The 141,673-nt window shown below is 48.9% G+C and overlaps 7 protein-coding genes across 9 annotated transcripts; 3 read left to right on the forward strand and 4 right to left on the reverse strand.

Annotated features, from left to right (window-relative positions):
• Positions 1 to 15,563: 15,563 nt before the first annotated feature.
• On the reverse strand, positions 15,564 to 27,943 carry LOC144130417 (solute carrier organic anion transporter family member 4A1-like). Its single transcript, XM_077664341.1, has 9 exons — positions 27,870 to 27,943; positions 26,800 to 26,921; positions 25,112 to 25,441; positions 24,261 to 24,350; positions 20,787 to 20,988; positions 18,577 to 18,733; positions 17,757 to 18,018; positions 17,196 to 17,398; positions 15,564 to 15,793 (listed from the first exon to the last, which is right to left on the reverse strand). Exons 1-9 carry the CDS (start codon positions 27,932 to 27,934, stop codon positions 15,587 to 15,589), a joined length of 1,638 nt encoding a protein of 545 aa, XP_077520467.1. The 5' UTR covers positions 27,935 to 27,943; the 3' UTR covers positions 15,564 to 15,586.
• Positions 27,944 to 28,129: 186 nt separating this feature from the next.
• LOC144129882 (solute carrier organic anion transporter family member 4A1-like) lies at positions 28,130 to 30,307 on the reverse strand. Its single transcript, XM_077663942.1, has 3 exons — positions 30,002 to 30,307; positions 29,003 to 29,272; positions 28,130 to 28,294 (listed from the first exon to the last, which is right to left on the reverse strand). Exons 1-3 carry the CDS (start codon positions 30,305 to 30,307, stop codon positions 28,130 to 28,132), a joined length of 741 nt encoding a protein of 246 aa, XP_077520068.1.
• A 3,696-nt stretch (positions 30,308 to 34,003) lies between these two features.
• LOC144130418 (uncharacterized) lies at positions 34,004 to 37,352 on the reverse strand. Its single transcript, XM_077664342.1, has 2 exons — positions 36,117 to 37,352; positions 34,004 to 35,013 (listed from the first exon to the last, which is right to left on the reverse strand). Exons 1-2 carry the CDS (start codon positions 37,298 to 37,300, stop codon positions 34,065 to 34,067), a joined length of 2,133 nt encoding a protein of 710 aa, XP_077520468.1. The 5' UTR covers positions 37,301 to 37,352; the 3' UTR covers positions 34,004 to 34,064.
• An 8,462-nt stretch (positions 37,353 to 45,814) lies between these two features.
• On the forward strand, positions 45,815 to 54,461 carry LOC144129883 (neprilysin-1-like). Its single transcript, XM_077663943.1, has 2 exons — positions 45,815 to 46,062; positions 52,287 to 54,461. Exons 1-2 carry the CDS (start codon positions 45,826 to 45,828, stop codon positions 54,459 to 54,461), a joined length of 2,412 nt encoding a protein of 803 aa, XP_077520069.1. The 5' UTR covers positions 45,815 to 45,825.
• A 19,724-nt stretch (positions 54,462 to 74,185) lies between these two features.
• On the forward strand, positions 74,186 to 79,801 carry LOC144129884 (solute carrier organic anion transporter family member 4A1-like). Its single transcript, XM_077663944.1, has 6 exons — positions 74,186 to 74,491; positions 75,098 to 75,394; positions 76,814 to 76,916; positions 77,141 to 77,240; positions 78,191 to 78,312; positions 79,449 to 79,801. The coding sequence occupies exons 1-6, from the start codon at positions 74,186 to 74,188 to the stop codon at positions 79,799 to 79,801; spliced, it is 1,281 nt and encodes a 426-aa protein (XP_077520070.1).
• A 3,195-nt stretch (positions 79,802 to 82,996) lies between these two features.
• On the forward strand, positions 82,997 to 91,351 carry LOC144130420 (solute carrier organic anion transporter family member 4A1-like). The gene is made up of 5 exons (XM_077664343.1): positions 82,997 to 83,080; positions 87,904 to 88,105; positions 89,742 to 89,898; positions 90,436 to 90,700; positions 91,039 to 91,351. Exons 1-5 carry the CDS (start codon positions 83,041 to 83,043, stop codon positions 91,305 to 91,307), a joined length of 933 nt encoding a protein of 310 aa, XP_077520469.1. The 5' UTR covers positions 82,997 to 83,040; the 3' UTR covers positions 91,308 to 91,351.
• A 10,655-nt stretch (positions 91,352 to 102,006) lies between these two features.
• Positions 102,007 to 120,504, reverse strand: cib (thymosin beta cib). 3 transcript variants are annotated; one of them, XM_077661998.1, is made up of 6 exons: positions 120,347 to 120,504; positions 115,976 to 116,020; positions 113,807 to 113,904; positions 112,563 to 112,676; positions 110,360 to 110,473; positions 102,007 to 102,519 (listed from the first exon to the last, which is right to left on the reverse strand). In XM_077661998.1, the coding sequence occupies exons 2-6, from the start codon at positions 115,990 to 115,992 to the stop codon at positions 102,494 to 102,496; spliced, it is 369 nt and encodes a 122-aa protein (XP_077518124.1). In that variant the 5' UTR covers positions 115,993 to 116,020; positions 120,347 to 120,504; the 3' UTR covers positions 102,007 to 102,493. The 3 variants fall into 3 exon arrangements, with proteins under 3 accessions (XP_077518124.1, XP_077518125.1, XP_077518126.1); XM_077661999.1 differs by having other exon boundaries at positions 115,976 to 119,385; positions 119,477 to 120,492; XM_077662000.1 differs by lacking the exons at positions 115,976 to 116,020; positions 120,347 to 120,504 and adding an exon at positions 111,228 to 111,342.
• Between the last annotated feature and the right edge of the window lie 21,169 nt (positions 120,505 to 141,673).

Below are 141,673 nucleotides of genomic sequence, written 5' to 3' on the forward strand. Positions count from 1 at the left end.
ATTCAGAACGGCTCGTTACTTCTCGCCAGCCCTGACGAAGACTTCCAACGGCGGCTCCGGACGCTAAGGAAGCACATAAAGAGCCGCCACTTGCGGGACCACTTGCGTACCACTTACGAAGAGTTTGGCAGGCTAAACATGTCCCGGCTTGAGGAAATCATCGAAGACTTGGACAGCGCTGAAATATTCGTGGACTTCTGCTCGAACGTAACCAGAACTCGTGACGGCACACCTGAATAGTTCGTAGAAAACGACACGACATCGTTTTCCCGCTTGGCTCCATCCGTGCCCGTCGCAAGGTGGAACACCATGCTGAGGCGCTACTTCAATATCTCGGTCTCTGACCTGCACGGCGTGGCCGTCCGAAACGTCGACTACTTCAGAGCCGTGTTCAAAGCTCACGAGCAGAAGGGTGAAGGTGCCATGAACGACGTCGTAGAAACGCTGTGCGTCCAGAACCTTGTGCAATACACGAGTTACGAGATTATTGCCAGCTTCCACGAGAGCAGCGCTATTCAATCGCTGCGGGAGGACTGCTTCCTTTCAACTGTGGCGTTTTTCCGCTACGACGTGAATCATTTTCTTCTCAAGACAAGAAGCAACGCCTTAAGCGGCGTTATTCAGCTTGCCGAACGTGTGCGTGAAGCGTTTTTTGTCTTTATTGGTGACAGCGACAACCGATCGCACACACTAATACACAATTACGCCCAGTCGCACGGTGGTAATGTCTCCAATTTCCGCAACGTATTTACCGTGCTGAAGAATTCCGCACCCACGGCTTATCACTTCGCGCAGGGTGGCTATCCAGTGGTGACCAGTGACCCTCTACACAACTGGATACTCTTCTATGAGTCTTACCTCCGGCTGTCGCGCGCAGTAGCCCTCTCACCTTTGACCCAATACAGAGAACGGGACTTCGCAAAGTTCAAAGGCTTCTCTGTCATGGCTGAGCATCTGGACTTTCCATACTACACCCTGGATGCGCATCGTGGCGTAGTGCTTGGAGGCTTGGGCTCGCGGATCGCAGCCACGGTCTTCTACGACTACGTCGAAAGTCAGCGCGACGCCAGCGAGATCTATCAGCGCAACCAGGACTGTCTGACGGGGAGCTCCGGAGACGAGCAAGATCTTGACCTCCAAGGCGCTGTTGCTTCAGTCCCCGTGGTGTTGTCTGCGTTCAAGCAATCGCTGGAGGCGACAGGTGACCACCTGGCCGGAGACCTGCCGCCCTTTCCCGCGACCAACATTCTTTTTCTGTTCGGTTGCTACCTACTCTGCGGAGAGCGCAATGGCGAGAGGATGTGCAATGTCCCATTGATGCATAGCCCGGACTTCTCCCGCGTGTACGGCTGTGCGGAGAGTTCCTTCATGAACCCTAGAAACAAGTGCACTTTAGTGCTTTAGAATGATTTGCACTGGTGTGGTTTTCGGTTACATTAGTCATTCTACGAGAAATTTGCGTGTGTTTAAACTTGGGGATGGACATGTACGAGGAATTCCGTGCGACAGGCTTGATATGGAGGCGTGTCTGCTCACCCAACTTAAAAAAGTTAAGTCTGTGTGCCACTTTTTCAACACTGCGATTTTGTGCGTACGTATATACATAATTTGTATCTGTATAGCCTTTGTATTATTCTGTCTCTGCTTTTTACGAACCCTTTTTTTATCAGAGACAGATGTGGGGTGCACTACGCCACGATGAGCGTCCGGGCCCAGGTAGACGCTCGGCGCATCGGCCTTAAAAGGCTAGATAATAATAATAATAATAATAATAATAATAATAATAATAATAATAATAATAATAATAATAATAATAATAATAATAATAATAATAATTGTCGTGCGCGACTGGCTTGGACACATCCGGAGCCTCAAGTAATCACGTACGGAACGCCGCCTGTATGTGGACAAGAGTGCGTACGCTGTGATCCATTTCCTTTTGACTCCACATGGAACTAACGAGTCAAGCGGACGGCGACGTGCGCAGACGACCCAGCTTGGCCGGGCCCTATTGTTCGCAGCCCGCTCCGAGAAGCAGCAACGAAGGCGCGTCGCCTTTCATCCCTACCGCGGCGACGCTGCCCAAGGCCATTACCCGGGCGGTGGTCGTTCAGTGTGTGGCTAGGAGGCAATTTTGAAGACGCGTTCCTCATGTTCACTGTGAGCGCTTATCAGCTCCATATGACTGCCAGGCACTTCCTGTGCACGTGAGGCATCAGGAAGAATTGGGGAGCGGTGGCGCTTAAGTGGCACGGCTTTCGACAATCTGTGCGGCCCTCGCATGCTCTTTAAGCGAGTAATCATGCCGCCCCGCGGGGGAGGATGGAGTGATCCGAGAGGGGAATTGTTAGTATTCGTGACAATGACCTGTCCCCTCTCCCCAATCTTTGATTGGGCGTGTTTTACGCTCCTCTGTCTCTTTTTCAATGTGTTTTCCTCTCCCATGTGTTTTATTGGATGTGTTTTCCTTTCCCCGGTCCTTGATTGGATGCGTGCTTGTGTTTTGACCTAATTGGTTGGTGTCCCCACTGAGGGCGGGGACTTAGGGATTAAAAGAAGCCGTTTTGGCGGGACCGGGGGTTGATTTCGTCTGGTCACTCTGCGGATCAATCACTATGTACATAGTTGTTCTCCTTGTTGTACCTTCCGTTCTGTCTTAACTATTTTATGTGTGATTAAACAGTTTACTTCTTGAAGTTCCACGAGTAATGTGACTGAGCAAGTTTAGAACCTCAAGACGTCGGCATCCAACAACTTCTACCTTTCCCCTTCGGGCTGACATCAAGGAAGAGAAAGGGGTAAAAGGAACTCAACTGGCGCAGTCGACAGGATGCGACGTCTTCCTACTCGAGGCAACTGAAGGAGGGCGGAAGTACAAGGCGGCGGACGAGCTATAGCGTGGCACGTCCAGAGGAGAAGATTTCAAGAGTGACAGCTGGTCAACGCCGACGTGACGCTGAAGGTCCAAGTCAGCGGGCAGCTGAAGGAACCAGGTGACCAGAGTCAAGGAGGGCGCTGTTGATCAGGAGGAGCCGACGACGACGCGGATCAAGGAGACGAGTTCCAACCGGGACCGTGCGGCGCAGCGACCAACTTCCGGGCCAGTCTTCCATGCTGGGGCACCGGCAGCCTCGTAAAGCGGAGCTTCGGTAGCCGGGCGAGTACCTTTCTGTTTCTGTCGGGCTTGTGCTTATGCCAAAGCCTTGGGTTTTGAGAAGTGACAGTGTTAAACAGAAAGAGATGGAGAACGGGGCAGGAAACGGAGAGTTGGCAGCCGCGGGTCAGGCAAATGAGGGTCCGACGTACCCTCTGACAGTTAGCGCGCCGGTGCAACAAATGACCGAGTTGCAAGTGCAATTACGAATTGCTGAACTAGCGGTGGAAAAGGAGCGGTTGGCTTTGGAAAATACAAGGCTGAATCTTAAGCAGAGCGGAACAGCGGGTGGGCTCGGTGAGAGCGCGGGAGCGAGCGGAAGAATGGACGAGGACAGAAGGTTGAAATTTGATAACCTTATGAAAGGCGTCCTCACGCCGATGCCGCTTCAAGAAGCCCTGGTACCAGGGTGGTTCGAGGACGTAGAGGCCACGTTGGGGTCATACGAAGCTCCAACCCAGTGGTGGGCTGGACTAGTTTTGCCACACCTAAGCGAGAGGGCACGCATGCTACTCACGCGGTTGTCCGCAGAGGAAAGGAGCGAGTACGCACTCCTGAAAGCTAAAGTGTTAGACGGCTTGAGGCTCACTGCCGCCGAATACAAGCGTCTTTACTCATCCGCGAACAAAAACCCAAATGAGACGTGGGAGCAGTTTGCGGTACGCCTGCAGAACTACCTGGAATACTATTTAAACAGCTGTCAGGTAACTTCGTTAGAGGAGTTCAAACTGCTAGCCGTCGCGGACCGACTAAAGGAAGCCCTCAGTGCAGAGGCGAGAGCGCACGTTGCTCTAAATGATAAGCCAGGGTTCCTAAAACCTAGTGAGATTGTCACGCTGGCAGAAAACCACGACGAAAGCCGAAGAGATAAGGTCGGGAAAGCAGCGAGCGCGGCGGTGGCGACGAACGAGGCAGTCTAGGTAACACAGCGCGACGGAACCCAGTCCCGACCAAACAACACGCGGCCCCGGGGACGTGGACAGTGTTTCCATTGCCACGGGCATGGGCACATCGCAAGATTTTGCCCGAAAAGACAAACCGCGGAAAAGCCAGACATGGGGGGCGGACGCGCAGACCAGAAATCAGTAATCGCCCGAATATCGGTCCCCTTGCATGACAGGGAGACAGTGCACGGCTCAGTGGAAAGGCAGCCCGCGGAGGAGAAGGTCAACGCCGGAGAGGTGACATTGTTGAGTAGCGGGAACGCTATAAGTGCGCGCATTGACTCAGGGGCCGACATCACGGTCATCCGCAGGTCGCTCGTGCCGCGATATGAATGCGCGGGGGCAACAATAAAACTCACCGGGGCTTTCGGAAAGCAGGTTGTCGCGGAGCTGGCGTACGTTCCCCTAGTAACAACTCAGGGAGCACCGCGAGTATCATTTGACCCGTCGGAGCGGGGCATACTGTGTGCAGTCACAGACGAGCTTATAACTGGGATAAGCGCGTTAATCACTCCCGAAGACTATGAGCAGCTTCTGAGCGATCGTGTCCATGCGCAAGAACAGGGAGAAGCCGAGGGTTCTGACGAAGAAATCGAAGAGAGGGAGAAGCGGGTTGACGAGGTTCTAGCGGGCGCGGTAGCAGCAGATTGCAGCGAAGGGGAAACCGCGGTGGCACTGATCGAGGAGAATGGCCAGGTTTTCAGCAGTAGGCCCGGCAAATGCACGCTAGGAGCGCACAAAATTGTGCTAAAGGAGGGTGCTCAGCCACGGGCTGGCCATGCGTACAAGGTCCCGATGGCGTATCGGAAGGAAGTGGAGAGGCAAGTAGATGAGCTCCTGGAGTGGGGACTAATATATCCCGTTGAGAGTCCTCATGCTTACCCAGTGGTTTGCGTCGCTAAAAAAGATGGGGGGCTGCGCCTGTGCTGCGATTATCGGAAGTTGAATGCGATAACCGAGCAGGACGCCTTTCCGATGAGCCTACCGTCCGAGCTGCTGTTCCGAGTAGCGAAGGCCAACTTCATCAGCCTAACAGACATGCTGAGAGGCTATTGGCAAATATCCCTTGACGAGCAGGCACAGGCCCTCACGGCATTCGTCACTCCGGTGGGGCAGTACGCATGGAGGGTCATGCCCTTCGGCCTTCGAAATGCGAGTTCGACATTTCAGAGGGTCATAAACCAGGTACTAGCACCGCACCGCGAGTACGCATGCGCCTACATAGATGACCTCGCGATTTATTCAGACACCTGGGAGGAGCATTTGAGGCACGTTCGGGCGGTGCTCGCTTCGATCGCAGCCGCCGGGTTCACCGTGAACGCAGGCAAATGTCATTTCGCGAGACGAGAAGTCGAATTTTTGGGCCATGTGGTTGGGTCGGGGAAGCACAGCGCTAATCCAGGAAAGGTCAAGGCAATAGACGAGATGCCGAGGCCCCAAACAAAGAAGGAGCTCAGAAGCTTTCTGGGCTTAGCTAACTATTACCGACAATATGTCCCCGACTATTCTCGCGTCGTGCTCCCACTGACGAGCTTAACTAACAGGCGGACACCGCAGCGGCTCCCATGGGATGACGAGGCGCAGAAAGCTTTTGATGAGGTGAAAGCTTGCTTGAAGAGCGCATCCTCACTTCATGCGCCTGACCCAAGTAAGGAGTTCGTGCTCGCAACCGATGCTTCGGACTACGCGGTGGGTGCCTGCCTTGCCCAGTGCGATGACGAGGGCCGCGAGCAGCCTATCGCTTTTCTGAGCAAAAAGCTAAGCCCGGCTCAGACCCGCTGGGCGACTATCGAGAAGGAGGCTTATGCCATCATTTGGGCATTAGGGCGACTTGAAGTCTGGTTGTGTGGCGCACAAATTAGGGTCATAACGGACCATAACCCGCTCAAATATTTGACTCTGAGTAGTCCGCACAGCGCCAAGCTGACACGCTGGGCACTCGCTCTGCAGAGATTCGATATCCGGGTCGAGCACAAAAAGGGGGAGCAAAACGCTAATGCCGATGCAATGTCGCGACTCGTAGCTGCCAACTAGAGGCGTGGGGGTATCCGGGGCCTGGAGGTATGTCATGTATGGAGGTGTACCCTGAGGCTTTGGCAACGCATATGGTTCGGCAGCGGCAGATGGTGCTTCTTCGGCTCCGGGCCCGCGGCACGTTGGTCTGTTTCGGTTTTCTGTGTGTGCTTCATTCCAAGATGTTATGCAGCACACTTGGTGGGGAGGTGTCGTGCGCGGCTGGCTTGGACACATCCGGAGCCTCAAGTAATCACGTACGGAACGCCGCCTGTATGTGGACAAGAGTGCGTACGCTGTGATCCATTTCCTTTTGACTCCACATGGAACTAACGAGTCAAGCGGACGGCGACGGAGGGGAGTTCGGGGTGCGCAGACGACCCAGCTTGGCCGGGCCCTATTGTTCGCAGCCCGCTCCGAGAAGCAGCAACGAAGGCGCGTCGCCTTTCATCCCTACCGCGGCGACGCTGCCCAAGGCCATTACCCGGGCGGCGGTCGTTCAGTGTGTGGCTAGGAGGCAATTTTGAATACGCGTTCCTCATGTTCACTGTGAGCGCTTATCAGCTCCATATGACTGCCAGGCACTTCCTGTGCACGTGAGGCATCAGGAAGAATTGGGGAGCGGTGGCGCTTAAGTGGCACGGCTTTCGACAATCTGTGCGGCCCTCGCATGCTCTTTAAGCGAGTAATCATGCCGCCCCGCGGGGGAGGATGGAGTGATCCGAGAGGGGAATTGTTAGTATTCGTGACAATGACCTGTCCCCTCTCCCCAATCTTTGATTGGGCGTGTTTTACGCTCCTCTGTCTCTTTTTCAATGTGTTTTCCTCTCCCATGTGTTTTATTGGATGTGTTTTCCTTTCCCCGGTCCTTGATTGGATGCGTGCTTGTGTTTTGACCTAATTGGTTGGTGTCCCCACTGAGGGCGGGGACTTAGGGATTAAAAGAAGACGTTTTGGCGGGACCGGGGGTTGATTTCGTCTGGTCACTCTGCGGATCAATCACTATGTACATAGTTGTTCTCCTTGTTGTACCTTCCGTTCTGTCTTAACTATTTTATGTGTGATTAAACAGTTTACTTCTTGAAGTTCCACGAGTAATGTGACTGAGCAAGTTTAGAACCTCAAGACGTCGGCATCCAACAACTTCTACCTTTCCCCTTCGGGCTGACATCAAGGAAGAGAAAGGGGTAAAAGGAACTCAACTATAATAATAATAATAAAATTGGTTTTGGGGGAAAGGAAATGACGCAGTATCTGTCTCAGATATCGTTGGACCCGCCGCGGTGGCTGAGTGGTTACGGCGATCGGCTATAGGCTAGATCCGGCAATGGCATTTTTTCTTCCGCGTGGGATTCCGCGCCCTCATGCATGCTCGCTGCATAGACTCCGTTTAGAGGTCGCTTTCAAGCGCAAGTACTTACATTGAATTGGACTATCATGACACTCCAGACGGCTCAATGTGTGGCATAACTAAGACTGTGGAGCACGTACTAGTGGTGCGCCCAGTATATGTGCGCGGAAGGCTAACGTTGGCCGCCTCCTTGAAGCGTTTCGACAGCAGGCCACTCTCGGAGGACTTACTGTTGGGTGTTCGGCCACAGAGTGGGAAAGCTTTGCAGGCGATGTGGGCGTTTTCACGCTTTTTGAGAGACACCTGCCTCGACTCGCGATTGCGATTCCAACGAATTTCCCTGCGTATACTTTCATTTCTCTTCTCATCACATCGTCACCCATCAGGGACCTATTTCTTTTCCTCTTCCCCTTCCTCAGTGCTGAGTAGCAGGCCAGATATTCATCCTTCCGACAGACCCTTCTGCATTTCTAATCAATAAACTCATCTATCTTATCCACCTGTATTTCTGCACAGGCGGCCGAGTATAGCAGTCAGTGACATTTTGGTGTTATCGCTGAATTGGGTTGTGTCGTTTCGCAGTCAGCACTAAAGGCACTGGGATCCTTTTGCTGCCTTTGTCTCAACTTCATGGCTTCGTGGCTTGGCACTATATGCGCGGGGTAAAATTTCCTTATGCTGCCACGAAATAGTTTGTACGCCCGCCGTCATAAGTTCATGAAACGTGATATCAGACAGGGAATTCAATATTTTTGCACTTCAGAGCACCCTGCCTGATATTTAATAGTGCACTGTGTGGCTGCCATGGTGCAAATCAAGGTGCATATATATATATATATATATATATATATATATATATATATATATATATATATATATATATATATATATATATATATATATATATATATTTCAACCTGCATTGCCAGAAGGCGCTAAAATTTAAATTTTTTTGCACTCCATGAGACCAGCACTCGGAAGTTAATTGTCGCACATTATAATGGACACTTAGACACAATCCTACACCATGAAGCCAAAGTGTAGCCCAAGCAGGCATGAAAACATGGCTGGTAACACTGTTCGATTGCTCCGTCTTAGAGTACGTATTGATCGAGACGTACGGCCTTTGCAATGCGCTACCTCTGGTTGGGGCGTTAGACTTCGCCATTTTCTATAGTTAGCATGACTTGCCGACAGCCATCAATGGGTGGCGCTGAGATAACGAGTGCTTGCTCGATTAATGGGCCCCCCCCCGCTTCATACAACCAACGTCTAAAATAAGGCGTGACGATCCGTGAGGCGTTTGTACTGAACATATATGGCTACACAGGGTACGTCGATTTTATTTTTGTGCAGATTTAAATACACACTGCGTTTTTATGGAGGCAAGACGCTAAGGCGCCAGTGTGCTGTGCGATGTCAGTGCACGTTAAAGATCCCCAGGTGTTCGAAATTATTCCGGAGCTCCCCACTGCGCCACCTCTTTCTTCCTTTCTTCTTTCACTCCCTCTTTTATCTCTTCCCTTACGGCTGGGTTCAGGTGTCCGCCGATATATGAGGCAGATACTGCGCCATTTCTTTTCCCCCCAAACCAATTATGATTATAAAATACAGGCTCAACAGCTCCACATGTGGCATTTAACATTACACTATCTGCAACAGCCATTACGGTGGCTCAGTGGTTGTGGCGTTCGCCTGCTGACCCGAAAGACCCAGGTTCGGTCCCGGCCGCAGCGATCAAATTTCGATGGAGGCGAAATTCTGGAGTCCCGTGTACTGTGCGATGTCAGTGCACGTTAAAGAAACCCAGGTGGTCGAAATTTCTGGAGACCTTCACTACGGCGTCCCTCATAGCCTGAGTCGCTTTGGGACGTTAAACCCCCATGAACCAAACCAAACTATCTGCAACAGACACCACAGAAATCTTAAGTGTTGTTGTGGAATAGCTGAATTGGGAAATTAGTACCGCGCGGGAGTGTAAGAGTTGAGAGAAACTCGTTTCATAAGTGTGCGCCGGCTGTCATCTGTTATACGCAACATTGGTCTGTGGAATCTTTGCATTTAGCAGTGATTTCTACAGAGCTAATCTGGTCGTGTATCGTTATAGCCTGCAGGCCAAGGATACCCGCTACTTTTGACTGCAACTTAAAGGAATACGCCCTAGCGTATTCACTGCTCAGAGACGAGTAGTGTATAAGCAAGGGAGGAACATGTCGGAGCATGCAGGGGTTTTTAAAACTTGCCCTAAGGATATTTTGAAAACAAAACATTTCTGGTGGTTTAGCATAGTTAACCACGAAATATTGTGCGAAAGCAGGTTTTTGCGGGCGGACACCAAGGCCACGTACCTGAAAGCACGATTGAAAACGAATTTCTTTTCCATTCTTCACTTGCGCACAGATGGATGTTTATAAAGGCGACAACACGCAGTGCACAGCGCGAGAGTGTGTTGCAGTTTAACATAACATAGTTTATTGCAAACTATGAAGTACTGTGCTCTTGTGCAGTGGCTGGAAGCGATATGGGGATACGTGTAGAAGGTAGTGAGCGTAGACCCTGACCACGAGAGTGAAATAACTAAAAGAATAAGAACGGGGTGGGGCAGGAACTCTCAGATCATCAATGGCAGTTTACCAGTATCCCTCAAGAGAAAAGTATATAAAGACTGTATCTTACCGGTACTCACCTGTGGAGCAGGAATGTGGTGGCTATTGGAAAAGATTCAACTTAGATCGAAGACAACGCAACGAGCTATTAAAAGGGAAATTATCGATGTGACGCTAAGAGACAGGAAGAGAGCAGAGTGGGCGAGGGAACAAACGCGGATTATCGGCATCCTATTTGAAATGAAGAAGAACAAATGGGCTTGGGCGAGGAATGTGATGTGAAGGCGACATAAGCGATGGTCGTTAAATATAGCGGACTGGATTCCAAGAGATGGCAGGCGTAGCAGGGGTAAGCAGAAAGTTAAGTGGCTGGATGAGATTAACAAGTTTGCGGGGATAGGGTCCCCGCAGCTGACACAGTACAGGTTGCACAGGTGCGATAAGGGTGAGGCGTTTGCCGTGCAATGGGCGTAGTCGTGCTGATAACGGTGTTGATGGTGATTAAGGAACTAAATTTTCTGCTAGCACATGCGTTCCTTTTTGCCGAGAGCGATTAGCGCAGTTCAGAATAGCAGTATTACTATATTCTCTTACATATCGCTTTTATTTTTCGTTTCATGATTTTATATGTCTTTGATCGTTAACAAAACCTTTTCTGCCTCCAGGGGCACCCTAGGAATTTTCTTTAATGCCTTTATTCGATCGCCTCGCAAGATTTCACCAGCCCTGCGCTCTTCTCACGTTCCAGGGAGACACAAGAAGAAGAAGGAATTTCAAGAGGCTCGTGGAATGCAGAGCATTGGCGAGAAACAGAGGAAGAAGAGCGTGACGTTCGTGAAGCCTCGCGAGCTCACCAGAGCGTACATTATTCGATCTCGATAGCGCCAAATAGCCATCTGCGACTTGCCAAGCATACCAGAGACTTATTGACGGCATGCCCGGACACCGCAAGAAGAAGGGCAGTTCCCACCACTCCCGTTCTAGCCACTCGGTGACGACGCTCCCAGAACAGTCAGCACAGCCGGAAGGCCAGGAAAGCGAGGCGACAAGCTCGCGGCGGAAGAAGCATTCGAAGAGAAAGCCGTCAAACGCGACGCGAACGGAAGACGGCGCAGAACTGACGACCACAATTAAGACAGTGGACGGCCCAGAGCCACCTACGGCTCCTTTGCAGGAGGTAACCAATGCACCAGTTCACGAGAGTCGTCAGGCGCCGCCACCCACCCTGCTTGAAGCTGTTGCCAAGTTCAAGGCCCTGAAGGACAAGCAGAAAGAATCAGAGCAGCCATCGCTATCTAAGCCAAGCAGCAAGAGCAGCCAAGAACCATCACCATCGTTGACCAGCTTGCCGTCAACGGCAACGGGCCCTGCACGTTTGGACGCTGGATTAGTAAGAGATGCACGGCGCCCTATCCCGGAGCCTGAACACGATGCCCTGGTGCCGCCCCCAACCAATTTCCTCCAACCAGAGGCGGGCATTGGAGCTGGACCGGCTGTTGTGTGCTTTGCCGGCACCATCATCCTAGCGTTTGTGGCCCTCCTGATCTTCAAGCAGACTCTCCAGCCCGGCAACGAGGAGCGCCGCTCCGTCTTCTGCTGCGCCAACGATATGCAGGCACTCGCGGGCTACGTCAACGCCAGCATCGACCCCTGCGACAGCTTCTTCGAATACGTCTGCTCCACGCTTGTCGCTGAGCGCAACGTGAGAAGCAGGTCGACTGTCTCCTACTCTTCCGCTCTGCCGACGCGACTCAATCCGAGCTTCGAGCTCGATGTCCTGATGTCGGTCAACGGCACCAGGAGCGAGGTGAGCACGTTCCTGAGGTCGCTGTTTGATTCCTGCCTGAATGCGGACACGAACGAGAGCAACATTCTCGACGAGCTCGGAAGCCTGCTTGTCAACATAGCGGGAGATCACCTGCGGGACTCAAGCCCTGCAGGTGCGTTCGCATACCTGCTTCTCACAAACATCAAGTACGGCATACCATCAATTATCTTGGCCGCTTTGAAAGGAATTGATGCGATTTTGTTGGCACATAACCAGCGCGAAGGCTGTCGAGTTGCCGATAGAAGATTCCAGATGTGCCTAAACTTCTCCACAACGAAGCTCTACGGCATTTTAAAGAGACAGACAACGTTGCATGACGTCATTGCATACGCTGCCTCCGTAGAGACCTCAAAGCAGGAAGACGCTGTTCTAAAAATTTACGAGCGGGGAGATGCCACCGAGGTCTTGAGGCGGTGGCACGCGACGGCTGCACTGAAAGCAATTTCTATCGGCCTTGATAACATCGCTCTTCTTTATGTGAGCGATGAACACCACATCGAGGCCCTGGTGACATCCCTAGACGACAGAAAACGAAAGGACGCGGCGGCCATATATCTTTTCGCTTCCAGCGCCTGCAACGCACTGGTGGACCTCGAGTGGACACCAACGCCTCCCTCGCAGAGCAGGACGGCATTCTGCTTGCACCAGATCGACCTGATGCCAAACGTGCGGAATGCAATGTACACCGTGGAATTCGTCACGCCAGAAAGAAGCCTCCAGGTCACCCGCGTTGTAAATTTTGTCATCGAAGCACTAAAGATGGACAGCTTGTCAAGCGCTATTTTCAGCCCCGGAGACAGCTCGCTTTTGAACACATTGTTCACTAGCCTGACTCTTATTGTGCCGCAACCACTGAGCCTATCAAGCATCCAGGACAACCACTTCACGCAGACATTCCTGGAGAAACTGCTGCAAGGACACTCTTCGGAGCACGAGACGCGCTTAGCGCTGGCACGGCACCGTCTGCCCTTCGAAAGCCCTCACGTTTCAGGACGAATATATGACTACATTAAGCTGCAGAGGGGAGACAGGATCCTCGTCTCGCCAGCTCTATATTCCCTCATACGGATCGACCCTATGCACTCTGACGTATTCAATACACCGGTCATCGCTGTAGCTTTGGCGCAGTCAATCTGGCGCTTTATTCTAACGAAAACTTTGTTATGGTCTAGTGCTGCACGAGACCACATTACCGAGCTGGTGGACTGCTTCCGGAAGCATTACTTTACGGCGGGGAAAAATCTTCAAAGTGTCGATGACCAAGTCAACACAGTGGCAGCCTCACTGGCTGTTTCTTCTGTCCTCTCTAGGCTTACAGAGCCCGACTGGTACAAAGTGGAAAGGGCCTGGCGCCACTGGAGCCTCTCCCACAGCCGGTTCTTCTACATGCGCGAAACCTTCTACCGCTGTCCGACGTCCTTGAGTGCCGCCAGCAAAGAAAACGTGGACGTCCCCCTGATGTACGTCGAGGCTTTCTCCAGGGCGTTTCAGTGCCAGCCCACTGATCGAATGGCCAAGGAGCGAGCGTGCGCGTTTCCTAAAGAATGACGTCAGCGCCGTGAATTCGATGCCTCACTCTTTTTCAGCTTTTGGTGACGATCGACTGCGAACTGAATGTGGATGATCATTTGGACTTGGCTGCCGCCTTAACTGCAAGTTGATTTGTTTAAATATTGCAAATATTTCCGAGGCGTTCTGTCCGCTTTACCTGGCTGATACTGATTCGGAAACGATCAGGAACTGTTTGAATGCGATGAAAAATATCGATAATTTATTTTTTTTAATTTCTAGCAAAAATAACACCACTTAAAATAACAGGCAGCACAGGAATCAGTCCCGTATGTTTTGCCAGCAAAACAGTCATGAATTCAGTTGACTCCAATATGACTGAGTTATGCCTACGTGAAGCTCGAATTTCGCAGTGTTACTCAGATAGCGTATAATACACAGATTAAACAGTTACTTCCTGCTGTACTACCGTACGCATTCAAGTCGATCGTGCGAAGTACATGCGTATCTTGGGGAGCGCTGATCAGGACGTATTGACTTTCTCGTGATTTAACGAAGGGCGACGTAGTGGAGAGCCTCTACTTGAGGGCGATGAGGCAAACTAAGACCTGATACAAAACATTCAACGACTGTGCACCGAATATGTGTACACCGATATAATTCTCAACTTTCACGCATGGTGTAGCCGTCACGCGGCCGCCTTCGGTACCACCCGAGATGATACCGGCGATCGGCGTCTGGCATAGTCCGGCGTCTCTTGCTGAGCTCGTCGGGTGCATAGCGTATATATTCCCTTTTAGGCTGCGTTTTGCCCACAATCACGACCACATGATATAATATCCATTTTCTCGTGTGAAGTGCACAACTATGAAACATAACATAAAAGCAATCGAATTTTCTGTCTACCACGGCTCCTCTTTAAAGCCGGAGCTGCTTGGCTTGTCAAGCAATCGGTGCTGAAAAATATTAACGCGACAGCGTTAATGCTCCCCTTCCTGCAAAAAATGCTGCGTCGACATAATCGGCGTTGTGAAGGAAAAAGCAGGTGGCGCCCCTACGATCCAGGTCGTGTGACCTTGTGACGTCAGCACAACCTGTCAAATGGGTTTTGGCAGGCGGCAGTTAAATTAGACTGGTCTCGAGAGGTTTCCCGGGGAGAGCAACCTGGGTCTCACGAGCCCCACAAGTAGCGGAAGGAATTTCATTTTTGTTTCATACCACGTAGAAGTCATGTGGGGCTTTGGGGACCTCTGCTGCTGGCCAACATTAAAAGAAATTTGCGGGGCTGAAATGCGCACCTCAGATCGTTGTTATGGCTTGTATTCTTGTTGCTGCCAGACTGCGATTCTTTGTTTTGCTCTAGGCAGCCAGATGAGACAGCCTATGTGCATGGCGTGGAAGACGGGGCCACTGGGTGCGAACTCGCGTATACTGCGCGTGTAAATGCACCTGCGACATCTTAACGCTCGAGTCCGCGAGTACCAGTGAATCGATGAGAGTTCGAGCTTAGTGCGAACTCACTTCACTAGCAGCCGTGAAAAAGCCGATGGGTCTCTGAAGCCTCGACCTCTGTCCCTTGACCTTTGGAATGAAATTTTACATACGGTGTGCCTAGGGAAGGTCACGTGGTACGAAAACTTGTAACAAATTGTCTTGGAGGACAATATAAGGCAATGTCTATTGGCAAGAGTCAAGCGAAAAAATCAAGGAAGAAATGGGCTTGGCCAGGGCATCTAATGTGAAGGCAAGATAACCGCTGGTCCTTCGGGTAACGGAGCGGATTCCGAGAGAAGAGAAGCGTACCAGGGGGCGGCAGAAAGTTAGGTGGGCGGATGAAGTTAAGGAGTGTGCGGGCATAGGGTGGGCGCAGCTGGCAAGGAACAGGGTTAATTGGAGAGACGTGGGAGAGGTCTTCGCCCTGCAGTGGGCGTAGTCAGGCTGATGATGACTACAAACTTGGCAGACAACTATCGCGTTGTCACAACACAAGCAGATACATGGCAAGCGTGAGGAACTATTTGGGGGTGAAAAAAAATACTGCCGTTTGTTCATGTGGTCCGACCTTTTAATCTACATTCCGTAACAAGAGAAACTGCGGTCGACTATATTCTTATTACGCATTCTGTGAAAAATTTCAGCATAGTCTTTTTTTCACCTTTATTCTTTTGTTTTCAACCCATCTCAGTCTCTGCGGGATCTGTCCTTGCTGACGTCCTCTCTGGCGTCGTCCTTTCCCCTGTTGAAGCTGTTGTCCACGCTGGCAGAGCTGCGCGAAATCTGTTGCGGCTGCTCCTGTTCGGGCTGCTGCGGCTGCTTGTCAGCGCCTCCGCCGTCGCCGGGCGCCGCCGCATCAGGCGTCCCTTCGGCACCGGGTGACGGCGAGGAGCTCTGCTCGAACCAATAAGGGCGTTTCTGTTAGTCAAGTCCAACAAATAGCAGAAAACGTCACGCGTCTCGAGGAAGGATCTGCGGATGTATCGGTCGTCATGGTGCAATCGTACATAATGCAAGAGTTGAGTTCTTAAACAACTTATTATCAAACAAAAAATGCGCCTGTCGTTTTATGTCGTTTGTTCTCCACGGAACTCGCTCCACAGTGACAGCAATCGAAGCCAATACACAGCCTCATATCAAGCAAGTATCCTGTATACAACGTGTCACGCGGTTGCGATGGTTTTTGACACTGAATATCTTTAATGCTGACACGATGCTGTAGAATGGTAATCTGCTGGAAAATGTATCAAACATGTGTTATATTTTACGTCGGAGGAGACAAGCCTAAAAGATCTTCATGCACCCTATGCTTACAAATAGAGCAGACCATTGTGCTGCTATCACTAATATCCTGGTAATACCGTAACGCATTTGGAAGCTGCGGCTGGCGTCAGCTTATCGGGGGGCGAGTTCTAGAAGCAGTTCTCAAGATAGAAGTGTTAACGATAGACCGGCGCCTCTGCTGTTATCTTTGATTATCGGAACATATAAGCTCATGGAAGGCAGCGAGCTATCGAATACTTCTCGCGCTGTAACAGCACTGCCCATGCGGACTCATTTAAAGTGTGCAAATACTTCACAGAGCCGATCCGAACAGGCTCCATAAGGCACACGCAAAACCGCACACTATCTGTGCGCGCCTCACGCAAGTTTTCCTCATCTGCAATGTTTTCATATTTTTTCAACCATAAACTGTAACCTGCCAAAACCCGTTATTTTTCTACCGTTCTATTGCAGAGAGTGCGTGACGTCACTATGCAGTCACTTTTGACGTTACAATGTTTAGACCACTCAGTGTGTTGCGCTGTCATGGCGCATTGCGGCGGCGTCATGCGTGGCGTTACTGCATACGAACAGTGTGACTGGCTGCTGCGACGTCATTCGTCACGTCATTGCATGGACCAGTTAGTGTGACGCGGAGCAGTACATCACACTGAATGTCAGCGCATGGTGATAATCAGTGAGGCGCGGAGTCACGCTGCCGACGACAACGACCACGTGGAATCCGGAAACACGCCTTTAACGGCTGTCGCTGCAAAACCGAGGCAAGCTGACGGGAACTCTCGCTTTCACAGTGGTTCTCGATTTTTCTTGAGACGTGATGCCACGCGTCTCTTGGTCGGGCTGCCATTTTGAAGAAGGGTTGAAATGCGGGCCAGTTGGTACATTGTAACTTGAAAAATAAAACAGTCACAAAAAACAAGGGACAAGAAAAGGAGTGTTCACGCCACAACTGCGCTAGTGTCACTCTAGTGAGACAGCCTAAGTCACAGCCGGAAGAGAAGCGGGGACATGCCTGGGTCCTGCTGCTGAGCGAGGCGCAGAAGAAGAACAGTATGGAGGCCGACTTGACGCTGATCATGACGCGGAAGAGGTTCATGCCCATGGCCGAGTTCTCGTAGACGGCGCATGCGCCCGAGCCGCCGCTGCACGTGCCCTGCCACAGGATGCAGCTGCGGTCGATCAAGTGGCCGAACAGGATCGGGCCAGGGATGGTGCCTGGTGGGGAAAGCCAAGGACACATCAGCATTCCTCAAAGGTTCTCCGGGGAGACCACTCTGCAGTGTACTGCATAAAACGACTGTGCCTGACTCGACCACAATGACCGAGAGCACGCTTACCGAAGATTGATTACTGGCAGTGAACTTCATATTAGTATATAGCACAAGCGAGCCTTTGTTCTGAAATTCTAGTGGTGACGTTTGAGACTAAAAACGCGCTCAGGTAACCACAACGCCTGAAGTTTGAGCGCGGACAAGTCAGTTTGTTCAGCCATGCATTAACCTCTGTGCCTCTGAGCAGCAATGCAACAGCTCTCACAGCCCACTCGGTGCCATATGTCAGGCGCTCATCATACCCAGCAATCTGATGGCCACGTAGTTGACGCCGATGCCGGTGGACTTGATGTCCTCGTCGATGGACCTCAGCAGCGCCGTGAGCGCGGGCACTATGAGCAGGAAGGTGAAGAAGAGGGCGATGAAGATGGCCCCCGCGTAGACTAAGACGAGGGAGCAGTCGGAGACGCACGGGTCCCGCTTGGCCATGTAAGGGAACAGGGTGTCGTTCTCGAGCTGCTTGTGCAGCGTGGGCCCGTTGACGCACGTGCACTGCGTGTAGAGCTGAGCGCAGACAACGCACGCTGCAGGAAAGCCGCTGTAGGTTTAGCGGGGAACTGCACGTCGCAGACCTAAAGCCACGTTCGAAGAAAGCATCCACGAATGATTTCACGCTCGTTTAGAGAAACAACGGGAAACTAAGAGCAAATATACAAGAAACTCCTCATCGTGAGTGGCAACCCATTGCTTTCACAGTGAAGAACGACAGTGCTATCCTGTAATGAAGAATGTTGCGGGACACCACTTGGAACTGGCCAGCCAGCTAGTAAGATGGGCCTGAGTCTGCTCTCACTTCCAGAAACTGGCCTCATGTTATGTACAGATTGAGATTTTAGTTACGCAACTGAAATGAAAGCACCTTTGGTAGCAATCGATAACTATGTCTATGCCTGGCAGTGGTGGAAGGATGGGTTGGGCGAAGACCAGATACATATATGCTCGTCCGGGCGACTCGTACAGCACAAGTTTCAGGAGCCGTGAACTGAGGGAGGGCCCACCCGCTGTTACAGCAAAGCTCACCCCTTCAATCAGTAAACGATTTGTTTACTCGAATCGACTCACCTTGGTCTTGTCGAATCGCTTCTCGTCCGCACAGCCTGCGATGCAAGGCGAGTAGTAGGTGAAGTTGTCGCTTCCGCAGACTGGGTCGTACATGACGCTGGTGCAGTTGCAGTGTGCATTGCAGCCACTCTCCAGATCGGCAAAGGTGAGTCTATGGCTGCACGAGCCGCGCCATAGGGGTCAGTTCTCGCACTCCGATGGCGCGGAAAAGGTACGTGTGCGCGTGGTGAGTGACTCCCCTCGTTAAGTGCAATTCGACACCGTTTTAGGAACATATCGATCTTGGGTTAATAACCTCTCCTAGCCTGAAGTATACTCAAACCAAAGAGGGTCGCTTGCTTTAGCTTTATCGCGCGGTCCCAAAGATTCCTCATATGAGCACAGACAAAACGTTTTCAAGGCCGGTAAGTCATCGGCTAAAGCAGACCTTTCCGACACAGTCATCGCCATAGCGCTCGCGAGACTACTATGTGCTCGCATGTTTCGGGAAACAGCATTGAAGCATAGCAATAAGTACTAGATCGGGAAGTTTTACTGAAGCACGAAGCAGCAAAGCGAACACGAAGGCGATGCCCTAGGTTGAAAATATCGATTGTCCCTTGTGACTCTGGACCACAGCAGGTGAGCGCGGGAGTTTTCAATTACCGCACAGCATGGGTTTATTGCAGACACCGTTTGGCCCGGAGAAAAACGCTAAAAGCTATTCCCTTACAGCGAAATGGCAAATTCCAACTCAATCTACCCGTTAGCCTATTGAACAAACGGCAAGAAATTTGCCATTAGTGAATTTTAACACAGGGAAGAAGTACTAGCGTGGACTTTTATCGGATTACCGGATTCTTGCAACGCGCGCGCAGTGGCAGGTACGTGGCTAGGCGAGGCGCACGTAGCCGCAACTGCTCGCCTTTTTGTCGATGCTCTGCTAACGCAGTCGTTACGGAGCACCTGACATCATCGTCATGGTTGCTACGTTTTCAGTAGTCGCGTTAGCATATCCTCTCCCTCCCTCTTTTGCGCGTTTTTGTTTTTTTGTTTTCATGTTCTGATCACACGGTAAGTGGCAGCTATTGAGTACGAAGAAATTGGAAGTTGTTTTCCCCAGTACTGTTGTCACGTGTAGGCTGCGTGGTTGACGATTCCAGAAGGTTAGTTCGCATAACGATGTAAAAGGAACCCAACAACATAAGGTCACTGATATCCTTAATGCGATAGCATTAGAACCCTCACCGGGGAAAAAAAATGTGTGGTCGGTCACTTAATTCCCAAGACCGGAAGTTAGTCACCAGACCAGAAGTGACAACTATACGTTTCGATGTGTATCTCTTGCGTCCTTATCGACACCTTTGGGGAAACGTGTAACTACCAGCTAGATGACCCGAAGAGATGGCTGGACACGTCTGTGTGCACATATACCTCTAGGTGTCTGCAAACACAACCACAAAAGAATGACGCAAGACCCCATGTAAAGGCGTCAACAGCTTCTGATGCTATCGCACTGCCAGCGCTTAGTGTAACTGGTGTCCCTGTTGTGTTTTTTCTTTATTTTCAGCCTTTGTAGCGATAGCCACATTACGGTAGCATTTCGAGCCTTCAGCGTGGCGGCGCCGTGGCAATGGGAATGGTTGGTGACGTGGTGCGGAGCAGCTGCCGGCGGAGTGGCGCCGTGGCTGATCACGTGGTTCGTCACATGGTTTGTCACTTGACCAATTTCCACTCAGCCAGCTGTAGCTATCGCATCACTCCAGGTTTAATCAGAGCTAAACCACCGTCAGTTTTTTCTACGCTTTGTCACTGTAGTTCGAAACATGCGTTTGTGAGCGTGAAGTTTCCGCGGTCGTTTAATACATATGGCGTGACTGGGTCCATAACTATCTAGCATAACACATATACGCAGGGAAACAGGAAGGCTAATCTGTTATATAGAAACCTATACAGTGCGTCACGTAGCAGTTACGCCGCTCCTGAGACTGCGCGAAGCTTACAATGATACTCTCAACACATATCGATATATCCCAAGATGATCCCTCCAAACTACAGTTGTGTAGCGCTATATGGTGTAGCGCTGTCTAAATAAAGACGGCTTCAAAGCTAACCACATGGTTCGCGTGTTGCCAATAAAACGCGCACAGCCAACATGTCGCACCACGCACAGCACACGAAGTGCACAGCCGGACAGGCTGAGCTGCACATGCATGCATGCGCTTGCTTACGAGTCCCCCGGCGGGCCAGTGCGGTTGGCGAGCGCGCTCTGGTTGTTGTCGCAGGAGTGCATGAACACGAACAGCGTGAACCAGGGCACGAACGAGAGGATGACGCAGTAGCGCACGATGGTCGACGACTTGACGTTCATCTTGGTGATGACGTAGCCGCCCAGCAGGGTGCCGCCGCAGGCACTGGGCACGGCCACGGCGCCTGCACGGGGTGGGGGCGCGGAATGCGCAGGCGAGAATGCAGCGATTACCGATTCTGCAGTGCCCTAAAGGAGCTCTAGCTGCATTATCCCATACACACACTGCAAACTGTACAGAACTAGAAGCAGTACAGTATTTAGTCTTTTGGGGAGTACAGATGCACTGTCATCGCCATCAGTTGCTCTTTGAGGGAATAATGCTGATGTCTGGTTAAAAGGCCGCAGTAGTCCTGAAAAGACTAATGACTGTGCTACTTTTAGTTTTTATGGACGCCTTCAGCGTATGACTCCTTAACAGCGTAGCGGTTATCAGGTAGTTCACCCTCGGACTGCAGTTCATCCTCGGACTTTATCTGGAAGGTTACGTGCTCCAGTTTCTCCCAATTTGACGACTTATGACTGGCAGTGCACGTTTGATATTATTTGTTTGTTTTGTTTGACACTGTAATGCGTCGCTTTCATAGCAGTGATTATTATATACATCCTTTCACATTACGCGACAAGATGTCCGCATTCAATGTTTTATCACAATGGCAGTACCTCTTACAATGCGCCTCAAGAGGGCGCTTAAAGTACCCATTTATCGCTTTCATAGTGGTCTTTATTATATACATCATGTCACATCACGCTACAAGAGGTCCGCATCCAATATTTTATCACAATGGCAGTACCTCTTACACTGCGCCTCAAGAGGGCGCTTAAAGTACCCTTTTATCGCTTTCATAGCAGTCTTTATTATATACATCCTCTCACATTACGCGACACGAGGTCCGCATTCAATGTTTTTTCACAATGGCAGTACCTCTTACAATGCGCCTCAAGAGGGCGCTTAAAGTACCCTTTTAGCGTTCGGTGCAAAGGTGTCGAATATTCCAAACTTTTCGAATAGAGAATACAATATCCTCCTATTATATCCACTGAAAATCATACATTACGTGTGCAAAGTTAGTGTAAGCGAATCGAATATGCCCTCAAATTATCTGATAGCTTTCGATTAACTGGCCACGAATTCCGAATAAGGCACGCCGTAGTTTTCTTCGACGCCTGTTTCGAAATCAGGGCCCCCACAGAGCACGCTGCCGCGATCGGTATGCGCGGGATGGAGGTTTCAGCGCCTCGACGCGGTCCATTCGTGTGGCGGAGGTCATAACCATTCATACATAGCCTTCAATGCTGGTAAGTGCGGCCGTGCCCAGACAGGTTTACCAAACGCTGCCTTGATGCCCGATGTCACAAGTCATGACCTATAAGTAGCTCTTGATCCTCCCTTCTAATGAGATGTGACGCTAGTTTATTCACTGTATTGACCAGTGGTGAAAGGTAATTTTTTTATACTTATCATATGACTGTGTTGCGTAATCAAGTGGAGGTGAGTGCTGAGTCATTTTTAGAGCTGTAGCTATAACTCGATAAGTTTTAGAGCCGTATACCGCAGCGCAGCGCAGGTCAAATGACGCTTGGACGCAGAAACGCCCAGGCTGAATGCAGCGACTCAACCTCCACAGCTTTTTCCTCACTTAAAACAAAAAAAGTGTTCCAATTAAACTTCCAGAAATAAGTGCCATCGAATTGTACAGTGTGGCTTACTATATTGATTATTTTTACTAGGAACACCTCACTCTGCAATTGATGGCTGAATGTATATACCTCGAAAAGCAAATTTTCTCAAATATAGAAATTTTTCTTATACAGTTTATGTTTCTGATCTCTAAGCATTTCTACCGGCTTCTTTTCCTTCCAGACAATTTAGAAAAATAGTTGTAGTGACTTTGCGAACATCAGATTTGATATGAAATTTCAAAATCCCTTATTTCTGTAGATTTTTCGCGTTTTTTAGAAAATGAATAAAACAAATTCATTTCAATTGACTGTATATGAAAGCGACAAGTCGTTTATTTACACAAAATGTTTCATTGTCCTGCGTGAAATGTTCCAATTTTTTACAAATTTTTTTCTATGTTTTTCTAACAATGGCAAAGTTTAATTGACCGTGAAATGATTTTGATGGTCATATTCAGAGGCGTCAAATACAGGAAAGGGGGGGGGGGGTGCCTCGAGCACCCGCGGCGCTGTGACTCCCCGAACATTGAGCGATGGGGTCTGGGAGCGGCAAGTCTTCTTTCGTACGGTTTTGGAAAAATTGACTGAACTACAGTTGCCTAAAAGTCGGAAGAACAGCAGTGTTTCTTACAGAAGAAGAGGTTAAAATCTGTAGAATTTTTAAAATTGCTAGCTTATTGTATAAATGTTATTATTGCCCAGTGGTTGCTACAAGGAGTTTGTAATGAGTTTTTATTTGAATTGTTAGCTTGTTGTGGAAATGTTTGTGTTTCCCCGTGTATTCTCTCACTTAAACTAAGGACATTATGGATTTCTAGCAAGAGTTTGTATTTTCACTTTCTTTTGTTATGTTAAAAACCATGGGGTCTTTTTAGCATATTTTCTTGACTAGAGACATAAAACTGGTTTACATATATAAGCTCCCTGCATGTGTATATGTCGTGCCGAGGAGCACTGCGCAGGGCCCTGAGGAAATGGAGAGAAAGGGTGCTAATTGCACCCCCTCCCCCCCCCCCCCCCCCCTAACGTGGTCCTTGTGAGTATTCGAGTCAAATTTAAAAGCTCTGCATGGACCCCATAATTTACAATTTAAAAAATATCACTGCTAACAATCCCTCGCAACAAATTAGGGCGACGCCTCACCGCTCGTCAGCTACCCCGGTGACGCCAACACCGGGGTAGGTGACGGTAGGTGGCACCACCACTCTTAGCCTAATTTAGGGTGACCAACATGAGCTGCATGACTTCCTGTCCTTGCAGGAGGCAAACATCCTGATTTTTTAACATAAAAACAGAACGAGCTATTCCTTCCTAATGCTTCACAAAACGACAGCGCTGCTTATAGGTATATCCGGCTGTCGTGCCGTGATTCACTTTCGTGGTGCAGGGGTCCAGAATGTTGACAATAATGACTTTTGGCGAAGAGGCTGATAGAGCACCACACACCGTAAGCCAAGTTTAGACTGAACAAAACTTATAAATCTACTTGTGAGCCCTATGAGTGCCACAGATATAACATGAAGCGGACAAAGCACGAATCACTCTCACAATGCCCCCAACACCCCTGCCTGGAGAGAGACCACTATGTCAAAGAGCGCATTATACAACACGACAGCGCTCTGAGTGAAATGGCCAAAACCAACAGTACGTATAATCTTGTAGACCTTTTTTTCGGTGTCAGAAGAGATCCCTGAGCCGTACGCAGCAAACGTACCTAAGAGGCCGGAGGCCTGTGAAGAGGATATGCCGAACATGGCGATGAAGATCTTCGTCGCAAATCCAGTCAGCCCTGACGCTACCATGGCTGAAATGAAGACGTGATGAAATCAGATTTTTAACTAAAAAGAACGCAAGTTTTTAGGTTTTAAAAAGATCTGCAGCATCAAAGAATGTATCGCCATACAGTAAAGCGCACAATAGTCGGATAAAACATAAGTCTGCAAAAAGCTTCGCCCCCATTCAGGGCCGCCGCACAGAATTCCTCCGCGACAAAAGAGTTGTCCGATGTTAAAACTTTTTATGTTACCTAAACAAGAAGCCAATAACAGCAAAAACATTTATAAGGTCTAAAATTCTGAAAAATGGCTGATTTCGTTTGCTGTTGTGACTGGCTAGCGGAGTAATATACACGACGCCATGGGTCGTGGCCCAGTGTTAACAACAGCTGTTGTTTTATGTTCTATCAGAATACAAAATACTTGTCCCTGCACAAGTCCACAGTAGGTGGCGAACTTGTGAGGGGACAAGGGCTTCAAGAACACAAACCTACACATTCTGGGGTCGCCCACAGGGGGCCCGTCGTGGGTTATCTTATTGGCGGCTCCTGTTCCAACTGCTCACGTGGGAACCACGGAGGCTCAAAATCGTCAGTTCTACATAATGAAAGGTCCTCTGTGCAAGCGAGTAGCTACTAATAATGCGTTACTAATTCGAACTATGAGTGCCTGCGAATCTGAACGACTGTCGACGACTTTCCTGAAACCAGGGGACGGATTCTCAAGCATGCTCGAACGTACGCTTCTCAATCGACGATTACTCTTTTCTAAGAGTGACTTCTGGACTCACTTTCGGCAGCCGCCGCAAGCGTCAGGCAGACGAAGGTGGGATTGCCGACTAGTCTTCGGACGTGGTTAACGAAGCTTCGCTCTGCGGTTTCCGGAGTTCGGCCTGAGCCCGCGTTCGTCTGCGGGCTCTGCACATCCTTTGGCTCCGGCGCCGCCTCCTGCTGTGGGCTCGGTGCGTCCTTCTGCTCCTTCGCATCATCCCCCGCTTCCGGTGCGTCCTTCGGCGCCTCTGCAGCCTTCACTTCCTGTGCATCGGGCGTGCCCCGGGACTGCTTCGACTGCTGCTTCTCCTTCTGCTTCTGGGCCACTTCGATCGCCTTCAGCTTGGCAGCTGCGAGAGAAGCACGAACGGTCATCGCGTGGGCCTTCACCTTACGCCTAATTTCTACTAACGGCAGTTCACCACTGCGGCTCTGAGTGAAGATGCTGGCGGTAGCGTTAAAAGTCCGAGTGATGTCTGTCCGCTAAGAGGTGAACTAACCTAACAAGGTAGCGCCTTGTGAGGAGTTATGCTTCCAGAAGAATGCTGCGGGCACTGTGAGATGCTATCCCGTCAGTCATTTCTCCTTTCCTGCATAGGTGTCATCACTACGATTTTCTAGAAATGTGCGACTTCTATACAAGTTTGGGATTTAATTTTTAATTTTTAGGTTTCGATTACCATAGAGTTAAGCTATCGGTATGACGTCACAATAGCTTGAGCAGCATGAGCGCAAAATTCCTCATGTCTTTTGTAAAAGAAACAGCAGGAAACAGTGTCGCTTCGCTACATTCTGCTCATAAATGTATGCGTGCCTGAATCTAGTAAATTGTTGAACACTACACGCATTTGGTCAATGTCAAACTCAAAGACCCAGTGAGACAGTTTCGAGAGCGGTTAAGTTGCTGTCGTCAGCCAAGGAAAATTCTTCGCTTTTGAACTAGGTTGAGGCTTGACAAGCAAGCGACCACGCGATGACAGTCTACGGGACTGCCTCACGCAACAGTAATACGCTTATGGGGAACCTACCCGGGAGGTTCCTATGCCTATCCCAGCGCCATTAACGCTGAGTAATGACTGGAGATAGAAGCTTTTGTTTAGACGCACACTGCTGTGGCGACGAACAATGCATCACAATACCTCGAATTACGCCTGTCCGCGCTCTGCAGAAGACACGCACATATCCACTCCACCTCACTACTATACTTTCACTCGAAGGGAAAGGGGGGAAGCAGAGCGGCGCGAGGCGACGGCCTCCGCAACTCTATACCATCCACACGTGCTCTCTCGAACCAACAACATACAACTCTACGCCGTCGCTTTGGGTTTTAACTACCGCTATACTGTAACAATTTATGAGAGTACCACGCGTTGTGACAGCAGCCTTATAGGCGCACCTACGCGAGGAACGCTCGGTCAGGCGCGCCTCTGCCATAGCACACAATGTGGTCTCGCCTTTGTCGCGACCAAAGCGGCTGTTGACGCCAGCTTTTGGGCTGCCGACTGAGCAGCGCTGCACCGCCAAACGTCACATCGATGCGGGAACATCATTGCCGTAATCTGTCCCCAAATCATCACGCTCTATCGATCCCCTCGACTCTTCATGCTAAATAGTGCAAATTTCTTGTGACGAACGCGTTGCGTCTCCATTGAAGGATGCCAGCAGTAAGCTGATCGTGCAAAGGAATGAGCCCTGCGTACGTACGTACTTGGCAACTCCCTGGGAAAGCTGGCGACGGGAAAAGCGGCCAGGAACATGACGATCGAAGCCCCGAAGAAGCCCAGCCACCAGGCGCCCACCCAGTTGGTGCTCGAGGAGTCCATTCCAAGTCTGCGTGGCAAATTGTTATTGCATTATGCCGCATTAGAACGATGATTCAGTCGTACAAGAGAGATGCAGCTTCCAGAGAAACGACCGTTGCTTCGCCCGTTAAGTACGATCGTTCTAACGTACCATAAAGTCTGCGGGTTAAGTTCGCTAGCCTACAAAGTGAATGAGGGCTATAACAGGTGCCCAAAATGCACTAAACGTCTCCGCTCACGCAACAAGATGCAAATTGCACCTTTCAAATTCATACTATAAAGCATCCCAAGAGCTATAGTGTATGGGCCTATTACTTTATAAAAAAAACAAAAGCTTGTAAGTTATATATAGGTAAATATTTAAAAATTTAAATAAGAGCCTTTTATTTCGGCATACGTCCTTGTGTTATTTTCTCCGTGCCCAGAAAGCCACCAAGAAGGATCGCATGAAGCTGATTTTTTTTTTTTTTGCGTTTGCATGCAATCAGAGCCTAGAACGCGTTTCAGCAACAATTATAGTTCATTAGACCGTCTTTTCCCGTGCATGATTAGCTTGATCGAAATGCTTGATTCTTACTTTTCTCCTGTTTCATTGCTACGGGTTTTGTTGCGTCAGTGAATATTAAGTAGCCATCGAGAATGACGATTGGGCGACTTCCTTGCAGAAAGCAGTATTCATAAGCGCACTGTCAGACTAGTAAATGTAATGAAAGATACATCTTGATGCTCGGCCTGTAGCGTCTGAAGAATGCAGACCATGTAGAGCACTAGCATATACAAGCTGCAGCGGTCCAAAGGCCGAATGTTTCGGCCCTGTATAGCGGTGCAGAAAGATAGCGCGCTGATGAAAGGTGAGTTCAGGAGCCTTCTCAAATGCTAGCTGTAGACACGCTGAACAACACTGTCCTTGCTACAAACGTGGAGTTTCCCCGCTGAGAGAGGTAAGAATAAAAAAAGAGAACGTGGTTGTACTCACTGTGAAGTATCGGCTGTGATGTCGGTGTACTTTGAAAGGAAAAATCCTCCCAGGAGGAAGCCCATAGCGGGTCCCAGGACGGACGTGGCGTAAAAGATACCTGCGAGACGGGACAGTCGCACGTGTATTTTAAATTTGTTTAGCCCACTTTTCTTGCCTGCGGAGGTAACGCACAGCACATTTTCCGCAGGCACTGCTCGGCACAACAAAAAGTGTCTATGTTGGCGAATTTAAAGGTTAGTGTCCTATTTTCTTTTAATTTATTTCTGTATCGTTTCGTTTCTCTTAGTCGCTACAAGACCACGCGAGGCTGTATAGTCACCCATGTAGACGGATGCGCTGCCGGAGGGCACGTTCTGGTCCAGGTAAGCCACGCCCAGAGTGAAGAACGGCGACGAGCCAACACCGTGCATCGCATGGCCCAGCTGCGTGAGAACAGGGCAATTGCAAAAATTTCAGGGGCTGTGGTAGGCCGCGTTTTGATGGAGCCAGATTCTAAGGAAATCGAGTGGGCCATATGACGCCATGCCAGAGAATTCCAGCGCATGTCAGAGAACCCCTGCATTACTTCGGAGTGCTTCGCTCTTCGGCGTAAAAAATATTTTATTTATTTGTTTGAAAATACTGAAGACCATTAAGGGGCTATAGCAGGATGGGATTACATGCGAATACAATACAGAAGGAAATTAAGCACACTGAGAGCCCATTGACAACAATAAAATGTAAACACAAGTAAATTGAAGATCACAAATGTTCACAAAGCGATTATAAACCTTACCCAAAATACAGCTATGGCATGTCAAACTCGTATAACCAGGCATATACTTTAAATCTCAAGTGAAATTTCTTTGCAATGCGTTTGAATGTCCATTACCGCGGAATTTGTCCGCCGTTGGTGCGTGAAACCGCGGTTGGGAGGAGGCAAAGTGTAGAGGAGATGCTCGAGCTGTTCGAATGACTGCCGAATGCTCTGAAGCCCCTGAATGTTCCTCGATAATGCGCCGCTTCGCGGGCAAAAAGAACGAAAATTCTGCCGCCAGTTTTCCGTATGTCGCCCATTGTGGGTCGGGCGTTCTGTCCCTCTATTTGCAGCACACCACCGCACTCCACTCCCGAGTTGGCGGAGCGCTTACCATGAAGAAGTATTTAAAGGCGTTGGCGTTGGTGGCCCTGCCTGAGAGGGAGCACTTCCCGGGGCCGCGTTCGGGGCAGACGTTGGCGGTGCCGTTCTCCAGCACCAGGTGCTGCGGCGCGATGAAGTGGGGCGAAGCGAATATCATGGCGCCGACGGACATGACCAGGGCGCCAATGCCCAGTATGACCGGCTTGTGGCCCACGCCACCATGGTAGCTCACCGGCGTCACCATGATGCACGACGCCACGTTGAACATGCTCTGGATCACCTGCACGCCGTCCACCACCACCGCTTCCTTCACAGCTCGAGACCATCCGAACACACGCCAAAACGACCACCTCCTGGCATGAACTGTATATATCCTTACGATCGCTTATCAACTGCATAGGTTGCATGCTAGGATATGTCCAGTACCGGCGCTGCTTGCTGGCTTCTACCCAGGTTAACACGAAGGAAATTTACTCGAAATTCATGCGTACAATAACTCTCCGTTTGTGTTGCTAGACACACAAACTGTGTTGCACAAACTCTGTGTCCGTTTGTGTATGCTGCTTGTGTGGCTGTTTCAAAAGCAGCCGCCGATGAGGTTTGAGACATCCAGGTTCTCCCAGAGCAGGGTGCTGAAGAAATAACAAGTTAAATGCTGACAATAGTGCTTTTTTGCCAGTCATCGAGGTGCCGTCCAGACCATGGACTGTAACAAGTTTTTCTGGAAAACGCATTCACTATGGAAGCCACGTTATTGGGTCTCTTAACAAAATTCGGTGTTAGCTATTTCGTCTTGGAGGGAAAACACGAGCGCTTAGAGCCTGTAATATAGGCCATTGTGAATGTGGTTGCAAAGAACATGCAGGCCTTTTGCAAACAGCACCGGGCGAAACCCATGTTAGAGATAAACTGGTATACTGGTATTTTGTGACTTTGACATGAAGTGCGAATAGACAGCTGTTCTAAAGTTAAAGAGCGAGCGCCAACAGTGAGTGAAAGGGTGGCTTGCCCCGACTTCGATGCCGAGCAGCTGGAAGCGCTTCTCGATGGTGGGCGTCACCACGGAGACGAGCCCGTTGACGACGAAGCCCTGCGTCATGCCCAGAATGCACAGGAAAAAGAGGTAGCACCGAGGCGTGCGGTAGCTCTGCAGGAACGAAGGGTAGACGCCCAGCAAGCCGCAGTTGACGTCGTGGTTGGTGCCAGAGGCCCCTTCGGCACGCTTCAGGTCCGAGCCCTGCACCAGCTGCGGCACCGACATGCCGAATGACGAGACTGAGAACTCCGAGGACCCCTGGTTGTCGCCGGACCACATGGCTGGATGGTGCACCTTTGCGGCGTAACTGCACAGCGCGCGCCGGTACTTCGTGAGATTTCGCCGCTGCTCCGATGACGCGGAAAAGACAGCTTTTTCCACCGTACGTGGGCTTACAAGACATACTGAGCATTTGTGAGCAAGCTTCTGAGAAATACGCTTGCTTAGTTCTTAAGACCTGGCTGAAGGTGAAGCCTTCGTGCTATAGGGAAACTACGCAGCTGTGGGCACGCCGACAGCAACGTCCAGTAACACTCACGTCTGGGAGAAAGCTAGAACAAAGGGCCAGGGGCGACGATGGCGGCTGAATCGTTCGCTGGAGCTGACGCGTGCACCGCGCGCCGTTCGGATTTCTTCTTCCTCTGTTCTTTCTTTTCGTCTACCGAGGTCTTGATAATAATTAGGTGTCGGTATATTCCAAGGCTATATGCATCATTATGTAAATGCGCGTGGGGTGGCATCTTTTTGCTCGTAAATTCTCGTAAACTTTTGAGTGTCTCATGAAAAGAAATTATGGGACGATCAGACATCTGGGGCCGTATTACTGTCAATTAGCCTCGCTCCTATTCGTCGGTCGTGACCGGCGGCCATATTGCTTTTTTGCGTCATTGGTGGTTGCAAATTACGTCACGGATGTGGCAGAAGTGGTGACGTCGCACACCTAATTATGCAGGCGCAAATTGACAGTTTTTTCTGACAGCCTCGAGGCGGTCAATTTGACCGTTGTTTTTGTGACAGAAAATGGTGGCGGTGTATGCGGCGATACGAGTGAGGCGGCTGCGCCGGCGCGAGCAGCGGCGAAGGAGAGCGCACAAGACACGCCATGTTTGACTTGCCGGACAAGCTGCTTCGACGCCTTTTTACAACTGGAGAAGCAGACTGTGGAGTGGTTGTGCGACGAACTAGCCGATGAACTGGGAGGTGCCCGTGCGAGCGCGCTGTCGGTGCGGCGGCAGGTGCTATGTGCACTGCGGTCATTTGCCACGGGCGGCTTTCAACCTGCCGTTGGTAACGAGGCGCACGTCGGCATCTCACAACCGGCGGTGAGCAAATGCATGCGGCATGTGTTGGAGGCAATCTGTAAAGTTAGCGCGCAGAAGGGGTGGGTTCCCGCGCTCACCTCTGTGCCACAGCTACATATAAATAAAACACGCCTATGCTGGCAAAACACTTTATTTTTCCCAGCAAATCGCACTTAGTGTCTTCTTCTGTTTCCCAAGGGAAAACAAACAGACAATCACACATCACATACTGCAACACCTCACCTTTTGGCATTTTTATGATCGATCGAAACAGCCGAACAACACAGACTTCAACAAGCTGTCTTCGCCGATTTCGTTCCATGTGCTCCTTGCCAGTTCGCTCAGCAGGCATGTAGCCTTCACTGTATTCGTTCAAATTTTTCTCCGCAATTAGGTCAACCGCACAGTAGCCTGATTTCAAACGCCACGTAAAAAACAATAACACGGCATGGAATCGGCTGCTTTCGTGCAAAGCGGTTTGACGCTTTACCGCTGTCAGCGCTTCCCCGCGGCAGCAAAAGTTACCCATCAGCAAATTTAATAGCACAATTTCGAACGCTTTTTATTTTGCTTAATATTTTCGAACTTTAAACACACTGTTCTGGCAAAATAAAATAATAGTTATTTTCATTGCCGCATATTTCATAATTCTTTTTACAAAAATTTAGCAGACGGCCCCTCGCTGTGTAAATAAATGCTCTCGGGACGCCGCCCTGCTGTAACTGGCTGATTCCTCGTTGCGTCAAGCGGTGGCGTCTTATAGTTTCGTCATTTTGACGTCACTGTGAATAACTTTTGACAGAATTTGTTACAGCTCCGCAATACGGCCCCGGATGCGACAATTCTGCGAAAGCAGTTGGATTGAGCCTCGATGATTACTTTGGCGCTTTTACTCTTTTGAATGTTTTTGCTCTAAGCCAAGGTAATTCTCTTCCCCCTCACCTCTCACTCAACCAAAGGCAAGTTACAGTAGTCTGGAGGCAGCTGACTTAGGGAATGGAGGTGCCGAAGAGCAATTCCACTATTGCTCATTTTGATCGCACAAAACAATTAGCGGAGTTTCCTCGACCAAGTACGCCTACGATCGCAATCAGACTCCGTTCATGGGCTCGTTTCCCTGGGAGTTTTGCGACAGATGTGGCATCTTAGCACAAGGCTAATCCAATGCGTGCAATGAGCACACGCTTTAAAAAATTACAGCCTCTTTCAGTCATGCGGACTCTCCACTTAACCGAAATGCAGCTCTCTCCTGTTTTAGATTTGCACGGTGGTAATGGGTGGTGCAAGGGCTCAGTGAGTTCCACCGTGCTATTGTACACGGCTGAGCTCACTAGTCCCACCTTAAGTATATGCAAATAGCAGTAAAAATTATTTTAAGTGCTCACGTACGACAACAGGTACTTTCTGCGCCTGTCTGGAACAGACCAAAGAACACTCCTCGGACCCTAAAGGATAAGCAGTGACACCGGGCAGAAGACTCGCAGGCAGAGCTGATAGCAAATGCTTACGATTTAAGCACTTCACTCACAGGCAGACTAGAGGTGAGCAAGGAAAAAAAAACTAAAAAAAGCGATAGGGTTTCAATGTAGTTAAACCAAGCAGACGTGCGAAAGTATGTATTTAGTCTAGTTGGCTCATGGTTTTGCTTTTCTGGGTTGTCGGCACGTCTGGCGACGATATTGCACTCGAGTTAAGCTCTGACAGAGGCTAAGCTGATATGATCTGTTCGCAGGCGGCAGTCGGCCAATGACGCTATGGCGTCATCACTCACATCCGGGTGAAGCTCGAAGTAGTACCGCGTGCTGCTCTGCTGCTTTGTGGTGCATCTCGGGCATTTTTAGTTATCGCGTTTATTGCTTTTTAGGTCTGTTCACGCTCCATTTGAGGCATTAGATTGACTTCTACAACGAAGCAACTCACCGAGTGGGTTAGCTTTCGCAGTATAACCTGCAGAGTTTTATACGCAGCTGCAACGGTGCAACTGCCAACATTCCCCAGCCGTCATTCAGCGCATGTGTTGCCTCGGCTATGGAGAACACTGAAGCTGCTACGCCACCAATAAGAGGCAAGCGTTCACCGTATCTCGGTCAAAATAAACGCAAGCACATATAAACAGAGTACTCTTTCCGACGAATAAAATGTTTTACTATTTATCTACTGATACAATGCGGGCCAGTCGTTGCGGATGCGGAGTCCTCGACTGGTCCAATGAACTATTTTAAGGTAGGCGAGTACTTGATATGGGCTGTATGCCTTTATAGCTTTTTTCGCATTCCAACGGGAATTGGGCAAGTGAGATTGTTCCTCCGAATTAACTTTGCATCGTTGTCTGCGCACCACTCTACGTCGTCTTCGTCTAGAAAAGCTCAACTATGCGGGGAATCTGCAAAAAAGCCTTTGGAGGCAAAGAAGTTGCACGTGCACTGCGGTCCACGAAAGCTCCCGCTTCAAGGTGCCCGTGGACGGAGCCGCGCAAGGCGCATCACGGAGATCGCATTTGCCCTCCCTATCTCATTGGCCGGCAGGCTATCAGTCTCGACGTGCTGTGCCAACCCATGTCTACTCGAAAGTCCCCTTGCACAGATGCGCTGTACAATGAAACCATTGGTCAGTTACGAGCTAGAAATGAAAGGGTCCACAAAGACAATGCCGGTGGCTTGGGCGAGAAGTTTGGTGTTTTAATGCTATAGAGTTAAATCGGCAAGCTTTCCGCGTGGGCAAAGAAACATATGCTGCTACGAACGAACGTCGCCAATCTTGAGGTGACGCACGACGGCTCTCCAGCAGTCCGTGTTGAGTGCGTCCAACTGCGTGGCTTGAGCGGGACGGCAGACCAGAGTGCGCTGGATGATGCCAGTGAGGATCAGGTAGTGGTCTTGCAAGAAGTGCTCAGCCGCGCTCAGGTCCAGCGACACTTCAGGCTCCGTCTTGCCGGTGACCTCCACCAGGCGGGCGAGCAAGCACGACCGTCCCGCGAAGAGCTCGAAGCTTTCGGCACACCGTCGGTCAGCTGGGCGCTGCAGGACGAAGTCGACGGCGCGGTTCAGGGCGGCCCGGTTCCTCCGCAGCGCCTCGAAAACGGCGAGGCTCGAGGGGTCGCAGCAGAGCTTCTCCGTGACGAATTTCAAGTCCACGACGAGTCTGTTCAGCGTCATTCCGCGCGATATCTCCCTAATAAACTGCCTGGGAAAAGTGGTCGAGAACCAGAGCGAAATATTTGTGGCTGTGGTGTTGCGAGACAGCATGTAGGAAAATGCGGTCGCCGTTTCCAGTCTGTCAATTTTATCCAGGTGGATGATAATCTCGGTTATGGCTGCATTGACGGCCAGCGCGTGCAAGACATCTCGGACGAAGTCGCCCGCCCTGTCGTCCGCCATGCTGAGCCGGAGGCAGCTGATGAATCGATTGGCTCTCAGCATTTGGCAGAGGGCGGTTCCCCTTGCCAAAGGCTCACCCAGCACCATTGCACTTAGGGTGCGGACGCGTTTGCTGGGCGTCAAGGCGTCGCAGAGGAGCTTGAGGCCATCCTCCGAGAGCTGGCAGATGTCCGGCAGGTGCAGCTCCCCAGGACACGCCGAAGGAGTGGCTAGGGCTGACAACAGGCCCGGTACGTCGGGTTCGGCCCAGGGCAGCTGCACGCGGCCGTAGCACTCGTCCTTGCGCAGCTGCTCTGCCAGAGCCAGCCTGGAATAGAGCGCGATTTGTGGCGACTTGCTGTTGAACAACCTGGCTCGATGCCTGCTTATCGCCCTGATCAAATTTAACGGCGTGAGATCAGCATGTTTGATATCTTGCAAGTACACCTAACACCTGCGTTGAATTTAATTCTCCTCACAGGAACTAAGTACGCGGTACGTAGGGCCAATGGCAACGCAGTTTTATGGAAGGTTACCTTGACAGTGATGGGTTCATGCACGCGCACTACGGGCAAAAAAAAACGTGAAAAGGGGGGGGGGGGGGGGCGACGAGAAAAGATGAGATAAATATGAGGCAAGGCACGTGTGAAGAAATAGATGAATAATCTATTTGTCAAAAAATAATAAAAACCTGCAATTCGTCAAAAAGGAATTACAATTCCTCGCCGAGCAGCACACTGGAAGTTCACCCACACGTCAACTATTGAACAAAGAGTGACAAACGCTTCAAATATCTCCCTTTATAGTCACTCCTTCCTTCCTAAATATGTTTTAGTCTATGTTAGAGGCCAGCCGCAGGGTCCATAATGCGCTGGCAAGTGCACCCAGCTAACGGCGGCAGGAGAGGTGGCACCTTGTTTGAAATTATCGTTGAGACAGTTCTGTTTGTCCAGCATTAATGCGACCGCAATTAACTAGGACCCCAGAGGTATTTTCTACAGCGCATGAAACACAAAAAGGTTATGTGCCGCTTACTGCAGATTATCTTGGCCGAATAGCTACTGCCTACCGTCAAGTATACATTTTTTCTGGCAAGGAGAAAACGATGTCAACATCATGGTAGAAAGAGTAGTAGCCCAAAAAAGATATCTTCCGGAATCTGTAAACTTCGCTTGACTGAGCGGAAAATCTGACTAAGGCCCTTCTATCAAATGTCCATCTAATACCTAGTAATAGTAATATAATATATCTAGTAATGTCTAGTGATATAATATAAATGTGAGAGCTGTTTACTTTTTTTCACATTTTCGCACCAAACAAGATTTTCTTGAGCGAGACATCGACTCGAAATGTCGAATAGTTTCGCAATGACACCGCTGTAGAATACGTCATGCAAGTGAATCTTCAATCTCAGAAGAGCCAAACCCATACCTTTCTTCTTGGGAAGCCCGGAATCCGGCAAAAACTAGCTTCTTTAATGTCTTGTTTGCGGGCAGGAGCTTACACAACGCTGATATTCCGCTGATCGGTAGTTGTTCGCTTGATAACTGGAAACACTCCAGCGCTGTGTTTTCTGACAGTGCATCCGGCCAGTCTTTCATGCTGGAGGTGTCGATGTCAACGTCCTCTATGTACAGCTCCCGAAGGCACGTGTTCTTTCGCAATGCGGATGCCAAAGCTTGTCCACTTAAGGCGTCCATGCAGCAGCAGCCTGTCAGCCGCAGTTCCTTTAGGGTGGTATTGATCTCAAGAGCGGGAAATAGCGCCCTGGGCGAAACCGTTGAGTCCGGTATAAACAGAGTGAGCTTTGTCAGTGCCGGATTGGTTTTGAGGGCCTTAGCTGTGACAGAGATCTGCTCCTCCATGACCGGGTCGACACTGAGCTCCTTGAGAACCTTCGATGTCTGAACAAGCTGCGCAACCGAATTCATGTCCGGCAACCCTCGGACGAAGTCAATGAGCGAGGAAATCGCCAGCGACTCGCAGTTACTGAGGCAGTCGAGGGCCTTGATGAGACTTCGCGGCAGTCGGCTCATATCGGAGATATCGACTGCTTTGATGGAACTTGAGTTACGCCGCAGAAGTGCCTCGATTTCGGCTGCAAACTCCGGTTTGATGGCGCGAGCGTTGATTTTCAGCGTTTCCACACCGATGACGGCGTCAATGTCCTTCAGCAGGAATGCGGCAGACGGGCGCTCTTCGATCTCCAGCCGGCGAATGCTGCGCCAGGCGTCACAAGCCGGAAGGGGGCGCAATCGGATAAAGTAGCGCGCTTCTTCCGATCTGTCGCCAGTGTGGACGGCGCACGTCACGGCCAGTTCTTCGACGCAGCGGTGGTTCCCGAGGAGCCAGGAGAGCAAAGAGGACGCTTCGCGGGCGGTGGCAGCGGAGTCCCGTTCCGCCTTGCCGCGCGGTATCGACTGCAGGCGAAGACTGCCGGGCTTCGCCTCGACGAGTTCGAACGCGAAGCCGTGCATCACCTGGTTCCACGCTGTGAGGTCGCTGCTGAGCCAGCACCGCTGCTGGGGACCTTCCGCGCCGCACGCCCTCTCAAAGTCCAGCTGCCTCTCCCACGCATCGTCCGGGGCTCCAGAGCTGGGCGCCTCGTCCTGCATTTTGCCAGGCGGACCGGTCGGTGGATGCAGGCGTAGCGGTGCGCGGCTCTACGTCTTCTTCTTCGAGCAGCGGCGTGGCTTTTAGGCACGAGCCATCATCTGAGCCACTGTTACGGCGCGGGCTGCGTGCGCAACTATGGCGCAGAAAATACATACGGAGGAGAAAAGGCTTTGCAGATAATACATTCACTAAGCGGGTTTCAGGACTTGTCAAACTGCGTATGCATCTTTTTTTCCTCAAACCTGCCCGTTCTCAAAATTTGTATTGCTAACGGAAAATAAAGCACTTCACTCGGCACTTCGCGGAGTTGAAGATTTCACCCAACTCAAATCCTATACCATGACTAAGGGGTCACACATTTCATCATCGACCATGTCGTTTAAAAATGGGTTCTTTATTCTGAAGTTTTATTAAAAGCGCTACTGATCAAATAGTTTTAAATTATGCATTCGGCAAAGTTATCGCTTGGTGTGACATTTGGCAAATGCCTGTAAAATTTGAAAAAAATTGTGTATATGGAACTAACTCACAAAAGAATACCTTTAGAATCCCAGTACGCCTGCAACCAAAGCATATTAAAGGAGGTGTCTCAATATAAGAATTTAGGGCTTCGGATTAGAAATGATCTTAACTGGAATAAACATGTAGAATATGTGGTAGCTAATGCTAACGCGAAATTGTTGTTTCTTCGAAGGGCCCTTAAACTTTCCACTCTTAGCGTTCATCTGCTTGCATACAACTCCATCGTACTTCCAATGTTAGATTGTGCTGCCATCATTTGGGACCCGTACACACAAACCAATATGAATAAAATTGAAAGTGTTCAAAAATAAGAGCCGTTCACTTCATATACAACAGCTTCTAGAAAGCATCTACAAGCGAATTACTAACAAAAGCAGGTTTAGTTTCGCTAGTTAACAGAAATCGTGTGTCGCGTCTTAAATTTTTGTTTCAAGTAATTAACGGACATCACAAAGTAGATTTCGCAAACGTTATTTCTTTTTCATCTGAGTATGCCACAACGCAGAACCATAATCTGACAATAACTCCGTTTCGCACGAATAATAACACCTTTGAGTGCTCATTTTTCCCAAGAACTGTCACTGATCAGAATTTACTTGCTAACAATGAAGTTCTTCAGCCATCCTTGAACTTGTTTGAATGTCATCTAAAGGTTTTCAATAAGTTTTGCCATGACATTTTTTATTGTCCTTTTTTTTCTTGACTCCACTGTAAAAACATGCCATTGTTTTCATTTATCCCCCCCTTCCTTGAAATATATTCTTTCTTTTTTATGTATTGCCACCCTGCTGAAATCTCTCCAGGGAATCGGGATTGCAGTACGTATAAATAAATAAATAAATAAATAAATAAATAAATAAATAAAAAATAACCAGCCTGACTACACCCACTGCAGGGCAAAGGCCTCCTGTGCCAGCTGCGGCCACCCTATCCCCGCAAACTTCTTATTTCTCATCCGCCCACCTAAGTTTTTGCCGCCCCCTGCTACGCTTGCCTTTTCTTGCAATCCAGTCCTTTACGCTGAACGAACATCGGTTATCTTGCCTTCGCATTACATGCCCTGCCCAAGCCCATTTCTTCATCTTGATTTCGACTAAGATGTCATTAACACGCGTTTGTTCCCTCACCCACTCTGCCTGCTTCCGGTCTCTTAACGTTACACCTATCAATTTTCTTTCCATAGTTTTAAGCTGAACTGTCTTCGGTACCCTTCACGTTTCTGCCACGCGTAGGTGAGTACCGATAAGATACAGCTGTTGTATACTTTTGTCGTGAGGGATATAGGTAAACTGCCATTCATGATCTGAGAGAACCTGCCATATGCAGGCAAGGTGAAAGAAAATGTAGACGTTGAATGCATTCCTATATTAACAACACAGGTGTAGGGCGTGGAAGCATTGACTAAACTGCTGCTCTTCCCAACAGCTTCCACTAACTAGCCTAACCATAGATCATTGTTTAGTTTTACTACCAAGGCGCTTGTTTGTGGCCAACAACTGAGTTAAAGAACAAAAAATTCTAAGGAAGATTACGACTATCGCTGATGCGAAATTTGAGCGTAGCCCTGTCGGTGTCTCAAGCTCTGTAGGCTCATTTTTTTTTGTGCTTTGCTGGCCCGTTGGCGCGTCTGGCGACGATATTTATTTATTTTACTCATTTCCTTCAGACCCTTGTCAGGGTCCATACAGGACAGGCATGTATCGATAAGAGTATTTCAGAAAGAGGCAGCCACAATCGAGAGAAATTTTCATAAGAAAAAAGTGACAAGTGTTACTAAACTAAAACAACGCCACAGCATGATTCCAATCGGATACTGTCCGCGGTAAAGACGAATACTTAAAACAGTCAGTTTTCGCAAAATATTAGATCGATAGTAGCGTTAGTGGATGAAGACGACAATATGCAATGCACAGCGCGCGAGAATATTTATATTAGCCCCATAATAGTATTAATTAAGACGACGATGATGTGCAAGACACAGCGCGAGTGTGTGTTGCACGTGCCATGGCACTAAGGTATAACAACAACAACAGGAGGCGTGATCAGCTGCGGCGACAACATAGTACTCTCGTGCAGTGGCCACGAAGCTGATCTGTTCGCGGCCTCGTGGGTTCGAATCCTAGTCGCGGCAATCTTTGTTTTATTTATTTATGGTTTGGCTCGTTTGCACCAACGGCGGCGACGCACGAACTGGCGGTTAAGAGCTGCGCTCTAAAAAAAAAACTGTTTTAGTTCAACTCCTCAATACGCAATCTTATCACATACAACTTGTTGCTCTGGTTTGTTTATCTACAGCCGTGACAGGATTTGGTGTGTAGATGGCTGGTGAAAAATCTAGGTAAAGTTGAAAAGTACCGTTTAAATGACGACAAGAAGTTTCCTTTTTATTCGAACACCAAGGTGAGATAACATGAAACTTTTCGCTGGCAGGCATATGCCGAAGCTGTCACAGGGCTGTAGACTCTGCGGGGGCTCCCTCGCATGCTTACCTTGAGTGCCGGAGCTGGAAACCTGTGCTTCTTTCTTCGTGTGGTCGTAACTTTCGGTGTTTACTCTGGCTGTGCATTCAGTGCACATTTTCCACAGCGGCGGAAAGGGGAGCAGCCTCCGACACCGCCTTTCAGCCCCCCCCCCCCTCACCCCCCCCCCTCACCCCCCCCCCCCCGGCCTGTTGCTCTTCCATCCTTCCGGTGCAGCTCATGCCACGAATTGGGGCTCGACGACCGGCGTTCTTTGTTCGAGGACTTATGAAAGAACGATTATTCGTCGTTCGTTAGGACGAGAGGCCATGGGCGCACGATTTCTCCCTTCCGACATTTCGCTGAGCTTTCCATCACTGCTCCCTTTCTAAGCGCCACTATGTTCAAACCACTTGCTAACCAAGAATGGTGCCCTATTCGGAGGCAGAGTGCGAGTTCTGTGTGCCCCCGCATGACGTTTTTCTCCATTCCTCGTCGCTTCCTCCACGACTCTCTTTACACAGAGTTTGCATCAAAGGAGCGTGCGTGAGCCTTATGGAGCGAGCGAAGGGGTTTTTCCAAACTTTCTTTCCGCGAGCATAAGCAGGCACTAAACTTTTGCCGGAGAACGCAAGCACAGAAGTGCTCGCTCTAACAAGTGCACTCGGAAAGTACGTGTGGAAATGCGGCACTGCCATGACTGATTGTCAAGCGAACTTGCGCTGTAAAGTCTCAGTATGTTTCTGTGTCTGGTGACAAAACTAGGCAGTAAACAGCTAGACATACAATAACTGCTATAAACTACAGCCTCAGAACGGCTTACGCGTGCACATTTGCTGCTGTGCGCGGGAACCGTGTCCGTCGCCACCATCTTTGCCTTTACTGCTCCGAATTTGGAGGGTGTCTTTCCCCTTGTCACTCTGCAATGAGTCCGTCGGCCACGGGGACCTGGGAGGGAATCGAAGAGCGCATGCGCTCTCCAGCGCTGATGTAAATCCGGGACCTCCCTCTTTCTGGCCAGAGGGCTATGGCATCATAGGAGGCAACTTCACAAAGAGCGCACGCTCAAAGAACTAAGACACAACTGAAGGTCATTCCCCTGCCTACCCAAGCATAACACTGAGGAGGGCTGCATCGTCCGCTGTACCTAGACACACATACTGATGACGCAAGATTATAGACACTACATTTGTGGCCTACCCGCAAGACAAACATGCCCACTCTCTCATGCACATCCCAACAACAAGTACACCCTTTAGGACTGCCCGCACATCCAAGCCACCAAACAGAACACATTAAAATCTAAACCAAGATGCACACCCCAACAGGCCCTGCAGAGCTGGCTTGTTCCATCGCTATAGGGAACGAATCATGCCTAGTGCCATTTCTGGCAGACTACGTCCGCCATACTCTGGGCGAGGAGGGGTAATCCCCTTTCCCTGGGAGGTCGGAGGAAACCTTGAAAAAATAACGAAAAAATAACGGCAAAAATAACGAAACCTCTCTCTCTCTCGCACGCGCTACATGCATCCGCGAATAGCATAATGAAATAACGCCCAGAAACAAGTGCGATTCGCAATAGGCTCCTTGTAACCCCGGCTTATTGTAGCGATAGCTACATTACAGTAGCATTTCGAGCCTTCAGCGTGGCGGCGCCGCCACGCTGTCACAGGGTTGGTCACGTGATGCGGAGCAGCTGCCGGTGGCGCGGCGCCGTGGCTGATCACATGATTCGTCACGTGGTTGGTCACGTGACCAAGTTCTACTCGGCCAGATGTAGCTATCGCGTCACTCCAGGTTTATCCAGAGCTAAACCACTGCCATTTTATTGAAGCGCCTGGACGCCGTTGGTATGGTGTTGACGGAGACCATGCAGTTGAGGTTATTATGAAGGGCGTCAATGTTTTTGGGGTGAGGCGGAGCTTTCACTCGTACGAGGAGCTACACAAAATCGTGCGCGTATTGAACATATCATTCGATCTAAATATTCAATATCCGTGGGAGCGGACCTGATAAGGTGTTGCGGAGGTCTTCATTTTGATAAATTGTAGAATAAATTTATTCATCGAAGGCTAGTGTCGCCCCCTTTCCTCTTCTACTTCCTTATCTCCGTAAACATGGCACGTACCCACGCGGGAGGATTGGCCAAGGTACAGTGGTGAATTCCAAGGAAGTATTTGGTTGCGGGAAAAAAAAAAAAAGGCGTGAGGAGGGAGGCGAAGTAGAAGGCAGAATCTAGAAATTTTTTTGAAAATTCAAATAAAATTAAAGAAATTTTAAGTACCAGGAATAGAATAAACACACTTTCTGGACACGTGGCAGAATTTTATATACAGGTAACGAGGTAACCGACCAGTTGCAACAATGTAATCATGAAGGTAGCCGCAAACACTACTTAACGAGAATCTCTTGGCGCTCGTACCGAACGAGAGAACTGGAAAGCACAGAGTGAGTCCTAACCTCAAAAGAGGGACCTTCAAATACTGCTCTCTCTCTGATATGCGAACCGCCGGCAAGAGAGGAGAAAATGTTCTATTGTTTCAACATCCCCACATGAGACACAATGGTTTGTCGTAGCAAACCTGGAGGTGAATACTATATACGACTTAATTTTTGCGTCGTCGCTATTTTCGCGAATCCCACCAAACCCGTGAAAAAGCGGCCCCGGTAACCATTTTGGTAGGACGTCGACTTATAATTCCGCAAATTAATCCTTTCTGAGATCGGTCATTTTTTTTTTATTTATCAGCAACTAAAAGTTAAAAAATGTGCCGGCTACGTCCTTCTGCGCGCTTGCTTGCCGCGTGCTGACCTAACAGTATACGCGCCGTTGCTTGCTGCTCTCCTCGCTTGTCATGGCTGTCGTGCTGAATGTGAAGCATTACAGGGTAGGCTACAAACCCGGCGCGCGAGTCTCTGTCCGTTGTTTTTTTTTTCTTTTTAGTGTCTTGCTCCTCTCTGCTAAATGTGTTGGGCCCAGCGACTAGCAAAAAAATCCGTGAAAGCTTTTGACGGTGTTTGCGAGTCCGATCCTTTATTGGGCTCGTTGAGTTGACAAAGTAAATTATGCCCTTGGCTGAAGCTATGGATTTCGGCACGCGTCGGAATTGCTACTGAAAACATCCTTTTTCACGAGCAACAGCTATCAGTGTGCTTTATCTCCGTTTATTGATGATTTCTTTCCGCGGCCCGGGCGGCTAAGCGTGGCACGGCGTTGCGCTGAGCAATGTTTTCGTCTCAGCAGCGTCCCAAAGTTTGCATACCTATGCCACAAAGAGGGGACCGTTCAGGGAGGTGCCACTTCTGTTTCGCTAGGTTTCGTGCCCAAGAAGTATTCTCTAACAGCGACTTCCACCGAATTCACCAAATTTTAAGCTCGCGAAAAAACCTCCTTCACAGTAGGCACCAGCATATGCGCGAGGGTTAGTGGAAGAAGAAGTGTAACGGCAGGAGCACCAGTCGCCACCAGCTATCGTCCGGTCTCCTAGAGTGAGGCGAACCAAGGTAATGCTCTTTTGGTAGCCTAGACCACGGCGCTAAATGTAGTTATACTTTTAGCACCCTGGCCTAGACGGGGCGCTTTGAAAGCCGGGCATAAAACCTGGCGTCTGTAAGGCTTTGCCCCCCCCCCCCCCCTCCACCAGCCCCCTTTTGTTCGCCGCAAGGCGAGCTATGATACGTGCCTCTGCGTTGTCGTAGCCATCTGAGGAGCGTAGGGAGGGAACACTCCCGCTACACTTAGGGCTAGCTGTCATTTTGAAACCATTCTACTCCGTGCCGCCTATAGCTTGGATTTGACCCTGCATATGCTCAAGCTTCAGAATGGACTCTCTTGTTAACAATGCGCAATTTGCATAACCTGTATGAGCGCCACACAGTTGCTGACCTCGACTACAATTTGTAGAGGAAAACATTCTGTCAGTATGCGCTCCGGTTGCTTTAACACATTGAGTCGACGCAAATAATTGATGGAAACCAGTGAATCTTGCCGGGCGGACTAGGCGGGGTTTGGGGGGAATTGCCTATACGATGCTGCGGTCAAAACCGCTTTTTCGTATTTCCACCTTCCTCCCCGTGACTTACGCGCAGTGTAACTATCAATGTACACGAATAGAAAACTTTGAGTTTACACCTCATCTCTCTTAACACGACCGCCTGGTCGCTATGAAATAACAAGCGTACAAATGGCAGCTATCGAGAGGACTCTTTGCCTCAAGGAACGCTATAAAACAATAGGGAAGATGGTAATGGCTTCGTTCCGTATGCACTGAGCCGACTTGATTAAAACCTTTGTTGTTGCAGTTAAAAGAGCAGGTTAAAATCTAGTGGCTGCTGATTCAACCCGAGAGTGCGTCCACAGAAGTTTCGAGAGTTACCACGTATCCGACGCGTGTTGGACTGACCCGCGCCCTGGGCTTTACGTGATTTAGCCTCGCATGAGTGGAGATGGCACACGCGAGGGATGTGCACCATGCACGATCTCTTCCTTTATTTGTCCTATAAGCTTTCTTCCCGCTTCTATCCCCTTCCCTTAGACTTCCCTAAAACTGACGCATGTCAGCTGCATTTCAAAGCAGTTGCTATGCTGACGGGGTTTCCCCTTTTCATCGCAACCATGCACGTAAGCGCACATACGTGCTTACTCGCACACATTTGCGAATTTGAATTTTCATTCAGGATTTTTTATCTTTAATTTAAAATTCCAAACAATCTCTAAGCCATTTAGACCGCAATCTACCAAAAATGAAGAACGAAAACGTATTCTGAAATTCTGAAAATAAACCTATTACGGTTATAAATGAATAAACATTGTGTCTTAAAATTAGTTCCGCCTTGGGTTAGCACCCCAAAATGAGAAGTTTGTGAAATCGGCGTAACGGAAAAAAAATCGCGTAGCGTGATATGTTTTTCACTTTTGTCAGCTTTCGTTAATTCAAAGAAGTGCAGTTTAGAAAACTGCCTCTTGTCTTGCTGAACGATAGAGTTGCAAAAATAAATGCTTAACATTTCAAAGTCATGTACAGGTGTGTACAAAAGTAAACGGAGCACGCTATCGGCTTCCAACATTTTTCGCGCGTTGCCCAATAGAAATTGCAAGCCATGGCGCGCTCATGCTGGTAGGGGACGCCACTGCGCTTTCTCATGGACGAACAATGTTTCTCCGTTTCTAATGGGGAAGATGTCTTTGCACTTAGAACGAAATCGCGTGCTCCGTTTACGTATGTCCGCGCTTGTACAATCTCGTAAGTTTAAATTTTCGAATTATAGTTGTGTTTTTACTAGTCAAAGCATACACACGAACACACGCGCGCGCGCGCGCGCACGCAGCACCCCACCTCCCCCCCCCCCCCCCACACACACACACAATGGGTTTTCGTTCAGTGGGGCAAGTAAGGCTTCCACCTTAAAAGATCGTCCATAAAAGTCCGTAATCAGCTCATTGAGACTGTTCTGGGCACATTCCCTGCATAAATGACGTTCCTAGCTCCTATGTTCTGCTGCTGCTACCGCTATAGCTAAGCTTGCAGTTGCAGAGCTCCGCCATGACTGAGCCGCTGCGGAAGAGTGCCTCACGCAAGAGTTCCCTGTCGCAAGGGTCGTCGCACCGGCTCCCTCGGCAACAGCGATCGACCTCACTGAGGGATGCCCCCCGCGGCCCAGAAGCGACCACCAGGATGCTAGTGGCCACCTCACGCTCCAATAAAAGGCGTCTGTCTTTGCAAGGCGTCAGTGGCGAGCGGCATGACGAGCCTGAAAGAACAGGCGTCGGACAAACGCCGGTGAGGTTGCAGAGGCTTATACTTCGCCCTTTCCATCTACGTCATCTGTGCAGGCTCCTTCGAGTTATAAGAAATTACTAAGTGAGATCATCAGGAGCCAAGGAGGAGCCAAGTGGTCTTGGGCGAAACTGTCAGTTGGTACTAATCAATCCAAGCTGGTGCTGTTCTCGGCGTTCTACGACAAAATTTACCAGTTGATCCCGGTCGAGAACCGACATGGACCAATTGGCGATTTCACAACATAAACCACTTGGCAATGGCTATAGTTCCGCGCTGATTACCAGAGGGTCCGAACTGGCTGGCGGCAGTTTTTACGAGCCTGGAACTGGGACCAGCTAGAAATTTGGCCATAAACAATTTTCACGGCACCAGTTCATTCCACTTGCATCAAGTAGCCTGCTCCTTGTGGTTCCCATTTGGAACCAACTCTGAGAGCGGGATAATTTCGCCATTAACCACTTTGGTCTGCTGGCCTAAGGTATATTCATGTGGGATACCTTCACCAAAAGGTGCATGGTCACGAGGTACAAAATCGCCCGGAATCCTTCACTTAAACTGACCGCCTGGCTGCCGGGATGTTTGCCGAGTCGTTCCTGGAGCAGTCTTGTACACTTCGCAAAAAAAGAGTACCCATTTAGAATTGCAATTACATTACGTAAAATGTAACTAATTTCAGTGGTAATTTACTGCCCACGAAAATTAACTGAAAAAAACAGAGGCCAAATTTATTACCACACGCTATTTCTCACCTATCTTATAGCAAAATATCATGTCCAGCATCCTTGGACAAAATTTTGAACATTAGAAAACTGTAAGGTACTGGCGCAGAAATATTGAACATGTTGGCCCATCCTTCCGGTATGTAGCCAAATCTTTCATATATAGTGTTTCCATCGCTCGCATCAAGCAGTTAAGACTGCCGTAGAAAACCAATGGGGAACGCTTTTGACGACAACAAAAACGTTAACAGCAATAAAATGCAAGCCTGCCGACGGGAGATCTGCGTATATATTGATTGTTGTAGTGAAATCTTACAACATATGAAAGAATTGCGCTCATAAACTGTTTCCCGTCCAAAGATTCTTTTGTCCAGAATTGTAGTATGTGGAGAGGCTTGCTTGATCTGTAGACTTGTGTACACATAAGTAACGACACTCAAGAGTAGCTCGATCTAGGCGTTAGAAGGAAACGCGTTGCTTTAATATATGAAGACCGCGCACATCATCTTGCACACTATATACGCCCGCGTTTCGCTGCTCGCGCTTTGAGCGGACAAAGTCTAAGCTCACTAAACATGTCTTTACGTTGCGCCTACGTGAACTGTGAAGCTCGGAACACGGGGCTAGTCAAATGCAGGCCACTAGGGTTTCCATGTGCGGACAGCCTCGCGCGGTCTGCTGTTCCACAACTTGACCGTTATCGCTCTAACGCGAGAAAATTCTGTGCTACACCAATGTTTTACACCGAGTTCAGGTTCTGGAAGCTATAGCACTTGTTACAACTTCTTTTCGGAAAAAAAAAATTCAACAAATTGCTATCAATCGGTTACTGAACAAAATAATTGTATTAACGTTACGACCTTGTTATCAGTGCATTACAGAATTCGAAGCAAATGTAATTTATTAGGAGTATCATTTATTTGTAATGCGTTACGTACAAGTATGCCCTAGTTCTCGGCAATTGCAACCCGTGCTGAAATATCAACGCAAATGCGGTCCCTGCAGTAGTTGTTTTTTTAATGTTTCACGTCAGTGCTGCTGTGCCTCAGAAATGTGGCTAAGTTCGAAATATTAAAAGCAATTTTTCAAAGTGAAGCGGTTTTCAATTAAGGAAGTAATCAGTTGTTAGCGTCTACTTGGCGCAACTATAATGCTACAAAGGAAAGTGGCATAGCTTTTTCACAATCTTCGCTGGTCAGGAAACATTTGTTCCAGTCATGCTCACTGCATGCATGGTCATCGAATACTGTTCAAACTGCCAAGACAACGAGAAAGGCCTGCAGTGCAGCCTTTCTTTTTAGCAGTATACAGCTGGGCTGAGAGGATTTAGAGTAATTGCGGTCTTAATAAAAATCCTGCTTATTACTCAAATATTGTTCTTTTTAACTTAATAATTATTGCGTCTGTGAACAGTAAATGCTGGGCGTGTATTATAACGTGATAGCGTTAATTAAGGGTCTGGTTTAGCAGAGCACCCGGAGCAGCAGTTAGCTAGTCTAAAAAATACGAATTTATTCGGGAGGACCGTGACGTCGCAACCATATTAGCTCGCGCGGGTAATTCAAACACCCCAAAACGATCCCAGTACAACAGCGATAACGTTACTACACAATTCCTCATTGGCTGACAAGGTCATGACGTCATTCCACTACCATTACTTAGGGCCTCTGAAGAAAAAAAAATTCGCCAGAGACACACAACCCTGCTTACATGTCGAAATTGGAAAGCATTACAGCCCTTGGAGACACTGACACCCACACACACGCACGCGCGTATGACATCACCAGAAACGCTGTACGACGAACGGTTACATCACAGATTTGATACAAAAATTAGTTTTTGAGGAAAGGAAATGGCGCAGTAACTTCCTCACATCTCGTTGGACACCTCAGCGGCACCTTAATGGAAGAGGTAAAGAGTCTGGGAAGGCATCCCACTGAAGGGGCATATGTCGCAGGTTTAAATCCCTGTCGCAAGCTAGCCTCCATCTTGACTAGCATATGTATGCGCTGTATGCACAATAAATCGTACACCACAAGGAACGATGTACGGCAGATGGTTGTGTCAGAATTTTGGCGCGAATTTTGTTGGAAAAACTGGCGACACATGGAGGTCGGCCAGCGGTGACGATATATAGAAGAACGCCATGTAGAGGATTGACAGAAGTGGCGGTGCTCGATTTGCTTTGTGCGTCATACGGATGATTGATGACGTCGCCCTATTGTTCTTGCTATCCCTGGGATTTTCTGTGCCATCTGCGAGCGCGCGAGCGCGCACACGCACGCACACTTTCTCTTGACGCCGACTTTTATCGTAATGGGACTAGTAATGCTTTCGCATTAAAAGAATTAAAAAGCCACTGCGCAGAAAAAAAAATTAATGTGGATTAGCTAAGCTAATCCAGGATATACAAAGCGAAAGATGTCGGCTTTCACTGTGTTCGTTGGCGTTGACAATGTTCTAGACGGCGATGGCTTTGAGGAAAGGAAGGGTGCATAACTGGCTCCCTGGATATGCGGACGCCTCATTCGTGCTTTGATGCAAGTGGCGGTGGTGAGAGAGAGATGGGGCCTGAATGCATTAGCGCTGGCAGCGTTAGGGCTGACATGCGACACTGCAGCAATAGCTAGGCCGCATTGTTCATTTGGTGATCAATCTCTCGCGATCAACCATGGGACACCTGGGCTGCCAAGGTGGCGCTGCAATTGTTCCATTCGGTGACTCAAAACTGCTTTTGTCTGCCGCTTGGGCCACTGCAAACGCGAGAACACATTCTGCGCGATTAGATACCCGCGTTTGGCTGACAGCATTCATTGCCTAGCTTCTCTCGGCGTAGCCCAGATAGCTGACGCACGGCACGTGCGCCTTCGACAGAGCGCGGAGGCTCACGCCAATAAGCGCCTGAAGGTGGCGCGGAAAAGTACCAAGAGTACTACCCAAAATTGCTTCTTCTTTTGTTGCCAGAAAAATGAAAAGGAAGTGCACAGGCCTGCCCACTGGTTCAAGTTGAGCCACAATCGCTACCACGTGCAGAAAGTAGGAGAGTTTAAAGATAGGATAGCATAAGACAGAAAGATAGGATAGAAAAGACGCCCCAAAATTGCTTGCTCTTCTCGCTAGGCAGTGTGTTATGGCGCTGCAATCGGCCCCACAAACTTAAGCGCAAGTTCCCCACTGCATGCCACCTCCCAGGATGGAAGGGAGGGCGCGTTGCCTATCCAGTGTGCGGAACGCAATCAAAGCAGGCTTTTGCAGTTGGACACCAACGCCACGTACATGAAAGCGAGATTGACGTCTCCACTGACCCACGGAGCCGGTCGCCCGCCTTTTCTTTCGTGAAAATGAACAGCCTTTGCAAAGTTGTCAACCCAAATGAATTCTATGAACGCTGTCGGCTCACCTGTTTTGTTTGGTTGTTGAGGAAAGGAAATGGCACAGTAACCGTCTCACATATCTCGATGGACACCCGGACCGCGCCGTAAAGGAAGAGATAAATGAGGGAGAGAAGGAGGAAAGAGAAAACTGAAAATTGAAAGTTGGATTTTAAGGAAAGGCGCGGCGCTGCGCAGCGGCGAAACACCTGTGGCTCGGTGCTACTAGGGGCGCATGCGCAGTAGTGAATAGGGAGCGACAGAGAGAGAAATTCTTGGTCTCCTCGATTTGGCTGCACTTTCCGCACTAGTTCACAAAAGTGCCGTGTCAGTGTAGTGCCAGTTCTTGCGGCGCGAGTGTAGCCCGACACTAGTGCTGTCGGTGCAGCGCCCAAATCGAGTGCAAAAGTGCAGAAACTTTCGTCTGCTGCGGCCATGTACGTGTTGGTGTTTGTCGCGTGTTTTCACATATGCGCGAGATTGTGCTAGCTGCATTGCACGCTGTGTATTTGCTCCAAGTGGCACATCTCGTGGAGCGGCTATGAAATTTGTTAATTCCAAAAGTGGTGAAGAATTTGACACCGTTCTTTCCGTTGCGTTGTTTAAAGGGGCGCAGGCCGGTCGACCGTCACTGATTCAACGGGTACTTCGAAGAGGCAACAATTAATTAGACAGGTTATTCAGACTACCGCTCGAGACGATCTTTTACAGTCCATACGCGTGATTCAGGCTGCTTCCGTCCTATCGAAAAGTGACTACGGTTGTCCGCCAAGAGTTGCCTGATCTATATTTGAACTCAATCGCGTTCACTTTCGGCGGACGGTGACGGCGACGTGACTGTCAGAGGCTAAGTGGCAGGCGAAGGTGTGGGCTAATGGCGACCTCAAGCCCAGTCGCTGTCGTAAGCGGAGGTACTGATGTCGCAGCGAGCCACAAACGTTGCGATCGCCCACGTATTATAAAACATCTCTCAATCTGCCTCTTATGAAAGCGCTCCATCGTGCTGCGTCTATAATAATAATTGCACACAAAAGAGAAATGGTGTAAGCAACGTGCGAGGCTGGACAGAAAGATGCGAACCCATACGCAGTACGTACTTCCGTACGTGCGCCATGCCAGCCAGTCGCTTACGCGCGTACACAGACACGCGCACACGCGCGCGCATACACACACGTATACGCACACTGTCATTTCAGCTGTTTGGTGAGGGCCCGGCGCAGATGCCGCGTCTTTCACGGGTACGCGGCCGTCTCAAACATGGTCTCAACGCCGCTCACAAAACAAGCGGCCGCGGAGCCGTCTGCTACGGAGCGCGCCAAGCACCTTGCACTACTTGCACGAGAAGAGAACTCGCCGGGAGGCTAGTGCAGCAGTGCAGAAGAACTCGTGCAGCACGAAGCCAAATCGAGTGCCGAAGTGCAGGTGGCACTAGCTGCACTGTCAAATCGAGTGCGAGAGCGCCGCACTTCCTGAACTGGTGCAGAAAGTGCAGCCAAATCGAGGAGACCTAATATCCGCGGCGAGGCGCGCGTTGTGACGTCATGTGCCTCCTCGGAGCACCGCCACGGCGAAATCGCAAGTTGGCGGCCAGTAAAGCTTTCGCTTTAAAAATGGTTGAGCCAGGACTGGAACCGCTGCCTCCTGGGTCTTTAGCCGGGCGCGCTACCCATCGACCACTGAGGAACGCTCATTCACTGCGATAGCTTAGGGGCTTTATGCGGCTGCCTCACACCGCTGGGCTAGCAACGCTATCGCATTGCGCTCTTAAGGATTTTTAGCGCCCCCAGAATTTTTCGAAGCTGTAACAGCATTGAATTTCGTGAAAATATAAAAGTTACTTTCATAGTTATCTGTGCTGATTGTTTGTCGTGTTCTCCTTTACATCCTGGACCACAGAATCAGTTTCAAACGTTGATTACTGGTGTCCTTAATCAAAGTTTAGAACAGTTATATATAAATGCACCTTGTTCTCTCTTTTCTTTACTTTGCCGAAAATCGAGTATGACGTGCTCGTTTCAAAATGTCAGTTTACGCTTCACACAATATTTTCCACCTACACACCTGAGAAATGAATAAAGTTTATTGATTGTGTAGACATTGATCACCATCTATCGATATGATTTTTTACTTACAGACGCCTCCGGAGGAAAAGTCAACACCTGATACAAGCAGCGGAGAACTGCGCAGGACTGAGGCCACCACGTCTCTACATCGTTCAGCTCAGCGTAGTCCAGGCAAGACCTGCCTTCTGCACACCTCCTACACGTCCCTGGTCGCCACAACCTTGGCAGCTCTCCTCATCGGCCTTATCACATTTAGCAACGCGCGAAGAGACTACAACAAGCGGCGAATGCAAGCACAGGGAGCCGCCGTCTCAACCCCAGCCACCCGCTGCCGCGATGAGGCCTGCCGCCGGTTCGGGGAGCTGCTCAAGGATGCCATAGACAGTCGAGTGCAACCGTGCGATGACTTCCACGCGTACGTGTGCGGCTCGTGGTCTCGAACGCACCCGGGACAGACCATCGCTCAGGTCATCGCGTCGACTTTTCTCGCCAATGTCACCCGGCGTGCCAGAGACATCCACTTGCGTTCTCCGAATGCGTCCGCGCATCAGACGGCAGTGCAGAAGGCGGCGAGACACTTTGTCGCGTGTGACAACATCGTCGCGGCTTCGGAAGACCAGTCTGAAGGCGTCAAACAAGTCCTAAGGAAAGCTGGCATTGCTTGGCCGAGCCGTGTCCCTGAAAAATCTGCGCCGTATGTCCTAAAAGCCATGTTTTACATGTCTCACGTAATCAAGATCCCTGTGCTTCTAGACGTCTCCATGGAGCACGGCGCCAAGCCTCAGGTGGTGATCCGGAGACCGGAAAGCGCAACCATACTGCTGGAGGACGTAAAGCGACGCGTCGAGGGCATGGCGTTGGGAAAGTACGAGCGGTACTTCCGTATCGTTTATAACAACTTCACTAGGAGCGGCGATCCCACTAACGTTGAAGAACGGTTCAGGAACATTGCCCGCCTTGAGCATGCTTTGATATCATTCTTCACAGCTCCAGGACGTACCAAACAGTACGAAAATAACGATACCTGGGTTACGAATACAGCCAACGTCCACCACCTCTCACGGGCTATCTCGAAAGAGCGCTGGCTGAAGGCGTTCCACGTTTTCATGGCCATACCTGAGAAGCGCAGCGTTCAAGTCGTCGTACATGCCGGCATTTACATGCAGAGACTGTTTTCGCTTCACGAAAAGCTCGGTGAAGCCGACTTTGCCGAGCTGTACGCTTGGCTGTGCGTCCAAGCCCTCGTCCCATTCACCAGCGGGCGTATCTTAGCCGCTAGGGATGTGGGATCGCGTGGCTCAGCTCTGGAAACACATCGGTTGCAGTGCTTCACTACCACCGACAGCATCTTGCATTATGCGCTAGAGCACCCTTACATCAGCGACGTCGCCGGTGCAGAGGTGCAAGAGGACGTGGGCAAGTTGATGCAACAGATAGTCCAGTCTTTTGTCCAGGTTCTTCAGCACACAGGGCCCCAGGCACTGGCTAAAAAGTGTGCCGCCCATTTAGAAGATAGTGAGGCGAATGTGCACGCAGAGCTTTTCAGGCGGTCGAGGCCTAACTACTTCGAAGACGTTTACGCACAATACCCGGGCATGACGCTGAGTGCCATGACGAACTGGCTGCGCACGGCAGAATTTATTTCCACTTCCGTGGGGAGTGGCGACTGGTCAGGCCGCGCGTCAAAAATTATAGATGCCAACTACACGCGTGCGTGGAGTAAACCCATGGAAGCAAGTTACCTGGACGTCCCGTGGTACTCACTCCGCGTTCCGAACGCTATCAAGTTCGCAGGAATCGGGTCCCGCTTTTTTAAAAGGTTGCTTACATCTAAATGGGCTTGCCGCGACGCTTTTCTTGAGCAGTCCGATGGCGCCCTTGACTGCCTCGCAAATGCGTACAAGGGCCAGTTTCAAAATTTTGATTCGATCAAGACGGACGCTTGGGATGCCATGCTCGCGTGGACCGTGCTCTGGGCGTCGTTCAGAGGTTTCCATGCAGAGTCGAGGGGCAACGTGACAGTGCTCGAGAACTTCCCGCACCTTTCCCAGTCAGCACTGTTCTTCATTGCGGGCTGCCTGCTGACGTGTGGAGAGGCTAGAGACGTGGCTGAGGCCCGATGCAACCTACCTCTCAGACAGGACGCAAATTTCGCCACAGCGTTTTCCTGCATTCAGGACTCCCCTATGCGGCCTAGAAATCAGTGCCCGCACTTTTTTGCGGGCCGAGAGAAAGCCGCAATATAATATCGCCTGAGTGCGCATTTCGAGTTATAATTAAAATAACGTTTGACACACCTAAAGACGTCCAGTCTTGTTTAAAGGCTTTTCGCAGAAACCTAGATCGATAGAAGGTTACATAAGATCTGAGCTGAGGCTAATGTACAACAAAACGGCAGGAAATAAGCGCTTGAACGAGCGCCCAACCTTTTTGCCATTTGGTTTCATTATCATAATCTAGCATGCCTGCGGCACAAGAGGATAACGTCGTCGATGCTACATCATCTTAGTATGCATTGTCTGAGCGTTCGATAGCGGTTCGTTACCTCCACCGTTACGCCGTGCTCAGACAGTTTTAATACTTTAATGAAATTATGAAAGCAAGCTCCTGCAAATAAAACTCTGCAGACCCATAGTTTTTGGCTGTGCCTATGGGCACCTCGGAAGAACTCTGCGCATTTTTTGCTCGGGATATATCAAACGAATTCTATCGCTCTTTTTTCAGGCTGTGGATAAACTACGTCGGACGACCCCGGTACATTTTTTTTTTCGAGTACGCCGGAAAAAGCCCATCTGCGGTTTTTAAGGTTGCGGTTAAAGGTAGAGGTAGCGGCAATATGAACGGGAACACGAGACAGCATCTCTTCCGCGCGTCGCGAAACACTGCCACCTAGAGCCGGCGGCAATGGGCGGCACCAAGCACACGCGTAGAAAGAGCAGCCACCCGCGCTTACTGCGCATGCGCCTTTTCCCACCTCCGGGTATTTCTTTTATTCGAAATGTTTGCCATTAACCATAATGAGAAAGGGAGAGAGAGGCTTCATGAAGCACAGAGGACACACGCTCCCGTGGTCTTTCACACCGCCGCTACATGAACGTCGGACCAACCCGGTATACATTTTATTGTTCGGGTATGTCGGACAGATCTGATAGCGCGCAGTGTTCTGACACGACAGACCCGGTGCATTTTCTCTACTCTTCCCATGCTGAGCCCGAAGGTCATCTGGCTCTTAGATTTGACCTCTAACGGGAGGCACTCTGCATGTGCAAAATCACGCGTGGCAGGTGCTTCGATCTTCATCTAGCTCTTCAACTTCGTCGCCCTGATTAACTGCGCGCTTGCCAGTCATGTCCGCCGCTACGCTGGCTGCTGCTCGGCCGCTCCTCCTCGCCAGTCATGACATATGATGTGTGACGTGATTCGCTGTTGTGCTTGGAAGTCACGTCCGCCGCTCTGGACGCCCGCTCTTGCACTTGTGGCACGTGATGTATCACGTGATTTGCTCTCGAAGAAATGATTTGCTCTCGCTGAAGTCTTGAAACAGTAAAGATAAACCAAATTTAAACCGTGTATAGCCATGAAGTCTAAGGTTGGACGAAATCTCGTCTGGTCGGGTAGTAGCGTCATAGGAAACAAGGCTTCCGTAAGGAAGCCGAAACGTCGTTTATTGACACAAGCCCTTGGTCTGTGCCCGCTAGTGGTCGTAATTAACAGGGCTGACTAAAGGTTCCACGATTGCATAACTGCGGGTAGCTCGGTGAAGTAGCTGTACCCAGTGTCCGGAACGAGGCGATGCTCGCATGTGGCGACTGCTGAGCGGGAACCGTTCCACGCGCACTTCATGTGCGCAATCTTTAACGACAAGACAAAGCTGCGGGCTGGGCGCTTGCTCAGCATCAGCATAATCAGCCTGACTACGCCCACTGCAGGGCAAAGGCCTCTCCCATCTCTCTCCTGCGCCAGTTTCGGCCACCCTACGCCCGTCCACCTAACTTACGGCGCTTTCCTCTTACGCTTGCCTTCTCTTGGAATTCAATACTCTACCCTGAACGACCATCGGTTATTTTGCTTCGCATTTACTTTAGCGATATGCCTTGAGGGGCGTTACAAGTTGCGTCTTTCGCCAAGAAACGATCAGAAATGCCAGCACACATAAACCTTTCGACTAGTTCTTGAAATTAACTAGCACGCATGACGTCATTGCACTTTCAAACAAGTTCGCTCCGCCTTTTGTCGAATTCGCTATATGGGGAGCAAGCGGAAAAAAAGGATCTAATGCTTCTTGAGCCCCGTGTCAAGACTCTGCGGATGCTGTCTACACTTAGTGCACAAAGGATCTTGACGCAGAATGCAGGAGTCGATAATGGTAACTTATTTTATTTATTTATTTTACCCTCAATGTACATAGTACATTATAAAGAGGTGGAGCAGAAAACAAAATAATAGGAGACAAAAGAGGCAAATCATACAGAAAGTTGAACTAATATACAAAATACAGAACGTAAATAACGAAAACATTTAAACAAATATTGAAAGGCAAGGTGAAAAATAATGTATACAAATAATATAGGTGTCAGAAATGTTACATAATCGCGCAAGTAGAAATAGGCATATAAATATATACAATGAACAACGAATCATGATCACCATTTGTTCAAATTTGAAAATTGACTGTGGTAACGGTGCCCGGTCAGCACAAAAAAAAAACAAGTAACATTGCATCGAAGATTCACCCTTACCCGAGGACGTCTTAGAACAAAAAAAAAAGATGCAACGGCTCATAACTCGTCGCTTTCTCCCGCAAACTGTGTTCATGGCAGTGGGCACTCGTAAGCGCGGCTCATTGGTTCACCTGAGGCACACTGAAAGGCCTCCGAGAACTCTGGCACGTGCTGCACTAGCATGTTGCACAGCGGCTGGCTTGCTTTGCCGCTGCCGAGGCACATGCTGTAGCACGAGGCGATGAACAGGAGCTGCAGATCGGTGTATTCGTCAAACGAAGGGATGGCTGGCGACAGAGAAGGGCCTCTCCTCCTGAACGCGTCAACAAGGGCGCCGTAGCCACTGGCGTAAGCCGCGTAGAACCGAGTGTTGTCGACGCTGCCTGCCGGTGCCATGCATTCGGTGAGAACTTGCGACACGTTCGCTTCGTAGTAAGAGTCAAGGAAGAGGACACCAAGGGCGCCGGCAACTTCCCATCCTAGGCCACCGTAGTTGATGGAGGCGGGCAGTTCTACGTCGAACAGCGGGAAGGACAGTGAGTACGGCATAAGCTGAAAGTCCCTCTCCTCCCGGAGGACAACGTCGTACGACAGTTGGCAGATAGATTGCACAAATTTTTCGACAGCCCCAGTGTTCTTAACGAACATTGATTTCTGCCAGTTTTCCACAAATGACTCTGTCATGTCCGGTACTTGCGCCGCACCAAGTTCACGAGAGAGCGACGGCCCGAAGCTGCGGAACGCTGTATCCAAGGAGGCCCAGTTACCGACCGCTGTTATGTTTTCGTCGTAGTGGGCCCATTTGGAAAGGCGGTGGTCAAAAGCAGCCCGCACTGACAGCGTTATTTCTCTAGCGACGGCGGCCGCGTTTCCGTGAAGAACGTCGGCGTTGTATCTCTCGAATGTCGCCTGCATTGAGAAGAACGCAGCTCTGCTGACGCAGAACGCTGTGTGGTAGACGCGCGCAGTCTCGGGATGGAAGTCGTAATAGTTCATTATCAGCGGCCTGTTCGCGTAGAGGGCGGCAACCTGAACCGTGCACCAAGAGGCAAATAGATGGAAGCTGTCTTCGCCATTCTCCTCCCAGATGCTCAGCAGTGTCCGGAGGAAATCGGGCTGCGTGGTTGAAATCCGCAGCCCGTTCGGCAGGCTCAGATTGAAAGTACCGAGGGCTTCCATCCAGCGAGACTCTGTGAGGCCAGCGACAGGCGCGCTCACGAACCAGTCAGCCGGATGACGTAGTCCGTCTTGACTTCCGTGGACCTTTAGCAGCTCGTTAAACGCCGGTCCTACGAAGGACGGCATGTCTTCGTAGGCTACGGAAGGCGCGCCTTCAGACCTGAAGCTGCTCCTGAGAAATCTGAAGTAGGCCTCTTTCGATGCTGCCCTCTCCCTGGACAAGTGCTTGTGTAGCACGAAATGCAGAGACCTTCCGGGGGACACAACCAGCTCCTGCGTTTCATCGACGACGAAATGAAGCAGCGTGTCCCAGCCCAGCTTGAGGGAGCTGTGGAGCAGCGTACGCAATGCGTCCGCTCTTACGGAAGGCCGCGGCCACACGATGCCCGCGCCGGCGAGCGCCGCCTTGACCGCGGGGAGTTCGTCTCTTTCGCCTCGGAGCACAGACTCGCAGCTGCGGTACACGGCGGAGGCCCGCTGCTCTTCGTTCTGCCCAACCACGCGCCACTCGATGGATTTCAGGTAGGGGTCCAACTTGGTCAGGATGCGCCCGAACCGGTCTTCCCAGACGTCCAGGAAGTGTTCCCGCTGCCAGCGGTCGCAAACAAATCGCGTGAAATCTTGGCAAGGGTTCACCGACTTGTTGACGGACAAGAGGAGCCCGTTGGCGTAGGCGCGGCAGGCATGGCTTATGCACACGTTCGAGACGAGTGGTGACCGAGGCCAAACCAGTTTGAAGATCCCAATTACTGCTACGGCCACGAGGGCGGCAAAAGCGGACACGGCCACGATGATCTCAAGCCTGGTCACAGGCCCCACCGGGACCTGAAAGAAGACGGAAAAAGTGATAAGCAGTCACGAAATGTTGCGACAGATATCCGACACCGACGAAGGCAAAGCTCGGAATGATGGTATACTATTGACGAAAACAAAAGGCATAGGTGCAGGTACAGACTGAACAACTGACGGTCACTGCCTGTGCCTTTTCCTTCCTATGCACGCGTTTTCTTTCTGCTAAGCACACTTTGCGTTTCTAACTAGAGAAGAGTAAGTGCTCTATTATGTATAGAGACAACAGTAAGTAGCTGCCTAAATGTGTTCAGGGGCTGACGTTAGTGCAAATATAAATATAAATCACAGTATCTTGAACACCTTCCGCAAGTGGGAGGGCAAAAAGTTGGTCTAGATGAGCCGTAATGCAAAGACTAATGGTGACTTCCAATCGCAGAGTTGGAGCACCTCGGGAGCAACGATTTTTGCTCTTTTCGGAACGACTGTATTCCAAACGCAGGTCTGAGGCACGGATCGCGTCTTCCAATCGTACACAGGGAGCGGTTGCCGAGCCGAGATTGCCCCGTGGAGCAGTCGGGACTGCTCCGCCGAAATCGGCGGATCCGACCGGAAGTTTGCGTGACGTTCTTTTTCAGCGGCGCCCTACATGCTCTGGCCAGAGCAAGTGTACTCCAATCGCAATTTCAGGTCGCGCGCTCTGCGCCGGATTCAGGCGCTCTGTCACAGAGCGTGCAGACCGCTCCGGGCCTGCGATTGGAATTCACCATAAGAATCAGATACTGTTCACAATATCAATCTGCCTAGCCATCGTATATAAAGATGTACAGTCGTCGGGCAAGAGGAGTAGCGGTCATCGGATCATGAAGTCTAACAGACCCTTAGATTTGAAATGAGAGTCTAAACAGACATAATAACGGAATTGGCAATTCATGCGGGAAGTACTACAGCTATCTACTCTATTGGCAAGATCTCACGGAAGACAACTTATGAAAAACGCCCGATTATGAAAACTTCGCACACCAGAGGTATGAACACCGCAAAACCAAGTAAACGTAAGATAAGACATAATGAAGAATAATGTGCAACTTAAGTAAGTACCAAAATGGAGCATGGCTGAAGGTATAAAAATGAATAATGGGCATGGGAAGGAATTTCAACTACTTAAAGAGAGCCTTGTCATTGTATGGGAAAAACCAAACGATAGAAATTTAGCCGGGACCTCAAAGCCTGTCTGGTACATCAAATGTCCTGGTATGCTAACATCAATCATGAGGAGAACTCAGCGAATCTATCACGGAAACCTATTATCAATAACTACAAATAATATCGAACTCAAATCGCACCACCCAAATGAATTCCTAAATATTGTCAAATCACCCGAAGATGTGAAGAATATTCTTCGCGAAGACGTTTTTATTGCGAATCATACGGTGGCAGCGGTCCTGCATTGCTGTTCTGAAAAGCTTTATTCTTGGCAGGGAGAATATCGTTTTTATTGATAACCAGAGGTGTAACATAGTTGCCGTTAACCAAGGCGGCCCTCAAGGTTCTATTCAGGGCTCTGTTTTGTTTGATTTGTATTAACGGAGTGTAATCTTGTCTAAGACATTGAAGTAGCATATTATATGTATTCTATACCAGCATTGTGCCACCTAACGATGACATTCTCTTGAGCAATGGCGCCGCTCTAAGCGGCTGGCTATAAATGTTACTAAGACTTGCTTTCAGATACTCCGCTTTGCTAAAAAAAAATCAATCTCGCCTCAGCACTTTTATACTTTAATTCCATTCTCTTTTTGTCCCCGTACCTCGCTTCGTTCCTGGGTGTTTTCACTGGCACTCAATCAATATTTTATTTTCTTATTGCTGCAACTTTCAAGAAAATTTATTTTGAATTGCGTGCACTCATTAAAAGTCGAAATGATTTTACCATGCAAACATTACTGCATTTCTACTACACCTTTTGTCATCTCATCGTGCGGCGAGCCCGTACAATATTCACCTACTGCCCTTAATAAACCTCAAAAGCAAGCTGTGTGCATTATAACCTCTCCCGTCTACTGTCACTCTTGCGCATTTTATTCACTCAATAAACGGTCTACTCTTCTCCGCCCTTTATCTTTGTAATATCGACATTTTACTGTTCAATATTTTTTTCATTGTCAACTCACACTGCGCACGTTTTATCCTGGTATGATGTCATATGCCACACCCTTCGCACTACGTACTTTTCTATTATTACACGTGAAAACTACCCACCGTAAACAATGCCTCAATTTTTTTTAATTTAGACACGAAACAAATCAAAACCATTTCTTTGCATAAACACAATTCAAATTTACCTGCTTACTACGTAATTATCAATACCTAATTAAGTATTGTGTAATCTGCCATAGCATTCTGCGCTGTGTTATTATGTTCACGATTCTTTTTTGCTTTGTCTTCTGTTCAGTATTTTTTGCATTTTCACCTGCGTATTGCTTGCTGTATATCACTCTGCATTTGCATCCTTAGTGTTAATTATTATATTTGTGTTGTTTTGTATTATATGTTATACTATTTTTATTGCGTTCTGTGCAGTGTTAATTTTGTATTATTTCTTCCCTGCATAACACAGGCTGATTATTTAACTACCGCTGTTTATTGGGAATAGAATGCAAATAGGCCTCTTGTATATTTCTTGCCTAATTTGCCTTTGTCGTGACTGTCAACAAACTGCCAACTTTCAATTAGCAGTTATACTGCGCTGTTTATTTCCAGCGCTTATCTTCCCAATTCCCATTACTTTCCCTGCCAGTGTCTAGCTGTCGCCCGGGAGTTAATTCGCTGACCCACTCTGGTTTCTTCCTGTTTCTTCCCGTCATTCTCTTTCCCACAGTTTGCTGCGTTGACCCGTGTACTTCCGCATCCTGACCTTAAAATTTTTGCAGAAATGCTGTCTCTAACGGCCGTAGGGGTACAGGTTAAAGTCAACAGGTCTGAAAGGATTACCAGATTACTATACAGCATGCGCTTGGTGCGCATCAAAGTTGAAGGTTGACAAGAAGTGTTATCATAATGGCTGCCCCACGGCTACCAATTAGACTGTGGAGAGGCTTAGCGCTGCAGGCTCACCAAGTACGTGCCGCCAGAGCGCTTGTAGGCCGTAGGGTTGCCCGTCACCGAGGGAGATATGGCGCTCGCTTCTGGAAAGGGGCTTCCGGTGCTCGGGCTGCGGCCCATTGGCGAGAGTTGGTGGAAACCCCCGGCGTCGGCCGCATTCGCCACGGGCTGGCCGGATGAGTCTGTGGCCGCCGCTGCCGACGTCCGCCTGACGTCGGTTCCTGTTGGATAGAAGTCGAGGGAACGAAATATGCGGCAGTCGCCGACAAGAGGTCGTCCACTAACATGCAACCAGATCATTGTAATGTTTAGCATTCTAACTGCATTGCGGCAAAAAGGTAATGGTGCATTCACGAATTGTAAACAACCGTAAACGAAGGCTGCTAAAGGGGCCATGTCGTGTTAGGGGGCATTATCATGGTCACGTGGCTCGTGACGTCGCGGGTCAGACAGCACGCACAGACGTGCACACACTTGTCAACCGGATTGACTTCCTGAAGGCGGCGGTAAGTACCCCTTAAAGGAGGCCCTGCAGCCAAAGGCGTCGACCGATTGTCATGACGATTGTCATGACAATCCCATTTCACGGAGGCACCTGTCAGTGGTCTGCGATTTCACGCTATTCTCGCGGACAACTATTTATAACAGTGCAATAAAGGCTAGGCAGGGAAGGGAAGGAGACGGTCCTTTGTCCTCCTACCCTGGAGAGTGGGCTTCTCAGCCCTAGTGACCTCACACCATCGCCAGCTTCCCCCCTTTTACCTTCTGCACCCAAAGCCCGAACAGTGGACAACTCACTCTCTGCGGCATAAGGACAAAGGACCGTCTCCTTCCCTTTCTTGCCTAGCCTCTGCTGGGAATCGGTCGATGCCACTGGCTGGAGGGTTTGTTATGAGGGGCATTCCCCGCTGCCTTTTTTAATTATAAGCGACTTAAACCGTTCGAACCGCTCACTGTGGAGAACACTGTCGTAATTTAAGCGTCACTACAAGGCTTGAAACATCTTACCGTCATGCACATTCGCATGGGTCATTGTTTATTTCTCGTGCCTTAAAAAGCTATATCGAGCCCGGCAGACAGCAACGAATGGCACATAAGCACGACAGAGCACGCCGCCGTTCAAGTGCTCTACGAGTTTCTGGACGACAGCAGAAGTCTTCAAGGCGCAAGGCCACCCAAGCCTTCAACAGCTGGCCCTGAATAAGTTAGATGGTGGAGAAGAACTTCGAGCACGAATCTTTCATGCTTTTCGTCGTCGCGTATGGGACGGAGAGAGAGAGCAACTGCTACGCCGTGTCCCCTCCTTCTCTCAGTCAGGTGGTACCATGTGAGCTAACGGAGCACATTCTCACCCTCACGAGGCCTAGCTATTACTAATGTTCACATGGGCTGCTAGGATGTGAATGTGGGGATGCTTGATCACTGCGTCCTACTCCCTCAGGCGAAATGAGGTAAGATGGAACTGAAACACCTCTTAGGCCTCGCGATGAACGATCTGTCCGTGGAGATACTAAGCCACGTCTTTCTGCATGTAGTCTTTGGTTCCTTGAAGACTAAGGTTTTCCTGAATCTACTAGCGATTACGTTTCTCAATACTTTGTAGGCAACAGAGAGCAACAGTTGCCCTTTTTGAGACCAATAGGCGTGGAAGTGAGGTAGTCAGCAAAGAACTAACCACTGTAGCCCTTTCAGCCCCTTCTGGTTTAGCGTGTGCTATACGATGGGTAAGCGTAAATCTGTCGAATAATGGTAGAGATATTATTCTAGAAGAATTAGCCAACCTGTATACACAGTGCCTTATGACTTCGAGCGTACTGGAAGCTTGCAAAAACGCTAACATAATCTTATTCCGTCAGAAAAGGGACGTCAAGGACTTGAAAATTATAGACCGATGAGCTTACTATCATTTGCCTATAAAGCACTGACAAACGTAATCGCTAGTAGAGTCAAGACAACCTTATACTTCAATGAACCAATTATCAGGCAGGATTTCGTACAGGCTACTCGACAATGGGCTATATTCACACAACCAATCAGGTGGTAGAGAAATGCGCCCAATATAATCATCCCCTATATATAGCCTTAATGATTACGAGAAAGTATTTGACTCAGTCTAAACGTGAGCAGTCATGCATACATTACGGAATCAGGGTGTAAATGAACCGTATGTAAAAATCCTGGAAGGTATCTAGCGGCGGCACTGCCACCATAGTCCTCCATAAGGTCAGCAATAAAATTCCAATAACGAAGCCAATAAGGAAGGGTGTCAGACATGGAGACACCATATCGCCAATGCTATTCACCGCCTGTTAACAGGAGGTATACAGAGGCCTAGATTGGGAACAGTTGGAGATAAGGGTTAGTGAAGAATGTTTTAGTAATCAATGATTCCCTGAGGACATTACCTTGCTAAGTCAATCAGATGATGAATTGCGAACCATGCTCAATGTCTTAGGCAGAGCAGAACAGTGGGTATAAAAATTAATAATCAGAAATCCAAACTATGCCTTCAATAGTTTCGTAAGGAATTTGCAGCTTACAATGGGTAGCGAGGCGCTGGAAGGGTTAAGGCAATACGTCTACTTAGGGCAGCTATAGTGACCGCAGATCCCGATCACAAGAGTGAAATAACTAGAGGAGTGTAGTGGAGCGTATTCGGCAGTTTCTCGCAGATCATGAATGTCAGTTTACCAGTATTCCTGTAAATAGAAGTATATAACAGCAGTATCTTACTCACCTATGGTGCAGAAATATGGGGGCTCACTAAAGGTTGAGCTTAAATTGAGGACAACGCAGCGAGCTATGGAAAGGAAAATGATAGTGGTAACGTTAAGTGACAGGAATAGGACAGAGTGGGTGAGGGAACAAACGCAGGGTAATGTCCTCCTAGTCGAAATCAAGAGGAAGAAATGGGCTTGGGAAGGTCATGTAATGGGAAGGCAAGATAACCGATGTTCGTTCAGGGTTAAGGACTGAGTTGCAAGAAAAGGCAAGCGTAGCAGGGGGCGGCAGAAGGTTAGGTGGGTGGATGAGATTAAGAAGTTTGCAGGCATAGGGTGGCCGCGGCTGGCACAAGACAGCGTTAATTGGAGAGATATGGGACAGGCCTTTGTCCCGCAGCGGGCATAGCATGATGACACGATGACGGCAGCGACACCTCACTGTTTCCCCAGTGAGGATTTGTTATGCGGCCACCCCTGCAAAACAACAGTTCCCGTGTCCAACAGGGCTCTGACCAGCGGAGCGGGGCATACCGTATTGGCGATTTTCACGAAACAACCACGAGTTGGTCCAAGGCGGACCGGAGAGCTTCGTTTGCTTCGTTGCCCGAGTGGCTCGTTGGCGTTTTAGGCGTTGTTGTCAGATTGCTGCTGTAAAATTATTTCGTGGGAGAGCTGCTGCACGAGTGTTTGCTTGCTGTCGAGACTGGAGAGGCGCTAAGCATCCTTTCGAGAGTTTTATGGTGTCAGAAATAAACAGAGAGCATGGGAATAGAAAGCTAAGACGCTGCAGTGGAACGCCTGTAGGACTGTTAGAGCGCAGGTTCTAACCGGCACCCAGCCTATATGTCTGAAAAGATCGATTGTCTAGACTAGAAGGACCTGTGCAGATAACAGGCGCTGTCAGGAAATATCCGAACTACAAAGTTTGAAGCGCTGAGTTTTGTGCAAGACTTTCTCTGTAATTGCACGCCTTATTCAGGCATGCGTCCATGGTGATATGGTGCATTGCTATCCACATGTACAACATTCTTGGCGAACAATTTTGACTATTGGAAAATTTCATGTTACTGTTATGAAAATATTTAAGGCAGTGGTGCATTCTTCTGTTGTGTAGAAAAATCTTCATTTTGTGGTGTTTCCATCACTCGCATCGAGCAGTTAAGACTGCCATAAAAAAGCAATGACGAACGCTTTTGAAAATAGCGAGAACGTTAAAAGCAAAAAAAAATGCAAGCTTACCGACGTGAGACCTGCGCTTATGTTGATTGTTATAGTGAAATATCGAAACATATGAAAAAATACGTTCATGAACTCATTCCCGTTCAAAAAATGCCTTTGTCCGGAATTGTTGGGTATGGTGTACGGGGGTTGATGTAATGATTTCCTTGGAATCGTACTTTACTTGAATTCTTTTTGCACTTCGACTGCTGCATGCCCTTGCTGTCGCTGGAATCAGTCAGACAGGCGGACGGATGACAAGAATCAAATCACCTCGCGCTCTGTTGGAACTGCGCTTTCTTGAACACTCGCCTTCGAAATTTCGTTCACATGTTTGGCGCGCTTTTTGTTGGGTATGAAGCATCATGAACTGAACAGCGCGAACTGAGACACACACAGCAGCACCTTTTCGTGTCTTCGTCCAACTGCTGAGCAGACGAAGGAAGGGAAAATGAGTGGTTCGTTGTCACATACATGTCGAGAATTTCATGCCTGTACTTCTGTACTTCGCCCTTTTTCTTCTTCAATGCTACACTGTAACCCAGTATTTTATCTACTGTATAAATTCTACTACTACGATATAACACTTCCTGTGCAACATTATGTATGCTTGCTGTAAAACTGTTCTCTTTTTGCGTTTTATGTATGCCCCTCCCGCTTGGGCTTTGGCCTGCAGTATTAGAAAATAAATAAATAAAATAAATAAATAAGCCAACATCGCCGAAACAGAGGAGCATAAGGGCATGTTACAATCAATTTTTAATAATTTGTGGTTTTTAATTAACGAGAAGTATAGTGTAATTATTTTATCCCTTACATAGAGCTGATTTGAAAGCAGAATAAAAAACAACCACATGCCGCCGGTTGGATCCGAACCCATCACCGCCTAATTTCGAGCCCAGTGCTTTACCAACTGAGCTACGGCGACGGCTGTCCATTCTGCTGCTTTCGGGGGTATTTATGTATAGTGTAAGCTAATCTTGGGCGTGTTCACCAGCGCCACCTTTGTCCCTAGCGGCGAACGTATTACCGCGAGTGTCACGTGAAACGTGATCGAACGGCGAAGCTGTCCGAGAGCCCTCTTATGCTACCTATGGTATCAAGACTACCAGAAACGAGGCCCTGGTTAAGCTACTAAGCAGACAAGAGAAGGGAAAATTAGGGGCACGTTACGACATACAAATGAAGGAAGCCACTTCTCGCCTGACACGCGCGGTAATACAGGGCGTACTATGACCGCCGGCATGGACGAGGGTAGCCTGGTGAACACTCTCAAGGTTAGCTTACACGCAGCATAAATACCTCCGAAAGCAGAAGATTGGACAGCCTGCTTTCTAATCAGTTATCCTTAAGCGATCAAATAATTACACTTAATTTTCCTTTGATTAAAAACCACAAATTATAAAGACAAAACACTAGAGAAACATGCGTCTCTGGTGATTGGTTTCTTGGTTTCAGTGACTGTTGGCTTCCGTCATATGGTTGTCCCACTGTGCGTCTCTCAGTTCACGGTATTCTCTTAATGATTATTCTTCGAAAACAATGGATACCCAATGCGGTTTTTTAGAGCGAGAGCTCTACTCCTCGGGGTACAACTTCCGATTTCGATGTGTATGAGATAATTACCTTCAATTCCTCACAAGGTCAAACCGAACTTAACTGCATGGTGGTATGGCCCAAGCTATGGCAGTATGACCACGTGATCATATGGCTATGACCATTGGGTACCTCACCTTGACATTTGATTTGAGACAGTGGAAACCATTCTTGACAAAGCTTTCGCTCGTATAACTAGGTTCAAGCCACGTTGAACCCCGGCCATTTTTTCCCCACATTCCCCACATTTACACTGCCTTTCATGCCTGACCTTACACTCCGTTAGAAGAACGTCTATAGCCCCTGCAGCAGGTCGAGACACAGCTCAAACTCGTATGGCACACGCAGTACCTTGTATATTCCGATGAGGTAGCGCTTTCGGAATGTTGGGCGTCTGCTGATCGGCCGAAGAAGGGTTCCGTCTCCTTTCGCTTCCCGGTCCTAAACGCGGCGGACGGGATCTGGCCGTGCTAGATTTCCGTCTTCCGGGACTGCCCTTGGCGCTGCTTTGCCGTGATGAGGAGCGTGCCGCTTTTCCTGATCGGCCAGGAGGCTTGCCGTCGACGGTTTCTTTGACGGTGGGATCGCGCTTGAGCTTGAAAGGCGGTGACGATGGCGCAGTAAGCTTGGCGCCCTTGCCGCTTGCCTTCCTCTCTTGCCCTGATATGGCCACCTGCTGCACCGCGCTGGTTTGCGCAGAGGTCCCGTCGTTGCGCCGCATGTACGAAGCGAGTCCACGGATTCCTGAGGAGCTGAGCCGAAGGAACGTTGGAATGCCTCAACGGACGCTTTTCGAGAGCGTGCCGCACGAGCTGGAAGCTGGTAACGATGGGCGCTTTCGCTGCGAAGAAGAAAGAAGCTATGCAGATTGTACATTTATCGGCATGTTCATATTTATGCAATGCCGACCAGTCTAAGCTCAACTTTTCGCGGTATTTCTTTTAAACCGGTGATTTTATCTGTTCTCTGTTTTTTTTCTCCAGTTCCATTGCCTTATACAATATTTTTGAAAAATCCATCCTTGGCGGATCCTCAGTGTGGGTCTGTGCTATTGTACGCTTAAGCAGCAACTTCCGTATAGTGCACTGCATTAGGTGTAGTTGGGCTAGCGAGGCCGAAAGCGCGGAAAGGTCAAGCGGTGCGCGAGGACGCTTCTTCGCCTTTCACACAAAGCTCACCTCGACTAACCCGGTGCTACGACTCGACTACCCAAGGGGAAAAAGCGACCGCTGTCACACGTGTCCACCTCAGATATAACGCACTTGAATATACTACCTCGGAAATAACGAGCCCTAGTATGCCACCTCGAATATAATAAACTTTCGTGCGTGAACATCGGATATAACGAATGTAAGTATACCTCCTAGGATATAACGAACTTTATGTACCAGCCTCGTATATTACGAACCTAAGTGTGTAACACTTTTAGAAAAAAAGCAATCAGCGTGTGTTTGTGGTGTCCTAGCTCTCACCTAAACCTTCCACTTCTCTCTTAGGCCTCAGGCCATCCTTGTCAATCAAGATATGAATGAATGAACTCGTCTCTGGTGATCGGAGCAGAGCGACATTGGGCCGACGAGTGCGACTCGTCATTGACGATGTTGGTGCAATCTCCCATGATAAGTAAAGCTCAGGGTTTGTGGTTAAAGGATTGAAAATTGGTAATGAAAATTGGTTTTTGGGAAAGGACATGGTGCAGTATCTGCCTCACATCTCGGCCGGCACCTGAACAGCGCCGTAAGGCAAGGAAGGGATAAAGGAGGGACTGAGAGAAGAAATGAAGGAGGAGGTGCTGCAGTGGAGTGCTCCGGAATAATTTCGACCACCTGGAAATCTTTAACGTGCACTCACATCGCACAGCATACGGGCGCCTATGCGTTTTGCCGAACTCTCCGCGAGTTCTACCTTGAACGATTAATAACTGGACGGATCCCACTACAGTTGTCGCCAACACAGTGCTGTGCGCGTGTGTGATTTAATTCCTCTAAAATGAACTAATCACGCGCGCAACCTGGACACATTTCTTATTGTGTAAATAGTTTGTACATATTACTTCTCCCCCTATCCTCTTCCTGTCCCCTCACCTCTTTCATTTCATTTCTCCATTCTGCCCGCTATCCTTTATTTCCGCTGCCCCAGCTCAGGTGCTTCAGTATCCATGGCAGATGCCGGGGCTAGCAAAAATATTTTCCTTCCTTTTTACTATTGTTTTAATAAACACCACTACCACCACCACCATCGAAACGCGGCCGCCGCTGTCGGGTTCGAACCTGGGTACACCGGATCAGTAGCCGAGCGCACTAAATTGCTTTTCAGAAATGGAAAGGCCGCAGTAACTGTCTCATTTCTCTGTGGGCACGCAATCTACGCTGCACGAGATTGACATTTATTGCGTCGAGAGCAGGTTGCAGGAAACACATACTAGATGGCCACTAGCCCATGGCTGGCGGCGACCTCATTGGCCCGCTCGATTGTCCGTACTTGAACGTTAGGATCCGAGCTGACCAGCACGGCCTCCCACAGCTCGGGAGAAGGGAGCTGTATCAACTCCCCCGGAGGCGGATCATTTGCGCAGTTCCAGAGGGTGTGGTGGTATGTGGCCCTTTCACCACATTTATGGCAGCTTGGGTCGTACTGGCCAGGGTACATGAGGGCAAGCACTGCCGGATTCAGAAGGGAGCGTGTTTGCAGTCGGTGCCAGGTAACTTCCTGCGCTTCTGTTAACAATTTGTGAGGAGGGAGATATGCGCGCCTCTCCAGCCTAAAGTGATGGGCGATGTCATGAAATGAGATCAACCCGTCCCTCGTGAAATTCGGGTCGGAGGGCGCGCTCACTTCCCGGTCGACGAAACCTCGGGCTTGCGCGTGAGCCGCCTCGTTCCCTGGAGTGGACGATTGGACCGGTACCCAGATCAATTCAACTTCTCCAATCGGAAGGGGGGCGTTTTGAAGGATTCGGAGTGAGGTAGATGTGATACGGCCCCTCGCGAAATTGCGAATGGCAGTTTTGGAGTCGCTGAATATAATATCAGCACGCGTGTTCGCTATAGCTAAGGCTATTGCCGCTTCCTTCGCCGTCTCGGAAGAGGTGGTTTCTATCGATGCGGCCGCCAAAGGGGCGCCGTTCCCGTTCACCGCGAAGAGTGCAAACGCTTTTCTCTGGGTTTGCCGGCATTCCGCTGCGTCTACGTACGCCACATTGTCGTTTCGGCCGTATTTGGCGCGTAGGGCGCGAGCCCTCGCTGTGCTTCGGCCTTCGTGGTGCTCGGGGTGCATGCTCTCGGGTAGGGATTGAATCAAAAGAGCTTTCCTGATGTGCGTTGGTAACTGCGTTTTCGCGTCCCTCTATGGGAGCTGTTTGCACATATTTAGTCTGTATAGGATGGCCCTTCCCGCGCTCGTACGAGTGAGTCGTCCGAGCTGGGAAACGAGGTGCGCATCGCACAGCTCCCAGAGTGTGTTGTGAACCCCAAGAGCCAGCAGTCGACGTACTGTGCGGGAGCCGAAGGGCTGCCTTGTAGGCCTGCCGGATTGTAGCTTCGACCTTGATCATTTCCGCGAGGTGCAGTTGCAGGTAAGGGAGGGAGTAGACGATTCTGCTCAGCACGACAGCCTGCACAAGTTTACATAGATTTTTCTCTTTCACGCCTCGTCTTTTGCTGGACATCCGTCTGATTAGCCGCACAGTCTGATTGACCGTGGCCGTGAGTCTGTTGATTGTTTCGGTGTTTTTGCGATTGTTCTGTATGTGCATGCCCAGTATGCGTATGATTTGGACCTCCTTGACCGGAAGTCCTTGCGCATGCATTCAGAGGGGTCGGCGGGGTCAAGTTTGCGTTTCTACCGCGTGGCTTGGCCTTAAGAACCAGCAGTTCCGATTTTGAGTGCGAACATTCAAGGCCCCCTCCTGGAGGAAGGGATACTGGAGGGATTGAGCAAACGTGAGAAAGAGGCCTTAGTGGAGGGCTCTAGAAAAATTACGGGGGCACTTAAGACTACTTACGTGCTTTAAATGCGAGTATGCTTTTTTATTTGTATTTCTTTTTAATTTTTTTCTCCCTTTCAAACGACATGCCTCTTCATAGCGTACAGTCGTAAGGCAACACATATATTAGGTCCACCTTTTCTGAGCGAAGAAGCAGCGCAGTTTTGTGGCCCATGAGTTGCGTGCTCGCCTCGTAGTATGAAACTTCTGGGCGCAATTCCCCGTACCCTTAGGAGGAATTTTATGTTAGTGCGAAACCACTTCTGACCGCACTCCCCGGGTTTAAGCGTTATGTGAAGCCTCTAAGTAGCAAGTGTAACTGGCTCACTGGGTCGAAGCACACCTCAATTGCTTTGTGAGTGGGCGGTGGTGTCTCGATCCCTGGGTCAGTCGACACCTCAATGAGCTTTGAGGTACGTGGCAGTGCATGGTGTCCACCTGCAAGTCGTAGTAATAAAAACATTTATCTGGGAAGAGCAAAGTTAGGGCATCGGTGTGGGGGAGATATATTTCGAGCTTCAGTGATCGGTCTTCCCTATTCCATGATCCCGTTGGCTTCAGCCGCCGCCTTGGCCTTCGTCACCAACATATGTGTGCTTGGGTTGGAGTCAATCAGGGGGGCCTCCCACTGCTCTACACTAAGGCTAGTTATCTTGGGTAGTAAAGGGCTTTTTCTACAGCCCCAGGTGGCGTGGTACGTTGTGGCCTAGCCCCGACACCACACGCACTCTCTATCACGAAAAAAAAAACTGTTTCGCACAATGTTTTGGGCTTATAAATGCTAAGCCGCCAGCCAATTTCTCTTTGGTACCGCTGAGACATCACCTGGGATTTTCGGGACACTGCTGGTGGTCAACGCCGACGCCGATTTTCGTTGCCGATTAGCCATATAATGTTTCGCATTAACAACTTCGACCGCTCGTAGTTCTTAAACGTGTACTAACGTTGCCCAGCGCACGATCTCAGTACTGAGCGCAAGCGAGGAAAAGGAAAGGCGCGCGAATTGCATCACTCGTGGTGAGCTCTGCAATTGCGGCGCGAGGTTCGGATGAATGATTTGAAAGAGAGGACAAATAAGTGACGAAGAGGGCCGTGGTAGATGCCGCAAAGGGTGTATACACCCCGTGCCCTATATATAGGCCACGGCGAGAGACAGCACCACCGACTCGAGCAGCCACAATGCATTCGACCCACGGCGATTATGACAGGCTGACATTACGCGCTCGATGCATTTCTGTGCTCTCTCGCTAATAAAGCACCATGCATTTCCAAACGCATACCATCTTTTCACCCCCTTCCTCGCAGTCACGATGAAATCGACGTCCCACTTGTCGATATGGCTGAGCGATGAGATGCAAGGGCGAGTAAAAGGCACAACTCGTTTAACGGCTTCGCAATGGCGGCTGGTAGCCTCAGTCGAACACTCCAGCCTCGCCAAACGCATCGCTGTCGGGGCAAAGTGCCATTGGCGTGCCGGCAGCCTTTTGTAAGGGACACTGATTAGGGTGCCTTCATACTGCTTCCTTAGGAAGCTGTATCTAGGCGCCCTGAATGAATGAAAAACTTAATTGGGAGATTTGGGAGGGGGATGTGTGGTTGGGGTCCCTAGTCCAAGACTCCAGCGGCTACCGCTGCTGTCCGTACGCTACGAGGGCCTTTTGGGCCTCGAGTCCAGAGCTGTACAGGACAACATTCCACCCCTCAATAGCTGGCATTGTTTGAGCAGGTCCACACCATGTGGCGCAGGCCTGCATTCTCTCCGCACAATTTGCAGTTGGGGTAGTAAGGCCCGGGGCTTATTAGGAATTGAGACGGACGGGTGAGTTCAAGTCCCAGTCTGGAGGCTTCGCCATCTAACCTCATCCGCTTTCGAGAGCCTTTTGTCGCGTCAGTTTTCTGACTGTTCCTTAATTTGTCTCATGATACGCTAAAGAGTTTGTAAAATTTACGAGCAAAAAGGTACCACTCGACGCACATTTAAATATTGAGACACTATAGCTTTATTCTATACCGAGACCTAATTATTATCGAGACCTCGGTAGACGAAAAGAAAGAACAGAGGAAGAAGAAATCCGAACGGCGCGCGGTGCACGCGTCAGCTCCAGCGAACGATTCAGCCGCCATCGTCGCCCCTGGCCCTTCTAGCTTTCTCCCGACGTGAGTATTACTGGACGTTGCCTTCGGAGTGCCGGTAGCGGCGCAGTTTCCCTGTAGCATAAAGGCTTCACCTTCGCCCAGGTGCTAGAAATTGAGCGAGCGTATTTCTCAAAAGCTTGTTCACAACTGCTGAGCTGCCGTGGTGGTTCAGTGGTTATGGCGCTCGGCTGCTGGCCCGAAAGACGCGGGTTCGATCCCGGCCGCTGTGGTCGAATTTCGGTGGAGGCGAAATTCAAGAGGCCCGTGTAGTGTGCAATATCAGTGCACATTAAAGAACCCCAGGTGGTCGAAATTTCCGGGAGCCCTTCACTACGGCGTCCCTCATAACCTGAGTCACCTTGGGATGTTAAACTCCCATAAACCATGCTGAGCATGTATTGCCAGCACATGTACGGTGAAAAAAAGCAGTCTTTTTGGCGTCATCGGAGCAGCGGCGAAATCTCACGAAGTACCCGCGCGCACTCTGCAGTTTCGCCGCAAAGGTGCACCATCCAGCCATGTGGTCCAGCGACAACCAGGGGTCCTCGGAGTTCTCAGTCTCGTCGTTCGGCATGTCGGTGCCGCAGCTGGTGCAGGGCTCGGACCTGAAGCGCGCCGAAGGGGCCTCTGGCGCCAACCACGACGTCAACTGCGGCTTGCTGGGCGTCTACCCTTCGTTCCTGCAGAGCTACCGCACGCCTCGGTGCTACCTCTTTTTCCTGTGCATTCTGGGCATGACGCAGGGCTTCGTCGTCAACGGGCTCGTCTCCGTGGTGACGCCCACCATCGAGAAGCGCTTCCAGCTGCTCGGCATCGAAGTCGGGGCAAGCCACCCTTTCACTCACTGTTGGCGCTTGCTCTTTAACTTTAGAACAGCTGTCTATTCGCACTTCATGTCAAAGTCACATAATGTTTCTCTTAGTATACCAATTTATCTCTAAAATGGGTTTCGCCGGTGCCGTGCGCAAAGGCCTGTAGGTTCCTTGCAACCACATTAACTCCCTGGTAAGGTGTCACTAGTGAGGTGCAAAAGGGTATCGCCACTATTATAGTCTATAAGACCTCGTGTTTCCCCTCCATGACAGAATAGCTAACACCAGATTTTGTCGAGAGACCCACGGACGTGGCTTCCATAGTGCTGGCGCTTTCCAGAAAAAACTTGTTACAGCCGTTGATCTGGACGGCACCTCGATGTTTGGCAGCAAGCACTATTGTCAGCGTTTTGGGGTGCCAACGGAGAGTTTGGGTACACATGAATGTTTTGTAAATTTCCTTCGTGTTAACCTGGGTAGAAGCCAGCAAGGAGCGCCGGTACTGGACATATCCTAGCACGCAACCTACGCAGTTGATAAGCGATCGTAAGGATATATGCAGTTCATGCCAGGAGCTCGTCGTTTTGGCGTGTGCTCGGATGGTCTCGACCTGTGAAGGAAGCGGTGGTGGTGGACGGCGTGCAGGTGATCCAGAGCATGTTCAACGTGGCGTCGTGCATCATGGTGACGCCGGTGAGCTACCATGGTGGCGTGGGCCACAAGCCGGTCATACTGGGCATTGGCGCCCTGGTCATGTCCGTCGGCGCCATGATATTCGCTTCGCCCCACTTCATCGCGCCGCAGCACCTGGTGCTGGAGAACGGCACCGCCAACGTCTGCCCCGAACGCGGCCCCGGGAAGTGCTCCCTCTCAGGCAGGGCCACCAACGCCAACGCCTTCAAGTACTTCTTCATGGTAAGGGCTCCGGCAACCCGGGAGTGGAGTGCAGTGGTGTGTCATTCACTCACTCAATATCATCTTTCAAACTCTTCTTCCGACAACCTTCGTAGTATTCCTATACCTTGTGCAGCAAGGTCTGTAAGCACTGTAGGGAGCTGATGACTGGTCATGAAGGCGGTGCACTTCTTTTGTGTATACTCATATTCTTGGGAGTGGTTGCGATGTTGATTTCTGAGAGTTAAAGCTTGCACATCCTTAGTGTGTCGTCTTTCCAGTTCTTTCGCCGTTCCTCTATTACCTGCCACTTTGTTGCCCTGTTTGTCTTGTTAGTTGTGCTGACACGTGTAAAAGCTTTTGAAGTTGCTCGGTGTAGAGACCTGGTCTTGCCGAATGCAGAAAAGTGGCAGTTTTTCTCGCGAATATTCGCATGGTCCGGCGCCAGTTGTTTTGTTATGCCTGAGCAGCTTCTAACTCGACAGCAAGGTTCCCTCAAACCCCGTCGGCGGCAATTAGCACCAGACACGTTTGCTGCTCGCTTTCAGAAAAAAAATATTTGAACAAATTAGAAAAATTAACTAGTGCAATGAACAGTTCGTGGTGCGCACCACGGTTGCCCAAACACATCATCTGTCTATCAGAGCTTGGTGAACCTTTGGAGGGGTGCAGCCGCGGTCTGCATGTTGAGTCGGTGTCCTTTGGACGCATAGGACTGCCGCGTTCATATTCTAATTAAGTGCTTTGAGCGCCGTTGGACGCACTGCGCAGTGTTAGCTAAATACTCCATCTCCTTTTAAAAGTGAAAACCAGGCATATGCCGGAGCATTAATGCTTGTGACAAGCGTGGATTATTGAGGGGAATTGATTAAAATGCGTAGTATATCACACTTTTAGGTCATTCCCATTTTAAAAATGCTTGGCAGTTCAGAAACCCGACACCTCCTTTGGTTTCAATGCCATCTAGATAATCCGCTTTCGCAAATCGGTACTTTCGTGTCTGCTCTGCACATAGAGGGACAGAGCGCCCTACCCACAATGAGCGACATAAGCAAAACGGGCGGCAGAATTTTCGTTTTTTTTTTTTTGCCCGCGAAGCGGCACATTATCGAGGAACATTCAGGGGCTTCAGATCAGTCGGCCGACATTCCAACAGCTCTCGGTGCGCTTAATTTCCTTCTGTTTGTATTAGCATGCAATCCACTCCTGCTATAGCCCCTCAACGGACCTCCAGCATTTTGAAATAAATAAAATAAATTGTTACGCCGAAGAGCGAAGCACTCCGAAGTAATATCGACTATATGAGGGGTTCTCTGACATGCGCTGGAATTCTCTGGCATGACGTCACATGGCACACTCGATTTCCTTAGAATCTGGCTCCATCAAAACGCGGCCTACCACAGCCCCTGAAATGTTTGCAATTGCTCTGTTCTCACGCAGCTGGGCCATGCGATGCACGGTGTTGGCTCGTCGCCGTTCTTCACTCTGGGCGTGGCTTACCTGGACCAGAACGTGCCCTCCGGCAGCGCATCCGTCTACATGGGTGACTATACAGTCTCGTGTGGTCTTGTAGCGACTAAGAGAAACAAAACGATACAGAAATAAATTAAAAGAAAATAGGACACTAACCTTTAAATTCGCCAACATAAAGACACTTTTTGTTGTGCCGAGCAGTGCCCGCGGAAAATGTGCTGTGCGTTACCTCCGCAGGCAAGAAAAGTGGGCTAAACAAATTTAAAATACACGGGCGACTGTCTCGTCTCGCAGGTATTTTTTACGCCACGTCCGTCCTGGGACCCGCTATGGGCTTCCTCCTGGGAGGATTTTTCCTTTCAAAGTACACCGACATCACAGCCGATACTTCACAGTGAGTACAACCACGTTCTCTTTTTATTCTTACCTCTCTCCGCGGGAAAACTCCATGTTTGTAGCCATGACAGTGTTGTTCAGCGTGTCTACAGCTAGCGTTTGAGAAGGCTCCGGAACTCACCTTTCATCAGCGCGCTATCTTTCTGCACCGCTATACAGGGCCGAAACATTCGGCCTTTGGACCGCTGCAGCTTGTCGTATATGCTTGTGCTCTACATTGTGTGCATTCTTCAGACGCTACAGGCCGAGCATCAAGATGTATCTTTCTTTACATTTACTAGTCTGACAGTGCGCTTATGAACACTCGTTTCTGCAAGGAAGTCGCCCAATAGTCGTTCTCGATGGATAATTAATATTCACTGACGCAACAAAACCCGTAACAATGAAACAGGAGAAATGTAAGAATAAAGCATTTCGATCAAGCTAATCATCTACGGGAAAAGACGGTCTAATAAACGATAATTGTTGCTGAAACGTGTTCTAGGCTCTGATTGCATGCAAACGCAAAAAAAAAATCAGCTTCATGCGATCCTTCTTGGTGGTTTTTTGGGCACGGAGAAAATAACACAAGGACGTATGCTGAAATAAAATGCTCTTATTTAAATTGTTAAATATATACATATAGATAACTTACGTACAAGTTTTTGTTCTTAATAAAGTAATAAGCCCATACACTATAGCTCTTGGGATGCTTTATAGTATGAATTTGAAAGGTGCAATTTTCATCTTGTTGCGTGAGCGGAGACGGTTAGTGCATTTTAGGCACCTGTTATTATAGCCCTCATTCCCTTTGTAGGCTAGCGAACTTGACCCGCAGACTTTATGGTACGTTAGAACGATCGTACTTAACGGGCGAAGCAACGGTCGTTTCCAGGGAAGCTGTCTCTCTCTTGTACGACTGAATCATCGTTCTAATGCGGCGGAATGCAACAACAATTTGCCACGCAGACTTGGAATGGACTCCTCGAGCACCAACTGGGTTGGCGCCTGGTGGCTGGGCTTCTTCGGGGCTTCGATCGTCATGTTCCTGGCCGCTTTTCCCGTCGCCAGCTTTCCCAGGGAGTTGCCAAGTACGTACGTACGCAGGGCTCATTCCTTCGCACGATCAGCTTACTGCTGGCATCCTTCAATGGAGACGCAACGCGTTCGTCACAAGAAATTTACACAATTTAGAATGAAGACTCGAGGGGATCGATAGAGCGTGATGATTTGGTGACAGATTACGGCAGTGATGCTCCCTCACCCATGTGGCGTTTAGCAGCGCTGCGCTGTACAGTCGGCAGTCCAAAACTTGGCGTCGACAGTCACTTAGGTCGCGACAAAGGCGAGACCACAATTGCGAGCTATGGCAGATGCGCGCCTGATCGAGTGTTCCTTGCGTAGGTGCGCCCTATAAGGCTGCTGTCGCAACGCACGGTGTTCCATCTCATAAATTGTTACAGTAGAGCGGAAGTTGAAGCCCAAAGCGACGGCTTAGAGTTACGTGTAGTCGGTTCGCTGGCGCTTCTGGATGGTAGAGCAACGGAAGTGGTCGTCTCGCGCACCTCTGCCCCTCCCTCCCCTACGCCTCCTTCCCTTCGAGTGAAAGTATAGTAGTGAGGTGGAGTGGATATGCGTGTGTCTTCAGTAGAGGGCGGACACGCGTGATTCGAGGTATTGTGAGGCATTTTCTGTTGCGGCAGCAGTGTGCGTCTAGACAAAAGCTTCTATCTTCAGTCATTACTCAGCGTTAATGGCGCTGCGATAGGCATAGGAACCTCCCGTGTAGGTTCCCCATAGGCGTACTACTGTCGCGTGAGGCAGTCCCACGGACGGTCATCGCCTCCTCATTTGCTTCTCGAGCCTCAGCCTAATCTGCAGATCAAAAGTAAAAGAAACCCATATTTAATAACTAATTATACTTACGCAAAACTTTAAACTTGGTTTTTGCTTACTTAAACTGCTGAGGGTAGACCAAGAAAAACATTTCAGGAGGAATGACTGATGAGATAGTATCTCACAGTGCCTGCCGCATTCTGCTGGAAGCATAGCTCTTCACAAGGCGCTCCTTTGTTAGCTTAGTTCACCTCTTAACGGGCAGACATCACTCGGACATTTAACGCTACCGCCAGCATCCTCACTCCGAGCCGCAGTGGTGAACTGCCGTTAGTAAAAATTAGGTGTAAGACGAAGGCCCACGCGATGAGCGTTCGTGCTTCTCTCGCAGCTGCCAAGCTGAAGGCGATAGAAGTGGCCCAGAAGCAGAAGGAGAAGCAGCAGTCGAAGCAATCCCGGGGCACGCCCGATGCACAGGAAGTGAAGGCTGCAGAGGCACCGAAGGACGCACCGGAAGCGGGGGATGATGCGAAGGAGCAGAAGGACGCACCGAGCCCACAGCAGGAGGCGGCGCCGGAGCCAAAGGATGTGCAGAGCCCGCAGACGAACGCGGGCTCAGGCCGAACTCCGGAAACCGCAGAGCGAAGCTTCGTTAACCACGTCCGAAGACTAGTCGGCAATCCCACCTTCGTCTGCCTGACGCTTGCGGCGGCTGCTGAAAGTGAGTCCAGGAGTCACTCTTAGAAAAGAGCAATCGTCGATTGAGAAGCGTATGTTCGAGCATGCTTGAGAATCCGTCCCCTGGTTTCAGGAAATTCGCCGACAGTCGTTCAAATTCGCAGGCATCCATAGTTCGAATTAGTAACGCATTATTAGTAGCTACTCGCTTGCACAGAGGACCTTTCGTTATGTATAACTGACGATTTTGAGCCTCCGTGGTTCCCACGTGAGCAGTTGAAACAGGAGCCCCTAATAAGATACCCCCAACGGGCCCCCTGTGGGCGACCCCAGAATGCACGGGTAACACTACTGTTAATCTCTTATATATATGCTAATATCGGTATTGGAACAGCTAACCTAGCCCCCATTCCCGCATCCAGCCTGCACCGATCGCCTCTCCCTTCGGCTTCGTAAGGGCAGACTAGACGCAGACGTGCACTACATGCAGGGAAAACCTCAGCAATCACAAATGGGACTTCCCACGAAATACAGTAGTCCGGTCTGCATCGGACGTGGTGGAGCTTAAAAGCCAGCATCGCCCCACGGTCGCGCACTGGAAAGCAGATTTGGTAACGAGAAACTTACTCATTGGCATCCTCCCAAGCGTAGGCATACGGAAAGAAAGGAAAGCTATTAGCTTCCTCAGAAATCTCGTTATCAAAGAAAAATTCGTCCTTGTACGTGGTTCGAACCCGGCACCTCTGCTTCACCGAAGCACTTTTCTACCAACTGAGCTATCTGTGACGGCTAGCATATGGTAGGGCGAGAGCGAACTGATCAATAACTCGAATTGGAAGTTATTCTTTTCTACTACCCCCAAGGTGGAGTAGAATTTGTAAATCTACTCCACCTTGGGGCATTCCTGTGAAACAATTGACCGAAAACAGATTTAATGTGAATGTGGACTATGAGTAAAAAAAAAAAAACCTTGGCAAGCCATACTGCAGTGAATTAGTCGTTGCGGGGCTGAACAATCCTAAAGCAAATAAATTCGGTTCACTGCCTAACCTGTGGGAAGCCTACCGGCTGGGAGCCTACAGACCAACAGCCATAGGAAAAAGCAGAAAATTTAAGGAAATTAACATCAATAATTGCTATGGCTAAAAGGCATTGTACGTAAATACGCAATATTTGAGACAATATAGCGAGTAAAAAAGAAACGAACGGCATGGGACGACACAGGTGGTCAGAGGAGCCATGAAAAGCGTTCATGGCTCTGACGACAGGAGGTTTACGCCTGTCAAGCTCGCGGCGCGGAGATAGCACGCCTGGCGTCATCCTCTGTATCTCGTTAGTTTCGGCTGAATCGCGTTATTTTGCTGTTTCGCATCGCTGAATGCGAACTGAAGAGATCGGCGGAGAGATGACGGTACAAGCGATACGAGACGTGTTTTGTAGCGCGCCGCAATGCAGGTTGCGGGTCGTGCAAAAAACCACGATCATTGCTTTGTGTTTTGCGGTAAGCCTACGCGGTCGCGGTATATCAAGCTTGGTCGCGGTACATAAGGCTTGCCAGCGGTTCATCAAAAGTGATCGTGGAACATCGCGCGATAAATTGGCAAATTTGCGCGGCATTTTGATGCAGCATATTGCCAATAAAGACCATCTTACACTGTCCCAGTTCTCAGTGACAAACGCTTGGACAGCATAACAAAACTGCGCAGGCCCAAATAACGGGATCTGTAGCCGTGCAGACTTTAGTTCAGTCCTTAGGCATAGAAGCGTCCAATTAAGCCAACTTCACTCAGATTATATGCTGATACATTTGATCGTGACGAATGAAAGGTATAATTCTGCCTGTATACAATTATGGTTTTCCAAAAGATCACGGCAAGTACAACCCTCGGCACAGCTAGATTCTTTTGTCCTCGTGTATGTTCAAGCGTTTGTGGCTCGGGGATTAGAACAAAAGAGCGGAGGAAGCCAATACCTGCTCTTAACCCATTAGTTATCTGGTATTTGGTGGTATCGGGAAAGGAGGAACGTTAATGTTCTGAAGCAGATGAAGAGGAATGCCGTACTAGAAGATCGATTTAGGACCCTCCTTAGAGTCCTTTACCGTGCACATGAGTTCTGTAAATTTCGTATTCACCGCAACGTGGCCCCTGATGCCGTCATTATATATCCTGCAACAAGCGCTGCAGTCGAACACCATTCAAAGCCTCTGATCTTGGTTCTTTATGCAACTTGGAACTTGGTTATTTATGCATGCATTTACATTATTTTACTTAAGTTACTTATATTCTCAATATTTGCACAGCTTTGTGACAGAGGAAAGCAGTCTAAGGTGCCCAGCGCACCCTATGTGAAACAAAGTACGGCGGCGCTTAATTATCATTTTGCGATGACGATGCGTTAACCATAGGTCTTTTCCTTGTTTTAATTTGCTTCTCTTATCTGCTCATCATATTTTCTCATACATTTTTATGTATTTTTAATTAGCTTAAACTGTTATATTTTATTAGTCATCAATTTTACAGTCATTTTGGGTGGTTCTGCCCGAGGCAGCCATCTTACGGCCCCTCCCTTCTTTGTTCTGCAAGTGGAGATGGGGCTTTTCCCCTCTCCACTTTGCACCTGCCAACCGTGGCAGTGGCTGTTCTGTGTACCAACCGTGATAGGTGTTGTCAGGTGCACGCAACACTACGCCGCTGGACGCCGGACACTTTCTTCACGGTTGGGCTTCTAATGCTAACGCATTATTATCACACAACCGACAAGCTAGAATGAAGCAGTTCTTATTCCTCAACTGCTACTTGTTAGCGTCCGGCAAATGCAGCGCCCGCAGTTTTTCCGAAGAATTCGGTGCTCACTCACTCGCATTCCAAATCGGTACGGCGCTGGCTGCAGCACTCTGCCTACGCACGAACTTGCAATGGCTCAGAAAGTTGACTTTGCTCATTAGCGCCGCCAGTGACAGCGGAGAACTCCACCATGACGGGATGGACGGACGGACGGACGGACGGACGGACGGAAGTTAGAAGGGTCCGCTCTGTAACAGGGTAGTGGCAGTTGCCGCTATTCCTCTTTCACACAATGCCATCTCGTGCCATTCTGAAACCATCCACTATCATTTGGCGCACGGCACACTTACCAGTAATCTAGTGCACTTACTGTACGGCGAGACATTCTTTGATGTTTTAGCACTTTATAGAGCCTAAAAAATTGCATCCTCTTAGCTAAAAATTTGATATCCTCTCCTCTTCTTTTCAGCCATGGTAGCGTCAGGGCTGACTGGATTTGCAACGAAGATCTTCATCGCCATGTTCGGCATATCCTCTTCACAGGCCTCCGGCCTCTTAGGTACGTTTGCTGCGTATTGCTCAGAGACCTCTTCTGGCGCCGAAAAGATGCTGATCTACTAGAATATGCGTGCTCTTGATTTTACCCATTTCACTCAAAGCACTTTCGTGTTGTAATGCGCTCTTTGACACTTTCCCCTGAAAGTCATTCTTTGCAGTAACCATAGCGGTCTCTCTTCGGGCAGGGGGGGGGGGGGGGGGGGGAGCATTTTCATAGTTATTCATTCTTCGTCCACTTCATGTTAGACCTCTCCCACTCGTGCTGCTCATAATGAGTTAGATGAGTTTTTGTTCAGGCTAAACCTTGATTACGCTGATGCTCCAGAAAGCAAATTTTATCAGTGACATTTTTTTTTGTTAACACGCCTTGCGTTTTTTATTATTTCTGAAGCATTTTTATTGGCTTCTTTGCCCTCTGTACAACTTAGGAAATTAGTTGGAGTGACTACTGGGGGAACATAAAATTTATAAAAAATATCAAAATTCCATACCGTACTTTATTCGTCTTTTATATCTAAAAAAATCCCGTTCAAATTGCTACATATTATAGCACAATGTTTTTTCGTTGATTTGAAAAATTTCCATAGCCATGCGTAATAAGTTTATTTTTACATTTTTTAAGAATAGGCTTTGATAGCGCTTGCAAACTTAGATGGCGGCCACGACACTACAAAAATTGGCAGTGGCTTAGCTCGGCTATGCCAGGATATACGTAGCGAGAGGTACGTTTCCTTGGCTGAGCTTGTTGTGGTCACTGTATGTTTAGCAATGAGAGACACTGGATATACACATCTTTTATTCATTTTGGTTGACAGAGACGGACTGTCCGATTATCTGTGAAGTAGCATGCAGCGGTCTCAATTTTGTCGATACAGTATTTCGATTTGGTAGAGCCCCTTTAGTATGCAAGCTCTATAGTAGTTCCCCATTGTGTAGTCTGGACGTGAGGGTCTGAAACTAAATTAAAGCCAAACTTTTCTTTCATACACTAAGAGAGTCCTGTTTCCTGTTGAAATCACACAAAGTCACACACAACTGTGAAACCGCGCCGTAGACTGCTATACACGTGGCAACCACATCAATGGTCTGCTTGACCCGCCGCGGTGGCTGAGTGGTTATGGCGCTCGGCTGTTGACCCGAAAGACGTGGGCTCGATCCCGGGCGCGGAGGTCGAATTTCGATGGAGGCGAAATTCTAGAGGCCCGTGTACTGTGCGATGTCAGTGCACGTTAATGAACCCCAGGTGGTCGAAATTTCCCGAGTCCTTCACTACGGCGTCCCTCATAGCCAGAGTCGCTTTGGGACGTTAAACCCCCCTAAAACCAAACCAATCGTCTGCTTGCCAGATGTTCCCAGTGCCACGTCGACTCCTTGGATGATAATGCAGCTTTTCAGAAGCCGAACACAGCAGGCTTCACCATTATTCATCGTGATCGAAGGGAGATGTCTGAAAGCGGTGATACCTTGTTTCACGTATACACACAGACTCCAGCGTTCTTATTTGGTTCAAGCCAACTGCCAGGCGACAACCTCAGGATCGGAAGAGATAATCTTCTCTTGTCTATACCGCCGTTTAGTAGGGGCTGGACTCTCCTTCTCTGCATGCTTGTCCAGCGTTGCGATACAGACGCCCACTACATCTCCGCCTTTTATACCCAATCCTGCGCATGCGACGCGGGGTTCGGGTGACAGAGCGGCGTGCGGCGAAGCGCCGACGAAGAACGCGGCGCAGTTGTGGGGTCTCTCTGATTACCATGGTATCGGCGCATGCGCACAACTGCTCATCCGCGTGACGTCACGCTCGGCTTTCACGGTGGAGCGGGCGCGCGGCGCGGCGACGGCGAAGCGAACGCCGCACTTTGCTCCTCTTCGGTTGCCATGGTAACGACGCATGCGCACAACTGGCCTCTCCCATGTACCGCGAAATGCTCGCCTAGTAGCCCGGTGTAGCTCTCGCTGGAAAAAAGTTTTTCGCCGAAAAAAAGCTGGGTTATGTTTGACATAATAACGCAATAAGCCATGAATTTTTTAAGGCAATCGACGATGGTCGAGAGCAAAGTCTGGACCTGTTGGCGTGGAATGACTGTGTTGTGTGGTGCGGGTCACTGTCTTCAGAAATATGCAGAGACATCTAATGACCGACATCTTAGCCAAAAATACAAATAATCTGATGGTGAAGCTCGCGAAACCTGGCAGTTATTTGGCCGCTGGGAACAGAGGGCTCATTAACAGAGCAGGGTATTTCCATGCCAAACGCACTAGTGTTCGTGCTCTACTCTCCCTGACTTTTCTAGAAAATTGATGGCTCATCGTCGTAGAAAGTAATTTCCCTCAATATTTTAGGGGTACAATTTTCCGATCATGCCACAGCCCTTTGAATTTTCCAGACGAGTGCAAAATTAGGTCTCGGGAAAAAAATTACAGAAAATTTACGCTCAAAATTACGCTCAAAATTTTTCCTGAACACTGTCGAAGATTTGGTATCACCAAAGAAAAAACTGCCTGCAAGAAAGTATTTGCTTTATTTCTCTAGTTTAGCCAAAAAAATCAATTTTTCAATTTAGTTTCACCGAAAAAAATCAATTTTTCAATCTTTTCAGAAAATGTCATCTACATCCTGGAGCATAATAAAATGCTTGAGCGGCTGTATGAAAAAAGAAGTGCAAAAAACATTATTTGACGCGCATTCAGTCAAATTCCATGGCGTGATGGTCCAAATAAGAATGCAAAATATGGCTCATTGCATAACTAATATAATTTTTATAAGCTCAGAGATTTTTATCGAAGTCCCCCCCCCCCTTTTTTTAGGCGGAAAGATTAATTTTGAATTTAAACGCCATCACCGCTGGTGGTTGTCCTGTAAATGGCACTGCACTGCACAACACGGGAGCTGCGATGCGCAAAATCCTAATCTGCGATTTACTCGGGCCCCGCCGCGGTGGCTCAGTGGTTAGGGCGCTCGACTACTGATCCGGAGTTCCCGGGTTCGAACCCGACCGCGGCGGCTGCGTTTTTATGGAGGAAAAACGCTAAGGCGCCCGTGTGCTGTGCGATGTCAGTGCACGTTAAAGATCCCCAGGTGGTCGAAATTATTCCGGAGCCCTCCAGTACGGCACCTCTTCTTCCTTTCTTCTTTCACTCCCTCCTTTATCCCTTCCCTTACGGCGCGGTTCAGGTGTCCAACGATATATGAGACAGATACTGCGCCATTTCCTTTCCCCCAAAACCAATTATTATTATTATTATTTACTCGCACATTGAGACGGTCATGCTCCCATACCCTCTTCGTAGCCGGCCCCAGTAGTCAGGACTTGTCAGATAGCGCGTCAAGGCCAACGTTACTAGGTCAAGGCAGAGTTTGATAAACGTATACCTGGGCACCGCCGCACTTACCAGCATTGAGGCTATGTGTAAGCATTATGACCGCTGCCACACGAATGGACCGATCGAGTTGCGGCACTGAAACCTCCATCCCGCACAGACCGGTCGTGGCAGCTTGCTATGCGGCGTCTGTAAGGACCGCGATTTTGGAACAGTCGTCGAACAAAACTACGGCGTGCTTTATTCAGACTTCGTGACCAGTTAATCGAAAACTACTCGATAATTTTAGAATGCGTTCGATTCGTTAACAATAATTTTGCACATGTAATATATGATCTTCAGCGGATAGAATAGGAGGATATTCTATTCCCTATTCGAAATGTTCGGAATATTAGAGACCTTTACACCAAACGATAAAAGGGTACTTGTAGCGCCCTCTTTAAGCGCACTGAAAGAGGCACTGCCATTGTGAAAAAAACACGTAATGTGGACCTCTTCTCGCGTGATGCGTGCGTGCGTGCGTGCGTGCGTGCGTGCGTGCGTGCGTGCGTGTGTGTGTGTGTGTGTGTGTGTGTGTGTGTGTGTGTGTGTGTGTGTGTGTGTGTGTGTGTGTGTGTGTGTGTGTGTGTGTGTGTGTGTGTGTGTGTGTGTGTGTGTGTGTGTGTGTGTGTGTGTGTGTGTGTGTGTGTGTGTGTGTGTGTGTGTGTGTGTGTGTGTGTGTGTGTGTGTGTGTGTGTGTGTGTGTGTGTGTGTGTGTGTGTGTGTGTGTGTGTGTGTGTGTGTGTGTGTGTGTGTGTGTGTGTGTGTGTGTGTGTGTGTGTGTGTGTGTGTGTGTGTGTGTGTGTGTGTGTGTGTGTGTGTGTGTGTGTGTGTGTGTGTGTGTGTGTGTGTGTGTGTGTGTGTGTGTGTGTGTGTGTGTGTGTGTGTGTGTGTGTGTGTGTGTGTGTGTGTGTGTGTGTGTGTGTGTGTGTGTGTGTGTGTGTGTGTGTGTGTGTGTGTGTGTGTGTGTGTGTGTGTGTGTGTGTGTGTGTGTGTGTGTGTGTGTGTGTGTGTGTGTGTGTGTGTGTGTGTGTGTGTGTGTGTGTGTGTGTGTGTGTGTGTGTGTGTGTGTGTGTGTGTGTGTGTGTGTAGTCGTCAAATTAGGACAATCTGGAGCACGAAGCCTTCCAGATGAAGTCCGATGGGGAACTAACTGATAACCGCTACTCTGTTAAGGAGTCTTACGCTGAAGGCGACCATAAAAACTATAAGTAGTACAGTCATTAGTCTTTCCAGGACTGCTGCGGCCTTTTAACCAGGCATCAGCATTATTCCCTCAAAGAGCAACTGATGGCGATGACAGTGCAGCTGTACTACCCAAGAGACTAAATACTGTACTACGTTTAGTTCTGTGCAGTTTGCAGTGTGTGGATGGTATAATGCAGCTAGAGCTCCTTTAGGGCACTGCAGAATCGGTAATCGCTGCATCCTCGCCTGCGCATTTCGCGCCCCCTCCCCGTGCAGGCGCCGTGGCCGTGCCCAGTGCCTGCGGCGGCACCCTGCTGGGCGGCTACGTCATCACCAAGATGAACGTCAAGTCGTCGACCATCGTGCGCTACTGCGTCATCCTCTCGTTCGTGCCCTGGTTCACGCTGTTCGTCTTCATGCACTCCTGCGACAACAACCAGAGTGCGCTCGCCAACCGCACTGGCCCGCCGGGGGACTCGTAAGCAAGCGCATGCATGCATGTGCGGCTCAGCCTGTCCGGCTGTGCACTTCCTGTGCTGCGCGTGGTGCGACATGCTGGCTGTGCGCGTTTTATTGGCAACACGCGAACCATGTGGTTAGCGTTGAAGCCGTCTTTATTTAGACAGCGCTACACCATATAGCGCTACACAACTGTAGTTTGGAGGGATCATCTTGGGATATATCGATATGTGTGTTTGAGAGTATCAATGTAAGCTTCGTGGGGTCTCAGGAGCGGCGTAACTGCTACGTGACGCACTGTACAGGTCCCTATATAACAGATTAGCCTTCCTGTTTCCCTGCGTATATGTGTTATACTAGACAGTTATGGACTCAGTCGTACATCATATGTATTAAACGACCGCGGAAACTTTTCGCTCACAAACGCATGTTTCGAACTACCGTGAGAAAGCGTAGAAAAAACTGACGGTGGTTTAGCTCTGGTTAAACTTGGAGTGACGTGATAGCTACAGCTAACCGAGTGGAACTTGGTCACGTGGCAAACACGTAATCAGCCACGTTGCCGGCAGCTGCTCCGCACCACGTGACAGCGTGGCGGCGCCGCCACTGCCAACGATATCAATGACCTTATGTTGTTGGGTTCCTTTTACATTTTTATGCCAACTAACCTTCTGAAAGCGTCAACAACGCAGCCTACACGTGACAACAGTGTTGGGGAAAACAACATCTAGTTTCTTCGTACTCACTTGCTGCCGCTTACCGTGTGGTCAGAACATGAAAACAAAAAACAACGCACAAAAGTAGGAGGGAGAGGATATGCTAACGCGACTACTGAAAACGGAGCAACCATGACGATGATGTCACGTGCTCCGTAACGACTGCGTTAGCAGAGCATCCACAAAAAGGCGAGCAGTTGCGGCTAGGTGCGCCTCACCTGGCCACGTACCTTCCACTGCGCGCGTTGCAAGAATCCGACAATCCGATGTACGTCCACGCTAGTACTTCTTCCATGTGCTAAATGTCGCTAATAGCGAATTTCTTGCCGTTTAATTGTTCAATAGGCTAACGAGTAGCTGGAGTTGGAATTTGCCATTTCGCTGTAAGGGGGTAGCTTTTAGTGTTTTTCTCCGGGCCAAACGGTGTCTGCAATAAACCCATGCTGTGCGGTAATTGAAAACTCCCGCGCTCACCTGCTGTGGTCCAGAGTCACAAGGGACAATCGATATTTTCAACCTAGGGCATCGCCTTCGTGTTCGCTTTGCTGTTTCGTGCTTCAGTAAAACTTCCCGATCTAGTACTTCATTGCTATGTTTCAATGCTGCTTCCCGAAACATGCGAGCACATAGTATAGTCTCGCGAGCACTATGGCGATGACTGTGTCGGAAAGGTCTGCTTTAGCCGATGAGTTACCGGCCTTGAAAACGTTTTGTCTGTGCTCATATGAGGAATCTTTGGGACCCCGCGATAAAGCTAAAGGAAGAGACTCTCTCTGGCTGGTGTACTTCAGGCTAGGAGAGGTTAGTAACCCAAGATCGATATGTCCGTGAAACTGTGTCGAAATGAACTTAACGAGGAGAGTCACTCACCGTGCGCACACGTACCTTTTCCGCGCCATCGGAGTGCGAGAACTGACCCCTATGGCGCGGCTCGTGCAGCCATAGACTCACCTTTGCCGATCTGGAGAGTGGCTGCAATGCGCACTGCAACTGCACCAGCGTCATGTACGACCCAGTCTGCGGAAGCGACAACTTCACCTACTACTCGCCCTGCATCGCAGGCTGTGCGGACGAGAAGCGATTCGACAAGACCAAGGTGAGTCGATTCGAGTCGGAAAATCGTTTACTGATTGAAGGGGTGAGCTTTGCTGTAACAGCGGGTGGGCCCTCCCTCAGTTCAGGGCTCCTGAAAGTTGTGCTGTACGAGTCGCCCGGACGAGCATATATGTATCTGGTCTTCGCCCAACCCATCCTTCCACCGCCGTCAGGCATAGACATAGTTATCGAGTGCTACCGAAGGTGCTTTCATTTCAGTTGCGTAACTAAAATCTCAATCTGTACATAACATGAGGCCAGTTTCTGGAAGTGAGAGCAGACTCAGGCCCATCTTACGAGCTGGCTGGACAGTTCCAAGTGGCGTCCCGCAACTTTCTTCATTCCAGGAAAGCAATGGGTTGCCACTCACGATGAGGAGTTTCTTGTATATTTGCTCTTAGTTTCTCGTTGCTTCTCTAAACGAGCGTGAAATCGTTCGTGGATGCTTTCATCTTCGAACGTGGCTTTCGGTCTGCGACGTGCAGTTCCCCGCTAAACCTACAGCGGCTTTTCTGCAGCGTGCGTTGTCTGTGCTCAGCTCTACACGCAGTGCACGTGCGTCAACGGGCCCACGCTGCTGCACAAGCAGCTCGAGAACGACAGCATGTTCCACTACATGGCCAAGCGGGACCCGTGCGTCTCCGACTGCTCCCTCGTCTTCGTCTACGCGGGGGCCATCTTCGTCGCCCTCTTCTTCACCTTCCTGCTCATAGTGCCCGCGCTCACGGCGCTGCTGAGGTCCATCGACGAGGACATCAAGTCCACCGGCATCGGCGTCAACTACGTGGCCATCAGACTGCTGGGTATGATGAGCGCCTGACATATGGCACCGAGTGGGCTGTGAGAGCTGTTGCATTGCTGCTCAGAGGCACAGAGGTTAATGCATGGCTGAACAACTGGCTTGTCCGCGCTCAAACTTCAGGCGTTAAGGTTAGCTGAGCGCATTTTTTGTTTCAAACGTCACCACTAGAATTTCAGAACAAAGGCTCGCTTGTGCTATATACTAATATGAAGTTCACTGCCAGTAATCAAGCTTCGGTAACCGTGCTTTCGGTCATTGTGGTCGAGTCAGGCGCAGTCATTCCATGCATTCCGGAGAACCTTTGAGGAATGCTGATGTGTCCTTGGCTTTCCTCACCAGGCACCATCCCTGGCCCGATCCTGTTTGGCCACTTGATCGACCGCAGCTGCATCCTGTGGCAGGGCACGTGCAGCGGCGGCTCGGGCGCATGCGCCGTCTACGAGAACTCGGCCATGGGCATGAACCTCTTCCGCGTCATGATCAGCGTCAAGTCGGCCTCCATACTGTTCTTCTTCTGCGCCTCGCTCAGCAGCAGGACCCAGGCATGTCCCCGCTTCTCTTTCGGCTGTGACTTAGGCTGTCTCACTAGAGTGACACTAGCGCAGTGATACAAAATGACAGAAGAAAATGACTCGCGCTATGGGGCACTCGAAGCAGCCCGACCAAGAGACGCGTGGCATCACGTCTCAAGAAAAATCACAAAGCGCTATGAAAACCAGAGCTCCCGTCACTTCGCCTCGGCTACAGCGAGAGCCGTTAAGGGCACGTTTCTCGATTCTGCTCCCTCGTTGGCGTCGTCAGCGTAACTCCACGCCACACTGATGGTCACCGTGCACTGACGTTCCGCACGGCGTGACTGCAGCGCGCCACACTGTTCGTATGCAGTAACGCCATGCATGATGTCACCGCAAAGCGCCATGACAACGCAGCACACTGAGTGGTCCAAACACAGTAACGGGAAAAGGAACTGCATAGCGACGTCACACACACTTTGCCAGAGGAGACAAAATAACAAATAACCATAACCACCGCAATCGATCCTGTCGCTGAGCCTTGCGTTACACAGAGGTGAACTCTTGAGAGATTGTTTATTGTTGAACGAATACGAAAGCGGTGCAGAGGAGGATAAGTTACGTAAGGCACGCACAGAGTGCTCGGGTTTGCCTGTGCATTATGTAACCTGCTCTGAGTGCGCATGCGCAGTCCTGTTAGAGCGCGAGAAGTATTCGAGAGTTCGCTGCCTTCTATGAGCTTATAAGTTTCGATAATGAAAGGTAGAGCAGAGGCGCCGGTCAATCGTGAACACTTCTGTCGTGAGAACTGCTTCTGTAACTCGCACCGTGATAAGCTGACGCCAACCACCGCACCTTCCAAACGCGTTACGGTTTCAGCGGTCTGAAATCTTTGAAAACATAAGATGCTTGAACATTTCTTTTTGGCTTGGCTTGTTGTCTCCTCCGATGTCTAACAAAGAAAATTGTTACGTACTTGACTTTTTTGGCATATTACTATTCTATACTATCGTGTTACTATTAAATTTCTGCCGAAAGTCATCGCAACCGCTTAACACATTTGATTCAGGATATATATAGTTTTAAACTGAAGCTGTCTATCGGCTTCGATTGCTGTCACTGTGGAGCGAGTTCCGGGGAGAACGAACGACAGAAAAAGACGACCGCGAAAAACTACTCTATCCAATTCATACCGAGAAATTCCGTACAGGCGCATTTTTCTCATAATAAGTTGTTTAAGAACTCAACTGTGTCGCATATCGTCAGATTGCCTCCTAACAATCGATGCATCCGCAGATCCCTCCTCGGGACGCTTCAAGTTTTCTCCTGTTTGCTCTCAAAAACGCACCCCAGGTTTTCTGTGGCTGCAGTCTTTTAAGTACTACGTGCGAGCACAGGGCAAACTTTCTAAGAGCAAGATATTGCTACGCATCTGAAACCGAAACTATATTTCACAGTCGCCTCACAGTTAAGTGATTTCCAAGGAATCTGGACTTGACTAACAGAAACGCCCTTATTGGTTCGAGCAGAGCTCCTCGCCGTCACCCGGCGCCGAAGGGACGCCTGATGCGGCGCCGCCTGACGGCGGCGGCGCTGAGAAGCAGCAGCAGCCCGAACAGGAGCAGCCGCAACAGATTTCGCGCAGCTCTGCCAGCGTGGACAACAGCTTCAACAGGGGAAAGGACGACGCCAGAGAGGACGTCAGCGAGGACAGATCCCGCAGAGACTGAGATGGGCTGAAAACAAAAGAATAAAGCTGAAAAAAAAGACTACGCTGCAATTTTTCACAGAATGCGTAATAAGAATACAGCCGATCGCAGTTTCTCTCGTTACTTCAGTAAAACTTCTTTTTGGGCTAGTTGGTGCATTTTTTAACCAAGGGAACGGAGCAGCGCAAAAACATGCAATCACACAAGAAGGACAAGACACGACATGTTACGGAAGGTAGATTAAAAGGTCCAACCACATGTGAACAAATGGCAATATATATTTTTTTTTTCACCACCAAAGAGTTCCTCACGCTTGCAACGTGTCTCATTGTGTTGAGACGACGCGATAGTTTGACGGCAAGTTTGTAATCATCAGCCTGACTTCGCCCACTTCAGGGCGAAGGCCTGTCCCATGTCTCTCCGATTAACCCTGTCCCTTGCCAGCTGCGCCCACCCTATGCCCGCACACTCCTTAATCTCATCCGCCCACCTAACTTCCTGCCGCCCCCTGGTACTCCTGCCTTCTCTTGGAATCCGCTCCGTTACCCTAATGACGCCTTTGGATGACACAGCGAGAACCTTCTATGCTCGAAAAGGAGGCAAGGCACTGCCATTAAAGTTCAGGATGTAAGGCCACTCCTGTTAGCGCCAAGCGTTTCACTCCTCCTCGAGCTGAGAATCCACAGGGAACGCATGCAGATTTATCACGCCAGCAAAAACTGCTCTTTACAGCCAGGCGCGCTGACGTCGTTGATTCCGCAGGCGTCCGCCAACGCTCTCCGGCTGCAGCAACGTCGAAAAAGAACCTGCTCTATCTCTCGCAGGGCGACTGCCGCCTGCGCTACCCAGAATTCGCAGCGTGTCTGACCGAGAGGCTTTGTGCGGGAGGCACGATCCCATAGAGTCTCCAAATATTTAACCTAGAGGGAAAGCTGGCACCACCGTCTAAGCGAAATGCATCCACCGTGGGAATGCCGGGAACTTACAGCGTATCGTACTTGGCTTGGCCCTAAAACATGACTAATACGACTGCAGAAATATAAATTTTCGCAAATTATATGTTTCAAGAAAGCGTAAATGAGCAGAAAAACAGATTGGCGTAAACCAGCACCGAATTTGCCCATGGCGAGAGAGGGCTTTCTCTTCATGCAGCCCAAATACAGCTAACCGTGGAGAATATATTTTTTTTTGCGTTTAACAGACACACTTTTCAGAGCAAATTTTCTCTCAGAAAATTATTAGGGCTTAGAAGCTTCCATTTTCGCATTGTGAAAAACAAACGTTTCATTGCTGTTGTCTGTTATTGCGGGTTCGCGCCCCATCTCCGCGCGCAGGCTATGGTTAGTGCCATAAGAAACTTGCCCGAAAGTAGTTTGGATGTACAAAGTGCCGGCTCTCAACATGTCCTGGCACTGTGCTTACAGATTTTGCCAAGAAAAACATGAATTAGGAAGCGGTAACCTCTCCTACCACAAGTATTTGACAAAAATTGTTCACTTGAAACCTTTGTAAAAGAGCTGGAACTGTGTTGTATTGACTGATTATACCATTCTCTCCCTTTAACAGCCCGCAAGGGCCAACAGTATTTGGAAATAAATAAATAAATAAAAGCGACGGTCGAGTTCATGCTGACAAGTGCAACATGCGGATATTTGCGCGAGTTAATTCATGAAATGCAGATCCTTCCTGCATGCAGTGCGCGGCCACCGTCAGTATTCGAATTAAGCAAACGCAACCATCGGCGAGTACGGTTAACATAAGTTGCGCTTGTCGAAGTAATTCGCGCTTTTAAAGTGTCTACGAGACCTCTACAAGAATGTGCATAGTGCTGAAATGTGCAGAAATGTGCAGAGTGGTCATGGCAGCATACTGCTGAGTTCTCAACTCATAAAAAAATTTGTTTCCTGCTTTCACCTTTCCAATGTAATTTTTTTCCAGCATTTGTAGACTGGGCTTTTTTTTCATATCTTTTAACCTTCCATGGCTCAAAATCACGTTTTATATGATTTTACATTACTTTCTAGTTGAGCTATTTTTGTGAGTAAAAAAACCATTGTTTCATTTAGTTTCTTGTTTGCACTAATTGCAACATCGGAATGTGGCGAGAGAATACACGGCGATTGCGATAAACTATGCCTACTATTTGAGTTTTTTTTCGATTAGATTAATGTGGGCGTCCCAAAACATGTCTTCAAAGATCGCGCACAAAGTCTTCATTTCGGTTCCCCTGCCTCATTGAAAGTGGCAACATTCGTGGTTAAAGTTAAATTTCATGAGCGCCAATTTTGCGCCACCTTCCCCCAAAGCCAAGACTCCTGCATGCCTGGAGTAAAATAACAACCTTCAATATCTCTAAGCATGGCTGCAGTCGTGCGAGCTGTCCACCTTGATTGCTTCGATGACAAAATTTACAACGAGGGTGACCTGGAGGCTTCGTTCCGGCGTGACGAATTCCACCGTGTACATTGCATTACGCACGTCTGGCACGTCTGGCTGGTTATGTGCTAACAAAATCGCATCAATTCCTTTCAAAGCGGCCAAGATAACTGATGGTATGCCGTACTTGATGTTTGTGAGAAGCAGGTATGCGAACGCACCTGCAGGACTTGAGTCCCGCAGGTGATCCCCCGCTGTGTTGGCAAGCAGGCTTCCGAGCTCGTCGAGAATGCTGCTCTCGTTCGTGTCCGCATTGAGGCAGGAATCAAACAGCGACCTCAGGAACGTGCTCACCTCGCTCCTGGTGCCGTTGACCGACATCAGGACATCGAGCTCGAAGCTCGGATTCAGTCGCGTCGGCAGAGCGGAAGAGTAGGAGACAGTCGACCTGCTTCTCACGTTGCGCTCAGCGACAAGCGTGGAGCAGACGTATTCGAAGAAGCTGTCGCACGGGTCGATGCTTGCGTTGACGTAGCCCGCGAGTGCTTGCATATCGTTGGCGCAGCAGAAGACGGAGCGGCGCTCCTCGTTGTCGGGGTGGAGGGTCTGCTTGAAGATCAGGAGGGCCACAAACGCTAGGATGATGGTGCCGGCAAAGCACACAACAGCTGGTCCAGCTCCAATGCCCGCCTCTGGTTGGAGTGCTGTGCGATATCAGCGCACGTTAAAGATCCCCAGGTGGTCGAAATTATACCGGAGCCCTCCACTACGGCACCTCTTTCTTCCCTCTCTCCCTCTTTTATCCCTTCCCTTACAGCGCGGTTCAGGTGTCCGCCGATATGTGAGACAGATACTGCGCCATTTTCTTTCCCCACAAACCAATTTCCAATTTCCAAATTGGTTGGTGGGGGCACCAAGGCCAAAGCATCCTGTTCAGGCTGCGGGATAGGGCGCCGTGCATCTCTTCCTAATCCAGTGTCCAAACGTGCAGGGCCCGTTGCCGTTGACGGCAAACTAGTCGACAATCGTGATGGTTCTTGGCTGCTGTTGCTGCTTGGCTTGGATGGCGATGGCTGGTGTGATTCTTTCTGCTTGTCTTTAAGGGCCTTGAACTTGGCAACAGCTGCAAGCAGGCTAGGTGGCGGTGCCTGACGATTCTACTCCCTGCAAAGAAGCCGTAGGTGGCTCTGGACTGTCCACCGTCTTAATTGTGGTCGTTGGTTCCGCGCCGTCCTCCGTTCGCTTCGCGTTTGACGGCTTTCTCCTCGAATGCTTCTTCCGCCGCGAGCTTGTCGCCTCGCTTTCCTGGCCTCCCAGCTGCGCTGGTTGATCTGGCGTCGTCGCCACCGAGTGGCTAGAACGGGAGTGGTGGGAACTGCTCTTCTTGCGGTGCCCGGGCATGCCGTCAATGAGTCTCTGGTATGCTTGGCAAGGCGCAGGTGGCTATTAGGCGCTATCGAGATCGAGTATGTACGCTCCGGTGAGCTTGCGAGGCTTCACGAAGGTCGCTCTTCCCGTTTCTCGCCGATGCTCTGCATCGAGCCTCTTTCTTTCCTTCTGCTGTCTCCCTTGAACGTGTGTAGAAAAAATCAATTCAGGAGTCCGTACGTAATGCAAACAGAAATAAATTCGCCCTTTCATGAGACACAGAAGCTCTGGCAGTGCTTCAGCGATGTTGAGGAGTCGCACGCTCAGCAGTTCCTAAAAAAACCACTGGTAATGGTGGTATAAAAGGGAAACAGCCGACACTGCACAGTAACTGCACTAACGCTAGAAATGCCAGAATGAAGCAACGCAGACACAACCTAACTCACAATTTCGAAGCCTTTGTCAAACAGCTTTGGAACATACAAAAAAGTGTTTCAAAGAACTACTTTTAAAGTTTCTGACACAATTTCATTTAATGCGTTTGGTTTTATGACCATTTGAAAAGTAATCAAGACCCTCTCAGCTTTAAGCAAACTGATTACAAGCAGCAGTCTGTTATTGCATAAATACCCAGCGCTGCTGAAGCGCTTGCTTGTATAGATTTAATATTACCATCAGTCATCATCAGCCTCCGCACAGAAATACAAAGTGCATGTGCACACCTGCGAGTTATGAAAATGACTCCACGCACGCTTCGTTTCGGCTAGGGAGGCGTGTGAGGAGGTCCAGAGAACCTGAACATGTCTACTTTCTCTCATTGTCTGCAGGATTCTTCTCGCTTCGGGAGAGATTCTCCCTCTGGCGAAGCTCATCATTGCCGACACTGAGTTGCTAGCTATGGTCCTGGAAGTTGTGCTTGCTATGGCTAACACTACGGCAGTTTCGTCTGCCGCCTCTGTGTTGTCCGTGCGGACAGTAGCACTGACAATTAATTTAGCTTCTGCTTTGACTGTGGCAAGAGTCATCCTGCCGTTGCCTCCGTCGGCTGCGTCAACGTAGACCACGACCTTTCAATCTCGGAGGCGCTTCTCTAGGGCCTCGGCTCTTTTTCCTGCGCTCTTTATAATGCACGGGGTGCATGTTTTCGCAATGGTAGGATAATTTCACTGTTCGCGGCATGTCGACTTTTCGTCCTCGCTGTCCTTCGTACGAGATGGCCAGCCTGTCCAAGATTTTCCTGCCGGTGGGGCTGCTAGCCAATCTCTCGCATTGCGAGATCCTGACTTATTTCCCCTAGGGTGTTGTGTACTCGATTCAAGCGCCTTTCTGTACTAGCTCGGACGGGGAGTGCTAGCGCCTGTTTGGTGGATCTGCGTATGATGGCCTCCATCTTTTCTTCTCGTGGCATGAGAAGTTTTAGATAGTGGGTAACGTAGCTATCCTAGCTACTTAAAAGGTGCACTAAAAAGGAATCTGAACTCGTATTTCTACCGCGGGAACTCGATCGACACGTGCCGAGCATTCTTAGAAACATCGAAATTTTGTCCTGTGCAGCCGATTTCCCTATTTAAATCGGATTAAACGTTCCGGCTCCTGCCTTTTTTTTCAGCTCAATGCTGAAGGTAGGGTCCCGCCGCGGTGGCTCAGTGGTTAGGGCGCTCGACTACCGATCCGGAGTTCCCGGGTTCGAACCCGACCGCGGAGGCTGCGTTTTTATGGAGGAAAAACGCTAAGGCGCCCGTGTGCTGTGCGATGTCAGTGCACAAGATCCCCAGGTGGTCGAAATTATTCCGGAGCCCTCCACTATGGCACCTATTCTTCCTTTCTTCTTTCACTCCCTCCTTTATCCCTTCCCTTACGGCGCGGTTCACGTGTCCAAAGATATACGAGACAGATACTGCGCCATTTCCTTCCCCCCAAAAAAACAATTATTAGTCAGCCAACGCGTGGAGCCACTCCCGCGACGGCTTGCCGCTCTGCCATCGGCGGAGTGACACGTAAATCAGAGTCCACGCGTATTTTATTTCTGTGGGCCTAATTTAAGGTTGTGTTGTCTGCGACTGAAACTATTTATTCAGAGAGAGCTAAAAAAACAAAATAAAAGCGAAAGCGAAGCCGCCGGGACTGGCTGAAAGGCACTCCACGCGTCGGTGGACTCCTCCTACCTTCAGCGTTGAGTTTAAAAAATACGGGAGCCGGGACGCTTAATCCGATTTAAATTAGGGAGATCGACAGCACAGGACAATTTGAAGTTTCTAACAATGCCCAGAAGTTCAGGTTCCTCTTTAGTGACCTTTAAGACAAACCCCTGGACTGCCCAATCAGACTCTTCCCTCACGCCGAGCGCTTGTTGGCTACTCAGCAGATGCCTCATGTTTTGGAAGACGGCGCCCTCTAGTCCCTTTATCGTCTCCCGATTGGATCTGTTCGTTTGTATGAACAGACCTAGGACTATGATTTTATCAACTTTTGGGATGGAGAGTCCACCTGCCTCGAGGTAATGTCCGGGGAATCTGCTGAGCTTGGCGCGACAAAGGAGGTGCTCCGACTTTTGCGGCATGTCAGGCCCCGGGCCTCTAACTTATTCAGCTATTTGGGTGGCCCTTTGCAGGGTCTCCTCGATCTGGGCGTCGGTGCCTTTAGCTATCGACAGTGTGATGTCTGCATACAGGCTATGAATAAGGTCTTGTATAGCTGCAAGCTTCTCGTGGAGCTTGAAGAGAAAGGGTCGAGAGCACAGAAACCTGTGGTGTCCCTTGCTGCCTAGCTTAATTTCGTCCGATTTGAATTTTGGCCTCCTTTCCCGAGAGGAAGTCTGACATAGTTGCAGGTCCTCTCTCCTACATCTAGGTCTTGTAGGTTTTCCAAGTCCGCTCTCCGTGTTACGCCGTCAAAGGCCTTTGCCAAATCAAGCCCGAGGATCGCTCTGGTGTCCTTAGTTTCCGCATCTAGAATTTGGTGCTTCAGTTGAAGCATGATCTCCTGGATCGAGAGCTTAGGCCTGAACTTCATGGAGTGGGGCTAAAGGTCGTCCTCTATGTAGTTTGTATTACATGCTCCATTAGTTTCCCGGCGCATGCAGTTTGAGAGATGGGCCTAAGGTTTTCTATTTTGAGCGCCTTGCCTGGTTTAGGAATTAGCACGACCTAAGCGGTCTTCCACTGTTGTGGTTTTCCTTCTATGCAACATTTGTGTATGAAGTTGGTGAGGGCTGTGATCGAATTGTTGTCCAGGTTACGGAGTGCTTTGTTGCTAACTCCGTCAGGACCCACGGCCAATTTGGTCTTGTTTGACTCTGCCCCGATTTCCGAATCGCTTATGGGCTCGTCCAGCTTTGGGTTGCCTGCTTGTGTAATCTGGGAGGGGTTCCGCGTCCCCTATGCATCTTTATTGGATCTCCCTTATGAGGTCTTCCTCTGAACCTTCGTATTGGTGTCAGGATTTTCTGAGGGTTGCGCTTCTGCGTGCATCTGCAACCGTCGGGGTCTAGCAGATAGCATAGCAGGCGCCATGATTTGGCCATAGGCTGTCTTCCATTTGGTGGACTCCCAATTCTGCCTAGAGAGCTAGATCACGTGCTCATCTCTCCCACAGGTAGAGGCAGCCGTCTGGTATCTCCACAGTGGTGTCCTGTCGCCTTAAGTTACCAATTCAGCCCAGGCATCAACGTCAGTGATTTCAGATGCTCAGTCCTGGTCCCTTATGTTATTGAAGGTGTCCCATTCGCCTTTCCTAGGTTTTCCTAGGCGTTGACCCACGTTACTTGTTCTTGTTCCCCATTCTTGTTGAAGTACAGGGGGTCAGTCAGTAAGGTGAAGCCCTCCTGCTGGTCAAGTTCATCTACATATATTTTCAGTTTCAAGGGTGTTGCAAATGCCCGACAATAGTGCTCAAAAGCAGACCCTGTGGCCTGGGAACTTGACAGACCCTGTAAATGTCCGCCATGCTGTAGAATTCACTTGCAGAAACTGCACTGTAGTATCACGCTTTTTCAACAAAAAATTTGGTGAATAATTTGAACACCCGATACTAACGAATTGAAGGATTTTAGGAAAAATTGTATTTTCCTTTAGTGCTGCCAAACGCAGACGTAGGATCACAAGCAGCTCCCGGGAATTTTGTTCACAAGGAAATACCAAGTTCCGGCTCAGACTTAGCGCAGGAAGCTCATAATTTGTCTAAACTTCGCCTTTTGGCTCAGTTTAGAGCAATTTGCGCAGAAATCACAGATCTCGTGCCATTTTCAAATATGAAACCATGTAAGGTACTGTCTTGGTCAAAAGACTCAAGGCCGAAGGCTTTTTGCTTTAGCCGCATAACAGAGCCATTAGGGCACTATTGAAGACCAAATGACCTTGAAATGCTAGCACGTTTCTTCTTGCGGTAGAGAAGCTTCCTGCTTGACTTGTGCTTTCAATGATCCGCTATATGGAGCATTCTAGGAACATTCATTTCGCTGCAGCTGAACATGGTGTCCTTCAGGATTTTGACCAAGACTGTACACGTTCAAATTTTCCAGTCTGAAAGGATACCATTTAACAGATACCTACCACTCATACTTTTTAGGTGCACTTCCATGAATTTTCTGGTCCCTTTGCCTTCAAGGGAATAGACTAGTTACAAAACAATGCCAGCAGTGCCACGGGGGAGGCTAAAACTCGCGAGAGGCTGCGCTACCACTCTGCAGCGACATGGTATTCTGGTTGCTGATGGAAACAATTAGTATCTTATGACCTGAAGAGCGGTCTTGCCAGGTCCTGTTCTAGACCTGAATAGTGGTAGGCCATCAAAAGGCATTTCCATAATGGGTGCTTCCAGTTTATAGGAATGTGGGTTACATGCACACGTAAGTGAAGCCACCATTCACCTTGGACCGTTATCTAAATCAGCATTCTCCAGCTGGTGGCGCAAAACTGGCTAGGCAAAGGTAAGTGCCAGCAGGCTTGTCTTTGCTTAGATTCACAGCCTTCACACACTAATCTCTTTTCTATTCACCTGTGACAGCATCAATAGAGCTCGCCGTAGGGCGTTCAGCCCGCCGAGAACAGGACACTAGAGGACAAATTGCCGTAAAAGAATGCGAAATTGCAAAGTCTTGCTTGCGTGGGGATGGCGACTGCTATGCAAGCCATACAAACCATGCCAGAAGTTTTCAAGAGCAATCCCTTCGCTAGCGCCTGAACGTCGCCCAGTGCACGCAGCATGCAAATAAATGCTATTGGACTTAACCAGTGAGAGCATCTGCTTTGCATCCACCATTCCATACCTGCCAGCCATGTGCGTTCCAATTCATGATGACCTAGACTGCTGCAATTTGCAGTAAAACGCCAACAGCCGACAAGTTCAGAAAGTGAAAGTATTTATTAAATAGACATCCGACCGCCTTTCCACGTACAAAATGCTTCGATAACGAAAGGTGCCACAACCAGCTATATCTAGTTGACAATCTTGAGACAGCCTATACCGGAATTACCTTGCACATAATTTCTAACTGGCATTGAGCGAATAAAAAAATGCTGCCCAGCTGTACACGCTAGCCAATGCAGCCACCTAGCACCACACTGTTGCAATCCCAGATTTGCCATTCATGACCCGCTAAGCACTGTGTGCTCACAAGCAACAGCCACAATTACTAAGAGGCTGCCAGAAATCTCACTAGAAAAATGGCTGGTGTGGCTACCAAGTTACAATAGAGGTGGTGCATGCCCAGGGTGTGAAAAGGAAGACTCCTGGGAGAATGCATTAAAAAAAAAAGTAGGACAAGGAGACACACGATGACTGGATCTTTGTTTCTCTTGGCATCGGTTGTGTTGGCATTTGCACAGCGCTTCACGCAGCTTTCTCCTGTTCTATGACTGAAAAGAAAAATGCAAAATGGTAAGTCACCGACAGCCATATAACCTAGAAAAATCAATAAATAAGGACATACAATAGCATGCAAAACCCAATTGTATTACGGTCAGGTTACGGTAGGTTTTTAATGTAGTTAGGACGAGTAGACGTGCAAAAGCATGTGTTCATTCTTTGCCTCTTCTGCATGTGTACACAACCACGTTTCTCGCTCTTCATCTCCACACCCTCTCCACTCAACGGCACCTAGCGCATCGCCCTCTTCCCACCAGCCAGGCACGTCAGGATTTGCACTATCTGCACAAGCAAATTCACAGGCCCCATCATTTTATTCTCATCAGTACTTATTCTATAAGGTCTCCTTTGGTTAGCCTCACAAGCCAGCAACAAAACAGTGCACTTTGGCAGTGAGCAGATATGAAATTACAGAAGCATTCCAATTGCACTTATCACTCTTATAGCAGAGATGTCTGTCAGTCTAAACTAGAAAAGTAGCACCCTGTGAAGCCTGGACTAACCTAAACTGGAAGAAAAACATCCCTGCCAAGCCTGGATGACTTCCGCATAAATCCAGACTTCTTTAAAATCTCGCTCATTATAGCTGTGCCAGCGATTTTTTTTTTGTACCAGGTAGTTTGCATCAACAAATGTGCAGTCAAATGCAACACTAGTTACTTAAACAGCCCACGCATGCTGGCTTATCGAAAAGTAGCAAAACCTCAATGCATATTACCATCAACGATCCATGCACCGCAGCATGTATTCAGCTATGAAACACTGCTCATACTTTGTTCATGCTGGCATCAAACCATAAATTCGCACCTCTTCAAAAAGAACAGAAATGATGAACCTTACTGAGGAGACAATCAGCAAGATTGCCTCATGCAACGTCAGTAAGCCATTAAATCACAAATTTGAAAACAGTCTGATGTACCCTTATGAACACCACAACAAAACAAAGTGCCCTAGGTGAAGAAAACCATCAGTTATTGCATAATAATGGGTTCTTTTCCATAATTAGAACCAAAGCCCACATGCAGTATTCAAAGTGAAAGAACCAAAATAGGAGTGCAAGATACTAGCCACTGCACAGGTGTCATTGCGCCTTGCACACTAACAAAAAAGAAAGTGGTAGGTTTTCATGTCGTTAAAACGAGTAGACATGCAAAAAGCATGTGTTCATTCTTTGCCTCTTCTGTCTGGCATCTGCACGTGGTGTACGCAATTACGTTTCTCGCTCTTCCATCTTCACACCCTCTGCACTCAACAGCACTTAGCGCGACGCCCTCTTCCCATTGGCTGCGACCTGCACGACGCTCCTCCGAACTTAAGCTTCCTCCCCCAAACTAACCAGAGATTAACAGAGTTACTCCAAAGCTTCACACACGATTCTTAGTTGCATTTGACCCCATTTAGTGCTTTCACACTAAAAGATATTGTAGTCTGGTACCGCATTCCATTAAATGCAGACTTAACGAGATACTAAAGAGCCACACTATACAATGGCACATGCATAAAGCACCGATGCCTGGTAACAAATTTAGGCTTTTCCATGTTTTCGAATGAGCTAACTGCACAGTGAAGTCTACATGTATACTCTATCACACTTCCACACAAAATTTTGAGGTACATGTACACACATGCATCAAGAATAGCTCTTATGTTCCAAAGGTATCAAGACCTGACCTGCACTACTCATGTACAAGACTCACTAAAGCTGGCGAACTTTGTTCAAAGCATTGAAAAATGATGCAAACTCGTGCAAACACTACATGCACCCAGCATTGTATACATGCACAGATGCTGGTTATAGTAGCTACTTAGCGACCACATGTTCCTTGGCACACACAGAAGGCTCGCACAGATTCAAAACCCCAAGGCCACAAGCCAGAAGCTCAGCTGCAGTGGCTAAGCAACTAAACCATGACCAGCATGAATGAAGCAATTTTGAAGCTTTCATCCATGCAACTACAAAAAGATCCCTACAGCCCATAACCAGCCTTCATTCTCAAACGAACACTAAAAAGCACTTCCACTCCGACAGTGCTGTTTCAAAGCCCTTTCATTACTTCTGTTATTGACTCAATCGTTAAATTATTTCGTCCAGCACAAGGAAGCAATATAATATACAAGTGCTAGGCAAGAACACTTGCTATGAAGAACCTGGCCAAGTGTGCAATAATAGCAGAATCAACAGTAAAAAGAAAATGGCAGAATAAAGCTTTGTGTTAAGGGCAGGCATGTGATTTCATCAAAGCAACCACGAAAGTACAGCCATATACAGTTTCTAATCATACAGCTGCCAGTGCTTTTCCCCACCCCTAATTTTAAATAAAAGGAACTAGAATGCTCTTCGGATAAATATGAAAACTTGAAAATTTCAGGAAATTTGTGGTAAAAAGAATATGGATGGCACATGTGATAGCCTCCTCACTCGCCAACTGAGGATCCCATTGCCCTACTGGCACATCAAAATTCTGCTCAATATACCGTATATACTAGTGCAAGGGCTGCACTTTTTTCCGTGGTTTTGTTACAAGTGAGTTAAATGAGACCAGCATTTTATGCTGCGAAACATATTTCTGTGACGAATTAAGGCAGTCGCAGCGAATCCTTCAACTACATAATGCACTGAAAGCATGGATGAGAGGATGTGCACCCGACAACTGGCACGAATGAACTGCGTAAAGTAAAATAGGCTGCTAGATCAATTTACTGGCAGAAGTCATGCGGTTCTAAGTTAAGATCAAGATCCTCCGACAATTCGGAGCGGCATGCCACAAGTACGACCCGCAGCTGTCTGTGCAAGGTGGAGTACACATGGCCTGCTTTTCCTTGCGCTTCACTATTGAATGCATTGCGGAAATCAATTACGCATTCCTTTTAATGCGAGGTTATTGTGTGCTGAACTCTTGACAAGGTCACACCTTTTGTAGTAAATCACAACGAGAATAGATTCAAAGCACTTTGGGGCGGCTTCGATGCGAAGCATGCTAGGTCTAGCGACACCGGGCAAAATGCACGCTGCTATGGCACCCGAGCCTGGCGGGTGGTGCACTGCTGCAAAGAAATGCGCTGCTAGCATGGGTGCAATCACATTCTAGCTTTTTGCGCAGCATAACGTTTTGTCCTTTCTGGTGTGAACGCTGAGCGCACAAGAAGAGTTAGAAGCGGTGCGGCACCGCATGTTCACAGTTCCAGGTGTAGTCAGGGGCGCAGGACACGTACATGGTCGTGCCAAGTGTTGCAGGCAGTTATCTATCAGCTCTTTACTACACACCATGGGGGCAAAATTATGCACACAAAGCAATTCTTTTGGCTCATTTTTTAGTGTGAGAGCACTAAACGTGGTCAAACCCAACCAATTATCTCGTGATGTCCTCAGATACCTACAGGAAAAAAATATATGGCCACGACTTCACTGGCCCCTGCACGAGAGCATAATGCTATCGCCACAACCGATCATGCCTCATGTTAAACTGACATTCTCGCGCTATTCATTGCCCGCTGTTGTCTTCAACTTCCATACGTGAGCAAAAGTCGCAAAAGGAAACAGGCATAACTGGCTCCCTGGGTCAGTTACAACATAGCACATCGCTTTCACACAACATTCCATGCTTAGCAATGCTAAACTGCCATCTATTTTTTTTTTCCAATTACCAGCTGCTAAGTCGGGGGTGCGGCCTTTACACGGGTATATAAGATACTCAAAGTGGCCCCTCCACAATGTGAATTATGCACATGCAACACTTGCTGCCAGTCACTACTTGTCATCCGTAATTCTTGAAGTCTATGCCCACTAATGCCCCTTCTTTGTCAATCCTGTTCTCTATGGCCGCTGGTCTGCTGGCTCCTTGCATCAGGGAGCTCTGTTCATATCCTCGCAGCACATGTGGCTAATAGACCACCTCATCATCCATGCTTGCAAGTGCCTGCGATGTGTTCCGAACTCACCCTTTTGGGTATAACTACTACGGAAATGTACATCAGACAATCCTAAACTCCTAGTTACAACCAGTCAAGCACAAAGCAGCAAGCAGCATGCAATGCAGCCTTATTTATAGCAAACAAACTGTAATTAATCATGAGGCTACTTCAAAATCACTGCTTGCCTACCCCATACGAACGAGCAAAGTGCCATCCTTCCTTCAACTAACATTTCTTCATGCGTATCTATGAACATTCATACCGCAAAGCATGAGCGCCCAATTGTTCAGACAGCATGAAAACTGAAAACTTTCTCTGACCGCACTTTCAAATCTCTTCACTTTGAGTTGTATGCTTGTATGATGCAACAGTAAATGGCTATGGAAGTTATAATCTCATTCAAGTCGATTTTAAACCATTCTCATACTATCAGGTGAAATGAAAAAACTGACAACTGCAAAACAAAATGCAGTTGACCCTCAGAACTAGACAGTCAAACATATGAAAATTAAATTATCACCTACATTTGACTATCATCGCCATACGCAGACTGTATACACTGCAGGACAAAGGCCTCACCTAATGCTCCTTCAACTATCACTCATGTGCCAGCTGTGGCCACCTTGTATCAGCTAGCTCCCTATGGTAAGTAGGTAGGTACGATACATAGGTATGTATCTGAGGCTTAACATCCCAAAGCGAATCAGGGTACGAGGCATGTCGTCGTGGGGGTTCCAGATTAATTTAAGCTACCTAAGGTTCTTGAACCCATTTCCTTAACTAGAAATACTAAGACCGTTGGTTACCTATTTGCAGTATTATATGCTCATCTAAGACTTTTTCCTTCAAATTTCCACTACATAATTATTAAAGTATTCTCCAATTCCTGTTGCTCTATACCAACCTTACGACAGTTATTTTTCTTACCATAGCACGCTATACTGTGATACAGTCTGCTCCCGATAATTCGTAGCTGCTTAATTAGAAGTCGCAGTTAATTATAAATGAAGTATACTCTGAAACTGTCGACTACATAATTCAAAGCCACTTAATTAGAATTCTTGGTTAATTAGAAATGAAGTGTTTGTCCCGGCAGTTTTGCATGTAATCCTATAAAAAATGCTCTATAATTGGAAGTCAGAAGCCCACAGTATCATTTAATTAGAAGTTAATTTCCAGTCAGAGGACTAGGTGGACATTTTTCAAATTCCGCAACAGCTCCGTGCCATCACCATTGCAGCAATCCACAGTGCCGCCACTTTCGAAGCGGTGAGATTATTCTTTGCTGCAGCTGCCATAGGCGCCTGCAGCGCTGCATAGGCATGCCAGCCACATCACTTTCGTTGAGTTTCTTTGTTGCAGTGCCAGCAGCGCACTGACTTGCTTGTTTCACGAATGATTGTACGCTTCGGATTTTGACTGCAGTCGCAACTCGCGGCTCTTATTGCACGCTCGACCTGCCGACGAAAGTAGAGATTTTGAAATAGAAAAGGAAGACACCGCCAAGCAAGACATTGCACGGAAATACGGGACCAAGCCAAACACTTTCAAAAGAATAAGCATGCGGTTTTGTGATAACTGCTTCAGAAGATGCCTCTGCTAGCGCACTGAGGAAAGTGCGACCAAGTGAGGATAACTGCACAGATTTTGGTGAAACTCTCGGTGATGTCCGCTTTGAAGAATAAGTCGCCGTAGACAGCGCACTCTAAATGTGCGGTGTGCTTACGGACAGCGAGATTCTGGAGACTGTTCGACTTCACAACGAACCAAGTCAGGAAAGCGACAACTACATTGAAGATAAGCCGCCGCAACCGACTGCTGCTGATGCAGCTTGGCCTCGCGGAGCGCTTTGTCATGTGCCCTAACTTTCTTCTGTGTTACCTTCAAAGACAGCTTGCAGAACTTGCTTTCAGCAGCACAATTCGGCAAGAAAAACCAGTAAATGATGACAGACCGTTTTTCTTAAGAAACTATACTTCGAGATAATAAAGATGCTGTTTCAGTAAGCAAGGCAGCAATGTGGACTAGTTGGTTGTACATTTTGGTTTGAATAACGCGCTACACACTAACAAAACGACACCGGAACGAAGGACACAGGACAAGTGCGCACTAACAACTAAAATTTATTCTGGTACGAGGGTACATAAATACATTCCACGAACGTGCTGAAACAATCAATTCATTGCCAACGGCTGTGTCGCACACTCCTTCGTTTTTTGATTAGATGCACCTCCTCACTTGATAACAACACCGAGGGTGTGCTTACGCACTCTTCTCCGGCCTCCAATATCTCAAAGGCTCCTTTTATTTCCCTTTCTTTTCCTTTGCCCGACCTAAAATTGCTGTCTGATCAAAGTACGGTGAACTTGTCCTGTGTCCTTCGTTCCGGTGTCGTTTTGTTAGTGTGTAGCGCGTTATTCAAACCAAAAAAGCTGTTTCAGTGTTTAGTGCAAATTGGAAGTTCATTTAATACGAAAATTTTTGCAGTCCCTATGAGCTTCGTATTAATGGCGGTCGACTACTTTGAAAATTTATTTCGAAGCTTTTTATATGAAACATTTGCAGCAACTTAATTACCAGAACAATCTCATGATGTTGGCCTGCTCTTTAGCAATGAGGCACTATGGTAACGATTTTAAAATACCAACAAGCATTACAAAGCACAGCTGGCACTTACTGTTCACAGAAAAGTTCTGCTCTTCAAAACCCTATTTCCATTTAGCCATCATTCTCAGATAACAGGATAATGGGTAATCGCTGGACAATGCCTTTTCCATGCTTACAGATCAACAGAACTTTTAGCATGCTTAGCACTGCTGCCAAAAGTGCTAGTACCCTAAACGTCTCCGTTGCAAGCTTTTACGAGCTTTCACAAGCTAATTCACAACCTTTTCATATATAGAAAAACTATTGGTGCCTATCAGTGCTTTGAAAATGGTTATTTTAAGCAAGAAGTTCAGCAGACGTGTTTTCTGCATGGTAAGCTGGGTTTAACACTTCAAGCTACATGTGGGCTTGTGGGAGACAGCAGTGGAGGGCATTATTGCAATTTCAGCCACCCGAGATTCACATAGCCTGATATCACAATGCATACAGCCGCCTTTGCAAAATCTGCAGCCTTGATTGATTCCATCCTGTGACCCTGGGCTCAGTAATAGACTCCACAGCCTCCAACCGCCACTGCGCAAGTAGTGAAACACTAGTATTCAAGTACAAATCAATGCGAGCCTACTGAAAAGTGTGTACTAGGTTAGAACATGCCTTTTTACACTACGACTACAAGAATGTTACCACCAACCACTAAGTTCACTTACACTGAATGTAATGGTACCTCAGCAGATTCCAGATGGTTTCACTAAACTGAAATGTTTAGTCAAGCAAGTTTTACTGCACAGATCTCAAGCCCAAAATGCTTGAAAAGCTGTAACGTAAACTGCTAAACAAATTAACAGTAATGCATTTTCATACTTGATGTAAAAAAGTACCAATACCTTGCACACTACACTAGATGCTGGCATTTCAACACATAGTGCAAAGGTTTGGACTTAATACGATAACCATCACAACTGTCCAAATGATAAAACTCTTGATTACTGCTGGATTGCAATTTTTTTTTTCACAAAAGTATGATTAAGCTGCATATGGCCAAAAAGGCCAATGCAAGTGTTCAATACAACTGCAATGGTTTGCATTTTAAATGATTTCAGTTTATTCTGAAGCATAACCCTTTAGTCTACCACCCCCACTCCCAAAATAAACAACAGAACGCTGCACTACCACTACTCTCCTCCATAATATGAATGACAAAAAGGGGGGAGAGGCAAGGGAAGGAGTGCAGCGCTTAGCTGACAGCACAGCCTATTTAAAATAAAAGCACCTGCCACAATAAAAGCCACCTTTTAGTGGTGCCAGGCATACCTTCCTTAGTTGGCAGTGGGTTCTTAACACTGGTCTCCGCATGCTTCAGCTTCGAGGGGTCGAAGGACTCAATGCCTTCAATCATCTGCTTGTGCTCCTTTTCAGACTCAATGTCTGCAAGAAAAAGTTGTGCGCCCATTAGCACGTGCAGTCTCAGTCTTGCATGCATCTTCTGTCACACAGAACTAGTATGGAGAAAGAAAGAGGCATGCTTCTGGACACCACACAAGAGGTTAGGACAAGGTGCAATTATCAGGGTACCCAATAAAAACATTAAACTGGCACAGACAGGACCAAGAAACAACGTCAAAAGAGATGATGAAGCTGACATTACTTCCTTTGTCACAAGCCAGAGCCATAAGGTGGCCAACACTTGATAGGCTGACTGCACAAATTTCCCTCTGCTGCCGATTTCCTTCCCTTTGACCACTTTTTCAGTCTCCACGCCAATGGTTCAGCTGTGCCAAGTGTTACGAAACGCTAGTCAAAAAACCCTGCAGAATGCAATGCAACTAACAACCAACGTAGTGCAGGGCTGCACAACGTGCTTTGTCATCAGGGTTGCAGCGAAAAGGCAGCAGTGGATTAAAAGGATTAGGGGAAGGGGGACTGGCCTTGGTGTATTTATGCAAAGCACGGAACATTTAAGAGCAGGGGATGATCCACCACTGCTTTTGCTGGACCTGTGGGGGGAGGGTCAGCCCTGAAAGCTGCAGGGTACAAAGCAATGCCCAGAAGCCACCATGCATGCAGTGGCAGCCAAGCACCACTGCAAATCCTTGCGGCGACGCTGCTACACACTACAGCCCAGGTCATGGGATAGCTGCATTTCTAGGGCAGCCACTCTGCCATGCGGTGCCTTCCGAACCTTGAGCAGTGGGCTTGAACTGTTTCACCTTGGTGACTGTGTGCTTTAACCGGGACTTCTCAAAGCCCTTGATGCCACCTAATAATGCTTGCCTGTTGCTGTCCATTTTGAGACACTGCAGAAAGAGATCACTGCCTCAGCACAAATGTAGAAACGGTACTATCAGCTAGCAAAGCAAATTTGGTCTTTCACCAACCATGGTGGAGCACAAAAGGTAATGACAACACTGTCTCGTCCTTTGCCGACCCGAGAAAAGCTGAGGCTACTGCAACATGCAGAAATGCACTGCATGGCCAACTCTTCAAGTGCACTTCGTTCAAAGGATAGCAACAAAAATATGCATGACAGCAAATGCATACTTGCACGCTTTCAGATTTCACATTGCTGCTACACACTCTTGCATAGCAGAAAAGCAATTTAAAATGCAATAATTTTGAGACATCCCAGCAGCAGAGGTGAAAACATCTACCCATCAATACAACACAACAGCACAGGGCACAATTCACGCAGTTACTAGTGGGAGAGAAAAAGACAAGGACGGAGGCCAGGGCGCCTGTGAAAACCCAACCACCAACAGATGGACAAAAAACCTGCTAGTGTCACTCCTTGATGCCCCCGACAAATGCACGGCTGCCAAGCAGACTGCAACTGTATATGCTACAGCACATGCAGCTACAAAAGATGTACGGAATGAATATTGCAAGTGACTAAGCAACACTGCCTATGTACACTACTGATCTCTGCCTCAGCATTTCCAGTGTGAAGGTGACGAAGTTTTGGTGTGAAGTTTTAGTTTTGATGACGTGGTCAAGTGGACCACCCAGAAAGTTCTGCAGTTTTATTCATGCCTTGCCAGTACTAGGTCTGCCACAACTTTCCACTAAAATGTCACCTCGCCAAAAAGCATTGCTAGGAATAATTATTACCTAGTGAACAACTGCTGTGCCACCAGTGGCAATAAATACCGGGTCATTTTAAATATCTTTAAATCAATTTTTGTCGTTTGGATAAAAATCAAGTGCCACCACAAATCATTCTCTCAGTTTATACCTACATACTTTAACATGGTGAGTTAGTTTGCCAGCGGGAGTCATTTAGCATATTGCCGAAGAGAGGGGCCAAAGATTTTCATATGGCACTCAGTGCATCGGAACGACTGCAGAACTCACTACAGGCATGCACTTTCAATGAAATGAAAGGTGGCTGGCTGGGAAGCAGCATTTGAAGCCCACAAAGCCCAGCTCCGCAACTATACAGCTTGGCAGCCCTGTCAAAGGACTGGAAAGGCAGCTCAAGGAGTGGCCCTAGCAGGAAGCTGCGCACGCATGGCGCTACCTTCTTTCTTGGGGAGGCAAACTTTCTCCTGAGTTTGCGCATGCTTCATGCTCGTCTTCTCAAACTGCTCCACACCTTCCAGCAGACTGTTGTGGATCTTCTCCTGCTGCACATCTGCACCACAGGTTGCAAACCATGCATACCACCCTTCCACCTTACCTGCTCCTGTTGCCACCATCAAGGGGAGCTTGCCCGCCCTTCCCACACATTGCCACCAATGTGGTTTCTCAGATCAACCAAGGTTTTTTTTTTCTCCCAGACCACTGAGCTTCGAAGCAGTGAAGTACAAACATAAAGCCTGGTTCAGCGCCTTTATAGTGCAACACTCCTGGAAATAAATTTTTACCAAATCGAGTTTTTATGTTCTCTATTACCCAAATTGGCACACTTTGAAAAGCAGTTAGCTTTTAAAGGAACAGTCTACTGACTTATCACCCATATTTCCTTTGCAGGAATTGAAAGCTCCTTGCTCAAACAAACGTACATGTGGCTACAGAGCCGAGAAAAACAGAACATAAAATTTTTAGAGGAATGTTGCTTTCCATGGTAATTGACATATGCAAACTTCGACATTACGGACAACTACACCACAGCCTAGGTGGCGGGCAGTGGCTATCCCAAGGTGGCAATAATGAGGGTGACGTTAGCACAGGCACTTGGGTTTGATAAATCTGCAGTATTACGGTGGCTTTAAAAATACCTTCAGTAAAATACAAGGCTGGTGATATCAAATACATAGTCCAGCAATCATTTTTTGCCAGTAACAGCATTGCCGATGGCAGCGAAACTGTCAGTTTAGTGGGTCTGTCACTTCAAAACATTCGAAGCAATAATTAAACAGCGGGACTTAAGTGTGCAAGGAACAGTAAACAGTTGCAAACGGAAGAAATGTGGCACCTGGAGTAAATTACAGCTCTTATAAACCCTCCACACAATGCGCAGTCAATAACAGTAGTATATCCACTTCATGACTCAATGTAGAGGTGCCAAGTTTGAACACAGCATGGCACAAACATTAGTCGGACCAGACTTTCTTTCCCAATTTAATCTTCAATTCCTGCGAAAGCTACACGTTCTGCCTTCACTATTGTCATCAAAGAACACACTGTTCCTTTAACACTCCTGATGAATAAATGCATACCAGAGCATCCATCTTCATGGTTATTAGATAAAAAGCTAATCTGCACAACACGAAACACCAAAAAAAAATGATGCAGTTCAATAAAAAAACTTAATATACAAACCTTCCTTGGAAGGAAGAGTGACTTTCTCCTGGGTCTCCGTGTGCTTCAAGGAGGCAGCGTTGAAGCTGGCCAGCTCCTGCTGAATCTCGTCAGCGACCCTACAAGCATAAGAATCGTGTCAGCTAGAAAGGAGGACAATGCATCCGAGGCAGCACCATTCCTCATACAACACCTTGAAACTTAAGACAGACCATAACTGAAAGTGTATAAACACATTTCCTCTGCAAAAAAAAAAAAAAAATCCAGACCAATTAACTTTTATCTACAGCTATATTCTGCAGAGCCTGTACACTGTGGCAGTCAATACAAGCTGGAGGATAACCTTCATATCAAGTAGCCCAAAACACTGCAGATGCACTGAACCCTTAATAAGCAGATACTGCCTCCACATGGGCAATACCAACGAGCTAGCCGCCCAAGCCTAGCAGTCACAAAAAAATGCCAAAGCCTGCCATACAGGCGTTAACAGGTATTGTCAGCACAAGCGAGCTCCATTTAGTTGTATTCACTGATCAGCTATGAACACAACAGCTTGTCAAGAATAAAAAGAAATGCTAACAGCCAACCAAGATGCGACAACTACTGAAGATTCACGACATGTCACCATGACCTGACAAACAAACCATTGGCTGGAGGGCCCCCTTGAGGGGCATTCGCCACTTTCTCGAGTTTCATCCCATTATAGTAGCTTGCCACAAGTGATGCTACAAGAGCAGGCCAAAGGCATAAGGAAATTCCCTTTCCCAACCACCATCCCAAATCCTCTTCATGCTTTGCTCAAAAATGCAGCCTTCTATGTGTTAAAAGATTACCACGGGAGCTAACGCTACCAAGACAATGGCAAGTATTTTCTAAAGCAAATGCAGCTGCCATGAAACTCCCTAGCTCAGTTGTAATCACTCCCAATGTGATTACAAATTAGTGAGAACCCTTTGTACGGCAGCGGGACACGTGTCCCGCTTTCATCAAGCGCTGGCAATTGGAGAGCTGTGCACCTACGTGCCATATTGTTGCGTGCTGAATACTACCGAATTATCAAATAAGCCATTCAGTGTTTTAATTTCGTTAATCAGCCTCTTTGGTATCCCAAGTTTTTACAGGAGCGGGTTTACAGTTTGACAAGACCCATCTTGGCAGGGAAGAAATTTTGGAAAATCAAGCTTTTAAGCTTTTCCAGTCATTCAACTGTCTTAGCACTTCTTGAAGCAATTTCAATTCTAATTCAAGTTGTCTCAAAAGACAGGTACGCATACGTACCACATTTGAGGTTTTTAAAGATTCGTACAACTGTTTACTCCCTTTTTCTACAAAATCAGTGCTCGAAACGGTTTGAAAATGATGTCTTGAGGAATTGAATGACATTCTGAGTGCAATGCTTTTTATATGCATGCGAGACATGCACAGAGCTTGCGCCTTTTTGAAGGGTTAAAGACTCAGTCACACAGATACAATGCTGCACTAAACACATTCGTTGATATTACACAACAGCATTCATTACAGCCACAGCTGCGATACAGACCGCTTCATAGATATAGCTCCATCAACTTCAATGAATCTTTTGCAACGCTTCACACACCTTAACTGTATCAAAACATTTCCAGAAAGAAAGTGTTGTATCTTTAAAAGAGCGCTTAGATACAGCAAGTGCTTTAATCTAAATGCTCACAACGCACACACTGCAGCAAGCATACCCTCGGACAAAGCAAGTATCGACAGTTGCACTACAATAGTGTGACAGTGCCTTGACGTTTTCTCAAGTTGACATTGCAACACTGAAACGTGAGTGCCACTGACATTTATTGGGATTCAGTTCCATTCACTGAAAATCCTCCAGGGCTACACACAGGGAACTATAAGAGGTCAGGAGTGCTTTGTGAAGTGCTACAGCACTTCATAATGAGGCCAGGAAAGCTCGACCAGCAATTACAACCACATATTTTACAAACAAGATTTTTAAAAAAATGTTTAAAAAGCTCTGGTAACACAGTTTCAAACATGCACAGCAAACACTGTACAGCAGTAAACAGCAACGATTTTCAACGAATTCCCAAACAGCAAGTTTATACCAGGCTTCTGGCAAAGGTTAAGGGCTCTGAGCTAAAATTGATGCAGCCTACAGTAACAAGGTCATGACATATGAAGCCAGCACCATGACAAAAATATGCTTACTTGGGGTGCTTGTCCATGGTGCACGTTTGGGAGGGAAGGTAACCACTGTGGCGATGGTAACCAGGATAGGGTGGCATGAGAGGTAGTCAACATGCACACACTGTTAGTCACACAAAACACCACTCCTGCATGCACCCAGCTGAATCGCAAACTTAATGCATTCTACGCAGCTTTAGCAGACATCCAAAGTTACCAAATTCTTCACACAAATAATTACCAATCCTCGAGCCCTCACCAATGAACTCCTACACTTACAATTTCTCACAAATTTCATTAAGCAGCCGAAAAGAGCCACAGTGTTACATAATTTAAATCATATCAGATACAACCTACAGTGAAAAAATGTTCAAATGTGTGCAGAACATAACGGTCACTGAGCTGTAGAGCAGTACACAAAAGTCGAAATGGTCAGGTCACACACAAAGTGGTTTCCGAAATTTACAATTGTAGAGAACTGTGCATGCATTAGCAATCATGTTCTATGAAAAGTCCTTCGCATCTGCTCACAGTTAAGCTTTAATATGGCGGCAACTTTCTTTTGCTCTCCAACTCCCCTTAGCAACCTCCCCAACAAGGCGCCTGAGCTGCGCGGCACAGCCAACACTTCGCTAACCTCTCAAGACCCAATTGGCAACGCCGCACGAACGGGCGCGGGAGAGTGGCTATGAGCTTGGAAAGGGTACAAACGACATAGGTGGCGCAGGCAGTTGAGAATAGAAAGGAAGAGAAAAAAAGCAGGGTAGAGAAGACAAAAAGGGGGCGAACAAGATCAGGGCTGAGTAACGCGAAACACGAGGCAGCAGCGTCCGTGGGGCGGCCATCTATCTCTGCGTGGGTGAGCTTGCCGCGCTCGATTGTGCTGAATGAGTCTGCCTTTCAAATTTGACGGCGCGGGTGACACCGTGCTCATGATGACAACGAACTGAGTACCGACTATCTGCAGTATAAGTTATTCACGGTTACCCACAGCTTTCTTTTACACCGAGAGCTGTGAGTGGAGCAACTCCCGAGGTTGTGGTCGTGTAGGTCGGCGGGGTACGCAGAGAATTTCAGAAGGGATGGTGTAGTGAAGGGAAGGCACGCCGGGGAAGCGTGCGTGAAACCTGACACGGCGTCTGCGCCGAGCAGAGGTAACGGCGCATGCGCGACACACGCTGTGTGTGCGCCTCTGTGCGTGCGACAGTTCGCTGCGGCGCGAAGCTGGAAAGGCGGGGGAGGGAGAAGCCGGCCCACGAATTCTGCGAGCAGCGCTGCGAAACGAGCGAGCGGCTACTGCGGGTGCGCTGCGCGCGCTAGCATGTGTTCAATGCAAACATAACTGTCCGAGGCAGAACCCAATGTTCGATCGTTGGATGTCACGCGAGCGTGGCATTCGAACGTCATCCGGCCGACTTCCGATCAAGGTATGTCTGCTACTAAAATACGCAACGCGAAAGCGCGACATGCATTCGCGGATGGATGAATGGAGAACTTATTCAGTATCAATGAGTTGGGGTTTAAAAAAAAAAAACCCTTGCTAGGAGTCTGCCACGGGCAAGGAGAAAGCCAGCCCGACAGATCGAGAGGCAGCCGGCCAGCCAAGAAGACCGAGGCGGCTCCTGCTCAGCCGAGCGCTCACGCGGGGTCACGCGTCGCGCTCGGACGAGGTTGAGAGGCCGCATCGCGGCGGGGGAACAATGAAGACTGCCGGCCCACAAACCAGCCTAGTCACGCTCCCCACCTTCCCGGAAAGGGTTCGCACACCGCTCATGGAACGGAGCCCAAACGGCCGACGACGCTCCGGCACCGGACAGCTCGGAGGCGCTGCAACTACTAAGCAAGGTGGCGTCTGCCACCACCCATACTTAAGAAGTGGCAATAAAATTCATGTTCGCGGCAAATATGTCCGGTGACATAACCGGAACCTCAGCAAAATGTATGCTTACGATTAACGGACTGATTGGGAAAAAAAAATGCCCCAGGATTGGTTAGCGGATGAAAACACTTCGGAGAAGGTGGCACTGGCTATCCCCCCACTACGAACAAAAAGGGGAAAAAAAATTACGCTGCTCTTGAGCTGCGCACCGGCTTTGATCCGCCGTGCGATACGGCGCGCATGCGAGACGGGCGGAGCAGACCATGGATAGCACAGACCGACGTGCCAATACGAAACGGCTCATATCGGTCCGGCGGCACCGCTGCCAAGGCAGCGGCGAGTGGGACCGACGACCTCGTTCGGCGGAGATTAAACAAGCGCGCACTGCCGCTCGCGATCTCGAAATTCACGACGGGAACCGGGCGCCCCTTTTTCACGCTCGCGGCTGAACGCGCTTGCAACGACCCACGCGCGCTGGGGGGAAGAACAGCCTCCTCGCGAGCGAACTTGGGGCGCCTACGCACCCCTGGGAGAGCCTGCTCCCCGGCTATTTTGAGGACGTGGCAAGCAACGAGCTGGCCCCCCAAGAACTTTGGCAAACAAGGCCAGGCGGCACTCACGGCGGCAGCCGCCGAGCAGCGCCGATAGGGCTGGTGGCCGCCAGGCGCATGAACACGCATCGTGCACGACCGCGCCCTGTAGCGCGAACGGCGGGGACCAACGCCGACGTCGCTTCTTCGGAACTTTTGCGACCCCCGAAAAGAACACGCAGAGCAGACGTGGAGCGGCGCCGTGCGATTACCGGGGGCAACGCCCGGAAGCCACGCTAGGCCGCTCAGCGTAACATGCGTGTAGAGAACGCCTGCACTCACTCTAAAATACCGGCACCACAATGTGCCTGCTACGCCAACGACCTCAACACACATCCGACTTTGTGAGCACCTCAAACCAACCCGCTAACACGATACAAGCGTGTGCTACAGAACAAACGACGAATGAAGACGGAATTTTCACGGTTAATATTCTGGCACTAATGCCCGCTTAGCGAGGCACGCCAAGCGGCTAGTAAAAAGTTACGGCACCGTGGTGTTCGTTTTCCCGCAGCACAGATCAAAATGCGCGGTCTTGATGTTTCGATGAAGCAGCGATACCGCTCACCAGTGTCGCTGTTGACGGCGCGCCCTGTCAACTCGGACCAATGACCGATGGTCATGGTCACGTGGAGCACGTACGACTAAGCGGGGCCATTTACCCAGAGCGTCATGAAAGACTTCACAAGCTACCTCACCCAACCAGCGAGTGGCCAGGCAGAACGAGATTCACTTGCAGTTTCTAAGCCCCAACTGCCCGTACGGACACAAACATGCTGCTGAAAGAAGCCCATGCGCAAAAAGCAACTGTGCAAGGTGAATTCCTAAAAAGCGCCGAGCATATCACGCTGAGAACGTTGTCGAAAAAATTTTTCCCAAAAGTCTGTCTGACGTAACAAATCTGCCCAAATCTGAGCATCGATGCTAATTCATTTCAGATTTATGCTTAGGGGCGCCAGACCAGTCTGAAAAAAACTCGGGTCAAATCGACGCCTCTTCGAGCGAGCAGTTATTAGGGTAAGGTGCCGAATGCCCAACCACCAATGTCAGCGCGACCTACCATCGATACCTGCAGCTCAAATTAAAATATGCACAGATATGACTTCGCAAGGCAGACAAGACTGCAGTGACATCGGTCCAGCACATTTCTTGCGTCTGGGCGAACTGATAACATCGTGCCAAAAGAAAAGCACCAGGGTGCGAAGAAACGATTAGGAACAACTCGCCTGGGCAGATTTAATTGCCAACAAAAGGTCAGATACGATCGCAAATACCAATAGTACTTAAACGGCTGCTGGCATTAGAGCCAAGAGGGCTGACATTGGCCCCCGTTCAGAATCAGTAGCAGCTAATATAGGTCACCGCTGGCGCTGTCAAACGAATAAAGAACGAGCAACACGCACTTCGTGTCGGCCAATCTGTCGCCCGTGAAACAGCCGCTAATGCGCACTTGCGCCCGCACTAGACAAGCGACGACGAGAGGCTTAAGGAGCGCAAAATGCGGGACTTGGAACACTTGAAAGCCTTGCTGTTCTTCCAAGAAAGACGTGTGCCGTCCATCTCACATTACACAAGAATGTGCCGCGTATTCGAGTCCTACACGGCGTAGTCCACCTTTGTTTATTTGACTAAGCCCAATACGATGAAAACGTAAAGGAAAGCTTAAACCCTATATGCGGTAGTGTTAAGCGAAGCAATGCCAGACGCAAACTCCGCACAGTGAACGGCGGTAACAAACAAGCGCAACAGGCAACACACCCCGCACACAAGCTGCAGGCGACGCCCAATTTTGACGCCGGCGCGTCAGGCCTAGCTATCCGGTTGACTGTTGCACAACCAAAACAAAGAGCAGACGACGTCGTCGGACGGTTGCCGTTGCTTTCAGCTACTAGCGCAACAGAAAGCGACAAGAGAAGCAACAATTACCTCGGGTTCTGTCCACTGGACCAAGAGACTTGACTACGGGGCTCCGCTTCTTCTTTTCCTCTGGCAAAGCCGCACTGAAGCTGGCTACGTCGACACCGGGACAGCCGAACACACCAAACTGCGGCCGAGCGTCTGGCGCTAAAAACGCTTATGGGGTCCAGAGTGCGCGCCGCCGCTCGGCAGTCGGGTTCGAGAGTACGGCGCGCGGTGCATGCGCTCACGCATGCGCGAGCAGTTACGCAAGCAGCCCGTGGACGCCTAGCGCAGCCTAGCGCGATGAGTCATGCCAGAAAAAAAAAAATGAAAACGAAGCGCAAGTTCATACGCAAAAAAAGTAAAAACGAATGAGCGGTTTATCGTCTCCCGCAGCGCGCGCTTCTTTCACTCCGGGAATTTTGCTCTGATATCATCCGTGGCAGTTCCTGCCATTTGGTGCGCCACGCCGAGCTGCTTGTTAGGTCATTATGCGTTGTTTTATTTCGTTCGTTGCCCCTTCGACAACACGCGGCTGCTTCCACATGAGCTGCTGGCATGCGTACGCGGTTTGCGTGACGTGTTGCAGTGGAATTAGAAATGAATCGCGTCCGCACGTACAGTCTGCATCATACGGCGTCGTTCATGACGAAACATCGGAGCGTGAGCGATTGCTTTGTAAAGCAGTGCAGTATGTCGCGCTATGACGTCAGTTACTGGCAGATTTATTCTTCTCTTTATTCTAGAGATAAACATTCCAGCTTTATGCGGATTTAGTAAGCAGTGCAGAAATGGAGCGTGCGAATATTTTGATGACGAGAATGCGACGGGGTCAATCGTGGGCATTGAATTTGAGCCTGTTGGAGTGCCTCCGTGGCAGTGCCTACCCCGAGCTGCTGTCGCCGAAGGGACCGGCTGCGCCGGTTGACAGCAGCGTTCGCGGTGAGGGAAGAGGCGCGGCTTCCTGCGGAAGCCTTGGCCACGCGTCCGGCGTTGCGGCCAAGGCGTCCGCCCCACCTCGTGGCACCGCCTCGACACCCGTACCCCTGTGGCACCCTTTCGCGCGCTCCGATGCGGAGCCTCCTCGCATCGGCTCGCACTGCGCGCGAGTTCCTATTTACCATCATAGCATCCATTTCCGCTTCGAAACGTGGGGCTGTGGGGCGGGCCGTTGAGATTGCTAGACCAAGCACTGCGATTTACATTCCTTTGAATTATGCATTGCAAGTGGCCGCCGGCACACGCGACAAACCGTTTTCCACCCCGTTAGCCTTCGTCGACGAAGAGAAAACATTTAAGCGTTTTCCAACCCATTTAATAATAATAATAATAGTTGGTTTTGGGGGGAAAGGAAATGGCGCAGTATCTGTCACATATATCGTTGGACACCTGAACCGCGCCGTAAGGGAAGGGATAAAGGAGGGAGTCAAAGTAGAAAGGAAGAAGAGGTGCCGTAGTGAAGGGCTCCGGGATAATTTCGACCACATGGGGATCTTTAACGTGCACTGACATCGCACAGCACACGGGAGCCTTAGCGTTTTTCCTCCATAAAAACGCAGCCGCCGCACTCACATATCGGCGGACACCTGAACTGCGCCGTAAGGGAAGGGATAAAGGAGGGAGTGAAAGAAGAAAGGAAGAGAGAGGAGTCGCAGTGGAGGGCTCCGGAATAATTTCGACCACCTGGGGATCTTTAACGTGCACTGACATCGCACAGCACACGGGCGCCTTAGGGTTTTTCCTCCATAAAAACGCAGCCGCCGCGGTCGGGTTCGAACCCGGGAACTCCGGATCAGTAGCAGAGTGCGATAACCACTGAGCCACCGCTGCGGGTCCAACCCATTTCTCCAAATTCAAATATCGCACCAGTACAGTGCGTGCTTAGCAGTCCGCCGGTGGCATTGAAGTATATCTACCAAATTCTCTTCAGGTAAGCACCCAGCAAATCACGTATTGTCAGTGTCAGATGCAAAGCGAAAAAGTCGATTCCTACAGAAACCGCAAAATTAGAAGATTTTAGCTGGGAGAGATTGAATACCAGCGCGCTTGATTTTTACCATGGCCCGAAGGCCGCTGCGTTAATTTTGCGGCTGTTAATTTTGTGTTCTCGTTTTCGTGATCAGTTATTAATAATAATAATAATTGGTTTTGGGGGAAAGGAAGTGGCGCAGTATCTGTCTCATATATCGTTGGGCACCTGAACCGCGCCGTAAGGGAAGGGATAAAGGAGGAAGTGAAAGAAGAAAGGAAGAGAGAGGTGCCGTAGTGGAGGGCTCCGGAATAATTTCGACCACCTGGGGATCTTTAACGTGCACTGACATCGCACAGCACACGGGCGCATTAGCGTTTTGCCTCCATAAAAAGTGATCAGTTATTTTGCTCGCGTTTCATGCCACGTGATAGTACGTCGTCTGAGCCAGGCTACTGCAAAAGCTTACCTCTTTAATCTTTTCGAAACAAGAGGAGAGCTCGAGAGGAAAAATTACCATGCGCAAGCAAGTTCTCTAATTTTATACTTGAAAGCAAGTGACACCTGCCACATGGTCCTCAGCTCGTATCCCTTATGCAAGAGGCCTTATAAGTTAAATTTGTGACTTGGTGTACTGAGAAAGTCAGCATGCGAATTAGCCCGCGTCCAAAGAGTGGTGGTGATAAAACTTTACTGGATGCACCGGGGCGGGTTTTGGAGGGGAGTGGAGGGTTTCACCGCTCCCTTGCCTGGGAGGTAGTCCTCATTCCGGGGGACACCATTGGCGGTAGCCGCTGGCCGCGCTCTCTGAACCAGAGCCCTCTGGCACTCCAGGTCCAAGCAGCTGGGCAAGGTCGCCTCCCAGCCTTCTCTCGTTGGCTGGTTTACTCTCTTTATTTGCGGAATTTTCTGGCAGAGTGGGAAAAAAAAAAGGGGGGGGGTAATCTTAGAGGTTACGAGTGCTTGATGGAGCCTTTAGAGTTTTTGGTTGTGTCCACGGAGGATGATTGAGTACTGCGTCTCTCCTTTCCTCAAATAGTTCTTTTTTTTTAGGTTGCTAGACATGCACGAAGTAAAAACAGTGGCTGCAGCTACGGACTTCGCAGCCGTGTTGTGCACGAGTGCTACTGCGCACGCTCAGAAGAAATAGCGAGAATCTTAATCGTGCACTGCGCTTTCCCAGGAGATACTTTTTGTTCGATTCCAGCTTGGGAAAGCACTGTCTGTCCGGTCACCTTTGAGACGCAGTCGCGACGGTAGTTGGCTACATTCACCGCGACTTTGAAGCTATAAGTAGAAATACTCGGACACGCCACATCCAAAAGCCGATTCGCAGCGAATCCAGTCACACACGCTGTTATCTAAAGCTGCATCAAAAACATCTCATTTTTGTTCTCTCTTTCATTTTTGTGCACCGCCCAAGAGACGTACTGTCTTTGCCAAAAGTAAGCAAGCAATGGGGCTTGTTTCTCAGCCGTCTATAGTCGGATACAACTCAAGAACGACACGGCTTTCTCCCGATAAAGGACCCGCTTCCAGCCAATGGCTTCGGCCGAGCTAGCGTGACAATGCAGGGTGTGGACTATCCCCTTTCATCTGCCACTCCCCGCATTGTCACGCTACAGCAGGCTCATGAGAATCGGCCGACGCCATCGGCTGGAAGGGGGTCCTTTGACGGGGAAAAAGCCGCTTCGTTCTTGTGTTGTATACGATTATAGTGGAGCCCTAGTGGCACCCTATAAACCCTAAATTAGTGCAAGGTAAGGAGAACCCTTGTATTCACATTTCAAGACCATTAGGTATTTAGTGGTGCCGTAAGGTCAGTAGCAAACACTGTTGCCTGGTTACCTTTGACAAAGACGGTACGCCCTGGCAAAATCTTTTATCGCGAACTAAACCTGTCGCCGTCACTTCGCACCGATGGAGAGAGGGAACTATGATTTCTTTCCCCTCCACTATCGGCCAAGCAGCAGCGGTATCACCTGCAAGATATTTCAGTTATTTCATTTAGGTAGTTCAATTCCATTTGGCAAGTGGAAAAGGCCGCTGTAATACAGTGGCAGGTTGAGAGGTGTCAAGCCCTTACATCGACGACAGCAGGGCAGAGGCAGGTGTCTGTAGCTAAATGGTTTTGAAGATAAGCACTCACAGCAGCGTATAGCCACGTGGCAATAGAGACAAAAATACATAACTAAGCAACCCCTCCGAATAATATACACTGCAAGAAAAAGACAATAATAAGCGGGACACTGAACTATAATGCGGAGGTTCGTTACGTTCATTGCGTTGATGCCAGAACTTTTCATTCAAATTCAGCTGTCTCTGAAGCTTACAGCAGAGCATCTGTATATCATATACTATTTTGTTCCATAATATTGTGCGAAAAAAACAAAGACAAGAGCCAAAGACGTAACACAACACATGTATGTGTTACGTAACAACACTGTATGGTGATGGAAATAAATCACCATTATTATTATTATTATTATTATTATTATTATTATTATTATTATTATTATTATTATTAGTAGTAGTAGTAGTAGTAGTAGTAGTAGTAGTAGTAGTAGTAGCAGTAGTAGTAGTAGTAGTAGTAGTAGTAGTAGTAGTAGTAGTAGTAGTATTTCTTTCTTGTCCTGGTTTTTCGCGTTGCTAAAAGCACACAAACGAAATACATAATGTTAAAGTTGTGTTCTAAATGTTCGTATAATTGTAAAATTCACGACTTCACGTAAAAGAACAGTAAAAGGACATTTCAAACTCTGTGTCCATCTCTTTTTCCCCCCTTTTTTTTTCAGAACTCTGCAGTCAACTCTTTTTATACCCGCCATGGATTGCATATTAACGCCAAAATTTGATGAGGAAACCTGACCTACTACCCATTCACCACAACCGTTTATAGGACGCCCTTCATGGCTGCAGCTATCTATGCATAAGCCCGCGGTCTCACTTCGAAGGCGAGCTCATGAGTTGCACGTATACAAGTGTCGGTGTATTGCGGCTCCACACTGTGCCTGTCATTTATCCTTGGCAGAGTGCAGGCCGAAGATTAGCAAAACTGCACAAAGAAAACAAGGGCAAAGCGAAACAAGTGCACACACTACGGCGCAGAGTATACTTGCCTGTGTGATACGCTGTGGTGGCTCAGTGGCTATGCCATTCGGCTGCTGATCCCAGGGCCGCTGGCAATTAGGCCCGGCTTCGGCGGCCGCATTTCGACAGAGGCAGAATGCGAAAACGTCCGCGTGCTGTGCGATGTCAGCGCATGTTGAAGGTCCCCACGTGATCGACATTAATCCAGAACCCTCCATTACGAATTCTCTCATTTCCAGTGCGTCGCTTAGGGAAGTTAAAACCTCGCATACAGTGTAAAGCGATTTGAAGGTGATCACTACAGGCTTAACCTACGCGGATTAAACTGCTCTAAGATGGTCTATTATCGCAAGAAGGCTACAACAAATACATGAGCTTAGCTAGCCGAAGGATTCCTCTATCCCGCACTGTTATGTTTGTTGCGGAATAAGCAACCGTCAAGCCAGGAAGAAAAAAAAAAAACTGCTGGTCCGTTTTAGTCGGAAGGAATGCGATCACCGTCATATCGCGGTAGACTGTGCAAATGACAGCACCAGTAATTATCAGCGCGAACATGTCCCGCTTTGTTCTCGTTTTCGTTGCGTATAGACCTTTGCATCGGGCGAGGGAGTTGTCGAAAACGCCTCCTCTCTGGACTGTCGGAAACCGGTTCCGCTCCCGCTTCCACCGCGGTATTATAGCACGTGATGAGTCCAGTGAACAAAATGGCAGCGCCCAGGGATATAGGCGTGCGAATAAGCGCCCGTTACACTTTTTAAAACCGAATCGAATACGAATCGAATGTTCATGAATATTTGTATGAACATTCATTCATTGTGGCCGCCGCGGTGGCTCAGCGGCTAAGGCGCTCGGCTGCTGACCCTAAAGACGCGGGTTCGATCCCGGCTGCGGCGGTCGAATTTCGATGGGGGCGAAATTCTAGAGGCCCGTGTACTGTGCGATGTCAGTGCACGTTAAAGAACCCCAGGCGGTCGAAATTTCCGGAGCCCTCCACTACGGCGTCCCTCATAGCCTGAGTCGCTTCGGGACGATAAAACAATAAACCTAATTCATTCATTGCGCGAATATTCGCACAGAATAGGTATTCGTGCGAGACAGTGAAGCACTTTATTTCAGTTTAATTCATTCACATCTTCACTATTGTTTACTGATATGGGGAGACTCAACACAGACTAATTTAAATGCTTTGTTTTTACTACAGAAAAAGGCCATACGAGCAATTGCTAATCTAGGCTACTTGGATAGCACTAACTCGTGGTGGAACAGCTTGGGGCTACTGACAATTTTTCAATTAAAAGCTCTTCGGCTAGCACTTGAAACATATAACAGATTTCATCTTGAAACTAATTTTTGTGCAACACCAGAACTACCGCAAAACCCATATCCCCTTCGACACATGACAATAAGAGCACCAAAATCAAGAACAAATTACGGATTCCAAACGATTAGATATCAGATGACTACCTTTTTGAATGAAAACAGAAATTTTCATGACCTCCTCCGTCAATGCAGAACTCAAAAAATATACAAGAGAAAAGTGATTGCACTGTTGACTACATGACTAACCGTACATCCTGTGACATATTATAAATTGATTGTATATATTTTTTTCCTTTTTATAATTCCCTATAACCCAACAGCACGCATCTTAACAACTTCGAAGAAACCTTAACATTGTTGTACAGTTTTTCCTTTGCTTTTCTTTTAACATGCCAGCAAGTGTAATGGCGACCGCTACATTTATTGTATTTGTTTATTTTGAGTGTGTATGTGCCGAGTGCAGTTTGCTTACCCCCAGGGAGGAAGGCCCTCGTCAGGCACCACGCCTTTTGGCCTCCTTCCTGAAGTGTATGAAACACACTTCAAATAAATACTTTTTCAAACTAGCGGAGGCACATGAAGTCATAACTATAGCTTACAAATGACGCAACACTGATCTCCACTGAAGTGAACGCAACGTAGTATATATTAACTCCATACCGAATCAACTACCATACACCGCCCGCATCTTAGTAGATGAAAAGGGCGAGAGCAACGAGGTATGGCCTCAGAGATTGGGCATATCAAGACAAGGTTTGCTAAACCTGCCTAAACTCTGCCACGCCGCCCAATCTTGGAGGCCGCATGTACGCGAATTATGAAAACCTCCACACGTAGTGACCGCTTCGCAGCGCTAAACCCTCCATCCCGCGCAGACCGATCAGGGCAGCATGTTGTGCGGCGTCGGAGTGGGTTTTGTTTTTGAAACAGAAAACTATCGCACACCTTGTAAGAACTTCGTGCCAGTTATTAGAAAACTATTAGAAAAAATTGAGAACGTATTCCATTAGTTTCAAATAATTTTAAACATGCACTACTTTATTCGTTCAGTGAATCGAATAGGACAAAATTCGATTCGCTATTAGAACAATTCGAATATTCGCTTTGTAACGTGGTTTTATTAATCTACAGCCACGAACCAACTACACCAAAATGCTCTCCTTCCATGCATTGAAACTGTGTGCTCTGACGACTGGCAGATCTGGGTTTGCACTGCTTGTTTAACGTTCCAGCGAGAGTTGCACATCTGCTCAGTGAGTGTTTAACCACCGTTTACGAAATATTACTGCAGCACTCGCATCGTAATAGGAAGATTATAAAAAAGAGGTTTAGAATGCTTCCGCGCTGCCTGGGGCCAGAATCGCACAAACACGCAGCATGCATTCACGGGAGAGAGTGCTCAATAGCACGCACCGCAGAATTATCGGCCGCGAAAGTCTCGTATGCAAATATCGTTGCAAATACGCATCCGTAAAAAAATTATGGACCTCGAATAGCTCTAATTGCGCAACGCTCAGCAGCCGACGTCTTCGCAACGGCACGCCCCAAGAAACGCCCTGAACACAACCCAACAGTTTCGAAACGTATAACGCCCGTGTTAAAGAATATGCAGACACCCCGCCTACAGAGGTTCACAGCAGAGCATAGGCGGGAATAACGTCCCCCAGCTGCTCATACTGTGAATTCCGCCCAGTGGACGGATACCGGTACACGACACATGAGACTGCACCGGCTAGCGATACGCGATGCGCGGGGCCCCACGCGTGACGAAGCCATCCACTGACTCACTCTTCGGATCGAGTACGTGTACACCTTTTTTTTCATCTGCGGCTTCCTGCTTCAGACTTTATTGCAGGCACGCGTGCAGTGTTACTGAGTGCGCTCAGCCAACACGAAGAATTGCAGCAGGCCGTAGCAAAAAAACTAAGCGTGAGTGGGGCGCGGTAATTGCTCATTCGATAACAAACCTTCTTTCATACGCACACAGATTCATTACAACGCTTATCCACACACAAAAAAGGAGATTTCGACGTCCTTTTTTGTGGACATATTAGGTAGTAGCAGGCGCAGCGTGCAATTGTCCGTATTTTATCTGGCTCGCCGGCGCATCCTGTTTCGCCTCTTGAAAGCTCCACGCAGTCGGAAAGAGGCCTCTGGCAGCAATTAATAAGCCCGCTGCATTGTGTCGCTCTGGAACCGACAGGGTGAGGCATCCTATCCATGCGGAAGTTTGCGCGTGGCCATGTACGGTGCGCTGTCTGGAGCGGCCACCAAAACTCGTACAGTATAGGGAGGCCTCCGAGCAAAATATATGTTCCGTCTCGCCCATGCTTTTATCGCACATAGCGGGTGCAACAGCGGCGGTGAATGTTTGTGATACACGGCGCTGATCACGAATAAAGTGACGCAGCTAAACGTTCGGTATGTGTTGATTGATTGCGACAGAGCCGTAAATAAAGCGGTAATTACAGAAGCTCTGAACGAAGCGCACAGCCACAATCGGTATCAAGGTGGTAGGTTTACTTTCGACTGAACGAAACCAAAACTATAGGGACGCTTAAGTCAAGTGTAGAATGCGACAGCATTAGGGGTAACATTGCTGCTATATGCTTATGTTCTGTTTTATGGGGCTTAATGTTCCAACGCAACTCAGGCCATGAGGGACGCCGTAATGGAGGGCTCCAAAAATTTCGACCACCTGTGTCTGTGTCAATTATTTCACCACATTCCCGATGTTGTCACTGTCATCGTGTCTTTATTTACGCACACATAATCATGCGCTGAGTGAGTTCGCCGAGAGCCTGTTCCAACCTGCTTGCCGAGTTCCCGGTCGCGCGCTCTCCCCTTGCTTTTCAGTTCTGACTTTTCGCGAGGTGTTCAAGTGACCTTGTGACGCCGTCGCCCTCTCGACCAATCAGAGACTTTTGTGACTGGCGCAGGACGTGAAATCGCATGATGAGCAGTGTCACGGTGTGCATACTACGTGACCTCTCGAGAACAATCAGAAAATTTTGTGACATACGGAAGAAGCAAAATCGCAAGACGTGTGATAGTCGCTTACTCTTCAATAAAAATGCCGATGCAGGGGAAAGGAGGAGGAAGCAGTCTTTAACGATCACTGGAGGTGTATGTGCCATCTTGTGAAAGGCTAACAACAACAACAACAACAGGTGTTGGCCTGGTAATCTACCCGGCAGGCGGCTCTGGGTTACAGAGTGAAATAGATAAATCGAAGCACATGCACACGGGACTCTCGCGCACTCACATACACACATAATTATTACAGGGTGCGCATAAGACCCGCGCATACCTGAAAAAATTTAACAGAGCTTTCATTTCATGTAACCCGGGAGCTGTGTTACACAATGCAGGGTCCACGTACATTGACCAGGCTGACTGACCAGGATAGAGGGACTAATTAACTGACTAGGTGATCAGATATATATTTCCGTTCAGCCTCCTTGAAAAACAGGCGGTATTGCACTTCAATATGGGCAGGTTAGGTACAGCTTCCTTCAAATCGCGGCAGACTACGTCCTGGCGATCTCGCGCCACTTTCCGGCACCTGTCAGGTGTAGACAGTCCTTTTTTTTTTTTCTCAAGCCGCTTGCAAATTTTGTCTTCAGGACGGTGACTGACTACCAGCGCTTGTCTATGAATTTGGCACCACACAGAGTTGCTAGAACTTTTGAGATGCAGTCAAATGCAGCTGATTTGTCTTCCCGACACACAATGTACTGCCCAGTAGCCCCAATTTTAATGCACCGGAGGTAACAAACCAAAATAGCGCAGTTAGTCATTTACATGTAACCTAAGGCCATTATTGTTGGTACCACATGTCATTAAATCAAATTTTACACAACATAAAGGCAGAATTAACATACAATAACTTTCGAGCGCAACCAGACATCAGCACTTAGGCAGGGCTTTAGCTAGAACAAATACGTTTTGGACGGAAACGCTATCAGCTGATAGCTAATTCCAATGGCAGATCGCTAGAACAAGTGGCGAGTGGCGACAGCTTGTCAGAGAGAACCTGGCTTCCAATTTTAACGGATTATATTGCCGAGGAAAAATCTGTTTGTGTGAATTGATATACAGGGCTCAGTGACACAGACCTGACGGTGATAAAGCTTTTGAAAAGTCTGCCATGACCTCTTCGCTTTTCGAGTGAGGGCGGCTTAAGCGCACCTTTGATATCTGCGATTCTTGAATAGAGTGAATCGTAAAGATGAATCGAGCCGCACTGTTCTGCGCAAGCTCGAGCTTTAAGGGGGCGATTGATGCAGGAGCGGATATATGGGTCACTCTTAAAGGAGGCGGTTATGGGTAAGGACGGTCCTGTTCGAACCATGTATTTATTCGAAAGAAAAATGGGTTCAGCATTTTTCTTTGCAAAATTTCTCGCTTGGAGGAGGGGCTTAGAGCGCCTAACTTCGCGTCGTTGGTGTAACATGAAGGTATGCCAGAAGGAAAGGCGAGGGGTGGGGGTGGGGGTCGAAGCAGGGGCACCATGCCGCGATGATTGGTGAGCCTGCAGTGACGAAGCATGAAGTCACTGCAGCGCGTCACGGTGAGTGGTCCGGACCCACAGACGTCACGACACACGAGTGGCATCACGCGCACTCTACCAAATGGTGAACACAAAACGAATAAACAATCTTGAATCACTCAACATCACAAACATCTGTCGCTGAAAAAAAAAAGCTGCCGTGGTGGCTGATGACCTGAAAGACGCGGGTTCGATACCGGCCGCGGAGGTCGCGTTTCGATGGAGGCGAAATTCTAGAAGCCCGTGTACTGTGCGATGTCAGTGCACATTGAATAACCCCAGGTGGTCGAAATCGTTCGGAGCCCTCCGCTACGGGTCCCTCATAGCCTGAGTCGCTTTGGGACGTTAAATCCCATAAAACCAAACCAAGCCGTCGCTGAATGCCGCTTTACACAGTGGTAATCGTCCTGCGAGTTTTTCGAGGGATATTGAGATCGGTACCAAGCACACGCACCAGACGTACACTTATAGATGGCGATGGACACGCAGACGCACTGAAAAGAGGACTGTTCCTTTTGGGTGAACTTGTTCCCTCAAAAGAAAGAAGCAGAACGGTAGAGTTAGCGACACGGGCAATCGGGAGTCGTCGAAGTCAGAAAGACCGTCGCTCACGGCGCACTAGATTTCAAGACGATTGAGAACTTTAAAGCACCAAGAGCAACACAGCACTTCGTAGGAACTGCCACGCGTGATCTCGAATATCCCACAATGTCTCGATCGCGCTGGAAGCTGAGTGATAAGGCCGGTAGCGGTAAACCGAGAACAGAAAGAAGGAAAAAAAAAACGATCGTTGGGGCAATACTCGTGCAAGCTATACTGCCATGCAGGAACTTCAACAGGCTCCTGCTCTTATCGCTCTCCGCAGTCCCTTCAAGAGGACTTCCTCGCCGTGGCTCCAACCTCTTTTGGCATTGCGATTCTTGAGTCCTGTGCGCTGGACACGCGTGCTATAGTTTATTTTTCGCATACCGCAGTCTCGACGAGGATATGGCGCAACAGGCTGCAACCGAGTAGCAATGAAGAGGGCGTACACGCCCCGTCACCGCCACCCTCACGCTATCAGCGAGGGCCAAAATGGCGCCGGAGTACTCGAGCCGCAGCAAGCGCGAGCCGTTCTACTGCGCCGGAGAGAGCAGTCCTTCAGGCAGGGTCGCCTTGAGCGCAGGCTGCTGTCATTCCGCAGTATGTTGCAACGCAGGCGGTGAGCCCGCGCCGTCGTGAAAAGCGGTGTCTGCAAACAGGCGGGGGCTTGATATACAAGGCGGGTAGTTTTATTCGCGCCGCCACGGGCGGTCTGCACAGTTTACCCCTTCTGTCCTCATTCACTGCGCGGATAAAAGTTTGCAGCTGCCGTCGCCGCAACGCTCGCTGTTCACCGACGACGGAGCTTCGGGGCCTCTCCGCGAGAGGGCGCAGCCGGTGGGGAGTACTGTGAATCGCGGTAAATATTAGTCAAAAAAACGATTCGAAGATTAATGGCTTAAATGAAGTGCACAGGCCTAATGAGAGAAGGTTAGCATACAAAGTCGGAATAGGCAGGAAGTCACTAAAATCTTAAGAAAGGCATGTTTCAAGATCGTAGTTCTAAATAGGCGGAACACTCACTGGACGATTGCGATAGTCGGCAATGCGAATTTTCATCACATTTGTTGGGATATTTCGATTTTGTGACGTGTTCAGGGAAAGAATTTGAGAGGGACATACATATATGAAGTTATAGACCATTCTTTTAATGCGACAGCATTACATCTATATACCTCCCGCCAAAGTCGTCATGGTGCGTTGTCCATAAATTTCACCTTCCTAGCGCCCTGAACGGCACTTGCAACGAAAAAGCTCCGACTGACGTGCGTCTGACATCACCGCGTGAAGCGCACACGTGATACTTGCGCGCCTGATCACTTCTGATCACCACAGCGCGATCGCATGCAGCCATCGCAGCAGCTTTCTCGTATCGCCGTGCACCACGCCACGGCCGGTCTAGACGCAGCGGCTTCGCGCTCTCGCCCAGTCCGGCCGTGGTCACACTCGCTTCAGCCCTCACCGCTTTCTTCGTCTCCTCTCGGCTGCATTTGTCTCCCGGATGCACCACGAGGAAATCCCGGCAAAGCGAGCCATTAACAGCAGCCGCTGTCAAATGCAGAGCATGGTGGCTCCCGCACCACCTCGATTCAAGAGTAACGCTCCGTCCGTCCGTCCGTCCGTCCGTCCGTCCGTCCGTCCGTCCGTCCATCCGTCCATCCGTCCATCCATCCATCCATCCATCCATCCATCCATCCATCCATCCATCCATCCACTGTTGGGTGGGTTACAATAAGTATATGAAGTAATATTGCTAGGGCTTACTTTTGGAAGAGTTGTATTGAGCCTGAGGTGTAAAATGCAATCGGCTAGAAATAAACCAGGCGGCAGCTAGAGGGTTAGTGTATGATGCTCATGAGAAAGCCACGAATCGGGTAGTACCGAGGTGCGTGGGATGGACGTCGTTCGCAAAGCGGGAAGCACAGAGAAAAATCTTGTGAGAAGAATAACGCCTGAGAAAGATCGGCAGTTATGATATTTGAATATTTGAGCATTGTCTCAGGAAATTGTCTATAGAAAACTAACCAGTGGTGTGCACTAGTGTAGTCTGCTGGAAACCAAAACGGAGTATAATAAACACAGGGTCAAAGAAGCACGATGTGTTAACTGGGCTAAGTCGATGGGAAAGAAGCCAGCAAAGAAACTGTAAGGGCAGTGACTTAGAGATATGTTCATACAAAGTCGGTATACATGTATCCTAAAAGGTCACTGGTGTTTAGAAAATGGTAAATTTCAAGATGAGACTTTCTAAAGGGAGACCGAGGATATACTGAAGTTGGTCTGTGTCGATAGATTATCGCATTCTAATGACAAATACGCTATTTTTCCAGAAAATGGAGCTTTTATGGGCTAGGTCAAAAAATGGCATAGAGGTATCGCCACTATCGGCGTTCTTGCAAGCAAACTGCGGTGCGTTTTTAGGCGGATACATGAGACTATATGGGCCACATCGCTATTCCCTTAGAAACGGTTGTCACGGAGTACTTTTCGGTCTTGAAATCATGAGTTTGAGTAGCGTGGCGAGAAAATATCTAAATCCAATTTTCTCGGCAATAAATGCGTGTTTTGCTGCCTGACAGAGATCATGATAGTCAGACAGAGCCAGAAGTTCTTTGTAGAACAAAAATTAAATGGAGTTCTCATTAGTGTTCCTTTAAGGTTGAAAGTTATGGTTGTAAAAAGAGCAAGGGGGAGGAGAAAGTATTGAGGCTGGTCGCCACCCCACTTCAAGGGGAACGCGCTTGGCATTTATCCATGCATCCAGGCGAAGTGGACGGGTGCTGAGAATATCGTTACTACCTGCAGCCATATTCATTTACTTGTTTGCTGCGCAAATGCTAGCCACCAGAGTGAGCCGTATATAATCGTGCTTTCCGTACTGCCCAGTTCGTTCACCCTTAACACTTAACTTCAGAGGCAGTAAGGCGGGCGGATGAGATTAACACTCCACTCCTGCTTGGGCCTCATGGCCTGCAGAATGTCACAAATAAGAAAATAATAAGAAGTTTGCACGGATACAGTGGTCCGAGCTGGCAAAGGACAGTGTTAACTGCAGAGAATTGGGAGAGCCCTTTGCCCTGCAGTGGGCATAGTCAGGCTGGTGATAATGATGATGATTAGCGCTTTACAAGTAGTAGGTGGTTTCATGTCTGAAAATTGCCTACAACAGCGTAGTAGACGTTCTTCGACTGCAGTAGAAAGATAAGAAAGAAGCGCTCTTCAATTAAAGGTATGCGCCAGCAAAATAAAGCCCATATCGCATCCGCTTTCGGCCCGTATAGCACTTCAGATGATGAAACGATGAATAGCCTGAGAGGTGAACAGTGGCGTGGGATAGACAAGACGCCACTGGCCTGGAGCAGCTGGGCCTAAGCGGGTGACATCGTTAGTTTGGTTTAACATCCCAAATCGACTCAGGCCATAATGGACGCCGTAGTAGAGGGCTCCGGATAATTCCAACCACCTGGGTTTTTTTTAAAAAAACATCGTACACAGGTCTCTAGCGTTTAGCCTCCATCGAAATGCGACCGCCGCGGCCGGGATCCAGGCGACACCGTAACGGCAACCTAGATTCGATTTCCTGTCAACACTGCCCCCACACATACAATGCTTCCAGAGGACGTGGTGCGCTTGTTGCGCGTTCGTGAGGGTTTACCTTACGCGTGTAGGTCCAAGCTTACTTCTATAGTGCGTGCCCGTATATACGACATTTGCGTGAGTGTCATCTGGAGCGGCAGAACGGTTACAGCGCAGAAAGTTCGCTTCAACTTCGGTAGGTTTGCCCGCGGTGCAGGATGGCACACACGGATAGAAGAGTCGACACATACAGTTACCGGAGAACGTCTGCGAAGGGTGGCAAAGTGCCAGACAGCGGCGCAGGCGTCTCCGCGCGTTCGGGCTGCGCGTCGAACGGACAAAGCCTCCCGAAGAGAAGGCGGTTGCGTGTCCCGTCACGCCGGTGCCTGTCGTGGGTACAGTCCAAAAGAGAGGCGATGCCGCACACCGTCTACACGTACGCGGCCCGTGGAACTCAAGGCGCCTTCGCTGCTGCATCCGCCACGTTCCAAAATCCCAACAAAAGAACGACACATAAGACAATGTCCTGTATTTATAGCCCTGGAGTGTTTTTTTTAAGTGCACCAGAGGAATTGCGCGATTCTTTCGGATCAATGGGCAGCGTGTCGATTTTAACCCCAGCAAACTGAACTAAACGTTCACCGTGTATACGTTGCAGATACGCCCAGTAACCGTCTCTCTCGGTGGACACCTCATCACAAAGGCAGCGGCAGGTGCGCCTCTTTACGACTACAATTCATGCATTTGGTTTTGTTGTTCTTATTTGGGAAGCCCTTTTCTGGCGAAACGTGCTGAATATTTGACATCACACAGCGACTTACAATTTTTTTTTTAAATATTTACTGCGCGAGTACTCCATACACGAAGTTTCCGGTAAAGCATGTACTCGATATTTTCTAGTTTCTCTTCATTTCGTTTACAGAAGCAATAAGGGACCGTAGGCATATATATCGTAATGCCTACGGGCCCTTTAGTAATCGTACGTTATAAGCCAAGTACATACGTTGCATAGTAATCACCGCGCTTACTATATGTGCTGAATTTGCGGTCGTAGACAATTCGTAATTAACGCTGTTCAGTGTCTACAGATGGACAGTCGGGACGCTTGCCAAGCCTTCCAGCAAGGGCACATATACCTCTTCATACATATCGCATTCTCTGCGAACGTATATACAACGGAACCAACGTCGATCTGACTCTTCGTTCAGTGGATTCCTGACCACGAAGGCGTATCGGGGAACGCGACCGTGCAGACTCACCCGCGACATCAATTATCCGCGCTCCCTATACCCGTGACCAGACTTCCAGGACATGCGGACGACATGAAAGACGCATATGCTAAAGAAAGACGCGTCACACTGCAACAGTTCAGACAACAGAATAGCTATACCTCCACCCCTGCGGGATATAACCCGCGAATAAGCCTATGCACGCATAGAAGAGGTGACCTTGTGGTAGAGCCTCCGGAATGCGAGGCGGGTGCTCTGCCACAAGACCATCGCTTCGGTAAAACGAAGAAGCCGCTAAGGCGCGCACAGATCCACTCCCTTGTATATTCGAGATATGTCACTTCGCCGGGCGCCCAAACCCCCCTACCTGTCCCCACTGCGGTAATTTACCATCTTTCAGACACACTCTGCGGCAAAGCTTCACACGTTTAAAACTCACATGCATTAGTGAGACCACACTGATGTAGAAGTCTGACGGAAGTTGGCGTCTCGATGGCATGCCCTTCGTCGGACGAGAGAATATTTTGACATACTTACATTGCGTATGCTCTATTTTGCATTTATTGAAAGCCACCTATCATACTGTGTCGAAGGTTGGGATGAGAATTACAAAACATATTAAGATCCCATTACCCGACTGAAAATACGAGCACTAAGACTACTAACTACGTCAAACTACTGCGTTTGCAGCAAACTGTTGTTCCGCACCTCAGTGATTCTCCCATTTGATTTATTGCAACACTTAAAAACATCTGTATGTGTTCACAATATAGTAATGACACAATCTCCCAATTCGTGTATCGATACTTTATTCCCCGTTTCGGTCCACTAAAAACATTTCCTTTGGTAATTTCCACCTCCCGCCCAGCCGTAAGTTCTATGGTGAACGCTTAGTGTAGTTTGCTGCAGTTGAAATCTGGAACGAGCTACCCAGTGTTCTAAAAAAGTCAGGCAATTTCATTAGTGCACATAAAACCTGACAGAAAAAAATGATGTGCCCTGACATTTTATTTAATTCTATTTCCTCCTATTCTGTATTTTGCGTATATTTTCGTTGTTTACGGCTGTTTTTATTTTAATGTTTTTCTACTCATGTTGGTAGAGCATTCACTCATCTCCGCGTAAGTTCAGCTTTTTTTTTAATTTGTTATGTATTTTCAGTGCTTGGGCCCGAACTGGCCGTCGGGTATGGTCCAAAAAGTGTTTGTGAATATTGTATTTTAGAAATGTGAAATAAATTTAAATGAATTCCGCACAAATACGCTCAGCTCAACACATCCAAAGCTTCATCCTACCTCCCTCAATGTTTTTTTTTTTCCACCTCTTCCACGCTGCTCTCCTTCAGTCTTTATCTCCCAAATTCCCCTCCCTACGCAGAGTAGCATGCCAGCGATATTGAAACGCCGGCTAAATTCTCTGTTTCTTCATTAAAGAGTCTCTCTCTCTTTCAATGTCTGGCTGGCTCCCCAAACCAAATGTTTCGTCGGCATTGTTCAGGCCCTTGTCCAACAGGTCCGTAACGTGCCGGGCGAGACGTCGTAAACGAACACTGTACTGAAAATTTGCCCCAGACAGAGGTCTAAAAGTGTAATGGAATGCATTACCTCTCAGCAGCCGAACGCCGTAACCAGTGAGCCACCGCAGCTAGTGTTGTGCTGTGCTCTATAGCACCGACACGTCACCCGACGCCCACTAACGGAGCGTAGAATGCCCGAGCGGTAGTCACTTCGATTGTCAGCCCTGGAGGTTTTCCAAACAACACCGTTCCGGTTCCCGAGGGCGATGAGATTGCGCAACAGGTTTCCTTTTACACGCCCTCTTCCTTTTTCCAGGCACAGGGCATATGGCCAGCCGGAACACCTCTTTCCGTTAACCTCTCCGCTTTAACACTTGCTCTGTTTCGCACACAGCACTTGCTGGCACTAATTTCAATTCATAAATTCACACACAGGACACAAAAACAAACAACCGGCACCGAGACGATAACAAAACCTCTAAAGTGCCAAAATAAGTTTTTTTCTTTTTATCAGTCAAATCAGTCGATAGAGCGCTCACACAGGTCACCCCGCGAACAATGTCCTCAGCTTTAATGATATCACGTGCGTCTTTATCAGGGCTTCGGGCCACCTTAGAGGCTTTCGGCGCTGATATTTTGTTGCTTCTATCAGCTGTGAATAGCCTTCGCAACAAGCCCGTCCGTACTACGTTGAGTTTGAAAAGAACATCAATAGAGGCTTACTGAGATGTCAAAGAAGGGGTGCTCCAAATTGACCACATGTACTGCTTCCCGTTCAAAAATTTGAAAATTTTGCGTCAAAGTTACGCATAAGCGGTTGGCGTTTTTTTTTTTTTCAGCGAGCAAATTGTCGCATTGAAATAATCCAACCTGGTCAAGAATACTATCTACAACTATGTACTAATTGAATATTCGTAGAACGCGCTTTTTTATTTAGAGTTCGGTCCAGAGATAAAACACCCTGTATCAGATCAGCATGACCTATTTTTCTTCGCATCAAAGCAAGGAAAAAAAGCATACCTATAGAAAATGTGCACCGCTGCCGACTAATGGCCAGGGAACGACATCCTAAAGGCATTATTCAGCGATAACAGACGGCTGTGAAGTGAAAAGAACCCTGACGAAGCGGTTGCTCGTCGAGAACCCTCTCAAAGATCCTTCGTCTTTACAGCTATTCTTTCTCGGTACTGAACCGTCAGCGCACCAGGTACGGTGCTTCGGGCACTCGGCCAACGCGATCATATTACGCTTCTTTCCTATTACTCGTTCGTTCAGGAGAAACGCCAGCCACTAAGAAATTCATTTATAGATTCAAATTCTTTCGGAAAGGATATGAACCAAGACGTGGCCAGCCATCGTCTGCTCAGTGTGCGCGATGGATGCAAACGCCTTCCTTGAGAATGAGTAAGGAAACTATTTTCCGCCCCGGGTCCGGGTCTCTGGTTCAAGTCGGTGGGTTTAGGATGCAGCTCGGCGTAGTGTGGTGAACACCTAACACGCGGGTGGTGTGGGCCACCAGCAGCGGCTACGGAAGGTGGAGCCCTGCTACACCCTGCCTTCCGCGAGCGAATCCAGCGAAGACGAAATAGGTGCCGCCTTCCTCACTGAAATCGCATCTGGCGCTTGCAGCAACCCTGCCTGCAGCGTCTGCATGCAGCAGACGTCGGATTACCAATGCCGAGCGCAAATGATAACGGTTCGTCGTTGGTCGACGCCCGTGAGTTGGCCGGCCAGCAGTGCCGAGGCCAATCACGATCGAATATCCAAACAGCCTGCGGCGTCCAATCGCTTGGCGCCGGCTACCAGAGCACTGCGCGCTTTTAGTGAGACCGAAGGGCAGAGCTGGCAGCGGCTCGCAACCCAAGGCGGCTGCGACGCAACGCTCCAAAACACGCAACAATCGCGCTTTCGGGTGACGACAGCGACCGCCCGGTGACGTCAAACCGAGGCGCGTCCGGTAACGCTACTGCGAAATGTCGACACCCGTGCCCCGCCGTCTGGCCGCGAAGGTGTCAACACGCGGCCGGCTCTAGCGCCAGGAAGCATTCGGCAGCTCGCTGCAGCCTCCCAAGGGGCGCGCTTTTCGCGTTCACCCCCCCCCCCCCCCTCCTTTTTTTTTTCGTGTTTTTCTATGCCCATTCAGTGGCTCGCACCACAGGCACTCTCGGTTCCGCTGGTTTCCATGAACATATGGTGAAACGGCGCGAAATTTCCGTGCAGCAACGCTCATTAAACCGCTGACTATGGCAAAGTAGGCGTCATGCCCATTCGTGTAGCATGTCTGGTGCAGAGGAGCGGCGTTTGCGGAATGCTGCCCAGTTCGCGAGGCGGTTGGATCTTCGTTCCCGTGACGTCAAGTGTCGTGGAGAGGATTTAGTGGTCGCTGTTTAGTGACACCTATACGTTGACTCAGGTAACAGGGAAACGGCCATTGTGCGGTGGGAGGTTTGGGCACAGCCCACCTCAATCAACGCAGTTGCCTAGCAGGGTGGGAGGGGTGTGTAGCATGGTGTGTAGCACGCATCCCCGTGGCAAAGACATTGGGGTAGCCCCTCCGAGGAACAGGAGCGTTAAAATCACTGATCACGGTGGATATGACCTTGCCGGCTGCAGCCTCGAAGATGGTTTGGAAGCCGTCGTGGTAAGCACCGGGACCCCGTGTACGCGTTGAGCATACGGAGGGTGGATATTCAGCCGAGCCCGGATATATGATATATCGGACCCGGATATTTCCAACTATTGGCTATATCGAACACACCGATTATCCTCTTTAAAATTCGGTGTGAAAAGCCGTGCAGTATATCGAACTGAAATTTCGCCTGTGATTCTGCATATGTAACTGCGCGCCGCGCCCCTGCAAGTCGTGCTTCTCCTAACGGCTCTCTTGGATCACTTTTCGCGCGCGAAGACAGGTCGGCTGCGCGGCCTATAGGGCACTTGCTGGCTAGCGCTGTGAAACAGCGTGACAAGCTGAATGCGGAGTGTGATTTAGTGTGGCCTTCGGTCTCGCACTTAATTTCCACGCCACATCGCTGTCATGCGGTGAAACTAACCTAGCTAACTAAAGCCTGGCGTACTTAGCTGCCGGAGGCATTGCGGAAACCAACTGTAGTTTAATTATAACCATCGACTGTGTACCAGTAACCGGATTAGACATCTTATGATCGGCAGTGGCTAGTTGCAAAGCACCGGCCGCAGCGGCCTCGATGCGAAGCAGGTTAGACCTCCCCCTCACATGGCTCCTTCATGAAAAATTAAAGTTGTTACCTACCTACCTAGCAACGCCTAGCGAGCGCCGCCGGGCGGCACGTCACGGCAAGGAGCGCGTTAGAATGTATTCTTGCTTCCAGGCTACAAATAAGCGAATGTATTGCCATCTTTTCTATATAGATTTATTAATATATCGAACTATTCCACGGTCCCCTTCGAGTTCGATATATCCTGGTTCGTCTCTATTAGCTTTGCGCCATGGTAGCGTTGGGGAGAAGTTCAAAGAGGACATTTCGGGACGGGGAGGTCT

This window comes from Amblyomma americanum, chromosome 4 (assembly GCF_052857255.1).
Source record: "Amblyomma americanum isolate KBUSLIRL-KWMA chromosome 4, ASM5285725v1, whole genome shotgun sequence".
Classification (NCBI taxonomy): domain Eukaryota; kingdom Metazoa; phylum Arthropoda; class Arachnida; order Ixodida; family Ixodidae; genus Amblyomma; species Amblyomma americanum.

What these genes read in the sequence shown, in the direction of transcription:
- LOC144130417 (XM_077664341.1), bottom strand. Translation starts at nt 27,934, where the DNA reads ATGGGCTTCCTCCTGGGAGGATTTTTCCTTTCAAAGTACACCGACATC. An exon ending in ACTGGCCCGCCGGGGGACTC is followed by an intron (nt 18,734 to 20,786) that starts GTAAGCAAGCGC and finishes CGGCTCGTGCAG; the next exon opens with CCATAGACTCACCTTTGCCG. An exon ending in AGCGATTCGACAAGACCAAG is followed by an intron (nt 18,019 to 18,576) that starts GTGAGTCGATTC and finishes GTCTGCGCTCAG; the next exon opens with CTCTACACGCAGTGCACGTG.
- LOC144129882 (XM_077663942.1), bottom strand. Translation starts at nt 30,307, where the DNA reads ATGTGGTCCGGCGACAACCAGGGGTCCTCGGAGTTCTCAGTCTCGTCA. An exon ending in TGCTCGGCATCGAAGTCGGG is followed by an intron (nt 29,273 to 30,001) that starts GCAAGCCACCCT and finishes GACGGCGTGCAG; the next exon opens with GTGATCCAGAGCATGTTCAA. An exon ending in CCTTTAAATACTTCTTCATG is followed by an intron (nt 28,295 to 29,002) that starts GTAAGCGCTCCG and finishes GTTCTCACGCAG; the next exon opens with CTGGGCCATGCGATGCACGG.
- LOC144130418 (XM_077664342.1), bottom strand. Translation starts at nt 37,300, where the DNA reads ATGCAGGACGAGGCGCCCAGCTCTGGAGCCCCGGACGATGCGTGGGAG. An exon ending in CGGGCTTCCCAAGAAGAAAG is followed by an intron (nt 35,014 to 36,116) that starts GTATGGGTTTGG and finishes GCTCTATTCCAG; the next exon opens with GCTGGCTCTGGCAGAGCAGC.
- LOC144129883 (XM_077663943.1), top strand. Translation starts at nt 45,826, where the DNA reads ATGACTGAGCCGCTGCGGAAGAGTGCCTCACGCAAGAGTTCCCTGTCG. An exon ending in CAGGCGTCGGACAAACGCCG is followed by an intron (nt 46,063 to 52,286) that starts GTGAGGTTGCAG and finishes TTTTACTTACAG; the next exon opens with ACGCCTCCGGAGGAAAAGTC.
- LOC144129884 (XM_077663944.1), top strand. Translation starts at nt 74,186, where the DNA reads ATGTGGTCCAGCGACAACCAGGGGTCCTCGGAGTTCTCAGTCTCGTCG. An exon ending in CAGCGCATCCGTCTACATGG is followed by an intron (nt 76,917 to 77,140) that starts GTGACTATACAG and finishes CTCGTCTCGCAG; the next exon opens with GTATTTTTTACGCCACGTCC. An exon ending in CTTTCCCAGGGAGTTGCCAA is followed by an intron (nt 78,313 to 79,448) that starts GTACGTACGTAC and finishes CTTCTCTCGCAG; the next exon opens with CTGCCAAGCTGAAGGCGATA.
- LOC144130420 (XM_077664343.1), top strand. Translation starts at nt 83,041, where the DNA reads ATGTTCGGCATATCCTCTTCACAGGCCTCCGGCCTCTTAG. An exon ending in ACTGGCCCGCCGGGGGACTC is followed by an intron (nt 88,106 to 89,741) that starts GTAAGCAAGCGC and finishes CGGCTCGTGCAG; the next exon opens with CCATAGACTCACCTTTGCCG. An exon ending in CGTGGCCATCAGACTGCTGG is followed by an intron (nt 90,701 to 91,038) that starts GTATGATGAGCG and finishes TTTCCTCACCAG; the next exon opens with GCACCATCCCTGGCCCGATC.
- cib (XM_077661999.1), bottom strand. Translation starts at nt 116,052, where the DNA reads ATGCCACCCTATCCTGGTTACCATCGCCACAGTGGTTACCTTCCCTCC. An exon ending in ACCATGGACAAGCACCCCAA is followed by an intron (nt 113,905 to 115,975) that starts GTAAGCATATTT and finishes TTATGCTTGTAG; the next exon opens with GGTCGCTGACGAGATTCAGC. An exon ending in CCCACTGCCAACTAAGGAAG is followed by an intron (nt 102,520 to 110,359) that starts GTATGCCTGGCA and finishes TTTTCTTTTCAG; the next exon opens with TCATAGAACAGGAGAAAGCT.